The 129,075-nt window shown below is 45.0% G+C and overlaps 9 protein-coding genes and 1 long non-coding RNA gene across 15 annotated transcripts in view; 6 read left to right on the top strand and 4 right to left on the bottom strand.

Annotated features, from left to right (window-relative positions):
- Positions 1–18,103: 18,103 nt before the first annotated feature.
- LOC146707074 (uncharacterized) lies at positions 18,104–48,841 on the bottom strand. Of its 2 annotated transcripts, none has more exons than XM_085458384.1 (8): positions 48,368–48,841; positions 45,331–45,422; positions 45,125–45,239; positions 43,016–43,155; positions 35,789–35,882; positions 35,393–35,508; positions 23,551–23,965; positions 18,104–20,892 (listed from the first exon to the last, which is right to left on the bottom strand). In XM_085458384.1, the coding sequence occupies exons 1-8, from the start codon at positions 48,660–48,662 to the stop codon at positions 20,261–20,263; spliced, it is 1,899 nt and encodes a 632-aa protein (XP_085314510.1). In that variant the 5' UTR covers positions 48,663–48,841; the 3' UTR covers positions 18,104–20,260. The 2 variants fall into 2 exon arrangements, with proteins under 2 accessions (XP_085314510.1, XP_085314511.1); XM_085458385.1 differs by having other exon boundaries at positions 35,789–35,879.
- A 3,763-nt stretch (positions 48,842–52,604) lies between these two features.
- LOC146707073 (uncharacterized) lies at positions 52,605–56,104 on the bottom strand. 2 transcript variants are annotated; one of them, XM_085458390.1, is made up of 4 exons: positions 55,659–56,104; positions 54,956–55,032; positions 53,835–53,946; positions 52,605–53,752 (listed from the first exon to the last, which is right to left on the bottom strand). In XM_085458390.1, exons 1-4 carry the CDS (start codon positions 55,930–55,932, stop codon positions 52,728–52,730), a joined length of 1,488 nt encoding a protein of 495 aa, XP_085314516.1. In that variant the 5' UTR covers positions 55,933–56,104; the 3' UTR covers positions 52,605–52,727. The 2 variants fall into 2 exon arrangements, with proteins under 2 accessions (XP_085314516.1, XP_085314515.1); XM_085458389.1 differs by having other exon boundaries at positions 53,835–53,949; positions 55,659–56,102.
- A 116-nt stretch (positions 56,105–56,220) lies between these two features.
- Positions 56,221–63,790, top strand: LOC146707072 (uncharacterized). Its single transcript, XR_014920742.1, has 3 exons — positions 56,221–56,955; positions 58,258–58,418; positions 63,596–63,790. It is a non-coding gene; the product is annotated as an uncharacterized LOC146707072 (long non-coding RNA).
- Positions 61,885–70,673, bottom strand: LOC146707071 (uncharacterized). 3 transcript variants are annotated; one of them, XM_085458386.1, is made up of 5 exons: positions 70,152–70,671; positions 68,757–68,887; positions 66,878–67,045; positions 63,719–63,785; positions 61,885–63,015 (listed from the first exon to the last, which is right to left on the bottom strand). In XM_085458386.1, exons 1-5 carry the CDS (start codon positions 70,438–70,440, stop codon positions 62,150–62,152), a joined length of 1,521 nt encoding a protein of 506 aa, XP_085314512.1. In that variant the 5' UTR covers positions 70,441–70,671; the 3' UTR covers positions 61,885–62,149. The 3 variants fall into 3 exon arrangements, with proteins under 3 accessions (XP_085314512.1, XP_085314513.1, XP_085314514.1); XM_085458387.1 differs by lacking the exon at positions 66,878–67,045 and having other exon boundaries at positions 70,152–70,673; XM_085458388.1 differs by lacking the exons at positions 61,885–63,015; positions 63,719–63,785 and having other exon boundaries at positions 64,233–67,045; positions 70,152–70,663.
- Positions 70,674–71,580: 907 nt separating this feature from the next.
- chchd10 (coiled-coil-helix-coiled-coil-helix domain containing 10) lies at positions 71,581–73,430 on the top strand. Its single transcript, XM_085458391.1, has 4 exons — positions 71,581–71,759; positions 72,472–72,694; positions 72,811–72,952; positions 73,245–73,430. The coding sequence occupies exons 1-4, from the start codon at positions 71,596–71,598 to the stop codon at positions 73,262–73,264; spliced, it is 549 nt and encodes a 182-aa protein (XP_085314517.1). The 5' UTR covers positions 71,581–71,595; the 3' UTR covers positions 73,265–73,430.
- A 2,737-nt stretch (positions 73,431–76,167) lies between these two features.
- ddt (D-dopachrome tautomerase) lies at positions 76,168–83,518 on the top strand. Its single transcript, XM_085458392.1, has 3 exons — positions 76,168–76,409; positions 81,033–81,208; positions 83,173–83,518. Exons 1-3 carry the CDS (start codon positions 76,221–76,223, stop codon positions 83,243–83,245), a joined length of 438 nt encoding a protein of 145 aa, XP_085314518.1. The 5' UTR covers positions 76,168–76,220; the 3' UTR covers positions 83,246–83,518.
- A 6,277-nt stretch (positions 83,519–89,795) lies between these two features.
- On the bottom strand, positions 89,796–93,005 carry LOC146707068 (uncharacterized). The gene is made up of 4 exons (XM_085458382.1): positions 92,733–93,005; positions 90,350–91,345; positions 90,106–90,259; positions 89,796–89,875 (listed from the first exon to the last, which is right to left on the bottom strand). The coding sequence occupies exons 1-2, from the start codon at positions 92,782–92,784 to the stop codon at positions 90,498–90,500; spliced, it is 900 nt and encodes a 299-aa protein (XP_085314508.1). The 5' UTR covers positions 92,785–93,005; the 3' UTR covers positions 89,796–89,875; positions 90,106–90,259; positions 90,350–90,497.
- Positions 93,006–94,428: 1,423 nt separating this feature from the next.
- LOC146707067 (uncharacterized) lies at positions 94,429–97,209 on the top strand. The gene is made up of 3 exons (XM_085458383.1): positions 94,429–95,592; positions 96,120–96,436; positions 96,645–97,209. Exons 1-3 carry the CDS (start codon positions 95,141–95,143, stop codon positions 96,752–96,754), a joined length of 879 nt encoding a protein of 292 aa, XP_085314509.1. The 5' UTR covers positions 94,429–95,140; the 3' UTR covers positions 96,755–97,209.
- Positions 97,210–99,750: 2,541 nt separating this feature from the next.
- gstt1b (glutathione S-transferase theta 1b) lies at positions 99,751–106,004 on the top strand. The gene is made up of 5 exons (XM_085458381.1): positions 99,751–99,965; positions 100,241–100,328; positions 100,404–100,554; positions 103,706–103,882; positions 105,468–106,004. Exons 1-5 carry the CDS (start codon positions 99,854–99,856, stop codon positions 105,663–105,665), a joined length of 726 nt encoding a protein of 241 aa, XP_085314507.1. The 5' UTR covers positions 99,751–99,853; the 3' UTR covers positions 105,666–106,004.
- Positions 106,005–113,526: 7,522 nt separating this feature from the next.
- Positions 113,527–129,075, top strand: part of ero1b (endoplasmic reticulum oxidoreductase 1 beta) — a 17,744-nt gene continuing 2,195 nt past the window's right edge. The window contains exons 1-12 of one of the 2 annotated variants that reach the window (XM_085458378.1): positions 113,527–114,033; positions 118,063–118,182; positions 121,269–121,352; positions 121,538–121,579; positions 124,265–124,347; positions 125,687–125,760; positions 126,027–126,147; positions 126,221–126,267; positions 127,113–127,124; positions 127,211–127,237; positions 127,968–128,060; positions 128,393–128,639. In XM_085458378.1, the coding sequence (XP_085314504.1) occupies positions 113,869–114,033; positions 118,063–118,182; positions 121,269–121,352; positions 121,538–121,579; positions 124,265–124,347; positions 125,687–125,760; positions 126,027–126,147; positions 126,221–126,267; positions 127,113–127,124; positions 127,211–127,237; positions 127,968–128,060; positions 128,393–128,639 (1,115 nt within the window). In that variant the 5' untranslated portion in view covers positions 113,527–113,868. Of the gene's footprint in view, positions 114,034–114,667; positions 114,841–118,062; positions 118,183–121,268; positions 121,353–121,537; positions 121,580–124,264; positions 124,348–125,686; positions 125,761–126,026; positions 126,148–126,220; positions 126,268–127,112; positions 127,125–127,210; positions 127,238–127,967; positions 128,061–128,392; positions 128,640–129,075 lie in introns of those variants that run through there. The other variant, XM_085458379.1, reaches the window with a different exon arrangement.

Here is a 129,075-nt window from a genome sequence, read left to right as displayed (position 1 = left end):
GAACTGAAAAGGATGCTGACCCCTGACTTAAGCCACCAGGTCAACACCAAACAAATACAGAAAAATGGAACGGTTACTTTCAAGGCTACGGGTGAAGGTGACTGGGTGTGTAAAAGCAAATATACATCAGACTGACAAAGAAAAGAGTGTTAAAAGATTTTTAATTTAGAACTTTAACTTTAACACACAGTAGCCACGTTGAACACATGTAACTGTAATGAACCAAATAAAACAGAAAAATGCAGGCAGCACTCATTATACTGTGTATAACACAGTATGGGGTTTTTTCTTTTCAGATGCTCCTGTCACTCCATTTCCCAGGTCATCATAGCACTCCCACACACATGGAGCTCTCCTGCAGTATGCAGTGTAATGCCCCAAACCACCACCTTTCCATGGAAAGCATTAATGCCCTCAAAGTGAACCACTTTCCTCGGAGAACCAGGTTGGAGGGAAATTCATTCAGTGGAAATTCTGTTTGGTTTGCAAGGTCAGTATCAATCCACACGATATCTCCAATGTTGTAGCTGTGAGTAACTGTCCCTGCACAGAGCTCATTTCCTGTGGTGCTGTCTTCTGTTTGGCCTCCAGAGATGGACTGGAGAGTGGCCACAGGCAGGTAGACTCAGGTAGGCCAAGTCCTGCTTCCACAGCAGTGCCAGGATGAGCCATAGCAGACTCTTTGAGGACAGAGATGGCAGGAGGAACAAATGGCACTTCCCTTGTCATCCCTTTGCTGAGGTAGCAGTGCTGTGAAGAGCAGTGTTTGGTAAAATAAACACTTGAGATGTTCCTCATTGTCTTAGCAATTACAGCGGAGATATCGCACTGAGCATCGGTTTGGATTGCAGCAGACCTCAACGAGACAGCTTCAAACATTACACTAAGCAGCTCTGCCCTCCTCCTGTAGATTTTTATGATTTTTCCTATAATGGTGGGCCGGTCTCTAGTCAAAATGCTCAGGCTGATTCTTTGTCCCAGTCCAGCCCTGTATGGAGCTCATCTGCAGTCTGGTGTTACCTACATCTTCCTATTCAGAAGGCAGAATTTCCGAGTTCGGAGTGCAATCAAAGCACCACGACTGCAGTTTTTGTGTTGGATGTAAAAGGCGCACATGACGCTGTGATGTAGGCTAGAATCATGGCGGCGGTCAACGACGGTCCAGGCGTGGGATTTCTCTCGTGGAAATGTGCAAATTATCTTTTCCTTTCTATTGGTAGGTGGCACAGTGCACTGTGGCAGGATAGTGCTAACATGTAAGCAAGCTAGAAGACTGCAAAGTAATGGAAGCAACATATTAACAAGAGAATTCTAAATAAAACCAAAGTTACTTTGCCTAGTAACTAGTTACATCGAAAGTAACGAGTAACTTGAATTAACTGAGTTACTTTTGATAGAAGTAACTAGTAATGTAACTAAGTTACTATTTTAAAGTAACTTACCCAACACTGGCAGAGATGCAATGGGGTCCTTATCTCTTCCAAGTCTTTTCTCTCTTGTTTGGCTTTTTGCAGAGTGGCCAAATTTGGAAGGTGGCTTGGCTCAGGATCCCCATCAAATCTGCTGGCTTCACTGAGCTCCATGCAGCCGGTCCCATTCTGCCCTCACGCAGCTCTTTAGCGATCTGTTCACGCAGGTTTCCAGACATGAACCGCTTGGAGTGGCCAGTGTGCAGAGAGATCTGTATTTCTCATGAAACACTGGGGCACCATTGGACTATTAATTGCTGTCTGTCTGTCACATGACATTTCTAACTGGCCACGACACTCCTTACAGTCGTCTCCAATGTCCAGAGAATTGACCTTGGACCTTTGCTCTTTGGAACACAAGTGTACATGTATGTTTGATCTTCTTCCATATAAGATCGTTGATGATATGAGTCCAAGTGCCAGGCTTCAAAATTGTGTATTCCCTTTTTTGAGAAGGAGAAAACTTGTCATTGTATTCAACCTTTTCAGGAATAAATTTAACCCAGTCCTCAAAAGGGACGTCTAGTTCAAAAGCTTGACAGTTTTCTTGTCCAGGAGAAATGCAATGTGAATCTAATTCTCCTTCACTATTACTTTCCTGATTACTTTCCTGATCACTGATTTCCAAAGCTGACCAGATGTTGTGTCTATTTAGCTTCACAAAAGTGTACAGGGCCTTTGCTGACATCATGTCTTCTAGCTGCTGACTCAGCTCTTTCCAGACTGGTGCAGCTGGAGGGGCTATTTTGCCATTTTGGACTATGGCCTCTTTTGAATTGCAAAGAATTGAAAAAGTGGAAACCTTGTCTACAGATGGCTTTTGAGGCATCTAAATAAAAGAAAAAAAACACTATGATTATGATGGAGCAAAACGTGATTTCTGACCTATATATTCAGCCAGGAGTAACCCCTCCCCCAAGTTCCCCACCAATCTACACTTTCATATTTTGTTGAATTCTTGCTTTTAAGATGGAGCTATTGAATTTATGAGTTTTATTGACTTGAGTGTTTAATCCATTAACATGTACTGTACAGCACTTTAGTCCAGTGTACTGAATGTTTTTAAAGCGCTTTAAAAACATTTTTTTAAGTTTTCTTGGATTTGCAAATTTGCAATTGCTGTATTTTTGAAAATGTTTAACATTGAAAAAAAATCCCTTTGATCCAGACAGTTAGCTGTGTCATGTAACTAAAACCTCAGTATTTTAAATGTACGCTCACCTTGTTCAGAAATCAGATGAACGCTGTTCTAAGAATCCTTCAGACACAGTAGTGCCAAATAATACTTTTTTCTGCCAAAAAATGTGTATTTGATGCAAAAGACTGCTAGCTTGTTCTTTTCTCAAAGCGTGTTCATGGGAGTGTAAAATGTTCAAATGTAGTTTTCAATAAAGTTTTTTTAATCCACTCTAAAAAAAATAAATCCTCAAGCATGTGCATCGTAGTTTTATGAACGAAAAGTGATCGAAGTAAAGAAACAAACTACACTCATTACAAATTTAGCTGATTACATACAATAAGATTTTTTTTTTAACAGAACTTTATTGAACAAATGAACACACAAAGTGAAAGGTCATTTGAAAGAAGATATCTACCCCGTGATAACAGGGTTCTTGCTGATCGGCGTTGGCTTAGCCCTGGTTTATCGGAGAAATAAGAGAGTGGAACCGGCTGTTCAAACCCCCCCAAGGCTGCCCGCTGGAATCGAAATGGAACGAGGCGCAACCTCTCACAACGAACGTAATATGGTCAACACCTTGGAGACGCTTGCATCGGCTGTGAAGACTCAAAACAACACCATTGAGCGTATGAGGGGAAACATCAGAGAGAGGCCTGCTCAAAATGAGACCCTTGAGCGACAGTTGGAAAACATCGCGGAACGGATCACTGCAGTTGTGAGGTCTCAGGATCAAAAGACTGACAACACCTTGGAACAGACATTTGATACCATCATGGGGAGGCTCGCGACTCTCCAACTGGAGATCGAGAGGCCAGTGTCAGACTGTTAAAGACCAGCCTGAAAATTCTCCTGGGCTGCTCGCATGGAAATTAACAAAATCAACATGAACATTGCGGATCCCCATAACGGCGCCAGCTGCAGGCCCAAGGCTGGAGCCGAACAATCACTCCCTGATAACGACTGTGTTATGACTGTCCTTCCCATCCCATGCAAGGCCACCTGGGTTGGCTGGAAGACTGTTTACTTAGCCTGTCGGGGCGAAGGACACTGTCTCAGCTGAACTATGGACACGCACGCACATACATATACACTGATGTGCACACACTGATCCCCCCTCCCTTTCCAAAGGCCTTCGATGCTTGTCCCCTCCCGGGGAAGATAGCAGTCAACTGGACCAGCGCAGACATGCTGCAGGACCGGATGCGCTGTTTACACCGGCTCTCTCTTACCCTTTACCCGCCCCTGTTGCTTGTCTTGTGTTTCTATGGTGTATTGATAGTCATGTGCTTTTTGTGCTGAGGTGTTTTTTCTGTTATCAAACTGTTCTCCCACTAGGAGCTCAGTCTGAGTGGAGTTTTTTTTCTCCTCCTCTTACCTCATGTTATGTATTTTCGTTGTTTTTTCCTATCAGCCTACCTTTCTGACATGTCTGCCCAATGTGATGTTTGTGTAAAGTTGGTCAGAAGGTTCCTTTGTAAGTGCGCATGCGCCATTAGCGTGCTGCCTGCTGTAACCCTAATTTCCTTCGGGATTAATAAAGTGTTCTGATTCTGATTCTGATTCTGAAAAAGACATTTTTCAGCAGTAACACCATAACAGAATATCTCAGAAACCGTAGCAGCACAAACGCTAATTTTACCTGCACAAACCTGCACAAACGTAGCACAAAAAAAGTCGACCATTTTGGTCTGTTATGGAGCAGTCTGGGAGGATGGTGACCTTTGAACGACCTATATAATAAAGTTTAATATCTCAGAAACCGTAGCAGCACAAACGCTAATTTTACCTGCACAAACCTGCACAAACCTGCACAAATGTAGCACTAACCGCTCCGCCTATTTGCCTTTACTTTTTAAGTGGGTGGGGGGTCAGCTTCACTCTGCTCAGCGAGCTGTCGGCTTTCAGCCCCGACCGTGTTCGTGCCGTCGGTGAGAAAGTCACATCTCGCTGATTCTGATGTTTTGGCGGGTCTGAGCTTTGTGTTTACGTCTTTTGTGTTCCTGCTCTCATTTACTGTTTTAGCTGTTTGGTGGTTGTTGAAATTTTGTGAGGTTTAACCTGAGATTCTGGCGTTTCGGGCAAAATAAATGTGTATTTAAAAATCGATTCAGGATTTTAATAATTCGATATCACGTTATCCAAGCTAGAATCGATTTTAATGGATAAATCGATAATCAAGACCCACCCCTGGTGCTAACCACTTTACTGCTGTGCTGCCCAACTATTACTAGCACCAATTTCCCAGTCTCCTTGACTTTAGCAGTACCCTGAATTAACAACAAGTTGTTAAGGAAAATCTTGATTAAAAATGCAACCACCAGGCGAGCGTGTCTTTTGAAGTGAGGTTTATTAAAAAAGAAAAGAAAAACACTGCAGTGGAGAAAATGTTCAGGTTGATGGGTCTGTCTAGCACAGGCCCACCGCTGGAACGAGACAATTTAACTACACAGCAAAAGCATTGAACACCAAGTAGGCAAAGTCCTTTGTGTTACTCATGCATGAGGGAGACCGGACCGGAGCCAGATGTCGTTGCGCCCACTTGACCTCCGTCGGACTCTCAGCCAGGTTCCCTGTAGCACTCCTTTTATTGTAGTTACATGAATATGCATGGATTCATTAACATGACGTTTCACATAGGTATACATGCGGACAAAGAATACCTTATCTGTGTGTGTGTGTGTGTGTGTGTGTGTGTGTGTGTGTGTGTGTGTGTGGGGTCAAGATGTGACCCTGTGAAGACTCCCCAAAGCTGGTGCCAGGAGTCCAGCGGTCCATCTAAGCAAAAGGCTCGTATACTTAACCAGATACAGAGTAGGTGTCCTCCTATACCATGAATCAGTAAGTGGAGATATGACCGCTCTCATGACCTTAAGGTGTGTGTGCATGCCAGAGCACTCTGGAAGGCACACAGAGTCTTTACGGTCTGCTAAGGATCAAACCTCTATCATTATGCAATCTTTTATAAAACTCTAAGCACATATGAGTAGATATTTCTAAGCATAAATGACAATCCATTATACAAACCTGACACAGGTCAAACAGCAAACAATTTCTGAAGAAGGACACCGCCCTGAACCATTTTATACCTCCCAGAACACAAACAAAGAACATTCCACAGCACATCATACATCTCTATACCTTCAGTCCAGCTCATCCTTGCGCCTCTCCCACTCTACTCTAAGAAAGGTTATGACCACCCGTCACCTCCCTAAGAGCAGGATGCTCTGGAGATCTTCAAGTTTACAATGCACCCTCTGTGAGGTGCAATAAAACCTGAGGCCCACTTGTGAGAACATTCCACATGTATGTATACAAAGAGGTGTCAGGAGTGATTTTGCTATACTAAAGTGATATGATTAAAATATGTGATCAATACATAAAATAAAGAAATTTCCAGCACAATGCCCACCCTTTGTGATAACAACCCCATTAAATCACATTAAAACAAACTGTTCCTAACTGCTGTATGTAACATCAACATCACTGCACACTCAAAAGAGATTTTACAATGTGCATCATTCTACAGTGTCAGTCTCAGACAATTCCATATCTTAATTTTCATCCTCACTCTCACTCATCACTGTCCCTATTTTCAGTCTGCAACAGGGGTAACTGACATTTAGGAGACTCATCTTCTCTGGTCAGTGCAGTCATGATCAACCTGTTCACTAGGGTGCGAAGGCACGGTATGAAACAACAGCCACAGCATGTAAGTATGGCAACAAATGTGGCCATGGACATCAACAAAGACACCACTATGGCTTTATATTTACCAAAATGATTAGTGAACCAATCATCCAAGGGATTATTTATGCCATAATCATCTGTATTTGGGTGGACAGCGTTCTCAACCCTTCCAGTGCCCTGGCTACAGAGCCATCCTGAGCCGTGTTATTAGGTATAAAAACACAGAGGATCCGCCATGGCACAAACACCCCCCCCCCCCCCCCCCTCAGCCAAAAGCTCCCCCACAAAAGTAGCAGCGGTCACGGTCGCGGCCATCTCTCCACATCCTCCTCTGCGCCTCCTTCTTTCTCCATTCCCCTGCTGGCCTGCACCCCCACTTGCTACAGTAGTGTTAGTGCTGCATTGTGCAAGTCAGTGCTTTGCTTCTCTTCCTTAGCTGTTTTCTTCACTATCATGCCCATCACCTCGGCTCATCCTCTCCCCCCACATAGGATCACTTGACCTCGGCTTCTATGTCAGGTCTCAGTCCTTTGAAAATGCGTCCGTGGGCTTCATATTTACCGCAACTGCCCTGCGAACCTCCGAGCCCGTAGGTCTGTACTCCTGGCAGAAAATGAGCAACTGCTCTCCAAACTTTGCACCGGAAACAGTCGGGTCTGGCAGGCGAGAGGTGGCCTCTTTCACATCTGAAGCCGTCCACGGTCTGTGTACCAAAATGGGCCCAGCTGGCCCCGACACTTCAACCATTGGCATTTTTGGGGGGGTTCGCTCTTTCTTCTCCCTGGTTCTCAGAAAATAGTTTATTCAAAAAATCTGATGAGTTGGAATATTGATGTTATTATTAGCTAAAGCTTTCAGACCAGTGTATTGGTCCTTTAACTGATTGTTAATCATTACAGTGAGCTGATAAAGAATGTGTCCATGACCCTGCCATAAGAAAGACACTGGGCAACAATGGCCTACATGCTTCAAAGATGGAACCACTGCGGAGCAAAAGGAACATGAAGGCTCGTCTCGGTTTTACCAGAAAACATCTTGATGATCTCCAAGACTTTTGGAAAAACACTCTGGTGTAAAAGCAACACAGCATTTCAGAAGAGGAACATCACACCACAGTAACATATGTTGGTGTTAGTGTGATGGTCTGGGGCTGTTTTGCTGAAAACCAAAATATAGACTTTGGAGTGGCCTAGTCAAAGTCCTGACACGACCGATTGAGATGCTGTGGCACGACCTTTAAAGGTGGTTTGTGCTCAAAAACCCTCCAATGTGGCTGGGTTACAACACTTCAAAGTTTAGTGGGTCAAAGTTCCTCCACGGTGCTGTAAAGACTCATTGTCACTGTTATTGCAAATGCTTGATTGCAGTTCTTGCTGCTTAGGGTGACACAGCCAGTTTTAAGGGGCAAAGACTTTTTCTTACCGCTGTATAAAAGACACACTGAAAGTAATCATGGTCACCGTGCTTTGTTCCTGGACTTACTGGACCCAGTTTATTTTCTGTTTCTGTTTTCTTGTGTACTTCACTACCCCTCTGCAGGTCTCCTCCTGAATACACTGACTCATGGACTTTTCTGTCAAGGTGTCTACTGATGATTGGCTGCTACACAATATCACACAGTTTGAAAGCCCTGGGTTCATCACTCCAGTCCTGTCCTCAGCTGTGAGACCCTATTGGCCTAAACTGTAATCATGATGTACATGCACCACTAATAGTGTAGTTCTTATGACTGAAAGGCACAGAGAAAATTAGTATGATGGTGCACTGCAGATCCCAAGACCTCTGTGTGTTAATAAACCAAATGTTATTGATGGGAACTTCTTAAAGTATTGTTTACATATTTAAAGATTCAGTTTGCAGTTTGACGGACATTTGACTAACAGGTATAATGCACAGATGGTAACCACACAATAGATATACACACAGGAGGGAGACTGAACCTAATCAACATGACAAAACAGGGGGAGCGCAAAACTGAACACACTGACATCAGACACCTTCAAAGTAAAACAGGAAATGCACAGACTGGACTCAGAGACACGGTACACAGAGAGAACAGAGGGAGCACAGAACCCAAACCCTAATAACTAAAAATACACTAGAACACAAGATCATAATAATAATAAACACAAAACATTGGGTCAGATGACCCAGGACCATGACACACTGCATGTGCACTGCTGAGAGTAGTAGTGATCTCTGTGCATGCAGCTACAAAACCTGAAACTCAGTTCAGTTCTGGTCCCTAAATGGTCCTCCCTGTTTTCTCTCGCTGGCTCTGAGGAAACCTCTGGCTCTGAGACCCAGGACCATCCCACTCATTCCAAATGAATGAACCCTCCACCTATATCCCACAACCACAATACCACGTGTTCTTAAGCATTATTTGACCACTAAGCCTCACATTTGCAGTCATTTAAATATTGTCCACCCAAGACTCTGTGCTGTGAAAGGGAAGCTCTTACAAATTCATAAGCAATAAGGCCACTAAAACACCTGATGCGCCCACACCTTTAGTCACAAAGCTGAAGCTGTGCCTCTGCGTTAAATCCCTCATTTAACGCCAACAGAGGGTTTTCTTTTTCTGGTGGGGTCTCTTCTCACTGTTTCAGCTGCCAAGTGCTGGCATCAAGAACAGCTGGTGTCAGACATTCACCACGGTGAAAGGTCACCACTTCCTTGTCTTGAAAATGTCGGAGGAGGAGGACGGTAAGTGACGGAAGTGACGAGTAAGGTAAGCGACCCATGTTGTAGGTGACGTCAGACGCCGGAGAATTGGCGGAAAAAAAGCAAATGGTAGCATAGACTTTAACAAAGGTTTTTCAAGCTTCAGTATTACCAAATATACTAATCAATTGTCATATAACTAACAACATCTGTTCTATCATCTCTAACACCCTGGAGGACAACGGGGAGAGTTTAGACGCTCTCCAAGATTACATCGACCGCTGTTTTCAAGATTTAGTAATGAAGAAGGCCCAGAGTGCATCCTCCGCGGCCAAAATTGAGACGCCGTCATCGAAGAGATGTCGCCCGGCAGACTCCCCCGGTACAACATCGCCTGCCGGCAAAGACATCGCAGACATCCTGGAGTCAATCAACAAGCGATTGTCCAGTTTCGATGCGAGGCTGTCCCTGGTGGAGATTTTACACCGGGAATTTAAATCTCTGAGAGAATCCCTGGAATTCAGCCAGCAGCAGGTGGAAACGCTTGCCGCTGAAAATGCCACGCTACGGGAGTCGGTCAAATCTCTCACCGATAACGTGACCCAGCTAAACATTGAAAATAAACAAATAAAAGAGTCCGTTATCGATCTACAAGCCCGTATCATGAGATAATCTTGTGTTTTCTGGTATTCCAGAATCTGCCGGAGAGGACGCGGAGGCAACGGTGAAAAACTTCATCAAAATCCACCTGAAGCTGCCGGAGGACACCGTAAAGAACATCGACTTCGATAGAGTACATTGCTTGGGGGGCGTGAGGTCGCGGACCAGGAGACCACGGCCTATTGTGGCCAAATTCAGTCAATTCAAACAGAAGGAACAGGTGAAGAGTTGCAGCAGAGAGCTGAAAGGAACGGACTTCAGCATGAACGTCCAGTTCCCCAAAGAGATCCTGGAACGACGCAAGGTCCTGTTCCCAGTTCGACGTAGCTTCATCCAGAAAGGCTCCCGTGCTGTCATCGCCGTGGACCGGCTCTACGTGGACGGACAGCCCCGGCACCACACCGTGGTTATATTGACTGCACTCCAGATAAGAACCCGCTACACTCTTTTCTTATTCATTCACACTCTCTCCTTTAACATGGGTTTAACCTAGTAATATCAATATGATGTCATAGCAGATATAACACCGTCACCCTCCGTCATTACTTTAATTGGAATGTTTCCGTTTCGTTTCTTTTTTTTGTTGTTGTCGCTCACAGTTCATGTGGTTTCTTTCTTTCTCTTGTCTTTCACTGCTGTGATCACCTACTTTCCCACTCACCTACAAACAACACCCTCTATTTCTCCATATTTTCACACCACGATCACGCAAACACATCCGCTCAACGGCAGCACATTCACAACAGCCTCACAGCACGCACAGACTTGCAGGACACATAAGCAAGCCACGCTTGTTCATATTAGTGAATATTCACACATAGTCAGACTTATGGAGCCTCTCACCACACTTTTTTTTCTCTTTCTATTTACAAACAAGGGATGTTTCCACATTCTCTCCACCCGTCTAAACGAAACACCCAGCATACATCATTAGACATACACACACAATTATGGGCATGCTGAGGTTTGTCACATGGAATGTAAATGGAGCTGGCACCAGAGGAAAGAGGTTAAAGATATTTAACCAGCTTAAAAAACTACAGGCAGATGTTGTTTTATTACAAGAAACTCATAAACCTGTCACAGGTTTAAACGAACTTAAAACACCTGAGTTTCCTAACGTGTTTGCAGCCTGTTATAATTCTAGACAACGGGGAGTAGCAATTTTAATACATAAAAATGTTAATTTTACAGTACTCGATACAGTTATAGATCCAGAGGGTAGATTTCTAATTATTAAACTATCAATATTGAACAAAAAACTATGTATTGTAAGTATATACGGTCCAAATGTTGATGAACCCTCATTCTTCCACGGATTTTTTAGTGCACTCTCTGAACACCTTGATTGCACACTCATTCTTGGCGGTGACCTCAACCTTGGACTAAATGAAGACATGGATAGGCTCAACACAACAGGAACTCAGCGCAATTGGCAGTCCACAAATATAATGAAACAGTATATGAGCGACTTTGGTCTTTGCGATGCATGGCGCTCCCTTCACCCCAACAGTAAGGAATATACTTTTTTCTCGCATGTTCATCACTCTTACTCTCGTCTGGATTATTTTTTGGTCAGCAGCTCACTGCTGAGTGACATTTCAGACACTGAGATTCATCCTATAGCTGTCAGCGATCATGCTCCTGTATCTTTAACACTAATGCACAAGAATAATACTACGCCAAGTAAAAACTGGAGATTTAATACATCACTGCTTAAAGATGAAGACTTTATTAAATTTTTTAAAAAGGAATGGACTTCATATTTAGACTTTAATGACACTCCCGGAATATCTGCTTCTGTTCTATGGGAAGCAGGGAAAGCTGTGATGAGAGGTAAAATAATTTCTTTCTCATCACACAAAAAGAAAGAAGAAAACAAAAATATTCAGGAATTAGAAAAAACCATCAAATCACTAGAAGAAGCCTACGCGTGCAACCAAGATCAGGAAACATTGAACAAAATACGCAAAACAAAACTAGAATTAAATGAAATTATTAATAAAAAAACACAATTCCTTATACAAAGACTTCGCTTGCAGAATTTTGAACACAGTAACAAATCAGGTCAATTTCTAGCTAACCAGTTAAAAATAAATAAAGAAAAAACAACTATATGTGCTGCTAAAGATTTATCGGGGAACACAATATATGACCCTGGAAGAATAAACAACATTTTTAGGGATTTCTATGAAACTTTATACTCACCACAAATAAACCCATCTAAAAATGAAATTGATCTGTTTCTTGACAACGTAACTCTTCCAAAATTACTAGATAGTCAAGCAATGGAACTGGATTCACCACTGACGCCAAGTGAACTCCAGGAAGCTCTGATAAGTATGCCCAATAATAAGGCTCCAGGTCCAGACGGCTTCCCTGCAGAATTCTACAAAAAATTCTGGATAATTTTGGCACCAGTATTCCACAGAATGTTGCAGGAAATCGAGGAAAATGGCAGACTGCCACCAAATATGAATTCTGCCAACATTAGTCTCCTGCTAAAACCAGGCAAAGACCCTTTATTTCCCTCACGCTATCGTCCAATTTCTCTTTTAAATGTAGACCTTAAAATAATCTGCAAAGCTCTCTCAAAGAGATTAGAGAAAATGACCCCCCTCTTAATTCATCCTGACCAAACTGGTTTCATAAAAGGTCGGCACTCCTCAACAAACACTCGTAGATTACTTAATTTAATAGACTACTCATACGATAAAAACATCGAAACCATAATATTATCTCTAGATGCAGAAAAAGCATTTGACAGAGTTAACTGGAAATTTTTATTCGCAACTTTACACAAATTTGGTTTTGGAAACTCTTTCATAAACTGGATAAGAATATTATACAATTCCCCAACAGCTCGTATCAGAACAAATGACCAGACATCCTCCAGCTTCTATCTCCTGAGGGGCACCAGACAGGGATGCCCACTCTCCCCTTCACTGTTTGCAATTTTTATCGAACCTCTAGCAGCAGCATTTAGACAGAATTCAGTAATTAAGGGCATAAAATGTAAGAACATAGAACATAAAATCAGTCTCTATGCGGATGATGTGTTGCTTTTTCTGCAAAACACACAAACCAACCTCTCTGAGGTAATTACTCTAATAAACTGGTTTTCAAGAGTTTCAGATTATTCAATTAACTGGCCAAAATCTACAGTTCTCCCCATTAACTGCTCCTTCCATAACTCTTCCTCTGCCCCACTGCAATCCAGAAATATTAAATATTTAGGTATTAATGTTTCTCCTAAGCTTTCAGACTTAACTAAATTAAACCAAATCCCACTTCTAAAGATAGTAGAAGGCGATCTGACTAGATGGAAATCTTTACCCATATCACTCATGGAAAGGGTCGCCACTATAAAAATGATGATCTTGCCAAAAATAAATTACTTATTTTTGATGATCCCTAACAAACCATCACAAGATTGGTTCAGATCTCTGGATTCATATATTTCCAAATTCCTTTGGAAAGATAAACCCCCGCGTATTAGCTTAAAAACGCTACAAAGAACCAAGGATAGAGGAGGATTAGACCTGCCTAATTTTCACCAATACTTCTTAGCCAACAGGCTTCAGTTCATCTCAGAATGGTCAAAACATACCTTCTTAGTTGAGCCCTGGCTAGATGTTGAACAGGCACTATGCAAGGATCTAGAGATTTCAGACCTACCATTTATTAGCTCAAACATCAAAAGACATGAATGCTTTAAAAGTATCAACATCAGCTTCTCTCTGACAGCATGGTGGGAGTTTCTAAAAATAACGGAGTCTTCATTAATCCCATGCAAATGTACACCTATCTGGAATAACCCTGACATATTACAAAACAATAATATGATTAATTTCCCAGAATGGAGTTGTAAAGGAATTAAATACTTAGAACATATATTAGAGGGAACAGAATTTATTCCATTTGACAGACTAGTTGCACAATATGGGATCAACAAGAAAAGATTTTTAGAATATCAACAAATTAAATCCATAGTAAAAAAGAAATTTAACCTCAGTCAAGTTGAATTACAAACACCACCAAGTGCGGCACATTTTCTTACTCTTAAATCCCCCAAATTATTATCTAAAATATACAGAACACTTTCTAAATTAGATGAATCAATATCCCTTCCTATTGCAAAGTGGGAAGCAGATCTATCAGTCAGCTTAGACCAAAACTTCTGGTCTCAGGTATGCTTAAAAACCTTTAAATTGATTAAAAATCCCAGTCTGCAATTAATACAATACAAAATACTACATAGAGTGCACTATACAGGTCATCGGATGTTCAAGATGGGCTTTACATCTTCCAACAACTGCTCACACTGTCAAGGCAATACACCAGACAATTACATTCACGCTCTTTGGTTCTGTCCACTAGTTCAGAAGTTTTGGCGCGAGATATGTGAAGACTTATCAAAGTGTCTGAAATGTAACATTCCAACTTCCCCCTTAGTGTGTTTGTTGGGCAGCTTAGATAATGTCACTTCAGAAAAGAATATCGCCCATATGGTTTTCACTGCCCTATGCATAGCCAAGAAAACTGTCCTCATGAACTGGAAAAATAAAAATAATCTTAATTCTAACCAATATAGAAATTATCTATTAGATTACATTAGTCTTGACACAGCCTCTGCCACCACATCAGATCAATTGCTCTGGGCTCCTTTGATCAGCTCCATCACCTAGTGGGGGTGGGGGGTCATAGTTTGGTCCCGCCTTCACTGTTGTGATTGGTGTGGGGGTAGGGACAGGCTTAGGGCGTCGGGGGGTTCCCCGGAGGCGTCTTCCTTGGGGGGCTAAACCCGGGGTAGCGGTCATGTCCGGTTGGGGGCTCTGTTGGCTCTCAGGTGACTGTTTCCTCGTGGCTGCGTGCAGCGGGGCTAGGGGAGGGTCTGTGCTGACGGACGTGGGTTACTGACCTGGTAGCCTGTCTGCCCCTGGGTGGGTCCGGGATGGGCATGAGGTTCTGGGGGCGCTCCGTCTCTGGGCTGGGGCCCTGGCCGGGCCTCGGGGCCTTGGGTCCTGGTTTGTGTGTTGCTGGGGTTGTGGGCGGGTGGGTGCATGGGGGCCCATCCCTGGCGCAGGGTGCCGCCGGTGCGTCGAGCCACCTGGGGGGCTCTTCAACTGGTGGGGGAGATTGTCACACCTAGCAGGAGCTTTCCTCTCCCCAGGAACTCTCTGCAGGAGGGGGAGATACAGGAGAGGTGGAGGAAGATCTCAGCCTGGGCGTCTGTTGTCTCATGTAGTCTGGAAGATGAGTGGATGGTGGGGTGGGTGCAGTTTTCTCTGTGGTGGGGTTGGGTGGACTGTCCCGGGCTCTGTGGGGCCGGGGGGCGCTGCTGTGCTGGGCCCCGGTCTGGATGGGCCTGGGCCCCCTTTCCCTGGCGGGTCGCGGAGTATGGGAGTGCCTACTGGGGTCAGCGGGGGAGCTGGCCCCAGGGAGGGGTCACCTGCCCCTCGCTTCCTTCCCTCCCCATCTCCAGCTGCCTGCTGGAGCGGGGGGGCTAGGAGGAGTTGGCCGTCCGACTGCGGTCTGGAGTGTGGGGCCTCCCTGCTGCTGCGGAGTCGGGGCGGTCTGCCTCTCCCCACCGCAGGGAAAAGGGTAACACCACCTGGGTCTGGGTGCAGTTCCCCCCTCCAGGGGCAAGGGTACCTAGACCCGGTTTGTAGAGTACGCTTGGGGAGTGTGATCGTGTGTACACCGTCTCTCTATGTCTGTCTCCACATTGGTTGAGTGTGGAGTGAGTGCATATGAGAGCATGAGGGTGGGAATGGATGTTTGTGTCTGTGTGTGCCTGTATGTCTGTGTCTATATGTCAGGTTGGGTATCAGACGCCACCTCTCTGGGGACATCTCAGGCCCTCCAAGGTTTGGAGGCCTATCTCCACCCACCACCACTTCCCCTGCCAGTGGCGGACTCCCTCAGGTGTCGGTGCGTTGGTGGTTCTTTGTGTCTGGGGGTGGGCGTCCGGTGTGTACCCGGACGCCCACCCCCAGGGCCTGGAGCCTGGGGCTCGCTCGGGCCACTTCGGAGGTGGGGTGCCCCCGGCCTCTCGGCCTGGGGCTCGGTCACTCAGGCACGGCTGGCTGCCGGCGGAGCTCACGGGCGCGTCACTGCAACTCCCCCTGGCTTCTGCTCCGCGGCTGCTGAGTAAGCCCTCATCTGGGACTCTCCTCAGCTCTTTCTGGGACAGTGGCGCGGCTGCCCCTCTGTTGGTCTTCCTTGGTCTCTTGTGTTCTGGGGGCCTCTGGATGTCTGGAGTTTTGATCTCCTCCATACCTGCTTCATGCCCTGGAGGACGGGGCTGTGGCCCCCCACACTCCCTAGCAGATCGTTACATGGAGAAACCTTTGGAATGCAAGCATGCTGATCCACACAGGTGTGCACACAGGTGTACACACGGGTGTTCACAGACACAGACTACAGCTTTCTTGGCTGCTGCCTCAAAGCACATTGTGCGCTGTCTATCTTGCGTGCTGCACAATATCGTTTAATATTTAGTATCTACTGATATCTACTGGTAGCTAGTTTATTGTGATGGTGCCGTTTTTTTTATTATGTTGCTCTTTGTTGTTTGCTTTCTCTTCTGTTTTTTTTCTCCATACGGGTGACCCAGGAGTTTTGTTTTGTTTTTTTTGTTTGTTTTTTTCTCTCTTCCCCCCCTTCTCACCGTCTCTTCTCCCCTTTGGTTTTCTTTCTCTCTCTCCCTCTCTTTCTTTCATTCTTTCTCCCTGTCCTATCCCCCAGTCATGTCTGTCCCGTTTGTAGGAACTGAAAATAAAATAAATACATAATTATAATAAAGGTCAATCAAATGGACCAATATGGCAAGGCCCTGATGATCCACTTGGTAAAATAAATCCGCTTGGCATCTTTCTTGGCCTTAAGACAACAATTCTGACGGCTAAAGATCCAAACGGGACACAAAAAAAAAAAAAAAGAAAATGTCGGTGTTGACGTGCAACGTTCCCTCTAAGCTGCGCGCGTGCACAATTGTGCACTGCTAGCACGGTCTCTCTGATGCAGAACAGCTGATTGTTCTGTAAATAGTTTGAAATGCTTATTTAAAAACGCCTTGGCTGCATTTTTAGGTAAACAGCTGCAAAAAACTTTTTTGTTTGCATAACTCAGTTACTTTTTTGAAGAAGTAAGTATATAATTAATTGCCCAACACTGGTCATTATTTACTGTACTTGCAGACAGAGTTACAGACTCTCTCCCAGACCACAGACTCATAATACAGTCAGAGCTTTATATATATATAAAAGAAAAGAAAGTTGTGTTTTCAAAATTGGAGTTGAAGTTATTTTTCCTTCCAATAGTGTTAACATGCTGCACAGGTCATGAACAAGATTTTTTTAATTTTCATTGTAAGTGGGCAAAAGCAGGTAATTAAGAGTCGTCTAACATAAATGTAAATGCTGTAATTTGATTATTTTAATAAACATGTAATTTGGATGGATTGGATGCTGGCGTGACGACAGTGCGCACGTCTGCTGTTGCTCACAGTGATCCAAGGGACGCTCAGGGAGTTTGTGTTCAGACACATGAAACATTAGAGGGAACATTGTTGGCGTCCCAGCAGTTATCCCACCTGGAGGCCACTTTGGACCTTTCCTGTTTGGAAGATTGGAAGAACACTTACCGGCACTCTTTGAACTGCTTCAGTTCCCACCTGTCCACTCACTACCTCCTCCACCTGCCAGCAGTCTGCCCCCCCCCCCCCCCCCCCCACACACACACACACACACATACTCACCCGCCATCACAAGTCACTCCCTCTCTCCCTCTCAGAGCTCCTGTGATCCCGTCAGCGTTGAAGTTCTTTCGCCGATAAAACTTATTTAACTGACTTTAGCTCAGAGTCTTATCTTTGAGTCCTCACCGTGACACATGGATACAATTACTTTTGCAGTTAATATGTTTGAAATATGTGTTTGTAGCATGAGACGCCTGCAGGCAAGATAGTTTTAAAGTGAACTGACAGATTTTCAGTGTTTAAGATTTTTAGTCAAAACCTAGAAATTGGTCCATAATGAGCACAAGTGCAGTGACACAGCTCTGCAACACCACAAATCACCAAAATCAGTGAGGTAGTGTCGGTGATCCACAGCGTGGAAGGATCTCTCAAGACAACAGTTAATGAGACTCATGCCTGGATCGTACAGTATATAGTATTGTCTTTAACAAATATCTAGCAATGCAATACACTAAGACAAAAAACAAATAATGCAGTTACTGTGGAACTTCAATATGCGGATGAGTTAGGATTCAATTCAATTTTATTTATATAGCGCCAAATCACAACAAAAGTCGCCTCAAGGCGCTTCATAGATACAGAGAAAACCCAACAATCATATGACCCCCTATGAGCAGCACTTTGGCGACAGTGGGAAGGAAAAACTCCATTTTATCAGGAAGAAACCTCCAACAGAACCAGGCTCAGGGAGGGGCGGGGCCATCTGCTGTGATTGGTTGGGGTGAGAGAAGGAAGACAGGATAAAAGACATGCTGTGGAAGAGACACAGAGATTAATAACAGATATGATTCAATGCAGAGAGGTCTATTAATACATAGTGAGTGAGAAAGGTGACTGGAAAGGAAAAACTCAGTGCATCATGGGAATCCCCCGGCAGCCTACGTCTATTGCAGCATAACAAAGGGAGGATTCAGGGTCACCTGGTCCAGCCCTAACTATATGCTTTAGCAAAAAGGAAAGTTTGAAGCCTAATCTTGAAAGTAGAGATAGTGTCTGTCTCCTGAATCCAAACTGGAAGCTGGTTCCACAGAAGAGGGGCCTGAAAACTGAAGGCTCTGCCTCCCATTCTACTTTTAAATACTCTAGGAACAACAAGTAGGCCTGCAGAGCGAGAGCGAAGTGCTCTAATAGGGTGATATGGTACTACAAGGTCATTAAGATAAGATTGGGCCTGATTATTTAAGACCTTGTATGTGAGGAGCAGGATTTTGAATTCTGGATTTTACAGGAAGCCAATGAAGGGAAGCCAAAACAGGAGAAATCTGCTCTCTCTTTCTAGTCCCTGTCAGGACTCTTGCTGCAGCATTTTGGATTAGCTGAAGGCTTTTCAGTGAGTTTTTTGTACTTCCTGATAATAATGAATTACAGTCGTCCAGCCTGGAAGTAATAAATGCATGAACTAGTTTCTCAGCGTCACTCTGAGACAGGATATTTCTAACTTTAGAGATGTTGCACAAATGGAAGAAAGCAGTCTTACATATTTGTTTAATATGTGCGTTGAAGGACATGTCCTGGTCAAAAATGACTCCAAGGTTCCTCACAGTGTTACTGGAGGCCAAGGTAATGCCATCCAGAGTAAGAATCTGATTAGATACCATATTTCTAAGCTTTTCAGGGCCGAGTACAATAACCTCAGTTTGATCTGAATTAAGAAGCAGAAAGTTAGCGGCCATCCAGGTCTTTATGTCTTTAAGACATTCCTGCAGTTTAACACATTGGTGTGTGTTATCTGGCTTCATGGACAGATAGAGCTGGGTGTCATCGGCATAGCAGTGTAAATGTATGCTATGTCTTCTAATGATGCTGCCTAAGGGAAGCATGTATAATGTAAACAGAATTGGTCCTAGCACTGATAAATATTGTTTTGTGTTCTTCTTTACAGCACAGACTTCAGGCTTCCGTGGATGAAGAGTTTAACGCGGCACCCCTCTAGATGAATTCTGCCTACACATCCAATTTATTTATTAACTCTGTGAAAGTGGAAGATTTCCCCACAGAATAAGAGAGAGAGAGAGAGGGCAACTATCACACAGGAAAGAATGAAAAGAGCTGAAAGCACCACATTAGATCTGATGAGGTTGGTCACAGGAGACTTTATATGCTCTTTAATTCAGTCTGATTGTGTTCCCACTGTGGTCAAATACACATCGTGGTCAAACGTTTCCAACTACTCATCATGGTGATGAATGTCATGTAATCGACTCTGCGTACTTTTCTTTTTTGAGGTGAAATAATTGTCCAGCATACACCTTTAGTGAGTGAAAAACGAGAGTTTGAGTTTAGTTTGGATTTCCTGTAACACTCACTGGGTCACATGTTTATATACAGGCTCAAAAATACAATATTTAGCAAAATGTCTCCGCAGGCTTGGAAAGTGGAAATCTTTGGTTGGTAAAGATGATGTTAAAGATGTAGGTTGTCACCTCAGCGGTGGTCCTGAGAGCCTTTTACTGTAATCATATGGGTCATTAATGGACATGAGCCAAGGCATTATTACAGTCACAGGAGCCAGGGTATGACTGGGGGTTGAAATCCCTGCATTTTAGGCCACTGATAGCTGTTGTCGTGAGCCACCCCCTCTGTTCAGTGAAGCTCTTCCAGTTTCTCTTCTTTTCTTTAAGTGTATACGTCCTGGAGAGCTGGCACTCTCTTTAGGTTGTGCCATGCATCCATGGAGAGGCTCTCCGAGGACCCAGGAGACAAAGGAAAAGTTTCAAAACGCCCACAGGAACACAGAGAAAGAGCTAAACTGGGTCGACTATAACCACGGACACAAAAAACTGTCACTGGGCCGAGTTATACTACCCTTTGAATCAATAATAACAGCATCAGCAGTTACAGCCCTGCCCCGGCTTGTGCTCCGCAGCCTGTGGCAGACTGCTGGTGTGTCCTCAAGTTGCAGATCCAAGCAAACCTCTTCCCACACTGGTTGCAGCTGAAGGGTTTCTCCCCCGTGTGAACCCTTTGGTGCTTTTTCAGGTTTCCAGCCTCAGAGAAGTGCTTCCCACAAGTGTCACAGCGGAAAGGCTTCTCGCCTGTGTGCACTCTCTTGTGGACCTCTAGATTGGACAGGCCAGAGAAAGCTTTTCCGCAGGCTCCACATACGTAACTCTTCCTGCGGCGCTCTGTGGGCAAAGTGCATGCGGCACGATTTTTATTAAGGTTAGTGAGGAGAGTTGTCCGATGCTGTGGGGCGATGGCCACCTCAGTGCTGGCCAGCGGTGCTACAGCTCCCCGGACTGATAGAGAGGACTGTGGAGCCCCAGCTGTCTTGGTTTTACCTGTTTTACTAACAGCACCTGTGCTGGAGGACGGTGTGATTCGTGAGGGAGGGACGGTGCTTTCCTGTTGAGAGTAAGTGTTGCCATTTTGAAGCTGCTGCACTTGAGCCTGTGCTGGTGTTCTCCTCCAGGAAGGCTGGGAAGATCCTGGATCCTGCATTCTCAAAGACGTGGGTGCAGAAGTCCCTGAGGAACCAGAGAAAACAAGGAATCAGCTGTCACTAAACTCGGAGCCAGGCAGTTATATGTGATGGTTGCTTTTCCAAGATGAGCGCTATTAATTCTCTATAGGCTCGTCTTGTTCGTGTATTTACTCATTTCTCTTAATGGTATTTCTGTGTAATACAAGTAAATATAAATATATATTAAAAATAAAAGCACCAATGGCTGCACCAGTAAAAACATACAAGGAAAAACAACAAATTCATACGGCAGAAACACGCAAATCAACAACGAGAGCAGCTAAAACAAGTGTGCGCACGCACACAAAGGTTGTTGATCCCTCAGTTTGAACTTCATGTTGCGACTAAACGGCTGTCCATCCTCTCCTCCTCCATCACCGTGTGGTACGCTGGAGCCACTATCAGGGACAAACAGAGACTGCAGCGTGTTGTGCGCTCTGCTGAGAAGGTGATTGGCTGCAGACTCCCATCTCTGCAGGACCTGTACACCTCCAGGACACTGGGGCGTGCAGCTCGGATCTCAGCTGACCCTTCTCACCCTGGACACAGTCTGTTTGACCTGCTCCCCTCAGGCAGGAGGCTCCGGTCCATTCGCACCAGAACCTCTCGCCATAAGAACAGTTTCTTCCCCTCTGCTGTTGGACACATGAACAATAACCGTATGACTGTTCCCATCCCTAACACATGACCCTACGCTGTGTTCACTGCATCATTCCATGTTTGGCACTGATCACCACCTGCACTCATGTGTATATCTATCTACTGTTTATTTAAGCGTTATCTGACAGTATGTTTGCACTAAGTACCGCAGCAATTTTCCTAATGTTGTAAACCTGCTCAACATTTGGCAATAAAACCCTTTCTGACTCTGATTTGTTAAACTCAGCGTCCTACTCACTGCACTCACTCTGCTGGTCCACAGACTGTGACATTAGCATCTTCAGACCCTAAAGCATGCAATAGTACAATAGAGACTTTTCATCACCAGTATCTTTTTGTCAGGCTTCAGCAATAACAGCTGCCACAATGACCTCAGTGTGTAAAGGAAAGCTTAACTAACAATAATAATAATACATTTTATTTGAAAGCGCCTTTCAGAACACTCAAGGACACTGCACACAGCAGAATAACAAAAGCAACATAAAAGCCAGCAGTTTACACAATCATAAAAGCATAAGACATAAAACAAATTTAAAATAGCAGAGTGGAGAGGTTATGTGGGATAAGCTGTTTTGAACGAGTTTTGAGTTGGGACCTAAAGAGAGAGAAGGAGGTGATATTTCTTAAATCAGGAGGTCAGGAATTCCAGAGTGGAGCAGCTGAAAGCCCTGCTCCCCATGGTGGCAAAACAGGGGGAGGGGACGGAGAGAGAAAGAGAAGAAGAAGATCTGAGACACCGAGATGGGGCGGTGATCTGAACCAGATGAGGAGAGATGATGAATAGTCTTAAATGTGTACAAGAGTATTTTGAAATTGATGCAATATTTGACCAGGAGTCAGTGAAGCTGCTGCAGGACAGGAGTGATGTGGTGGACAGAAGAGGTCCTGGTGATGATACGGGCAGCAGAGTTCTGGACGCGTTGAAGCTTGTGGACGGATTTCTGAGTAAGACCATAAAGAAGTGAATTACAGTAATCGATCCTGGAAGTAACAAGGCTGTGGACAAGAATGGCAGTGGCATGTGGGGTGAGAAAAGGACGGAGACAAATAATGTTGCGCAATTGAAAATATGCAGACCAAGTGACGTTATTAATGTTTGAATTGAAAGATAGAGTACTGTCGAGGATGAGACCCAAGCTTTTCACAGAGGAAGAAACGAAGACCAGCGAGTTATTGATAGTAACAGAGAAACTGTTGGTTCTGGATAATGTAGATTTAGAGCCGACCAAGAGGAGCTCGGATTTGTTACTGTTGAGTTTAAGAAAATAAGAAGAGAACCATGAATTTAGTTCAGCTAAGCAGAGGGTGAGGGAGGATGGGGGAAGAGCAGCATCAGGTTTAGTGGACAGATACAGCTGGGTGTCATCGGCCTAACAGTGAAACTGGATATTATATTTATGTCCAAGTGGAAGAAGGTAGATAATGAAAAGAAGAGGCCCAGGACAGATCCCTGGGGTACGCCAGTGGTCAGAGGGAAGGGCTGAGAAGTGAAGGATTTGAGTTGAATAAACTGAGTGCGATCAGACAGGTACGATTTAAACCAGGCTAGTGGAGTATGGGAGAGACCGATGGAGGCCAACCTACTGAGAAGTATAGAGTGAGAAATAGTGTCGAAAGCAGCGCTCAGATCGAGGAGAATAAGAATGGAAAGTAAACCAGAGTCAGCTGCCATAAGAAGATCATTGGTTATTTTTATAAGTGCTCTTTCAGTGCTGCGGGACTGGAACTGTTCATACAGATTATTATTAGTTAAATGTGAGTGCAGTTGTGTGGCTCAAGAATGAGTCCAGCACACAATCACCCGTCTGCTGTCGACCTGTCTGCTATCACTTTGATGACCACTCCGACGTGGCACCAGTGGAAGCTTTGACAGCACACACTACTGGTTTTAAGTACGTTGATGGAACATCAATAAAGTGATCCAAATATCTGAAGGTGTACACAGGCAGGGCAAAACAACAGCATTAAGAGGCCGTACTGAGGAAAGCAGACAAAGTGTTACCCTGTGATGCAGACAGCCGGCCTGCAGAGGAGAAACTCTGCCCTCCGCTCGGCTTCAACGCCGAGGACGTCGAGGTCTGTGGTGGATCGAGCACTTGCCAAGGCTGTCGACGAGTGTCTATGATAACAACTCTATCCTGGTCACGTTCAGTTGACTTGTTAGGAACAAATGCACATGAAGAGCCACCAGGAGCTGACACAGGGTCACTATCAGGGGCCCAGCGGGTGAAGAAGGTTTCCAGTTCAAAGAGAGAGTAGTCACAGCTCGTGGGGTTGTTGCTGCATCGCTGCTGCTGCTGCTGCTGCTGCTGCTTGGTTGGGTTGGCTGGCATGTTGGTGTCTGGTACCCTCAGCTGGGCCGCCACAATGCTGCTGATATCTTCTGATTCTGCAGGGGTCCTTTGAGGTACTGCAACCTGGAAGGAGAGCAGAAGAAGGACCAAGCTTCATGACACAGGCTTACAGGACTGGGTTGAAAGTTTGAAACTAACAGAAGTTTGCTCATCCTTTTCTTAAGAGAATGTACAGAGAATTATAGTTTCTGTACAAATGTAACAGAAAACGTAACAGAAGCCACAAACTAATCTGTGTACGTGCTCCACTGACAGAAGAGCTGCCACAACAGTCACAGTGTGGTTACTTTAGTAGTCAGAAGGTATAGGCTGAGTCGCGTGTCCTCTAATTAGAGCGAAAGTGCCGTCTGTGTATGATGACGATGCCACAGACAGCACAACACTTTTATTTTTCACTCAGTGTTACACTGGACTGCTTTGGTTAGAGAAAAAAAGATGAGGTCATGAAGATCCCTACAGGAAAATTCATTTCTATATCTATATCATAAACCATAACGCAGTGACAGCGGAGTCCAGCTATCAGCCAGCTCTGTGGTCAATGGTACACTGACCAGAGGATTAAGCTGGAATGTTTCTGATGGGGGAGATGTTGGAGCACCTAGAGCATAGGGAGCCCTGCCCTGGTCCAGGTTGGAACCAAGGACCTGGTAGACGTTTCTTCCTCAGACAAAGGGAGATTCTCAGACATAGACTTCAGGAAAATGTAGCTGCTTCTTCCTTTTAAAAGGAGTCAGGGGGTTTTGCCATTTGATTACAATGAGTCCTGGAAACTTTCCATTACAGGTCCTGGTGGGAAATATCTAGAAAATACTGCAATTCAATTTAACTTGTGTTTACGATAACATGGCACTAGTTCAGCACTTTAACAGTGCTAAATTTATTGAAAATTGCTGCACCTATTTCGATTTTCCCAGTTTAGCACAGTTTGTACAAGTCTGATGATGCTGAAGTATTTAGTACAATATTTGGTATGAGCACATTTATGTTCCTCTTTTTCTGTCATTTCTATAAGTAGTCTTTAGGAAAAGTTCTCTGGGCTTCTTGAAGGACATCCACAGCTCTTCTTTGGATGTTTCTGCCTTTTGTTCTGTAAAAGACTATCCCAAACTGCTTCAGTGATGTTGAGGTCTGGGCTATGGGGAGGTCCATCCACGACTGACAGCGTTGTGTTTTTCTATCCAGATATGCTTTTACTTCACATATTTGGGATCACTGCCATGCTGAAAAATGAAGCTACTGTCCATCAGATGCTCTTCAGATGCAACTGCATGGTTGGTCTGAATTTTATGGTACTTTTCTGTCTTTATAATTACACCAATTTGACAAGATCCCAACACCAGTGGTTGAAATGTAGCCATACCACGCCAGAAGCCCTACCGTGTTTTACAGATGGCTGTAGACCCTCACTGTTGTACCTCTGTCCTGACCTGCTCCATAGTGACATCCATTTGATCTTAGAGGTTTAAGTAGCATGTAAAAGTCATCACTTCATCAGACCTGTTTGACTGATTTTCAGTCCAGTTCCTGTTTAATGTTCACACTTGATCCTTTTCTCTGGCTTCTTTACAGCCACTGAAACCTTTTCTGGTGAGGCTTTAGTGACCAGTCATTGGTCAGGTGCAGGTCCAGATGCATCTCTCAGGTCCCATGTCTTACTGACATGGCTTTCAGATACTGTTGATCTGCTGCAGTTTTTTAGGTTTGGAACTTCCTCTCTCGTCATCCACACTTTGCAAAATTACTGGCTAAAAGATCTTTGAGAATTTTCTTGACACAACAAAAATATATTACGCCTGTGAAACTGTCATCTTTGACATTTGTTTGGTTTTAGTGACAGCCTCCCTTTACAATTGGTTGACTATTGTGTGTAGATGTAACCCTGGTTCATGCCTGAATGATTCACAGGTCAGAGTTCAGTCGCATAACAAACACAGATGAAAGCTGTCCTGTACAGGACAGGACCAAAGATGACTGAAAACTGCAAAATCCATTTACTTTTGGAGTTCAGAGTATTGCAGTGTTTTGAGTAAACTAGTATGTTTGCATGCAGTTCTGTTTGTTTGACTGTAGGTCACTGTAAACCATCTGAACCAACTACAGCACACAGAACAGGGGCTGAAGGTTTATGGTGAGGGTGATATTTCTGTCTGTGTCCAAACACAAACAAGTCAAGATATGGTTGATAATAAAAACCACAGTTTTTAGATTTCCTTTACTGGTTTACAGTGTAAATCATTGATACGTGTGGGTGGAGGCACACCGAAGCCTGAACAAGTGAGAAGGGTTGTGTCAGGAAGGTCATCCAGCTTAAAACCTTCACCACATCAAACATGAAGACGGAGATGAAAGTGTGAAGACAGGCAGCAAGTCAGAGGGAACAGCAGGAGTGTGGAGGTGTGAGGTCTATGAGTATAAAGGGAGAGACGGCCTGAACTGTGGTACTGTGTGTGGGAGGAGCTACAGGTGGGCTTGAGCTGGGGGTGGGATTACATCAGGGACCTGCAGCGCTGATGGACAGGCTGATGAGGTCAGGCAGGAGTCTCTGTGGACTGTGATGTTTGCAGATGAGGGAGCGGGTGGAGGAGAGCCTGGAGAGTAGAGGAATGAAAGTCAGCAGAAACGTGTGTGAATGAGACCAGAGGAAAGGTGAACATGTAAGGAGCAGAGACAGTGAAGGAGGATGAGTTTAAATACCTGGGACCATCCAGAGAGAGCTGCAGGCAGGGTGGAGTGGGTGGAGAAGAGTGTCAGAAGGATAGCTGCGAGAGTGAACGGGAAGGTTTTAGAAGATGGCAGTGAGAGCTGCTGTGATGTATGATGTGGAGACGGTGGCACTGACACAAAGACAGGACGCAGAGCTGAAGATGCTCAGGTGTTCACTGCGAGTGAGCGGGATGGACAGGACTAGAGGCTGGGATGGTTCGCACATGTGCAGAGCAGGGAGGGTGGATGTACTGGACATAGGATGATGAAGATGGAGCGGGAAAGAGGAAGACCTCAGAGGAGGTTCATGGATGTAGTGAAGGAGGAGATGCAGGGCGATGCTGGGATAGGGTGAGGCTGATGATGCTGTGAAGACATCAGCGATGTGTTTGCAGAGGGTGGTTACTGGGACTATAATTAACTGGGCAACAGTGCCAATCCCCAAGAACCATTACAGCCTCTGCTCCATGCTTAGAACAGGGGAGATTTTGTGTGTCCACCTTATTTCTGCCTCACAAAGACATGACGGCTTCAATCAAACATCACATTTGGAGTCATCATAATTATCGATTTCAACTTGTCCAGTACGTTGTTCTCTCCATTTCTCACCATCAGTACTGGTTTCCTTGAAGCACTTCCACTATGAAGGCCTGACTCACAGTGTTTTCCCATCAGATGTTACTGGAACACCACCGAGTCCTTGGTTCAGGTATGTGGATGACACCTGGGTGAAAATCAGATCTCAGAATCCCAGGTTCTAGTTCGATGTTTCAGGTAGTGTGTAATGTTTAGCTTACCCCAGTTTAGGTGTTTGTTAGTTTCTCTCTCTTTGCTTTTGTTTGTACTTTTGCTCAGCCAAATAACGGCTTGTGTTTCGTTCACCACCTCACTCTGCCTCCATCATGTTTTTGGGTCTCACTCCACGCCGTCTGCTTCACCTTCAGACGTGACAACCTGGGCCTCACAGAGTTTCTGTCTGATTTTTCAAAGTTTTTATCTGATTTAGTGCTCAGCTCAGATAAAATAATTATTGTGGGTGATTTTAACATCCATGTAGATGCTAAAAATGACAGCCTCAACATGGCATTTAATCTGTTATTAGTAGGGGCGGGTTAAAAAATCGATTTTAGTTTGAATAAAGCGACATCAATTCAATAAATCCTGAACCGATTTTTAAATATAAATGTATTTTTCCAGAAATGCCAGAATCTCAGCTTAAAGCTCACAAAACTATTTGAACAACCGCCGAACAGCTAAAACAGGAAATGAGAGCAGGTACATGGATTTCATTCACCGTGGATCGTTCACCCGGCAGCACGTACACGGACAAGCTGTCAGGGCTGAAAATTTCACAGATTCTGATGCTGCAGGTTGAGTAACTCCGACTAAAACTGACTGAACCCGCAGCAAAAGGAGATCCAAACTACACTTCATGTTTGATAAGCATCGTCATCTCTGACCTTTGCTGTTTTGCTTCCACCACGATAAAATCACACTTCCTGCACAGCTCTCTCTGTACTTCAAGAACAGTTTCCCGTCTCAAATCTGTTTTCTGCATTACTCTCTGCTTATTAGGCATCAGTCTACAGTTCTATTCAGTGCTGTTGGCACCTGTTTTTTTCTCAACAATGACATCTGACAACAAAACCTCATTTCTGCAGTTTAAGATCGAAGAAATAGAAACTTTACACTCAGCTGTGTCTGTAATCAAACCTCTATAACTTTGCTCTGCTTCACTTCAGCAGCATCAGGTGATGTTTATACAGAGATGGGCAGTAACGCGTTACTGTAATCCGATTACTTTTTTCAAGTAACGAGTAAAGTAAGGGATTACTATTGCAAAAACGGTAATTAGATTACCGTTACTTTCCCGTAGGAACGCTGCATTACTGCGTTACTAAAACCGTGATTTTTTTGCGAGAATGTCTCACGACAGTGACGTAAGCGAGTGCGCCGTTCGTGACAACAGCTGTGTGCAGATCAACAATGGATCACATATCGAGTGCAGAGAGAATATGAGCGTGCAGCGTTTAAAGCGTGGAAGTACTGACCTTACTTTGAGTTTGATTCCATAAAAAGTGACAAAAACATTAGTGTCCGCTGTGCGTGGGAAGAAAACTTCTTTTTACAGCGAAAAAAACCCCTAAACTTCCGAACAAGCACCGAGTAGCTACGACGTGATGGGAAACTCACAGAGAAACTCGCGGATTCTTCCACTGACCGCGGCACACCTGCACCAGGGTAAACCTCCACCTACCCTGCTCCTGCTTTACAGGTGAAAATAGAGCAACAGGACCGCTGAGTCTTTGACTTTATTTATTTTCTGCTGTGTTTTACTTGCATCTATTTGAAAGACTGAGTGTAAACACAAAAAAATATTTTATTTTATGTGCTGGAATGTGCAGAAAATAGGTTTAAATATTAAACTAATTTCTTCCAGTCAGAGAATGTTGCAGATAATTAAATGTTTGCTTGATGCATAAAGTTAAAAGATTAAAACTAATAAAACAAGTTAAAAAGAGACTTTTCCATTTGATTACATTTTGTATGATGGATTATGCAGAAAAAGTAGAATTGGGCTGAAAGATCTATCACTTTATCACCTATTCAGGTTGTAAATCGTGTTTTTAAAAAGTAACTAAGTAACTAAGTAATTAATTACTTTTGAAAATAAGTAATCAGTAAAGTAATGGGATAACTTTTTGGGGGAAGTAATCTGTAATTAGTTACTGATTACTTTTTTCAAGTAACTTGACCAACACTGTGTTTATATGTTGATTGATGGTTTTCTTTAGTTTTTGATCTACTGCAGAATATTTTTAAGGTTATCTGCTATAAAAGCCAGGCCAGGAAAATCTCCTTCATGTTTTATCCTCAGTTACTTTGACACAAAGACATCTGCTGTGATGTTCACACCTCTGAAGTCTCACAGCGTCAGCTTTGTTTTTATACATAGATACAAAAATATGAACATGTACTGATAAATGATCAGAATTATAATATTTCTCACTGTCTGAGTGAAAATATTTATTAGACTCAATTGGCTTCTGTCAAACTGTAAAAGAACCCACCCACCACTTTAATCACACTCTAGATCTTGTTTTAACATATGGCATAGAAACTGAACATTTAACAGTGTTTCCTGAAAACCCTCTGCTGTCTGATCATTTCCTGATAACATTTACATTTACAATAATTGATTACACAGCGGTGGAGAGTAGACTTTATCACAGTAGATGTCTTTCTGAAAGCGCTGTAACTAAGTTTAAGAATATAATCCACCCACTGTTATCATCTTCAATGCCCTGTACCAACATAGAGCAGAGCAGCTATCTGAACGCTACTCCAACAGAGATTTATAAGAAAGCCCTCCGCAAAGCCAGAACATCTTACTATTCATCACTGATTGAAGAAAATAAGAACAACCCCAGGTTTCTCTTCAGCTCTGTAGCCAGGCTGACAAACAGTCAGAGCTCTGTTGAGCCAACCATCCCTTTAACGTTAACTAGTAATGACTTCATGAACTTCACAAATAAAAGTCTAGGAATAAGTCCACAAGAACTTCTTCCTAGAGTATTTAAAAGTAGAATGGGAGGCAGAGCCTTCAGTTTTCAGGCCCCTCTTCTGTGGAACCAGCTTCCAGTTTGGATTCAGGAGACAGACACTATCTCTACTTTCAAGATTAGGCTTCAAACTTTCCTTTTTGCTAAAGCATATAGTTAGGGCTGGACCAGGTGACCCTGAATCCTCCCTTAGTTATGCTGCAATAGACGTAGGCCGCCGGGGATTCCCATGATGCATTGAGTTTTTCCTTTCCAGTCACCTTTCTCACTCACTATGTGTTAACAGACCTCTCTGCATTGAATCATATCTGTTATTAACCTCTGTCTCTCTTCCACAGCATGTCTTTATCCCGTCTTCCTTCTCTCACCCCAAACGGTGGCAGCAGATGGCCCCGCCCCTCCCTGAGCCTGGTTCTGCCGGAGGTTTCTTCTTCTTCTTCTTGTTGGGTTTTTCTCTGTATGTGTTACTGTAGGGTCTACCTTACAATATGAAGCGCCTTGAGGCGACTGTTGTTGTCATTTGCCACTATATAAATAAAATTGAATTGAATTAAATTTTAATCATTAGAGAAAAAATGACCAATAATCATCCCACAGATGTAACATTATCTACAGCTACTCTTAGTACCATTGATGTTAAGTTAGACTCTTTTTCTCTAATTGATCTTTCTGAGTTAACTTCAATAATTACTTCCTCCAAACCTTCAACGTGTCTTTTAGACCCCATTCCTACAAAACTGCTCAAAGAAGTCCTGCCATTAATTAATGCTTCAATCTTAAATATGATCAACCTATCTCTAATGATTGGCTATGTACCACAGGCCTTCAAGCTGGCTGTAGTTAAACCTTTACTCAAAAAGCATCTCTAGACCCAGCAGTCTTAGCTAATTACAGGCCAATCTCCAACCTTCCTTTCATATCGAACATCCTTGAAAGAGTAGTTGTCAAACAGCTAACAGATCATCTGCAGAGGTTTATTTGAAGAGTTTCAGTCAGGTTTCAGAGCTCATCACAGCACAGAAACAGCTTTAGTGAAGGTTACAAATGATCTTCTTATGGCCTCTGACAGTGGACTCATCTCTGTGCTTGTCCTGCTAGACCTCAGTGCAGCGTTCGATACTGTCGACCATAATATCCTATTAGAGCGATTAGAACATGCTGTAGGTATTACAGGTACTGTGCTGCAGTGGTTTGTATCATATCTATCTAATAGACTCCAGTTTGTGCATGTAAATGGAGAGTCCTCTTCACACACTGAGGTTAATTATGGAGTTCCACAGGGTTCAGTGCTAGGACCAATTCTGTTTACATTATACATGCTTCCCTTAGGCAGCATCATTAGAAGACATAGCATACATTTACACTGCTATGCTGATGACACCCAGCTCTATCTGTCCATGAAGCCAGATAACACACACCAATGAGTTAACCCTTTAAGCGCCATCATAGAACCAAGAGCCAGAGCTTATCTTTATATTTTTACATGCTGTAGTGCCATTTTTAGGAGTATTTCAAGTTGCTATACATCAGTACAAGGCCATTTACACCATGATAAGGGAAAGACCATCTCTGAATTGAGGAGGGGGCCTAATTGGGTACATCTGTCACCATCTTACAATGCTGTGATTGCAGCCATTCCCCAACTCTCTGTGGATGGTACTCATGGTTATTGATCAGTGGTTGTTGATCAATGGTCATGACAATTTGCATATTAATGAAGGAACTGACCTCCCAGCCCATTGTTCCTTCAGTCAGATGTATGTGTGGTGTGTTAACATGAGTGCAGCATTTCACTGTATATGTTATTTGTAGCTGGAGTGTGTGTGTGTGTGTGTGTGGTGGGGAGCAGAGTTGGGGTGTTCATGTTAAGATGGTTTTGAACCTTTGTATCTGTAAGAGAAATATATTCAGAGCTCTGGAAAACGACTCGAGTCTGTTGTGGTTGTTTTTTTCCATCATCTGGTCCTCTTCATGTTAACCACCAACCGCGACACCTATGAAACTACGTGTAATCTAACATAAATTAATGGGTATGTGCAATGTTATAGCTCAAAGTTGAATGTTTTCTAAGCAGAGAGCAGTAGAAACGGGAGAACTGCCAGGTTATTGCACACCACTGGAAACCAGTAAGGCTGCAGTTTGTGTCCATGTTTGTCCAGACTTTTGTAAAAGTAAAGACTAAATGAATTTACGAGGTTCAATTTTATTTTATTTAAATGGTGTCAAATGACAACAACAGTCACCTCCAAGTGGCAGAAAGATTAAGGTCAACAATTTAATATAAGACCAAATGTGAAATAGGATTATGATGCAGACAAACAGCCAGAAAAGTTCAGTTATTACTTTTAAACATAAGATACACATTTGACAGAATTAGTGTATGAATTTTTGTGCTTGCAAAAATCTGTGTTGTCAGATCACAGTGACCTTGACCTCTGACCACCAGTCCCAGTAAACATGTGTGCCAATCTTCAAGAAATACTCACAAGGGCTTCCTAAGAGTTTGTATTCATGACACCAGAATGGGCTAACAATCTATTACATGGATAAAACACACATACATAAAATAAAGATTTCTGCTTTTATTTTGAAATTGTAAATGTTGAACAGTGGCTCACTTATCACTCCGGTCTAAAGCACACACATTTTCTAATGACCAAAAGGCTTCAGTTAAAAAATGAATCAAAAACTTTCAGTCAAATGTTCTCATGGTGAGCTTTAGAGCTGTGAGAATGAACACTTACTGCTTTCACTTCCTGTCAACAGTATGGAATAGATTTGACTGGAACTGCCCTTGGGCACACACAGCAACACTTAGCATGACTTTACACAACATGAGTTACATAAAAAACTGGATCTGCATCTTTAGAGGCCTAATAACCTGCTAGCATGCTAAAGCTGAAACAAAACAAGTGTTGTGTTTTCAAAAGGTGAAGCTAATATACTCAAGGTAAACGTCTGACTTTGGAGACCACAGGCCAAACCAAGCAAAGCAATGCTAAACCCCAACAAATGCCCTTACTGAGTGTCTCACTTAAATGCAATATATTATTTAGGATGTCTGTAGCTCAGGAGGTAGAGCAGGACACAATCATGTGAAGGCTGCTCCAGTCTACGTGCTTTGGACAGGACTAACCCAACTTGCTCTCTGATGCATCCCTTGGAGTGAATGTTTGACAGAAAGCACTTAAGCATAGAAAAAGTAGAAGTGCTTTGAATAGAGAATCACTACCTAAGAACGAGTCAATTTACACCACTAACAGCCAGGGTACACGCTACATTTCCTGAAGCCTATTTTAACCTCAGGGCACCATCCATCCATCCACTTCCACTTATCCTTTCCAGGGTCGTGGTGTGTGCTGGAGCCTATCCCAGCTGTCATAGGGCGAGAGGCGGGGTACACCCTGGACAGGTCGCCAGTCTGTGGCAGGGCCAACACACAGAGACAGACAACCATTCGCACTCACATTCACGCACAGATTCACACCTATGGGCAATTTAGATTAATCAATTAACCTATCCCCACTAATCACACCAGGACACGATTTTTAAAATAAGGCTACCGTATTTTCTGCACTATAAGGCGCACTTAAAATCCTTTAATTTTCTCAAAACTCGACAGCGCGACTTATAATCTGGTGCGCCTTATGTATGAATTCTGGTTGTGCTTACTGACCTGATCCGACTTTATGTGCTACACGGCGCTGGAAAATCTGTCAAAAGTGTTTTAGTACGACGTTGGTAAGCTACGAAGGCGCACCGCTTGGAGCATTACGGCTACCGTAGTCAGGAGCCTCGCAGAGTAATCTGGGTCCTAAACTCCGTCCACTTCAGGTCCCAAAGTCAAACGAACACTGCGGCATCACTGAGAGTTAAAAACTGTCTAAATTCTTTCATCTGTAATAAAATCATCAGCTTTGTTGCTTTACCAGGTGCAACAATTAAGTTTAACATCCTGGCATCCATGAAAACAGAATTTATTAAAATTTAATGAAGCTAGAAGTTAGCAGGAAGTTAGCTCGCTAGCTTCCACCTAAACATGACATACCATGTTCTGACTGAGAGATTTCTGAAACAAATTCAAACGTACAGCTCTGCTATCACTTCCAACATAAATGAGGACAGAAAACTAAACAGCAGTGGCGTTTGCAGGGTTACTGAAGTTGGGCTAGCTGGTATATAATGATGTGCTACGTGATTGCTGGCAACACAGCTATGTTAGCATAGCATAAACAGTGAAGCTGGAGGATGAATGTTAACTTTTTTCCACTCGATAAAAGTTAATGTGAGGGTTCCTGATAGTTAGAGACAAATGCAGTCGCATGGCAGGATGCTGTAAAAGGACCAAACTTCAGCCAGGAGAACAACTGAGATAATCCATCCACAATACGAGGTTAGTCATTCATATACTGCAACAACATGGGAATAGAGCAGCTGTGATTGAATACAGCATTAATGAATCAATGGTACGGACGTCGAAGAAGCAAGAAGAATGAGTATATAATTATTATAATATAATCCAGTGCGCCTAATGGTCTGAAAAATACAGTACTCATTAACAGTGTGTTAGCCCTTTCATCTAAGATGTTCCTGACTGTATGGCCATGTTTTGTGGATGGTGTCTCTTTAGGTGTTTTTTCAGGTTGCTGGGGTCAGAAAACTTTTCGGGGCAGAGCGAGCACTGGTACGGTCGCTCCCCTGTGTGGATGTTCCTGTGGATCTTCAAATTCCACAACTGGGAGAATTTTTTACCACAGATGGTGCAGCCATATGGCTTTTCTCCAGTATGGGTTCTCATATGAGATTCCAAATTTGCTGGAGCAGGAAACCTTTTCCCACAGAAACTACAGACACAATCCCTCTTCGTGGGATTTTTTGGGCCCTGACTTGGACCTGGGTGCAGATACTGTTGAGACCCCTGGACTGACAGGTGTCCTGCTTGCGTCTGACTTGACACCTGACTTTGGCTGGACTCATCTGACAGATCAATAACAGGAAGCTTCTGCTCAAAGGGATAAGTGGGCAACTTTCTAGAATTCTCAGCGGCTGATCCCCTCTCTGTTGCGTTCTCAGCAGCCGATCCCCTCCCAGAGCTGCCAGGCTCTCCTCCAGTGAGTGTGCCAGGCAAATATGAGAGTGGAGCGAAGTGTGAGGACAGCCCTGGAAGGCTCTCACTGTAACCGCCCCCCCTATTAGTCCACAGCGAAGAATGGCCACAGCTGACCTCTGAGAAGCCCCGCCCAGAGTCCTGCAGGTCGGACAGCCAATTGGTGGACATCTGTGTGGTTTCATCAAAGGACAGCACTCCTCTGCAGTCGTCTGTACTGGACTCCACCAACCCTGGACACAGACAGATTCAGAGTCAAGTTCTCACCCAGCTAGGGTTAAATGGACTCAACATTCTCACAGGGTTTTCTGGAGCGAGAATCCTTGATGTAGGGCAAAACATCAGATGATGCAATAGGATGACTGACGACTCAGTTCTATTTTATTTATATAGCACCAAATGACAGCAACAGTAGCCCTCGAGGGGACACGTTTGATGTCATCAGGCTGCTGTAGTCGGAGTCAGAACATTTCCTAAACTGATCTACAGTTCACAGTGAACGGGTCTGCTCACCCTCCTGTATGCTGAGGCACGGCCGGTTCCGAGGTCTCGTCATTGGCTCCACCTCCTCCACCTTCACCAGCACCACATCTGGCTCCTCATCCTTCTGCCCACACAAAGAAAACATAGGAACTGTCTGATGCAATACACAACACGATACCAGTGAAAACTGTGAAAAAAGAATACGAACTCAAGTATAGTGAAGTTTATTTAGACATCAAAGTCACAAAGTACTGTACAATCACTCCAAAACAATTAATAGCAATACAGAACCATGAAAAAAGCCCCGCCCCTCCCTGAGCCTGGTTCTGCTGGAGGTTTCTTCCTGTTAAAAGGGAGTTTTTCCTTCCCACTGTTGCCAAAGTGCTTGCTCATAGGGGGTCATATGATTGTTGGGTTTTTCTCTGTATGTAGTATTGTAGGGTCGACCTTACAGTATAAAGCACCTTGAGGCGACTGTTGTTGTGATTTGGCGCTGTGTAAATAAAACTGAATTGAATAACAAACCAAAGGACGTCAGCAGAAAGCCGGATTACACAGAAAAGGTTTGAACTGTGTTTTGAAAGACTCCACAGAGTTGACTGAACAGAGCCGGGAACAGACTCAAGCGCTCTGTGCCGCCCAGTCTTCAGTCTTATACGAGCAAAAACTATTAGGTTTTGAGCTTGTGAGCAAAGACCGCAGACAGCAAGTATTTTGGAGCTTGTCTGTATGTAAGTGTGAGAATTTGAAATCTAAAATCAACTGAAAGCCCCTGAAAATTAATAAAAGGGTAATGTGAACTTGCTAGGTGCAGCATGTTGTATGACTGGGAGGCATGAATGAGACGATACACATATCCTGGTAAAAAGCATTACAGTGGTCTAGGCACGCTGACGCATGAACGGTTTCCTCTGGTTCAGAGCACAACACTACAGCTCACAGTTTAGAGTAGAAAAGAAACAGGAGCGTGACATCGACCCTATACATGTGAGCCAACGTTCAGAATTAAACATGACATCAAGATTAGGAAAACGGGTCTTCACAGAGGAGCTGATTCTTGAATACATATCAGCAGGAGCTATAATGTAGCCTCAGTCTTGTTGGAACTAAAGATAATATATATATTTATTATTGGAGAGGCGGTCACAATTCTGGGATAAACAGTGAACTAGTGTGGACAGCCTATCCAGCTGCTGAGGCTCAAACATTTGTCTGCGCCACAGAAACAAGAAACACTAGAAAAGGACATTAAAGGAAAACAACAATGGCCCCACACTGAACCTTTTGAGCCCCACAGCTTAGAGATGCAGTATAAAAGGAGAACTTGCTCACCCAAATACAATGTCCTTCCAGATAAATAAGAAGAAAACCAGTCTAGTGCTGAGCTGGAGATACCAGCCAAAACACTGAGCCTATTAAATATTATGGTAACACAATCAAACGCAGCGCGGAGGTCAAGAAATATGAGTAAACAACAATTTACTGGTTTCCACCTTGGTCAAAACCGGACTAGCTCGTTATCCTCTTCAGGTTATTTGAGGGAGTTTGTCCAATCAGTCTGCAGGTGTTCGGTGGGAGAGACATTCAGTCACGTCCCTCAGGGGATCCTGTGGGCGGGGCTTCAGGAGTATGTGGTCTGGTCCATTTAGTCCCTCAGAACTGCAGTGACAGCTTGGTCCATACTGCCTGCCTGAGCCGTCCCTGTTGGAAGGTATATTTTTTGGTGGTCCCAAGAGGTCATGTGGTGGCTTTAGCTCAGGAAGTAGAGCAGGTCATCCTCCTCCTCTACTGCCGAATTGGAAGGTTGGCGGTGATCCCTGCCTGCTCTAGTTAGTATCCTTGGGCAGGATACTAACTTGCTCTTCAGCGTAATTGTTAGATACAAAGCACTTAAGTATAGTAAAAATGCTTGAATGAATGGATGCTGTGTAAAAATCTTTGAGTGCTCAGCGTAGAGAAGCACTAGAGTAGAGCTGTGACTTCCTGCAACCTCTCTCAGGTGGCTTGGGAGCACCTCTGGATGGCCAGGGAGCAGGAGATCTGGGTTTTCTGCTTGACTGCCACCCCCACGAGTTGTTAGAAAATGGATGAATGGACAAATGTGATTTCTGTGTTATTATCACTGATTTGAAGTAACCTCTGCAGTAGGGGTGGGTTTTGATTATCGATTTATCAATTAAAATCGATTCTGGCTTGGATAATGTGATATCGATTCATTAAAATCCTGAATCGATTTTTAAATGTAAATTTATTTTGCCCGAAACGTCAGAATCTCAGGTTAAACCTCACAAAATTCCAACAACCACCAAACAGCTCAAACAGTAAATGAGAGCAGGAACACGGATTCTGCTCAAAGACATAAACACAAAGCTCGACCCGCCGACGGATCAGGATCAGTGAGATGTCGCCTTTCTCACCGACGGCACGGACACGGTCGGGGCTGAAAGCCGACAGCTCGCTGAGTCTGATGTGTCGGCGGGTCGAGCTTTGTGTTTACGTCGTTTTTGCGCTGATTCTGAAGCTGTTAGTTTTATCGCTCTCCAAACAATATTGACCGAACCAGCAGCAAAAGAAGATCCAAACTACGCTTCACATAAACATCGTCGTGAATTCACTCTGACTTTTGCTGTTTTGCTTCCACCACGATGCACAGCTCTCTCTCTCTCTCTCTCCAACAACAGTTTCCCGTCTAAAAATCTGTTTTCTGCATTATTCGCTTGCTTGTTACGCACAAGTCTACCGTTGTTTACAGCCTGTCGGACGCTGTTTTTTTCCTTTTACTTACTTCCGAAAAGAAAACCTAATTTCTGCTGTTCAATACTGAACAAATGTAAACTTTTTAAAATTATGCAAAACTGCAAAACTCTCAGCTGTGTCTGTAAAACTGCTGTAAGTTTGCTCTGTTTCACTTCAGCAGCATCAGGTAATGTTCATGTGTTGATTCATGGTTTTCTTTCGTTTTTGATCTACTGCAGAATATTATTATAAAATCCAGGGCAGGAAATTCTCCTTCATGCTTTTCTGTGTTTTATCTTCAGCTACTTTGACACAAAGGCCTCTGCTGTGACGCTCACACCTTTGATAAAGTCTCACAAGTGTCAGCTTTCTTTTTATAGATATAAAAATATGGAAATGTACTGATGCATGATCTGACTTATAATATTTCTGACTGTCTGAGGCAAAATTTCCCCGACTCAAATCGAATGGAATCGTGGACCGAATCGATTCTAGAAATCAGTGACGATACCCAGCCTAGTATGCAGTACAACAGCCGAGGACGCCTTCATGCAGGTGTCAAGGGTTACATCTGAAGCTTTATTTATCATTTATCAGCTGTAATGTTTCTGCAGGGTCTGAAAACAAATAACCCACGCATTTGAGGTAAAAGACAACATTTTATTCCTTAATGAAATGATGCATGCAGAAAGTGGAAACCTACCAAAATGAGCAATGCTCTGACGCTAACATGAGCTACAAACAAATGTAGACTCGGTAACTAAAATACTTTGCAATTCAAACAAAGCCATTTCAGATCAATTCCAACCCAACAGCGTGTGACAAACATCACTGTTACTAACTGCTAGGTTAGCAGTGTTCATGCTTAGCACAGTCTCCCTCCCAAAGGTTAAAACAGCCAGTCTGTAAATGTGACTGGACACATTTTAATGTAACAGCTGATGTAAACGTGCTTTTGTGGGCCACAAACCTTTGACAGCAGGTCACTACGTGCACTGACGGCAGCACGGTTTCAGGTCTCGTCACACATCGTATTCCTCTGTGCCACAGTGAGGGCGAGTCACGTCGTTGCACTGGCTGACGCGCTCGTTCACTACCGAGAGCGCGCTGCAGTTTGTCCCCTGGTACAGTAGTGATACACACATTAATCTGCTGTCTGCACATCTCACTGATCAAACTAATGCAGCTTCATCCACAGCAGCACAGGTAAAGGTAGCACAGTGCTGAGCCTTTGAACAACATGTGCTCTTAACCCGGGTGTAGGGCTGTGCGATATGACCAAAATCCCAAATCACAACCATATATATCACAAAATAGTGAATTTGCTGTAAATTCTGTGAATCTCGGCCGACTCGACCTGCGTGAAGTGTTTTCAGCTGGGCGTCGTGTACCTGCAGTCGAGTGTTTAGACCGATGCATTAAACAGCCTGCAGAGTGTAGAGAGTCTAAGGTTTATTTGGAGCACCTGACGGCTCTTTTTGCTTCTCGTCCGTAAACTCTCTCCGTACTCTGTCAGGGGATTCTTGTGTAGGTGTTACGGCCCTGGCCATAATGTGTCGTGGTGGCTGTTTTTCGTTCTGCCTGTCTGCGTCTTTAAAAGTCTCTGCAGGTCCCTGATTGGAGAAGCTGACGGCTGCTGATTGGTCCCCTGATCATGTGGCTGCTTTGAAAATCTGTCACCAGCAGCTGACAGCAGCCAGTGTTGCCAACTTCGTCGCTATATTTAGCGAGTTTTCAGACCCCTTAGCGACATTTTTTCTAAAAAGCGACTAGCGACAAATCTGGCGACTTTTTCTGGTGTTACTGGAGACTTATTTATGACGACTTTTTGACGTGAAAATGCGTATCGCTCTTTTTCTCAACAAGCAGCGGTGCTGCCGTGGACACCTCACCCGTGCCAAAGCGCTCACGGGCGGACGATAGTCCTCCCCAGCTGCTATCAGGGCAGGAGACGTTCACACCTGTGCATCCAAACGGCAAATGAATGGCGTATGAGCGAAGCCGCTGCTCCGCACTGACTGTAACGCAGTCAGTTCTTCTTTTACTCTTTTACTGTTTTGTGGATCACAAGGTTTAAAACTACTTATAAACACACACACAAAGTAACTCCACCAGAGCGCCCATTTCGGGTCACTTTTGCCGGTCCAAGCCCGGGTAAAGGAGCAGGGTTGGAACTGTGACATTAAAAAACAATAATTGCTAAAAGAAATTTAATTCGTAGTTCTAAATAAATTCTAAATGCATTTAGGACGTTTTTTACTCACTTTATGTCTCTTCCACGATCTTATTTCTCTCTCCAACAGCATAGGTTACAATTACATTAGCATGACCAATTATGCAGATTAGGCGATGACGTCATTTGGCGACTTCTAGCAACTTTTAGGACAGCCAATAGCGATTTTCCTTACTGAGGAGTTGGCAACACTGACAGCAGCAGCAGACCCATGCTTGGCCTCCAGACCCTGTGTTACTCGCGTGTGTGCTCCTGAGGATTGCTGAGCTTCTGTATGTAGTGTGTAGTTTAGAGTCACGTGTAAATGGTCACTGAAGCCGAAGGGTGAGCTGCCTTGTTATTTTCTGTATTATTTTCTCCTGTTTATTCAGTTGGGGCATTTGTCTTTGGTTTGTTCTTTTTATCACGTAGGGTTCAGGTAGCACCCCCTTGACTGGTTTTGTTTGTTATTTTGGCCTTTGTTCAGCCCGGAGTCACGCTTCAGTTTAGGCACAATAAACCACTTTCACATCTAAATCGGCTGTGGTGTGGTTTTGGGGACCAGGGCGGGGTCACTCTTCTTTCAGCTTATGCTTCGTTCCTGTACCCCTCGACAGGGGCGTAACAGTAGGTGGTAGAAGAGGTTTGTCATGTTTGAGTCTGAGACCAGTTTGCACCATGATTGTTCTGGTCCGTGTCAGACTCTTCATAACCAAACCACGTCCGTGCTACAGAGGTGGCCCCTCGGTTACCAATAAGGTCCTCGATTTGTTTGGACTGGTCCTTCTGTTTGTCATCATTTCAGTTTATTTTGAAAAATCTCAACAGGATCTTAAGCTTTATTGTGAAAGGTTTATGTGGAAAATAAACAAGAGGACGGCGGAGCCTCATGCTGGGTTTACCGTCGTTGTTGCTAACGACAACATGTAAAAACAGGCGCTTGTCCGTCTGTAGTGTGGTTATATTAAATATAAGAGAAACAGAGAACGTTAAGAAATGAATGTAGCCACTACAGCGACCATCAGGACCATGATATTGCTGTAAACACTTTATTGTGTGACACCATGAAACAAACGACAGTGTAAAATGAAACGACGTTTTTATATCGCCATCAGAGACATAGCGTCCTGTCTTACAGCCCTGCCTGGGTGCTGATTTTGGTTCTACGACTGGAGATGTAACTTCAACCTTTTCTATTCAGCCTCCTGAAAATGTTTCAAGCATCTTTTTGTAAACTACGATTTGTTTTATCATAAAGTTATTATTTTAGACGCCATGAAACAAAATGCTATGTTGACGTGTTTTTTTACAAATCATACATCTATAACACCACAGCGTCTGGCTTACAGACGACGCCTGCACGGGGGCATACACAAACCAGCAGAGCGAGAACCAGGACACTGGACCTGACCAATCAGAGGAGGCCTGGCTGCCTGCTTTTACAGAAACACACACAGATGTGGAAGCAAACAGAGCTTCACTCTGCTTTACAGCTCTGCTGTAACGGCTAGCTGACACACTGCCCTGATTCCAATGTTGAGTATCATGTGGGAGGAGTGTAAATTTCACTCGTGTAAAAACAACGACTGTAGTCGCCACAGATTTACTTTCCATTCTGTCCAGCACAAAGCGGCCTTCCAGTGTCTCTGCACCTTTCACACAAATGCAGCTCATTTACCCTCCCAGGTCTCTGCGTTGTAAACGTCAGCGTGGCTCTTTTGTTGGTGTGTTTTCAGGTTTCTTATCCAGGCAAATCCCCTGCCACACACCCCACAGGTGTACGGTTTCTCCCCAGTGTGGACTCTCTGGTGTTTTCTCAGGTTCCCGGCCTCTGAGAACATCTTCCCGCATGTGGAGCAGCTGAAAGGCTTCTCCCCTGTGTGGACACGCTGGTGTATCTCCACTTTCTTGGGCCGGTTAAAAGCTTTGCCGCAGTAGCTGCAGGCAAACAGTCTTTCCCTGCCAGTGCGCGGGAACGCTTTGCTGCCGTCAGTGAAGGGCCGGGGCAAGGAAAACACGTTGTCATAGCGATTCCAGCCATTAACACCGGAAGAAGTTGACGGCAAATCGACGGCCGCCATCGAGTACGAACACGACGGACTCGTTCCTTCCACGTCAACATTTGAGGGCTCGTCAAAAAACTCCCCGACCAACGAGTGACCGGTTTTATCGATGTCACACAAGACGTCAAACTTTGAGTCGCTGCTGCCATCGTCGACGTACCGGTGTGGGATCGCCACTTCCTGCAGCGAGTCTCTGCCTTCAACAGAAGCAGTGAGTTCACACTTAAGAGGAGAGGAGCCACTGACCTCCACTCCCCTGCTGCCGGTAAGCTTCGTCCTGCACGCCTGGCTCTGCGACTGGGATCGAGTAGACACGGACTGGGCGTCCTGGTCCTCGGGGCCAGGCATCTGACCTTCAGCTCCATGAGGGACACACTCCATCAGCCCTTCAAACACAGAAAGAAAACTCAGTTTACCATTACACTCAATTAGTAGAGCACTATTCTATAATGCTAACTGCTATTTAAGTACTGGCTGTAACACGTGTGGATACGCAGCTCTGCACACTCTCAGGGAAAACAGGGAGACGACTTTCAGAGTCACAGATGTAGAACGAGGCACAACAACGTTTCTCCAAAGTCTCTAACAGATACCGTTGGCTGCTGCCGTCACAGAGTCGCCACGGAAGCTTTCTGTCGGATGGCCTTCCTCACCGGGCCAAAGAAAGAACCAGCAATCATTCCCTTTGTGAGTGACTCCATTAACCACCACACTGTGAAACCTCCTCTGAGGTCTCTAATATGTTAAATAGATTCTTGTATGAAAATATTTTAGCAGATCTGCACAGAGTCTGACTGGCAGCATATTGATTGTTGGGCGGTCACACCGCCCATCGTTACTGAAGCAGCGTGGGCTCAAACCTGACAGAGGAGCCTGGAGAACTGAAGACCACATCGATATCTGAGCTTACAGCCTAAGACCAGAAACTACTGCTGTTTGAGCTCTCTGCAGTTTCACAACACGACACATCAAATCTCAGAAATAAGAGACGACTTTCTTACCACGACGGTCTAAGCAGGATATAAAATATGCAAGGAAATGTCCACCGACTCTCACATGTGAACTTTACCTGCCCCTGCTCATCATCACACTCGGTGTGGGAGGAGTCACAGCTGTTATGAAGCAACATGGCTGTAACAGCGTGTCCTGTTTGGCTTTGCATTGTTTTAATGTTTTTAATATACGAGCTGTTCTACAGTGTTTTAACTCTTTCATGGTCAAACATGTTTCATATCCAAACAAACAGCTTTAGAGGATATGAAACCCTGCTGTGCTCTGTTCTACCTGCAGCACTCATGTCCTGAAATATGTGAACCTCTCTGTTGTAGAAATTATAAAAACTCCTCAATGCATTGTTTTTGCTTGGATGCATTTGATGCAGAGCGCAGCTTGTAAGCACGCTGCTTAGAGCTGCAGTTTACATTTGTGCCTAAAAGCAGACCTGCTGTAGGAGCGTACAACAACACGCAACCGCACAGCAAACCTGAGAGCAGCCACACGCTCGCTCTGTGTGAGGCTAACACACACACTCTGATCTGATGCAGCAGATCTGAGCTTTTTGTTCCTCCTCTTCATGTAAAACTCCTCCAGGAGGACAGAGCACCGTCTTCATGTCCGAGTTTAGGCTGTACGAGTACAGTCAGAGCTACAAATGTGTACGATGTGAGCCTACCTACTCTACAAATGTAAAGCTTTGCCTTCTGAGGACTTGAGTGCTTCAATCCAAACACAAATGTGACCAAGAAACTATTTTACTGACACCTACATCCTAACCTGAATACTGTCTGTGCACACCAGCGTCTAAACCTACAGGTCACACCTGTCACTCACTAACACACTTATTTACTCATTTAGGACGTTTTCTTTAAAAAGTATCATTTTAATGACACATAAAAGGGTTCAGTTGTACAGATGTTGTACAGATGTTGCATCCAGTTAAACGACAGTAGTGATTTGTTCACCATGACAGACCTGTGTGCCGTCTCTTTGGATGGGTTAGTATTGTTATTATCTGATCACGGTCACTCTGAGTGCTCTCCCAGTGGGAATCCCCACACGCTCAGCTGTGTGTCTGTGTTGGGACCACTCATGCTTTATGTCCACGGTCAACTTCAGAATTACCAACTAACCTAACATGCATGTGTGTGGACTGTGGGAGGAGCAAACCCACAGAAAAAAGCCGAGCCTTGTTCCTCTGAGGCGACGCCTCCAACCACGTGCATGTGCGGTTTAAACTACGACCGATTTGATCGAAGGTGTTAAGATTTTTAAACTGCAGCACGGCATGTTGCGTGGAAATGTCCCAGTGTCAGTACTCGTCCACTCAGCAGCCTTAGTGTTTCTGTCTGTACTCACCATCATCTCCTATAAGTGACGTACTCTGCTCCGCTTCATCTCGAGACGTGGCTGCCTGCACCTTCTCCTCTTTCACCAGCACTGCCTCCGGCTCCACCAGCTCCACATCTGGAGACTGCACAGCAACACGGAATCGTCTCTCAGTCAGCCAATAGCAGCTTCACACAGCAGCGTGCACATACGCTAACCTGTGATGATGTGCCTACCTTACTGTGCATGCTTTCAGACAGGATCAGTTCACCGGTTGCGTCTCCGCTGGGCCACAGAAGCACCTCCCTCTGCTGGTCAAACACGTCACCTACACGACAGAAAAGCAGCTGTCTTCAAATGCCGATGTTATTCTCATGTTTGGCTCACATATTACACTATTGGAAGTGAACGCTAACACGGCTCTGTGTCAGTGTAAATAGATCCCGCCCCTCCGTCCCTATAGGGCAGTAATGGCAGAGCCCACCTGTTTATTTTAACCATGATGTGGGTGTGACGGTGTGTTTGACAGGCACAAGTTACTTATTTTACTGTGTTCAGCTGTATCAGCATTTTACCAGAGAAACTTTATTTTATTCAATATTTCAATGTTACAGTTGAAGTATTTTGAGAACATGCATCCATAATATTCATCTTCCTGTTTCCCCATCATCCCTGTTATTAACCTCTGTCTCTCTTCCACAGCATGTCTTTATCCTGTTGCAGCAGATGGCCCCGCCCCTCCCTGAGCCTGGTTCTGCTGGAGGTTTCTTCCTGTTAAAAGGGAGTTTTTCCTTCCCACTGTCGCCAAAGTGCTGCTCATAGGGGGTCATATGATTGTTGGGTTTTCTCTGCATCTACTGTACAATATAAAGCACCTTGAGGCGACTGTTGTTGTGATTTGGCGCTGTGTAAATAAAACTGAATTAGAAAACAAACAAAAAAAAAGAGTCTTATTATGTAATACTATGTTTTTTTGCTAAACATTTGTTTCAGTTTGATTTTGTCTAAAATGTGATGTGTACATTGCTGGGGATTTTTGTGCACGTGCCATGCATTCACACTCAAACATCAGCTGGCGTTCTGCATAAATCACGTGTTTGATTATTCCTGCCATTTAAACTTTGTACACTTCCTGATCCAAGTGAAAGTGTTGAGCTGTTCCTCTCCATCTCAAACACACTTTCAGATGCTAACCTGCAGCACGGCCAACACTATGTGATTAATAAAGTGTCACATTGTGATATAATGGCATTTACATTCTCTAATGCACAGAACGATGACACAAACGCGTCAGCCTCAGAGGCAGATTTATTTCAAAGGATCTACGTCAACGTTCTCCTGACGGCACTTCGCATGACACGCACAACCGTGGAAACAACAAAGCCCTGTTTAACCACCTGAGGCAAAAAGACAGCGTGGAGTGCAGGCTATGAAGCTGGAGATACTAGCAGCCACTAATGTGCCACCCAAATGTAAATAAAGGACTCCACCGAGCGTCACTCGAGCGACGTGGTTACTCAAGTGTTTTGCCAAGTATTTGATTCAAATGGTGGGAACCAGAGACTTTAAACAGCTGGTTAGAAAGCTTACATCATGGTTGGTTTATGTTGAGCAGTCATTTTATAGAGCAACAAAATCTGACTAACTGATAGCTCATGGAGAAGGGCTGGGATTCAGTTTGCACTTCTTCCACATCGATTTCAAACTGGATCAGGACGGGGGCAGAGATATACATCGTTTACGTGATCAAAACAGCAACCAAGCGAGCAACCCAGGTAGAATCGGAGCGGTCAGCCTCCGTTTCTACCTGAATCACTTTGAAGTCTCTGTGCTGGTTTCCATCTTTGCTCTGTGCTCAGACCTAAACACTAAGACAAAGATCACATGTGTGTCCTCATTAGGACAGAGGTTCGTGTTGGTGTCACTTGGGACCAAAGCTCTGTGTAGCACCAACAGATTACAACACACATCTATGCCAGGCACTGCAGGGGGACACTAGAGTCCTCTGCTGTCATATCCATGTAACGAGGGCTGGCCAAATGACCGTCTGTGTGACCATCTTCTCGTCTCCTCTGCTGTTTGTAGTCTCTTCCCACCTGCACCTCTTTTTCAACTGATTCAGGGCTCTAGAGTGCGACCAAATTTCTCAAACAAAAAATCCTAGGTCACACAGGTGAGACCAGCCAGTCCCCACAACACTGAAAGTCTCCATGCGGTCAACAACAGACACACATTATGCCCATATCATGGTCTAACCAATCAAAGATAGTCTCTGATTGGCCATGGTCCAGATATTCCTGTAGGCCTATGTGTGTGTGTACGTTTGAAAGTGCAGGCGGATACAGAGAGGTGAGCAGCCTCGGCCTGACAGCAGCAGATGTAGCTGTGGGTAATGAGAAAAGATGAAAAGAAGAAAAAGGCCAAATCACAGGAGTTGGCCATCTGAGGGCCATGTGACTGCAATGGAGGACAGTCCATAAGATATCAAGCTGTGCCGACACCGAGATGTTCAGTTTGAAGCCCGTGAGACACTTTGAGGTCCTTTTAGATTTTCTTTTCATTGAATGTCTTGAGATGTTTTGAGGTTAAATTTCAGCTCAGTGAAGCGCTTTAAGCACTTTGTCAGTAACTTGTGTTTCTTGTAGAACTGAGCTCCAAATAAAGAACTTAATCATTTACAAATCAATATTGTCTGTAAGTCAACATGTAAAACTGCGGTGTTAAGTGATGCAGTTGCACCTATCTTCTGTCCTGGTGCAGCTAAGAAAAACCGTTAGGCGCACCAGTGCAACCGTGGGAAGCCTTAGTCAGAGCCCTGTGACGTGTCTGAAATCACAGCGCAGGGTGACAAACATGAACCAAGCTCGCGTTTGTCCCAAAGCCAAGAACGGGAGGCTCATTGTCACAAGGTACAAATAAGCTGAAAACAGCCGATCAGAAAAGAAGATGGGGTTATATGTAAATGCAGATTTGATGTAGGAGGCTTCTACATGTGCTCTGTAATGTACCGGTATAACAGCTGATGGGCGGAGACGTTCATTTCATCGAGTCTCGATGAAGAGGTTTCTGAGTTTGCATGAATGAACCAGAGATGCTCGTGTGTCCACTTTGTGCCCTCTCTGCACACCGGAAAAACGAGCTAGGCACACTGTAGCCCCGGCTCTATCCAGGGCCCAGACTTTTTACAACATAATAAACGTGTGAGTGAAGAAAGCCTGATGTGGTTTCAGACTGGACTCTTCTTACTGCTCGGATTATTCGTGCTGACCGTACCGGCGGGGGTGGAGGGCTCTCGGGGCCTGTCGCTGCCGTTTATCTGCACCCTCGGCCGGCTGCTGTTCAGGGCACTCTCCCGGAGCCTTCTCTCGGCATTTCCCCGGGCCATCTTCAGCTCCAGCAGGTGTAGTTTCCTCTTCAGGGCCTTGTTCTCTCTCTGGCACTGAGACATCTGCAACCTCACCACCGCGTAGTCGTCGTCAACCAGCTTACAGATTTCCGCCACCGCTGCGTTTGCTAGGACCTCCATGATGGAGGCCAGCTGGGTCTGGAAGGCCAGGCGGTTGGACATGGCTGTTAGCCGCTGGCTGCTCGGTCTTTGCTCTTTCACTGCTCGAGTAGGACTAAGAAACTACTGGAGGTCGTTCACAGCATTGCAGCACAGCTAGCAGGTAAACACTAGCACCTCACCGCTAAAGTGCATCTCCTGTTTGACGGCGGCTCACAGCCAGTTTGCCGTAACAGCGCCACCCTCTGTTCCGGAGGATGTAATGCTGCTCGTAGCTCGGTGGCACTAAAGCTCCAACTTGTTCAGATGTGTGTTTGTCACCAGATCACCTGATTTAGCTACGACTCTGAATTTGTCTAATTCTGTAACAGCGGCTAAAATAACAGAGAAACATCAGACTGTGGCTGGATAACAATATCTCAATATCTTTTATAATCTCAGGTATGAGTGTACTGTATGACACAACTTCATTTCATCTGGCTGTGCTGATAGTTTTAAAAACAACTTGTCCAGCCACACATAAAGATACAGCAGCAACCTTCCTGTTAGTAAGTGATCTCTGCCTCCTGAGCTACAGCCACACCTACTGCTAAGCACAACACCTTCTGCTGTCATGTTTTTATCTATTAAATTATAAAAAATAATGATAACTGGGTGTGTATGCAAATGTAATCATTACAATTGTGGAACACTGAGACACGCACAAAGATCTAACTGCTGTCGTCTCGTACATAAAGCAGAATGTCTCCACAGGTAAACGGTGGTTCGGGTCAAGTCAGTGTAGCCACCTCTGAAGTGACAGCTCTGGAACATACAAATGACAAAGTGACAGCACACAGCAGAAATGATGAGCACAGCATGGCGAGGTTCACTGCAAACCTCCTACATATTTAATGACATCAACACTGAAACATGTCATGAAAGAATACTCGAAGGCAAAGTATTTGTTTTAGCTGCTACAGCCGATTACAGTCAGACACCAACACACACTAACACGACTCTGATATATATGTTTCACTTTACATCTTTTTACAGTCCTGTGATGTGTTGAAATGTGGACAATGAATGTCTGACATTAAAAGATTCATCTTCAGGCCTGGACCTGGAAAAAGCTTCTCCAGTCAGGCTCTGCATCCAAAAATAATAATAACAATAATCCAAATGTAATGCCCTCTCTTCACAACAGCTTATTACATTTCCATCAATTCAATATGAATGTGAAGTGCACACACATAAATGTAGTCAGCACAACGAGGAGGTGCGAGCTTGGGCAACAAGATGTGTTTCAACAAAGTGCCAACACGTCAGAGTCACTGCACAGGTCTGAGAAGGCCACTCGTCCACGATACTGTCATGATGACGCTGATACAGAGAGCATGGAATCAAACCGCGACTCCAGTTTTTCCCTTCTAACAAAGGGGAACCTTTAAAGTGCTTCAACGGAAGAGTCTGGAATTTTTTTACAACAACATTACTCAGTTTGTTATAGCTTTTGTAATCGTGCAGCAACATGGACTCCTAGCCGCTGCACAGCTGTGGTATCCTAGCCTTCCTGCAGCAGCCCGCCCCTCGCAGCTCCTCCCATCAAACCAGGACACGCGTCTTCTTCATATCAGCTAAAATAAGATGAAACCCACTGTCCCGCTACAACGTGCCTTCTATGTCCACTTTTCCTTTCGACTGTTCACCTTATCCGGGCCATAAAGACCTCTGATTGGAACTCTGGACTTTGGAAAGCAGAGCCCAGAAAAGGACCGTCAAAGAGATCGAGGCGATTATCCCAACAGGACTGAGGAAAGCTGCAGCCCATCCACGGGACGAGAGTCAGCGCCGTGAATGCTGCCAGTCCTGACTCTGTGAATCGCACTCGTGGTCAGCGATCAATGTTCATGACAATTTGCATATTAATGTTTATGAAACGGAGCTAGTGGTGCTCGTGTCAGCTGTGCCGTGTGCACGGTGGGAAAGCTGCAGCCTGACCCGGATGGGCCGTGAAACGTTTCTCCCAAACAAAGCGCAGCATCCACACAAACACAGACAACGTTCTGGGATTTCCCTTCTTGGTTCTTGAGACATAACTAAGGTACTGTTACTGTGCCACATGTAGCACACTCTCTGTGTGCAGGATTGACTAATGTTCATTATGTTAATAATACATTCAAACATGAATTTGGCATATTGAGAGTCCCATTAATGACCGATGTTCTGATGTTAGACTAAAGAAAGTGCTCTGTGTTTGCAAACTTTATCAACCAATATTTAATGGATGGAATAAAGTCCACTCTTCTAAATAGAGCGATCACCTTCAACAGATGTGCAGATGCTGTTTGCCATCACTGCTTTATGTACATAGCACCAGGTAACAACAGTTAGGTGGAGAGTCTGCGCAGCAAAAGTCAGACTTTCTGTTGTCATTGCTACTTACAGCTGCTGACAGCATGAAATACAACATGCTGGAATCAGCAGCCGTGTCGCTGCCACTACACTGCACTGTCAGCTTCCAGCTTCATCTAGTCATGAACACCGATGTTTGATAAAAGCATGAGCCAAACTGGTACACAGTCATGCTCCTTGGGCCACGAGATTAAAATAGAGGTTCTGCCCTTTTATTTGCTCTCGACATCGCGGTTTTATTAAGGAGGGGTTTTCGTCACAGCTCACTCGAACGAGTTCTCAGAGTTTATTGTTAGACTCAGAGTTTAGTCTCAGAGTCTAGTCTCAGTTTAGTCTCAGAGTTTAGTCTCAGAGTTTAGTCTCAGAGTCTAGTCTCAGAGTCTAGTCTCAGAGTCTAGTCTCAGAGTCTAGTCTCAGAGTTTAGTCTCAGAGTCTAGTCTCAGTTTAGTCTCAGAGTCTAGTCTCAGAGTCTAGTCTCAGAGTCTAGTCTCAGTTTAGTCTCAGAGTCTAGTCTCAGAGTTTAGTCTCAGTTTAGTCTCAGAGTCTAGTCTCAGAGTCTAGTCTCAGAGTCTAGTCTCAGTTTAGTCTCAGAGTCTAGTCTCAGTTTAGTCTCAGAGTTTAGTCTCAGTTTAGTCTCAGAGTCTAGTCTCAGAGTCTAGTCTCAGAGTTTAGTCTCAGAGTCTAGTCTCAGAGTCTAGTCTCAGAGTCTAGTCTCAGAGTCTAGTCTCAGTTTAGTCTCAGAGTTTAGTCTCAGAGTCTAGTCTCAGAGTCTAGTCTCAGAGTCTAGTCTCAGAGTCTAGTCTCAGAGTTTAGTCTCAGAGTCTAGTCTCAGAGTTTAGTCTCAGAGTCTAGTCTCAGAGTCTAGTCTCAGAGTTTAGTCTCAGAGTCTAGTCTCAGAGTTTAGTCTCAGAGTCTAGTCTCAGTTTAGTCTCAGAGTCTAGTCTCAGAGTCTAGTCTCAGAGTCTAGTCTCAGTTTAGTCTCAGAGTCTAGTCTCAGAGTTTAGTCTCAGTTTAGTCTCAGAGTCTAGTCTCAGAGTCTAGTCTCAGAGTCTAGTCTCAGTTTAGTCTCAGAGTCTAGTCTCAGTTTAGTCTCAGAGTTTAGTCTCAGTTTAGTCTCAGAGTCTAGTCTCAGAGTCTAGTCTCAGAGTCTAGTCTCAGAGTCTAGTCTCAGAGTCTAGTCTCAGAGTTTAGTCTCAGAGTCTAGTCTCAGAGTCTAGTCTCAGAGTCTAGTCTCAGTTTAGTCTCAGAGTTTAGTCTCAGAGTCTAGTCTCAGAGTCTAGTCTCAGAGTCTAGTCTCAGTTTAGTCTCAGAGTCTAGTCTCAGAGTCTAGTCTCAGAGTCTAGTCTCAGAGTCTAGTCTCAGAGTTTAGTCTCAGAGTCTAGTCTCAGAGTCTAGTCTCAGTTTAGTCTCAGAGTCTAGTCTCAGAGTCTAGTCTCAGAGTCTAGTCTCAGAGTTTAGTCTCAGTTTAGTCTCAAGAGTTTAGTCTCAGAGTTTAGTCTCAGTTTAGTCTCAGAGTCTATCACAAACTCACCTGTGTGACCGTGTCTCACTGTCAAACCACCAATATGAAGATAGTGTGGGGTAGACCAACCGAAGAACTGATTTAGGACAAACATTTACAAACATTTACTCTGAACGTCATCATGACATCACCTCATCTACGCTCAAGCTACCATCTTTAAATGTTCACCATTCAGAGTCCAGAGTGTATCAGATGTTGCTACAGCATTCATGCTACAGGCCACACTGAGACTGTTGCCGGTGTCTGCGGACGCTACACATCTGGCTGAAGGACTGGCCGCAGCGCGAGCAGCTGTAGGGTTTCTCCTGTGTGTGAACTGTACGGTGCCTCTTCAGATGGCTCGATGAGATGAAACTCTTCCCGCACAGCGTGCATCGATAACGCCTCTCACCGGTGTGGATGAGGAGGTGAACCCGCAGGTTGTTGGGCTGGGCAAAACCCTTCCCACAGTGAGGGCAAGTGTAAGGTCTTTCCCCGGTGTGCACCCGCTGGTGCAACTCCAGGCCGGCCGTGCTGGGGAACACACGTCCGCACACAGCGCACGCCACCGGCTCTTTTGCGGCGGCGGTGCTGCTCCTGTAAGGCCGCCTCTGGCTGCTGGCAGTGCCAGTGGGAGCTGTCGGAGGAGGGGGAGGGGGCGGAGGTGGAGGGGGTGCAGCTACTACGGCGGCGGCAGCAGCAGCCATGTCGAAGGAGGCAGCAAAAGCAGCCATCTCGTGAGCGCCGCCTGTAAAGAGCATAGTCGGGGGGCCGTCGAGACTTTCTCCCCCTCCCTGTGAGGGGAAGGAGGCAGAAGGGTGCCCGCTGTCCGTGTTCCCCAAACCCAGCTGTGCTACTGCATAGGCTGCTCCCAGATGGCTGACACGCTCCTGCATCCAGGCCAGATCCAGGCCCAGGCTGTTGAGGCGGTCGCAGCTCGACTCATCAGAGGCTATAGTGGCCGACAGCTGAGAGGGATGAAGGTCATCTTCTGTGAGCTCATCTGTCTGGACCTCTGGCTTCAGAGCCATATCAGGTAGGCTCCCCGAAGGGTCCCTGCGAGCCGCTTCGGAGGCATGGACCCCCTCAGTGTTGCCTACGGGCTTAGCAGCCTTACGTTTTGCTCGAGGCCTGCAGGTCAGGTCCATCGTGGCATCAGCAGGAGAGGAGGACAGCTGTGATGTGGAGGATGTGAGGCTGCTGACGCTGGTGTCGAGGACAGTGTCAGCAGGGGGGCTTTCCTCGCTGGGCTCCAAAGCTGTAGAAGGACAGACAGTAACACTGAAACCATGTGAGCAGCCAACAAAACACTGATGTAACTGTGTGGGGGCCACACTCACCTGCAGAGAGGCCACACTCCGCCCTTATGTTAACCTCCACCTTCACGTCCAAGTTGCAGTCATCTCTCTCCTCTTTTTCCTGCTTCACCAGTGTCAACATCTTGGCTTCCTCCTGCTGAGAAAAGACAAACGAGTCTCACAGTTTCAGCTACTGCATCAATCATTTCTGTCCCACACAGCAGCCAAGACGCTGCGGACGCTGAAGGAAGACATTCAAGACTTTTTGCATCCAAAATAGAAATAACTGCACGTGTGCACACTGTGAGTGGAACCAGCTTCCAGTTTGGATTCAGGAGACAGACACTATCTCTACTTTCAAGATTAGGCTTCAAACTTTCCTTTTTGCTAAAGCATATAGTTAGGGCTGGACCAGGTGACCCTGAATCCTCCCTAGTTATGCTGCAATAGACGTAGGCTGCCGGGGGATTCCCATGATGCACTGGGTGTTTCTTCTTCACTCACTATGTGTTAACAGACCTCTCTGCACTGAATCCTTAGTTGTTATCCATCTCTGTCTCTCTTCCACAGCATGTCTTTATCCTGTCTTCCTCCACTCACCCCTAACTGGTCTCAGGTGGCGGCTCCACCCTGAGCCTGGTTCTGTTGGAGGTTTCTTCCTGTTAAAAGGGAGTTTTTCCTTCCCACTGTTGCCAAAGTGCTTGCTCATTGTTGTGATTTCTCTGTGTCATTGTAGAGTCGACCTCACAGTATAAAGCACCTTGAGGTGACTGTTGCTGTGATTTGGAGCTGTATAAATAAAGCAGAATTTGAACCCAAACCATGAGCTTTTTCTAATTCAGTTTATGTTGTATTCCTAACTCCAACTGTTCCTTTTTAGGGCCTAAACCAATAGAACCCTTTAAAGATCCTGAACCTAACAAAGTAATGTTTTTAGAGTGAATAACATATGAAACATATGTTAGAGGGTGGACTCAGACACATCTGAGTCTAACCTTAGGATGTGGACCTTTTCTTTGTCACACGGTCACAGATCAACACTGACGAAAATAATGTTGGATTCTTGTATTAACAAAAACAGATTGATCTTGGATTAGAGGGTCACAAAGTGCAGAGAGCTGAGGTTATATAACGTGCTAGCCTAGTGCACGATTCATCTTTACCTTTGAAACTGGATGAAAGGGTTTGCCTTCAGAAAGAGCCAGAGGAGGGGGTGCCAGGGGCTGATGGTCATCAGGTCCTGAAAAATAACACAGGACATTGAACATGTGCTCCCCCACGTGTTTCAGCTGTGTGTCACGCAGCCACATTATCAGACAGACACGCCACGCATCCCCACGTCTGATGTCTGTGATCTGCCGTCATATTTGACGCACGGCGAGCTGTACCGTGTGGCAGCAGAAACTCGGCACACCTGGCAGTGTTTCCACTCTTCTCCAGTTTTGCTGCGCCTGTGTGAGCAGTGGCTTCCTGTTCTTCTGCTGCTGTAGCACATCTGTTCGATGTGCTGTGCACTCAGCCCCGCTCTTCTGCATACCTCGGTTGTAACGAGCTCTGATTTGCTCTAACATCAACTACACCTTTTCACCCGGAGAACTCACTGGATATTCTGCCTTTTGCTGAACTCCACAGGTGGCTGTGCAGGAAGAGCCCAGCAGATCAGCAGGTGCATGTTACACCAACCAGCATTTGAGGACACCTGAATCAGGTTTGCTGGGACAAAACATGCGAGCCATCTTTTACCATGCTCTTCATGGGAGACAGGACGAATTTCTCCGACTAGCACACGGGGCTGGATGCAGCAGTATAATCATTACTGAGCTCACAGCTGGATGGGTGGATGTGCAGGGTGTCCCGCTCCCCTACCTTTGGGCGGCCTAAAATGAGCCGTGTGATGCTCCTCGCGCTGACTCCGTCTCCTCATCCTCCTCTCACAGCTCCGCATCTTCACGTCCATGTCTCGCAGCCTCTGCCGCAGGGCTCGGTTCTCCTTCTCGCTCTTCTCCCGCTCCTGCTCCATCTGAGAGCGCAGCGCCGCGTAACCGTCGTCCACCAGTTTGCAAATTTCGGCTACCGCCGAGTTGGCCAGCATCTCTATGATGGAGGCGATCTGCGCTTGGAAGCCGACGCAGTCCGCCATCGTGGCCCGCGCTGTCGGAGTGCACGGACAGATGCGCGCGGCAGACGCTGCGGTGCACGGGCGTCAGGAGATCCGCGCACTGATGTGTGGCCGAAGACATGCACAGGCTCCCCGTCGGCCTCCTGGGCGCTGTCAGGTGGGAGTCGCCTGCTGATGACGTCAGTTTGTTGTTTAGTATCATGTCGCAGGCTGCCGCCCCACATGTGACAGCATCAGGTCACAAAAATAACCACCTGTGTGTGTGTGTGTGTGTGTGTGTGTGTGTGTGTGTGTGTGTGTGTGTGTGTGTGTGTGTTAAAGACACAGACCTTAATCATCAGGCGTTCTGAGGTCTAAATCCTGACAGGAAGTGTTACCATGGCACTCCTGTGCAAGATGCAGGTGCGTGTGTGCTGTGGAGGGGCTGTGATGGCTCATCACACACACGCGGGTCACCTCTGCAGCGTCTCATGGTGCTACACAAGTCTGCCATCTGTAATCCAGTTTGAGATCCTTCCCAGACGCCTTAACGCCCACTCACCTCATGGGCCATCTAACCTCAGGAAATCACATGATAGGGCGGTGCCAGGTTTCACAGTGGGTTCACCTGAAACCTTGGCTGTATCCCAATTCAGGGTCTGCAGCCTTAAAGCTGCATTTTAAGGCCGATTATATGGGCTCAAAATGTGGTCATAACAAGGGCGTAGATTGTCATGGGCGGAAGGGACACGTCCCCACCAATATCCAGCGATTACTGAATTGTCCCCACCAATAATTTGATCTCTTCGAGTAAAGAAAAACAAACCCGATAGAAAGAAAAACGATCTGTCAGCGTCTCATTCACCCAGCGGTGCAGAAAGAGTTAAATCACCTCTACTGGAGTCCTACGTCATGTGACAAATATGGCCAATGTGATTGGCTGAGCCTTTCAGGGAGCTCTGTTCAGTTTCAGCAGCGGCAAACCTGCGCTGCGAGGAGGAGGAGAGGAGGACGGCAGCAAAGAGGAAGAAGCTGGATATAAGAAAGTGTTTTTCAAAGAAACCTGTGAGTCACTTAAAGCCAAGTTCACTCATAAAATGTGTCACAATAACGTTACAGGCTGTGCCAGGCTTTGGCCCACATCAGTCTAAAACTGTATGTAACCATGAAGAACGTGTTGCCATGTCCACCAGGAGAGACCGGACAGTATAGATGTAAAACCAATATGCCAGCAGTTTATCTCAGTTAGTGAGAGGAGCAGGCCTGTGTTTGGCTGCTTCACATAGTGGACATTGAGTTGTTGTGTGGGGCATGTAGTCCATGTCTGTTGCTGTAACAGTAGCTCATGTTTAGAATAAAAGATCGCAGCTCACTGAGTTAATCGGGGCAATAGTGCCTCAAACGTTGCATCATTTTGCTGAGAGATCTGTTACTTTGTGGTCATCTTAGACGAGTAGTTTTATGGACAAAAACCAGCAGGTCACTCAGTGTTCCCTTAGTGCTAATGTATCAGAGATGTTGGTGTACTATAACTGAAGTAATGTTGTTAAGTCCTTAAAGTCATATTCTTTTATTGTCATGACTGTATTTGAAGCTATTTTTATTTTTGTATGATACCTGATTTATATGGAATATGGCTGAAGTAAACTAAAGCCTGAAATACTCAGTCATTTGTTTAATAGTACTTTAACATTATATAATTCACATATAAAACTATGAATTGTAATTTTAAATGGTTTAAAAGCACGTAGAATAGCATATGTAGGCAAGTATATTTCTCCTTTTTTGTTAATCAAGAAGGAAAAACAAAAAACAAAAACAGGGCAGGGTTCGGTGGTTGAATCATCCGTCCCCACCAATGCCCAAACCAAATCTACGCTCTTGGGTCATAAATATTTTGTACATGTAAATCAGGATTTGTATGTGTAAAAAGAATCTGTGTGTGGACTTAGCCAAAAAACCCTGCAAGTTACAAGTACGAATTTTAACCCTATTTTTCTTCCTTTCATCTGATTGGTCAATGTCATGTCAATCACAAATGTAACAATCCAATCAGAGAACAGATGGGTTTGGCTGTCGAGGGGCGCTTTTTTTGAACTGCAGGTCTTTGAAAGGAATAAATGCCCCTTTACATGCCAACCCAGCGTTTTCCTTCATCACCACCAATGACTGTAATAAAGATGGATGACGTGACAGCGTCCCAAAAATGAAGCCAAAACGTCTCTATCGCCCCCTGGTGTCTGGCTGCAGTATAGGTCATAAACCCCGCCTCCTCTATGTTAGCGGATGGGACTGTGGTCAGACTAAAATAAATTAATTCTCCTAAGAAAAACTTTTTCCAAAGATTCTTTCTTTTGTTATCAATAGTTCTCATCACGCTGATTGATGTCCAATGAGTCTCCTCTCCCATAAGTTTGATTCTAATTCCTACCGCGGTGATGTTAAATTGGGGTGAAACGTCATCATAGCAGCTTTGACTGGCAGCTGCAGAAGTGGAGGTGGAGCGGCCGAAGAGTAAACTGTTAAAAGTAAGTACTGAATATTATGTCACTTATTTATGTGCAAATGTTTAATAATGAGGAACATTAAAACATTCCTGTTGGCCACATGTCGGCAAAGTTATGTGACATTAGCGATGTTTGTACTTTCAGCGTTTACTTGGTTTTAAAGCCTTTAAAATATAATACAATAGTCGACCTTAATCTTACAGAGAATGTGATGATTTTGTGGATAATTAAAGTCAGTCATATATCCACAAACACAACAGGCTGAAAGTCAGTGATGCTGCTCGGTTTGCAGTCCTGAACATCACGACACAAGCAGGATCCACTGCACTGTTAATGTTAGCTATGTTATATTGCTGCCTCTGTTCGGTGGTGTCGAGCCAAACGCACTTTAACGTGTGTTTGAACGAGCTGACGGTTCACTCGTTAAGCTGAAAGAAAGATGCTTTAATCACAGCAGTCACACATGTGTCCACTGCACCATCTGGAACTCTTCTTGTTTACACTCGTAATAACACAAACACTAAATCCTCCTGTTTGTAGCAGTGTGTACACCTGAGACTGTCACCTGTCTGTCTGTCCTGCACTCTCTCTCTGTTTCTTTCTCTCTGATTGTGGAATAAAAGTATGAACATGTGTTTATAAGTTCAAATTCAAATTCAAATTTTATTTGTCACGTACACAGTCATACACAGTACGATATGTAGTGAAATGCTTGGACAACTGCTCGTGACCTAAAGAGAACAAAAAAGGAAAAGGCTCTGAATAAGATAGGAAATAAATATGAAAAATTAAAAAGGGTAAATTTAACTAGGAAGGAATAAAATATAAATTAAGGTTAAAAATGAAATAACTGTACAACACAAATTAGAATGAAGGGTAAATTTAACTGGGAAGAATAAGATAAATATATAAATTAAAGTTGAAAATAAAATAACTGTACAACACAAATTAGAATGAAGGGTAAATTTAACTGGGAAGAATAAGATAAATATATAAATTAAAGTTGAAAATAAAATAACTGTACAACAAAATACACAATATAGAACTATATAAGAATGTATGAAGAAATATAAATAAATATATACACAATAACAGCAGCAGTGATTTAAGTGATGAAGTGAAAACAAAGTTCAGAAAGTCCAGTGTGTGTGTAAGAACTGCATGTGTGGGTCAGTACTGTGTGGTGGTGTGATTGAGAGACCGTATCGCCTGCAGGAAGAAGCTCCTCCTCAGTCTCTCTGTGTTGGTCTTCAGGGAGCGGAATCGCTTTCCTGACCTCAGCAGAGAGAACAGTCTGTTGTTGGGATGGCTGAGGTCCTTCACCATCTTCCTGGCCTTGGTCCAGCACCGCCTGCTGTAGATTGAGTGCAGGTCAGGGAGCTCGGAGCGGATGGTGCGCTCAGCTGACCGCACAACCCTCTGTAGAGCTCGTCTGTCCTGCATGGTGCTGTTCCCGAACCAGGTTAAGATGTTTCCCGCCAGGATGCTCTCTATGGTGCACGAGTAAAAGTTCCTGAGCACCTTGGAGGGCAGTTGGAAGTCTCTCAAGCGTCTGAGGTGGTAGAGACGCTGACGGGCCTTTTTCACCACGGTGTTGATGTGACAGGACCATGACAGGTCCTGCGTGATGTGAACTCCGAGGTATTTGAAGCTGTCCACTCTCTCCACTGGGCACTCGTTGATGACGGGGGTCTGGTAGTTCCTCTCCTGCTTAGTGCTGAAGTCCACTATCAGCTCCTTTGTCTTACTGACGTTTAGAAGGAGGTTGTTCCTCTGGCACCAGTTCTCCAGATTCCTAATCTCCTTCAGGTAGGCCGTCTCGTTGTTATCAGAGATCAGGCCCACCACGACGGTGTCGTCAGCAAACTTGATGATGGTGGTGGAGCTGGTAGTGGCCACGCAGTCATATGTGTACAAAGAGTACAGCAGGGGGCTCAGAACACACCCCTGGGGGGCTCCAGTGCTGAGAGTGGTGGAGGCTGAGACATGTCCGCCCATCCTTACTGCCTGTGGTCTGCCAGTTAGGAAGTTGGAGATCCACTGACACATAGATGAGCTGAGTCCCAGATGCTCCAGCTTGGTGGTGAGTGTGGAGGGAATTATGGTGTTAAATGCAGAGCTGTAGTCTATGAAGAGCATTTTAACATAATTCCCCCTTCTAGTGTCCAAGTGAGTGAGTGATGTGTGGAGGAGATGAGAGATGGCATCGTCTGTGGAACGATTTGGACGGTAAGCGAACTGTAGTGGGTCCAGTGTGTCTGGTAGTGAAGAAATGATGAAGTCTCTGACCAGGCGTTCAAAGCACTTCATCACTACTGAGGTGAGGGCTACAGGGCGATAGTCATTGAGAGAAGCAGGGTGGGTTTCTTCGGGACAGGAACAATGATGGACTCCTTGAAGCAAGTTACACTTGTGTTTGAATCCTGCAGCTTATCACACATTTGATTTCCATGTGTGACGACTGCAAGTGTCCAGAGTGAGGACAGACTGAGGGACCCACTGCTGCACATCATCTGTGAGGCTTTGCAGCCCTGATGATCCACCAGGACAAACTCAGCAGTGTGTGAGGAAGAGGAGGAGGAAGAGCCAGCAGCAGCTGACAGATGGAGAGAATAGACAGACTGTTCCCTGTTTGTGAAGGACTGCTAGTATAGAGCGTTATTACATTTATTGCTAATGCAGTCATATGGCACACTGACTTTTGAGGAAAGTTTAGATGCACTCATCATCAGAAAGGTTGCCGACCCCTGCTCTGGGGTGAACTGCAGCTCCATGACCTGGAAGACTTGCTGTAATCGATGAAACCATGAATTCTGCTCTCTACCAGAAAGTCCTGAGGTAGAAAGTCTGACCATCATTCACAGAGTCACCTTTGAACGTGTCAGGAAAACTAAATGAAGGCTGTTTTCTGTCACAGTGGCCGGGTCACCCCGGAGTGTATTAGGAACACCTGGTGATGACGATCTGAAGGCTACACCCTGTCAGTAAATAGCCCATTGGTGTTGAGTCACATACTGGTTCACACACAGTCCACACACTACATCGGTGAAAGACTGGTGCAAAGACAGCTGCACTGCAAAAGAAGCATTATCGCTCCGAACACACCAAGCGAGAGCCAGACCCCTGCTCCTGACTGCTGCTCGGACTCGATAAGTTGTCCATCTGCTGCATCTGCGACCACGATGGCCATGTTAGCTGGACCTGGGAGTCCACTGCTTCTATGGCAACAGGAGAGGCATTGAACCCCACACCTCCGGCTGATGATGTCAGCACTCAGCTCTGCTGAGAGGCGCTCCCTCGTCTCCACCTCCTACCCACGACCCACCACGTCTGTCAGCCCCACGTGGCAGCAAGCCGACTGCAGCGCCGTCAAGCTTCGCAGCAGAGCTCCACTCTGAGCCATCTTGGAACCTGGTGGAAAACCAGAGGCTGGCTTTGAACTGATTTGGTTGACTGATGCAATTTTGAGTTTAGAACAGGATGCTGCTCCGTAAGGCAAGGCAAGTTTATTTGTACAGCACAATTCAACAACAAGGTGATTCAAAGTGCTTTACAGAGACATTAGAAACAAGAACAAATAAAAAGCATGATTTAAAATTGATTAAAACAAGCAAATAAACTAACTAACTAATTAACAAACAAACAACAAACAACAGTATATAAAATCAAAACAGATAAAATCAGAACAGTAGATAAAATCAGTAGTTAAATGTAAGTTTTGAAATTTAAGCTTAAAGTGTGGATTTGGTGCTTTATTCAAATGCAGCTGAGAACAGGTGAGTCTTCAACCTGGATTTAAATAAACTGAGTGTTTCAGCTGATCTGAGGCTTTCTGGGAGTTTGTTCCAGATATAAGGAGCATAAAAGCTGAATGCAGCTTCTCCGTGTCTGGTTCTGACTCTGGGAACTGATAAAAGACCGGATCCAGATGACCTGAGGGATCTGGATGGTTCATACTGGGTCAGGAGGTCACTGATGTATTTTGGTCCTAAACCATTCAGAGCTTTATAGACCAGCATCAGAACTTTAAAGTCTATCCTCTGACGGACAGGCAGCCAGTGTAAGGACCTCAGAGCTGGACTGATGTGGTCCACTTTTTTGGTCTTAGTGAGGACTCGAGCAGCAGAGTTCTGAATGAGCTGTAGTTGTCTGACTGATTTTTTAGGTAGACCTGTAAAGATGCTGTTACAGTAATCAAGCCTACTAAAGATGAAAGCATGGACTAGTTTTTCCAGGTCCTGTTGAGACATCAGATCTTTTATCCTTGATATATTCTTGAGGTGATAGTAAGCTGACTTTGTTATTGTCTTAATGTGTTTTTCTAAGTTTAGGTCTGCATCCATCACTACACCCACATTTCTCGCCTGGTTTGTGGTTTTTAGATGTATAGATTGAAGTTCTCTGGTGACCTGTAATCGTTTTTCTTTGGTGCCAAAGACTATTACCTCAGTTTTGTTTTTGTTTAGCTGGAGAAAATTGTGGCACAACCAGTCATTGATTTCCTCAATGCATTTACCAAGAGCCTGTACAGGGCCTCGGGCTCCTGGTGACATTGTGTCCTGATGTCCTCCTGCCAATCCAGCTGCCCCTGGGAGGGACTGTTTCCCTGGAGTGGAGCCTGAGGAGCCCACAGCAAAGAAACAGGATTAGAAACGGCATTTTTCAGGTTAATACCTGACAAGTTTCTCCTTTTCACCTTCAGTGAGACGCCAAAGTGCTTTGTTAACTGATCTGGATACTTTTTTAGTCTCAGCCTTACATTTCCAGTGCGCCGGTACAACGTCTGCAAGTTCTGAACACTCGAACAGTCTCTAGGTTTCATGATAGTTTCATTCAGACAGAATATGAACCATAGGATAGGATGTTCCACAGCAGCGTGCATGCTCACCCAAACTGTCCCAGCTCTCACACAGGCACTAAGACTGAAATCAAGTGTGGAGTTTTTGCCTACAGCTGAGAGTCCTATGATGAAAAATACACATTATTCTGGGTGTATGTTAGTCTTGAGTGTGTTAGAGCTCAGCCACCCTGGCACTGGATGATACTCTCTCCTGGCTCAGTCCCACACACCGTGCTGCTGAGTACTAACGATGAAGCTTCAGGTACCATCACCTCTCTGGGATCTGTGTTTCCTGACTCGGGTTTTTACCACAATCATTTGTAATGTAATGAATTCTTCAAATATTGGTTTCTTACAGACATCGTGGTGCCACTGGCTGCTCTGTTCGTCTATGCAGTGACCAGGGCCGATGGTTAGTCGGTGAACAGCCTTCGTGGGGTTGGCAGCACGTGAAACAATGTAAGTGAGAAACAGATGATACCTTGGACCTGATCCACGTCTTCCTCCGGGATCTGAGAGCTGCTCGTGTTATTCAGACTCCCCTGACCCTGGAAAGAGGAGGGAGGCGTTTAGCTGACACAGAGAAGCCAGGGGGCGCTCACACAGTGCGGGGGGGGGGGTCATGACAGGCTGTGGACGTCAACTGACGTCAACATGGCTGTGACATGAACCGTGCTTTCACAGCACCATCACATCTCATACTTGTATTTGACTCGGTGCAGTCCTAACGGCAGGGCTGTGGGGGACAGTACACCTGCACAGCCCTGGAGCAGTGAAGGAGGAGGAGCTCCTGGAGGAGCGTTTGGTTTTTCTCCACTAAGTCTCGTTTTTGTAGCTGCAGGAATCTGTGCATCTATTTTGCTTACAGGCCAGCTTAAAACAACCCATCCAAGCTAGACCGGCACTAATGCACCGCTCCGGTGCCGACAGCGAGCGTGAGCTCGGCCGAGGACCACTGAGTCCAGAGCGTACGACACAGGAAACGACAAAATACAAGTGTTTGAAAATACAATTTATTAGCGAATTTACATGTCACTATATTCACGAGTACAAAGCAGTGACAATGTTTCTCTCTTCTTTGTTGAACTCATAGCTCAGATTTCATGAATTCATTTCAAAGGTGAAGCGAAGTTTGTACGTTAACAGGGAAATGTTCGTGATGATGTCATGACTTTGGCTCATATCCCAAATGAAAGAAATGAAGGAAACCAAACGAAGGCTTCTTTGCAGCCATCAACTCACACAGCCCGTTACACACAGGGGGCGTGTCAGGAGCTCCCGTTAACCTGGTGTGGACTAATAATCTGATATTAAAGTCAACGCTGCAGATTAATGGGGACAAAGCTCACCAGGACAGCCATGAGGTGTGATGATAGATTTAAAGGTGGGGGAGGTTTATATATGAAGTCTCGACAAGTTCACAGAAACTTTCATCAGTCAAAAGAAGAAAGCAGCTGGGTTAGCAAGTTAGCCTCTGCTGCTAAAGACAGCAGCTGTGCCTTTGTACACTTAATGTGTCTGGATTCAGTCAGTCTGATGTCCATACAGGTGCTCAGCTCAGCAGCAGCTATGATGGTTCTTGGTTGATTGCTGGATCTGAAACTGACCTGCTTATCAGACGTGGCCGTGTTTTTATGAGCACAGAAACCTTTTTAGTTCTTTCATCAGTGTAGAGGCACCAGGATGATGAGCGCAGCCACTGCCAGCATCCTGTGTCTGAGTGTCAGCATGATGCAGACAGCCAACACCACAGGCAGCATGTTAACGCTAAGCTAAGAGCCCAGAGTGATGCTACAGCAGAGTGTGTGCTGACCCCAGACCAGCAGCCAGAGCCTTCATCAGGTAACAACGTGACGAGCAGTCAGCCTCCGTTTCTACCTGAGACGATCAAGTGCTCAGACCTAAACACTAAGACAAACATCACATGTGTCGTCACTGGGCTTTGTGTTGGTGTGTGGGACACTGAAACACCTCCAGCATGACAAACATTTGACCAGACAGCGTGCAATGAATCTGCATGATGTGACGTCTCTGATGTGCTGCTCAGAGACGGTGCAGCCTCTCACAGCAGAGCAGCGAGAACATACAGGAGGTCTCAGTGATGGAGTTAATCACTCAGTCTGTGCCCGTCCCCAGCTGACGCTCATGTTGCTTTGGTGCTTTTTGCAGAACATTTGTGTTAAACTGATTAGACTTCATGTAAATACACACACACAGGAAGCAGGTTACAAAAGACAGAGGTGCAGCAAACTAACGGCAACAAGTGCACCACACACCAACAGTTGTGACATCATTTCTGATGTACGGGCCGTCTGCAAGGAGCTCATAAAGGACTAGAGGTGATGATGATGATGATGATGATGATGATGATGTGTCTGCCATGTGCCAGCTGATTCATGCTGCTCACAGTTCAGGAGTTACAAGCTCATTCACAGTGTTCATGGTCTGATTGGATACTTCCATGGAAACGCCTGTGTGTGCGTGTGTCTGTCTGTGTGTGTCTGTCTGTGTCTGTGTGTGTCTGTGTGTGTCTGTGTCTGTGTGTGTGTCTGTGTCTGTGTGTGTGTGTGTGTGTCTGTGCGTGTGTGTGTGTGTCTGTCTGTCTGTGTGTGTGTCTGTCTGTGTGTGTGTGTGTCTGTGTCTCTGTGTGCGCTGCTGTTCCATACTCATCCTTACACACTCACATACTGCATCCTGTCCCTCATCAACAACAGTGTGTGTCCTTTGTGTGCTGCAGAGGACTGTGTGGGTGACGTGACAGCAGCTCATGTGATAATATTCATCCAGTCCTGTTTCATGAAGTTAAGGCTGAGGAAGGTTAGTAGTGTATAAGCCTGCCTCTGGAGGAGAAGCTGTGGTGCAGCGGGCTGTGGAGAGTTCGTCTTTGGGTTCAGTGCTGGATCTTCTGATGCCTCTTGAGGTTGCTGGGGTGGGAGAAGCGCCGGTTGCAGACGGAGCAGCTGAAAGGTCTCTCCCCGGTGTGCACGTTGTGGTGGATATCCAGCTGGCTCTGGCATACGAAGCTTTTGCCACACAGCAGGCAGGTGTAGGGTTTCTCCCTGGTGTGCCTGGCCATGTGCTTCTGCAGGTCCGACTCCATGAAGAAGCGTTTGGTGCAGATGGTGCAGCCGTACGGACGCTCCATTGTGACGGCCTGGTAGAAGGACAGAGGGAGGGCTTTGTGTTGGACCGCAGGGTGGTGTAAAGTCAGGAGGTGCGTGTCACTGGAGGAGTTGATGCTGGAGGTTCCTGGAGGGTCATTGTGAGGAAGCACAGACCCATCTCCGGCTGAGCACAGACCCGAGGACCGAGTCGCGTCCTTGTGTCCGTCTCGTCCTCTGGTTGTCTGGACTGCATCTGACGAGTCACCCCCCTCCCCTGCGGTCTCCTTGTCCGATGCCCCTCCCCTATCAATGACGATCACTTCTGGCAGCAGGCACTTGGAGGGCTCCAACGCCGCCTGGTTATCTTTGCTGTTGTCCTCACAGGAAGCTGTACCCAGCCCGGTGTCAGCACCTTTACTCGAAGGCCGACGGTCCCCTGCTCCGGTCTGCTGCGGCTGGGAACTGTGAAAAGTGTCGCCGCCCTCAATCTCAGCCGTCCCACCGTCAACAAAGCCGACGACGCTGGATCCACTGACCTCTTTTCCTCTTAGGTGTCTGGATGTCTGGCCGTCGCTGACGCCGAGTGACGTAGCAGTGGTGGAGGCAGCATCTCGTCTCGGCAGCTTGTGGTCAACAGACCCAGCGTCCACTGCTCCCTCCACCTTGACGATCAGCAGCTCGCCCTCCCCCTCAGGCTCTGCTGACTGAGAGGACACACCCACTTTGAGAACAACACTGTTCTTCACATCATCAAACTATTTCAAATGTAATCATTACAACACACGTCCAAATAAATAGTTACATAGTAACGTGTTACATAACTGTTTCCATGCAGAGCAAAGCTGCAGCCTGTCTGCATGAATCCAGCTGATACTTCCACGTACCCACCGTGATGTTTTGGTTTCTGGTTTTAAAGGCCCATTTTCACAGGCAGACAGGTAACTAGACTGTGCACATTTTAAATATTAGGACTGTTTGTATTAGTTTGCAGTGAATGACGACAGTCTGAAGCCCACAGGCATCAACAAATACTGCGTTTCCTCCCTGAGACGTTGTGCTGCTTCTCTACTGTGCCGTCATCCTCCAGATAATTATGGACCCAACATTAGATTTCTTATTCACGCTCAACAACGACAAGAACACTTTTCACTTTAAATGAGGGACGCACCACATGACAGCAGCAGCTAGCTGGAGGGCTATCGTATCACGGAGGACGCTAACAGCAAAGCTGTGGACAGCAACTGAGCGTAGCTGCAAACACAAACCCTCACATATTTTGCCAGTGAAGAAATTTGGCTTGGAAAACAGAGACAAGTGAGCATTTACAGGCTTTTGCTAAATGCAGACACATTAGCTCCTGTTGCTGTAGGTGTTCTTGCTACCACCTCTGAATGAAAACGCACCGGAAGAAAGACAAAGCCAATAATGTTTGTCACTGTTGTCTGTGGACGTTACGACGTCAGACATGCTAAGAAACATCACATCGTGAGGGGAAAGTGTTCACAGGCAGTGGGACAGAAGTGTGAGTACACTCTGTTAGAGAGTGCATTGAAGCACACACACCATGAAAGAACTAAAGCACATGTGACTGTGGTCACAGACACTCACACTCTATTATAGAAATGTCTACATCTGTTCTATTGTGTTCCCTGCAAGCCCAGGGAGTCCTCATAGCTCCTCCCACGACTGGAAAAACAGAGAGCGATGGAAGGAGGAGGGTGGGGGGAAGTTAGTGAATCAGGAAGTGTAGAGGAATAATAAGCAGGAAGTGAGGTCAGCTACAAGAGGATGAAGAGTGGAAATACACTTGGTCCAGATGACCTTTGCAGGTATGAAGGTGTCTGTGAGAGGCTGTTGAAGCATGGAGAAGAACTGTACTGGTACAGATCTGCCAGAACGAGGCTGATGTTCAGAGCTGCAGTAACTACAGAGGGACGATGAGCCACAGCAGGCAGACGTGGGACAGAGCTGTTGAAGCAAGGTTACAGAGATCAGTGAGCAGAAGATGTTTGCTTTGAGGGTGATGATGGAGAAGAACAGAGAAGGTCAGCTTCACTGTGTCTTTGAGGATGAGAGAAAGCAGATGACAGGCTGCTGAGAGAGGAACTGTGGTGCTGCATGGAGGTCAGCAGTGTCAGAGCAGTGTGTGAGGTGGTGCAGGACACGTACGAGGAGACGGTGGTGAGGTGTGTGGGTTACATCAGGCATCTGCTCTGAGCCTGTCCGTGTTACACCTTCATGGATCGTATGTTTTAAACGGGGGTAGAGTAACAAAGGGAGGTCTGCCGGGGCCACTGTGGTCACTCGCAGTCACAGATCCAGCCATGACCATTTAAAAACAACTTAAAACTATAAAAACTTTGTGTGACAGTCTGTAAGTGTGAACAGTTTGGACTGGTGTGGGTGAGGATTTACCTCGGCTTTGGTGGTGGTCACAACCTCCTGATCAGCATCCTGGTCCAGACTGACGAGCTGGATCTTCTGCACAGACTGATGAGCTCCTGGCCCTCGGTTCAGAAACCTGGTCCTGCCCTGCAGAGAGGGGCCTGATGGGATACCAGAAGAATGATTAGAGGCTCGTGAGTCTGATCATTCAAAATAAAGACTCATATAAACAATCAGGTGTTTAATGTCGTGCCAAACACATGTGCACGTTATGTATTAAAAAGCTGCATGTCCACAGAGTCAGAGGCTCGCCGCTCCGAGTCAGCCCTCCTTACACCGACGGCTGACGCAGTAGATCATCGTAACAGCTAAGCTGGATTTGAGTGTTTGGACAAACAGACTTCATCACAGGTGAACAGGTACAAATCACCACCTACTGACCAATCAGATCTCCAGAAAACAGCCACTCCTGGGAGATCCCTGAGACGTGTGTGCCGACAGTCTAACGCAGGGGTCCCCAATCCCAGTCCCTGAGGGCCGGTGTCCTGCAGGTTTTTAGATGTGTCCTTGATCCATCACAGCTGATTTAAATGTATAAATGACCTGCTCAACATGTCTTGACTTTCTTCAGAGGCCTGGTAATGAGCCAATCATGTGATTCAGGTGTGTTGACCCAGGGTGAGATGTAAAACCTGCAGGACACCGGCCCTCGAGGCCTGGGATTGGGGACCCTGCTCTAACGTCTGATATCAATTCTTAAAGGAAACTTTGTTTTCTCTTGGCTGCAAACTATTTTACAGCACGTAGTTGTAACCTGTGTGTTGTGTTTATCACTGACAGTCAAACCATCAACCAGCACTGAGGCTACAGTAGCTCCGCCCCACTCTACTGAGTGCTTTAACTGGACCAACCAATCAGCTGCTAGTACAATAACCAGTGTGACTGGTCACATGTTGTCCACACCGTGGATGAGGGAAGCCAGGGTCGTGGGTTTGTTGGGCCCTGCCCTGCTTTGTTACTGCGCAGCCGCCAGTACGTTCTCCTCCAGTGGCAGCCAACGAATCAGAGACAGGAGTGAAATCGCTGACTCAGGCACCGAGGTCAGAGGTCAGCGGTGTGTTTACTATGGACTACACGATAATCAGCCCACAGAAACAGTGGAACTGCAAACATATCCCTCGGGTGTGAGTACGCCTGGATATAATAAGCCCGTGGCGTTGACACTCGAGTCCACCAAGCTACAGAGGAGGACGCTCCAAACACAGGACAGGCCCGCGGCCGTGGTCAAACACGAAAATCACCGAGTGCCCAGTGGACTGTGTCACGCTGAGTCACGGCACACTGCCCTCCCACCGCGTCCTGATCGTGTCTGCCAGCCTGTCCTATGACGGTAATGCTTCACCACCCGGTGCCGGTGCTACATACCCGCCTGCGAGTCCCTGCTCTGCCGGCTGAAGAGGCGAACCCCGGGAAAGCGGCTGCTGATGGAGCCCTCTGCCCCCCTCACCCTCTCCGCTCGGTACCGGGCGATCTGCAGCTCCAGCAGCTTGATTTTCCTCCTCAGGAACTCGTTCTCCTTCTGGCTCCGGGACATCTCCAGGTGAACCACCGCGTATCCATCGTCCACAACTTTACAGATTTCCGCCACGGCCGCGTTAGCCAGCACCTCCATGATGGAGGCGATCTGAGAGTGGAAGTCCACGGCGGCAGACATCTTCAGACCTTCGGCCCTCTCACAGAAGGCGGAGCCTGTGCGTTGTTACTGCTGCTATCTGACATGCATAACCCGGGACCACCACCTGCACCTCGGCTCACAGGACGGACGCTCTTCGGAAGCTTTAACGTCGACGGAGCTTTTCCAGAAGGAACCCCGGCGATCAGCACACAGCGCCCCCTGCGGTCAGGGGCGGTACTGCCTGTGAGCGCTCACCACAGCCAGAGCTGAGAGGACTCCCCGCGCTGCTGCACGAGAGCACACAGCCAGCCCACGCTGCAGTCACGGGCTGCTTTCATGATTTGTGTGTAACAGTGAACAGCTGTAAAGGGACAGAATGAAAAGATGAAATCCTTGGTTATGACATCAAACTACAGAAACCTGTGAAAATGAGGAGAAGCACAGAGCTGTGGGTGGACAGTCGCCCAGACAGCAGCACTGCCGTGGGGTGTATCTTCCATTACTGCTTCTTTTCTACACCGGCACACAGTCACACAGACATGGACCAGTGTTACAGTTCTGTCCACATCTGTACTGCCTCACACACAGCGTTTATTGTCCCAGTTTCATGTCAGATTAGGGAAAAGGATCAGCAATGGGCTCTTTGAGCTCTGCAGCCGGACGACGATACAAGACCACGGGTCAGTTTGCAGCTCAGACATCAGAGCGCAAACTCTAACGAAAGGAGCAAGAAAGGAAAGGACAATGGTTTCAGAAAATCCAGCAAACACAGAGAAATGAGACGCAGGGGAGGGAGCAGCACAGTTTTCATTCAGGGCCCTGTGACCACTGTGCGAAGGACAGGCGTCACTGAAGTGACCCAAAACCACAAGAAGACAAAGAGGCAGCCAGATCCAACAGTAACGCGTTACTGTAATCTCATTACTTTTTTCAAGTAACTTGGCCAACACTGGCCAGATCTCAGTGAGCTGCTGCAAACGGAGCTCTGCAGCCATGGACGCTTGTCAGCAGCTGAGATTTAGTGTTGCTGGTTTTGAACATGCTGGATCATCCCCATACCAGCTGATGGCGCTAATGCGCCGTTTTGCTGTTTACCAACCTCCAATGAAACTTTAAAAACCCAAGAAGTGCAGCCCCCCCACCCTCCCCGCCAGGAGACACTACGGGAGTTTAAAGTAACGCCTAAATCTCGCGATGTTTGCCTCCAGTTGCTCTTTGGGGGGGATTACAGGCGAGTTGCACAAGGTCAGTCGAGCCGGTGTAGAGGCGAGCAGGTCGGCGTGTCCAGGCTTCGCGTTGTCCGCTAAATCATCTCCAATGGCCAGAGGAAGCCGCAGCCGTCCCTCGGCTCCAGCCAGGTGAGACTGTCACAGTACCTGTGTGTTAATATCTCAGCGCTGCTGCTGCATTCGTGCAAACGCAGCGCTGATCCCGCCGTACACGTGACTTTCACGGTGACGTGCGCCTGAAACACTGCTGACATTTTTCTGCGTCACAAAAGGTGAGTGAAGCAGCTTCAGCTAACAGCTCTGAGCTTGGACAATTATACAAATATTAAAAACATAATTTGATCATCTCTGAACTAAAATGTGTTTAATGCTAGCCTGAATTCAGCTGTTGAAATAAGAACAGCACAGTTTTCACCTGTCATATCTGATGTAATATTCAGTTCAACATGTACTGACACCTCTCCAAATGAAATAAAATGATCCAGTTATGAAGCTGAACTTTAGTCAGGAGCAAAGAAACCAAACACTAACATGACTTCTGGACTGAATGCATTCTGGGATGTTTGGCTGCACTGAGTCCACGCAGGCAACCGCCATCAATGCATCCTGGATAGGACGGGAGGAGCCGGAGCACATCTGGGAATTTGAATTGCAACAGAACTTGATCTGCGACGGATGACGTATCACAAATCCACACAGCATGCTAACCAACTCCAAACCTGCTAACTCTGATGTGAAGCCTACCCTCAGAAACTAACAGCAGCACAGAGAGCGTTCAGCAGCTGGAAGCTCTTGTCCTGCTAGCAGCAGTGTTGCATGACTGTTTTTCTCCTGTCTGTAGCCCAGCTCCATCCCACGCTCCAGCTCCTGTTCATGCACCTCCGGCCTCGCTGGCCCCAGCTCCTGCTCAGTCCCAGGGTCCAGGACTCATGGCCCAGATGGCTACCACAGCTGCAGGAGTAGCTGTTGGCTCAGCTGTGGGCCACGTGGTTGGCAGCGCCCTCACGGGAGCATTCGGTGGGGGCAGCAGCAGCAGTCCAGAACCAGCCAAAGCTACATACCAGGTAAGAGGTGGTTGGAAATGCCGCCCAGACAACGCCCAGCATGCCTCAGCTCTAATGTTGCAGCTGCTGTGGTTTGAAATGCCACGAGTGTGACATTTCTTTATGCTCTCATTCAGGAGCCCCCCCGGTCTGCTCCAGCCCAGCCAGGCCCCTGTCACTTTGAAGTCAAACAGTTTCTGGATTGTGCCACCAACCATACAGACCTCACTCTCTGTGAGGGCTTCAACGAGGCGCTCAAACAGTGCAAGTTCTCCCATGGTAAGTCTGGTAAAGGAGGCGTGGAGCCTCATACTGCAGCTCTACTCGGAGCACGCCACGAAAACCTGCAACAACAGCCCACCGGCTTCATGTGATTGCCCTGAGTGTGCAGTCACGTGATCAGTGGGGGTGGGTAGTCAGTGGAAAACAAACATTCAGGACCTCTAATCGATCCTGGTTATTTTGGTTCCCTCATTAGGAGCAGTTCCCTTTAAAACAAAGTGCACTGATGGTGTCAGGAGACGACTGATGTCTGCAGGGCGCTCACTCGTGTTTGTTTGTGATTGTGCAGGTGTGACATCGCTGGTGTGATGAACGGACCCCCACAATCATGGTGAAGATCACGTGACACCAACGGGAGCGCTGTCCTTCAGAGAGAGAGTGTGTGTGTGTGTGTGTGTGTGTGTGTGTGTGTGTGTGTGTGTGTTGACTGTACAACAGTGATGAACTCTTTAATAAATAGCTGCTGTTGACGTCACGTGTTGGTCTGTCCTACTTTGGGATGCTGCAGCGAAACAAATGTTCACTTCCTGCTTTGATTATTTTCAGTGTGGGAAACTGATGATGATGATGGTGGGTAAACACTGTGAACATTAAAGGTTTGTTTGCTGGATTGGTGCTGTAAGTCTGCTAGCAGCTGGATACTCACAGGTGTGTGTGCCACACACTGCACTAATGTAAACAGCACACAGATCTGAACATTACAGAAATGTTTTCACATGAAAGCTGCATTTTAAATTTCACCAGGTGTTTTTTAATAGTCCCGTTAAATTTGCAAAAAACCCACAAAATGAATCGAGCCTTTGTGAGATCTGCAAACAACAGCTGAGCGTCCCTGTATAGATGTTTGTTTGAAAGAAGCAGCCAGTAAGGTTGCACAGAGGTCTGTGTGTGTTAGCTCCCAGCATGAGCCACACAACACTGCTTTCAAAATAAGACTGACTCCAGAAACACTGAATCTAACAGATCGTTATCGTTGCAGCTCTGCCCGACACACGTGCTGTGTGTCTGAATGATGTCCTGTGTGGCAGCAGAGCTGAGTCTCTTTGCTGCACTGCCTGTTCAGAGGTTGGTGCAGATCATCTATGATGGATACCAGTTTGTTCAGGGCCCTGCTCCCCACCACAGCTTCCAGTTTGCAGCACAGAGGCAGCCTTCATTCAGTTTGTTGGTGTGAGCCGATCTCCCCGCAGTGACTGAAAAGCAAACACCTCATCACCTTCTTGTTGCAGCCTCTGTGTTGCTCGTCCCTCCTGTCGATGTGGTCGTCCCAGTAGTGATGGGCAGATGAAGCCCCATGAAGCACTGAAGCTTTTCATCCAATTGGTTCACCCCAACGCGAAGCTTCATGAAGCTTCATTTGCTCTAGCAGGACACCTACTGGACGTAAAAATAATAGCTGGCATGAATTTGAAGAGTGTGGCATTTTGCACACAGCCTGTAAATGTCAACAACAAAAGGAGTGTGTAAAACATCTATATTGTAGTGATGGCAGTATACTGTGTATATTTATAGTGGCAGTATGGAAAATGATTATTTGCGGCAAAGTTCGAACCGCTTCATGAACCAGTCACGTGGTACAGCCGGGCAGCGAGGCTTCGGACGTCATCATTTTCAGCTCCTCCCATAAATGAAGCAAGCCTCGATACGCGCTTCGCGGAAACGCCCCCTCCATTACTCGACACACGCTCCGAAGCCTCGATACAGAACGTCCCATCACTACGTCCCAGGATACATATAGGTCATGTCATCCCCCCTGAAGCCCTCTTACTCTCATGCAGGAGTCTGTTCCTCCCAGCCACTGCAAACTCTTTGTTACCAAATTCCATCATCATTCAACTGCTGGAGCAAAAATGATAGCAAATAAGGATTTATGAAATCTTTCTGATAGCGCTAGTCCTCCGTTTAATTTATATAGCTCCAAGTTACAACAACAGTTGTCTCAAGGCGCTTTATATCGTAAGGTAAAGAAAACCCCCAAAATCATATGACCCCCTACGAGCAGCACTTTGGTGACAGCGGGAAGGAAAAACTCTCTTTTAACAGGAAGAAACCTCCAGCAGCACCAGGCTCAGGGAGGGGCGGGGCATCTGCTGCGACCGGTTGGGGGTTAATATATTTAAAATGCAAACGCTCCCTAATGACTGTGTGAAGGTCTGATCTGGAACATCCCTGAAAGCGATTTTTGTGATTCAGTCCACTTTTCTCTTTACAGCACAAACAGGAAACGAGCTCCTACGGAGCCCCGCAAGGTCCACTAGAGAAAGGAACTGAAGCTGTGTGAGATCCTGCAAGAGTGTTTTAAGTCCACGTGCCTCCAGGTCAGCACTGAGACCTCGGAAACAACCACCGCGATGGAAGACACGGCCGCTTGGCCTGAACTCTGAGCACATTAAACCAGCCGTCCGGGACAAAGTCTTCCCTGTCAGTCTTGGTTAAGTTCACTAACATTATGCACTCCACACTGTATATAAATGCCACTTGTTTTGCACATATTCAACTCTGTATATTTTATATATTTTATTATTATTATTATTATTATTTTATTTTTTTACTATTTAATTTGTAAAAATGTGTATACACACACACACACACACACACACACACACACACACACACACACACACACACACACACACACGTAGGAAAATATTTAGTATACACATCCAGAAATGCATACACTATTATATATTGTACATATATTTATTAGTTTCAGGTTGGCCATTCTTGTATTTTGCTCGTTTGTGTTGTTGTGTTTGCACATCTCTGTTGCTTGTGGGGCTCGCACACAAGAATTTCACTCGCATGTGCTGTGCCAGTGTGCCTGCACATGTGATGTGACAATAAAAGTGATTTGATTTGATTTAACAGTGCTCTGGACAGTCCCGTGCGAGGCTCCGTAGGGCTTCATAAGAACCTGATGTTTAACAGTCCACGCTGAAGTTACCTGGTCTCCGTGAGTGCTCGCGCTTGTTTCGTTTTGACTTGAAGCGTGGGAGCACACACACACTGCAGCCGTGGACGGTCTCGTTTATGTTTAAACACATTTGTCCAGGTTTGTAGAAGTGAGAGCGGCTCTGTCCAAAGTGCTCACATCACTTTCTGGACCCCAACCAGCGAGCCGACGATCCAACATGCGGGCAGTCATGTGAGTGCTGGTGGTGGGGAGGGGCGCAGTCATGTGACTGGGGGGGCTGTGATTGATGACACCTGACGTCATCAATCACAGTTGTAGTTTCCCAGCCCAGGTAAAGAGTTAAGGTTTTACATGTTTACTTCCGGGTTCGCCAGCTCTTACGACACATCCGTCTCAGCCTCCCACGGCCACGTCCGTGCGAGCTCCAGCAACATGCCTTTCATCGAGCTACAGAGCAACCTGCCCGCCGGCCAGTTCTCGGAGGCCTTTCTGAAGAGGCTGTGCTCCAGCACCGCGGCGGCTCTGGGGAAACCCGAGGACGTGAGTACGGCACACACACGAACCCAGCCCGACCTCCAGGCTGACAGGCCCGCGAGCGAGCGCCGCACACCGAGGATACGTGTCCGCTGATCAGCTCTCTCATCACCCTCTCAGCCCTGATCCACGTACGACAGGTGACCAATCACAAGCACCGATCGGGAAGAGTTGGATATGACGCGTGAATCGGTGAAAGTCACGCGCAGTGAAAGAGCGTCAAAAGTGTTTTTACACGCGTCGAAGAGCCGCTTTGTCAACAAAGTTGATTCAGTATCACAGCTCCATCAGCAGGACACAGCACAGGCTGATAGCGCTGGATTATAGTCACGTGTCTGAAACGAGGGTGTAGTTTCTATTCTTGCAGCTGCAGCCTCTGGATCACGCGTGGGGACCTGCAGGTTTTAGATCTCACCTGAATCGCACGATGAGTTTGTTACCCGGTGTTGTGCCAAAAACGGATTTCCAATGTGTCTGTGTATTTTTTATGAGTAAAATCTTTACATGTGTTGGTAATAGACTTCGGTGAACAGGGTTTACAAAAGGATTATAAATTAAAAAATTATCAGTTTTTCAAGTATCTGTATAACTCTGTGTTACTGTAGTTACTTTATAACAAATTCGGTCCTTTAGCCCCGCTTAAAATATGTTTACAGAACTATTGTAATTTTTGCTGCCATTTCTGCTGTCCTCTTGGCCAACTTACTCTTACAAGAGACTTTTAATGTTAATGAGAATTGCATAAATAAAGGTCATATAAAAGTCACTGCCAAAAACTGATTGCGGCTTCTACCTTGTTACACAAATGTTGTTTGTGGCCCAAGATGGCTTTATGTTAGTGATGGTGAGATGAAGCCTCATGATGAACTGAAGCTTCCCATCCAACTGGTCGACTCATGGTTCGAAGCATTGTGATGATTCATTTGCTCTACTGCGCCATCAAGTGGACAATTCAAGTGAAACGGGCTCAATGATTATAATGATGTGATGTGTAAACCGCTAAACCGAATAAATAAATTGTTTTTCATGGTTATTTATCCCGAATATTGTCTCAGTATGTCTGATACAAAAGAGAAAGTGGAAACTATCAGTACACAGTTTTTGGGATGATTGTGTAACTGCGTAATCATTCTTATGTACATCTCAATAATGACACAAACTAGTGTGTGGCACTTCAAGTTGAATGAATAAAGGAATTACTATTGTTCATGACACCAATAACTGAACTCTAAATATTAGTTATATTTAATATTATACTAATTTTATATTATATTAATTTAATTAATGTTTGTGTATAATAAATTGGCAGCTTAACACAGGAATGTACATGGAAACAAAAAGGGAGGGAGTTGTGATGTGAATGTGCTTGTATAACAGTGCTCATGACACTAGGGAAAAGTTTTCATTTGTTTTTATTCAAAAATAGCAGCTTTCCCACAGTGCTGGGCTTAAGACGGTTCCTCTTTTTTGAGAGGATTTCTCCTGCTTTTGAAAATATCCTCTCACAGGGCACAGATGAAGCAGGGGTTGCAAGAAAAACCACAGCAAGTTTATACAAGTTTGGATAAAGAAATTTGTGTCCAGTACTCCAGTAGCTATGTACGTAATCCAATTCCACAACACGATGTGATGAGGGAATCAGCTGTGTTTTGCTGCCCATTTTATTTCGAATCTGGCGCGAACCGGTGAACCAGTTCCCGAATCAGTCACGTGATACGGACTGCCCGCGAGGCCTCGAACGTCACTGCATACGTAATCAACGCAAGCCTCGATACGCGCTTCAGAAAAACGCCCCCGCGATTACCCGACGCGCGATTCGAAGCTTCGACACACAGGACACCTCACTACTTTATGTTATCCATGAGGGATCCATTTGACATATGTTTCACATATTATAGCCCAACAAGTTATTTATAGCAGTTTAAATTAGAGATGGACCGATCCGATATTACGTATCGGTATCGGTCCGATACTGACCTAAATTACTGGATCGGATATCGGAGAAAAATAAAAAATGTAATCCGATCCATTAAATATCACGAAAGCACCTCACAAAACTTGCAACACGCCGTAACTCGCCTCAGAACGGAGCAGTATGCATCACGTGATAGAGTGGTCTGGATAGCATTTGGAGCTTCGCTAGCAACCCGGCATTTCATCTCCGACAAAGTTATCCCGAGAGAAGTAAAGCAAGTGTGTAAGTCCATCTCTGAATGTTTGTAAAGCATTCCTGCATTAAGCTTAACAAACGATATATGGAGCGACTGCCTCTTCTTGCTGCTACTTCAATCATGAAACTGCTTAACGATCAGCTGATCGGCTTTTCTGTCGTGAGTCCGTGTCTCTAGTTTGTTTTTGGCCCACTTTGCACCAGAAAGAGGAAACCAGCGGCTGAACAACAGCAGCACGTTTAAGCTTGATAATCTGTTGTTAGGATTTATTTAATATTACTTTCTACTCGAGGATCTTTTTCTACGTAGCTGACGGCTGGTAACTGTGCAGGGGCGGATCTAGCAAAGTTTAGCCAGGGGGGCCGATAGGGCATTAACAGGGAAAAGGGGGCACAAAGACATACTTTTCTTTCTTATTCTCATTTAAAATGTCGAGCTTTTAATAAATAATTATCTGACACCCAAAGTTTTAATTTGATGTAAAATGAATAGAAGTCAATTACTGTATATAGTAACTATTAAGTCTAATATATATACCCTAGTAAGCTATAGTACTTTTTCCTTTGGGAAGGTACCATCTGTGCAGTCTGCAATTTTGTTGAAGAAAGATGTTGAATCTATTTAATATTTCTTGAAAAATAATTGATTTCTGTGCATTTTTTTTCACACTGCATCAAATTAAGGTTGATTACGTCGATTAAGCATCATGAGGTGGAGCGTGAGGGGTGGTTCCCTATTTTTATTTATTTATTTTTGTTGTTGCTGGGAGTTGGAACCCTATTAGTTAGGCTGCTTAATATTTACGCTAAGTACTCTTTAAAATACCAGAATAGGGAGGATGGTGTAGGTCTAAGTTTATTAGATTGATCAGTATTGCTGAACTATGAAACATTTTTTTTGCATACAGGTATAACAGAATAGCTTTAGTGTAGTTGTTGTTTTAAACTTGAGTATGAACTTATACAAAATGCAGCAAGATATTTAAAAAACAGTTTTGTTGATTAAAAAACACTATATCGGATTCATATCGGTATCGGCAGATATCCAAATTTATGCTATCGGTATCGGTATCGGACATAAAAAAGTGGTATCGTGCCATCTCTAGTTTAAATACGACCAATCAGTTTTTGGCAAATACCGGAAATCAATTTTTGGCAGACAATCACTATTTGGCACAACACCGGCCTCTGGAGAACCTCAAGACATGCTGAGGAGGTCATTTAGCCATGCAGATCAAGGACACGTCTAAAACCTGCAGGACACCGGCGCTCGAGGCCTGGCGTTCCCCACACCTGCTCTGATGTAAAGAATAAAGTAAATGCCCTATTCCAGCTGTAGCCAGCAGCTACAAACGCACTCCGTGTAGGACCACTCAGGCTTGGAGAGCTATAAAAGCTTTAAAGCCAACAAGCAGTGAAGCTGCTAATAAGAATCCACATTTAATACTGATGCTCATCAGAGAAACACAAAGACTTTGGACAAACCTGGATGTCGAGGTGATGTTCTGGAGATCTGCTGTCAGTGTTTTTGTCTGCATTTGTAACAGAACTGTGACTGACCGAGTGAAGAAGAGCACGCTGCTAAAACTAGTTTCCATGGAGCACAAACACATGAACAGCATTTTAATCAGCATGTCGTGTGTATCGGGATCCAATGATAATATTAACATGTATGTGCATTTGCTTGAACTCTTGTTTTTTACCAAACCTAATGACATGCTGGCAGAGACCGCTCACATCTGGAGCCGGGACAGAGGACGATGTCTCACCAGTTTACAGGAGAGCAGTTAAACTGGGATACTGTGTTAGGTCAGGGCTTGTCAGCATGCAGTTCAATGTGCCACAAGTAGCTTTCAAATACCTATGAAAATATACATTTCATCCAGCAGATCAGGTTACTGTGCTAGCAGCGAGGAACGTGGCTAATTTCACACAGCTTTGTCTCAACTCAAAAAGAAGGAAAAGCTAATGATAAAAATTTAAACCTTCTCAGATAAGAAAGACTTGCCAACAAACAACGCAGAAGTATGGAGAGCAGAATGTTCGTACAGGGCGTCGCTTCACCTTCGGTCAGGGTCATAGCCACTGTAGGAGGTCAGAGGTCAGAGTTACTGTGTCCACCTCCACAACTTTTAAACACTAATATTTTACCCCTCAGAGATGTACATGAAAGAATGTGACTCTGCTTAGAGAAACACGAACTGTACCTTTGCACAAAGTCTGATAACACCAAACTATTGAACACTGTATTATTCAGTGGATTAACTGCACTGATGCTCGTGACCGTGTTTAAGGCTACGTCATGTTTTGCGTGTGCAGCGAGGACACAGAGGAGTAACTGGTGCACCTGTGCTGCCCTCTGTGGAAGTAAGCACACTTAGTTTGTTTGATGAAGCCTCGCCCGTGCAGCCTTCTTTCTCAGTCGGGCTTCAATGCGAGTGTCTGTGTCTTTGGTCCAGCGGATGAACGTGGTGGTGACGCCGGGGCTGCCGATGCTGATGGCAGGTTCCACCTCTCCGTGTGTGATCCTGTCAGTGTCTGCTATCGGTGTGACTGACACCGCCGAGAAGAACAAGGAGCACAGCGCCAAGATCTTTGAGTTTCTGACCAAGGAGCTCGATCTGAGCCAAGACAGGTGAGCCTGCTGTGCACACTCGCTGTAGTTACCTGTTTACTGAGGCTGTCTCCTTAACAGCTTGACAGTGATCACATGTAAAGGCTGTGAATGTTAATGATTCACTAACTGAATAAACTAACGGACATGAGCCGCTGAGCCTTTTCTGAATGTAGACAGCTGTTGTATAAATATACTTTGGAAAGAAGAGCGTGTACGTTTACTACTCTGCAGAATGCTATAAAGTCAAACTGGGCCCGATCCCAGCAGAGCCCAGCACTAATCAATGCCACTGCAGCACTCAGTCAGTCAATCAATCAATCAATCAAGCCTTTTATTTGTCACATGCAAAGTTTACACCTGCAGTGAAATAGGACCCCCCCCCTCCCGTCCATACATACATAGCACAGACATCACATGGGGATACAGGTCAGAGATCGGTAGCGTTACAGAAAAACACTGAAATATACACTACAATGGGAAAGTACAAGAGGAAAAAAAGAGACCTCTACTCATGCTGGGCTCCTGGGAGGACAGCATGAGAACAGGAAACAACAAAACTCCTCTGCACAAAGAAGCACATAAATGTCCACAGCACAACATTATGGAGCACGTGACCAGCCACAGGGTCGGGTGGGGGGTGAGGAGTCATCCGAAGCAAACACAGCAGCCATCCTGCCCAGCGCTACCATCCAGCGCGGGCTCAGACCCGCCGTGTTCCCAGGAGGCAACAAGCATCGAAGGCGTTTGGAAAGGGAGGGAGGATGAGTGTGTGCATATCAGTGTATATGTATGTGTGGGCGTGTCCAGAGTTCAGCTGAGACAGTGTCCTTCGCCCTGCCAGGCTCAGTAAACAGTCTTCCAGCCAACCCAGGTGGCCTTGCATGGAATGGGAAGAACAGACTAAACACAGTCGTTATCAGGGTGTTGTTGTTCAGCTCCAGCCTTGCGACTGCAGCTGGCGCCGAGAGGGTATCCGCATGAAGTGATGGTGCTTTTTACTTTAGTGCGAACAGCTCATATGAATTTCAAAGCAGTTCTACAGTCCAACACTGGTCTCTCAATCTCCCGTTGGAGAGCCGCGAGCTTCGCCATACTTACGTTCTGTGATGTTGTCATTCTTGTGCTCAAAGAGCCGATTCTGAGAACTCACAACAGTGGGCCTCCTCGAGACGTCATCCAATTTGGGCTCAGAGATCTTATTCTGAGTGTTCACAGCAGCCGTAAGCTTCTCCAAGATCTTATCCATGCTGCGTTCAATGAGCCCATTTTGAGAAACTCACGCCTCTTCCATCGTTCCAATCCCAGCGGGCAGCCTTGTGGGGGTTTGAACAGCCGGTTCTGCTTTCTTAATTCTTCGATAAGTCAGGGCCAAGCCAGCTCCGATCAGCCAGAACCCTGTTACCATGGTTCTGAATAGTTAGATATCTTCAGCACTCAGGCTCACCCGAGCCCAGACTTCTCGTTGAGAAAGGGGTGTCAATTGCATTCAGGGACCAGTTGATCCAACCCATAATTCTCTTTTAGGTTTTAGAGAACAGACTGTGAGAGTGTTCCACGGAAAAGTAATAAAAAGTAATACAAAAAAACACGAGACTAGACAAGGACACAAGAGGCTAAGCAGGGAAGCTAAGGGAGAGGAGAAAAGTGCGACCGCCTTCGTCAAGAGCAAGAGCACTCGCAACAATCAGAAAACAAGCCCAAATCCTCACCTCTGCACCACCGTGCTCCACAACACTGGTGCAGAGGTGTTCGATGTGCTGTGTTTGTGCTTCTTCCTCCTGTTGTTGCAGATCATCTGGACACATGTGGAGCATTTCCCATTAGGATGATGTAGAGAACTGATTTGGTAGAAAGATTGCTTCCAGGGCCAGTCTTCTGTCTGGGATGATGGTTTAAACACAGTAAGCATTAGTGCTGCTGTCAGCGATGAGTGTGCTGCTCTCATGTGGATGTGCAGACTGACTGCTGTGTTTGATTGGCAGGATTGTGATTGTGTTCAACGCGCTGGAGCCTCACCAAGTGGGGAAAAAGGGAACCGTCATGAGCTTCCTGTGAAGGCTCGCCTCCCTGAACGACCGGCTGTACCACATCAGCACCCGCCCCCTCTGCACAGTCGTTTAAAGGTCACTTGCTTCATTTTCACACCATGATCATTTCTGCTGTCTGAACCAAACCCAAGCTCTGCGACTGTTACATTCGCTTGGTTTCTATACTTGTTACGAAGAAGCGCACAGAGAAAGAGCTCTAAAGTTTGAGTTTTGATGTAGCAGAGGGCTCCTCTGGAAACAATGTTACTGTGATGTGGATGAAATAAACACAGTTCACTTATGTGTGTGTGTGTGTGTTTGCCTTCTTTCACATGTTAGCAGACACGTGTGAGCCATCACTGCACGTTATACATCTGCTGCCAGATTCTCAAAGCTCAGCTTCACCTGAAAATGTTCATTGTTTCGTGTGTTCAGCAGGTTCGATGTGCATCTTTGCACATTGGTGATTTCAGTCGTTAAAGAAGTGCGACGTACAGCTCGTAGCTCCTGGCTCACACACATCAGTGAGAAAGGTGCCACTTTTTACATGTGTATCCTAAATGTGTTAATATTCCTTATCTAAAGAAGACATGGCTAAATGCCTCGTCCTTACTGAGCAACACGTCTTTATGTGTGAGAGCAGAGGAAAGCTCCTGTGTTGGCTGAGGTAGAGGACCGTCTCCATTTGCAGTAATACTCAATCCTACAGTTGGAAATGTACTGGAAAAGGTGAGTTTAATCTAAGTGATGAACATCAGTGTGAAGGGTTTAGTCTCTAGAATCTGGGTTAGAGAATAACTGGATGTTCCAAACAAGCTGCTTTGGCCTGACTAACACAATGATGAGCTGTAAGACTTCACCAGCTGAGTGAACACGGGTACATTTATGAAGGCAGTCCATGCTAGCAAGTGTTTGTCATAGGAGGTTACTGACCCTCATCTGTCCCTGAAAGAGCAACAACAGGAGCATAGCTCTGAGTTATGTAAATGCTCAGATGACCTTTCACCCAGTGCTCTGCAGCTCAGAGAGCAGAGAGATGGAGCACGAGGACTCCCCGTTGGACTGAACTCCCTGAATCATCTGGCTCACAGCAGCTGTGAGACGAACCTGCAGAGAGCCCCTGATGTTAAACGTCACAGTGTATGAGCAGGAAACACTGACTTTTAATGCAGCCAGAACAGGACAAAAACGTAATCACGCAGGTCACCAGTTATCAGTGGAGACGTGACTGATCTTTGGTTAGGGCCATAATAAAAGTTAACGAGGAACAAAGTTAGGATCTCGGGTGATTTTTCAGACGTTCAGCTGGTTGGTTTAGGAGCCTCTGTCTCAGCCTCTCCCAGCATCCCCCTGTGTGACACCAACACCCCTACATCCATGAACCTCCTCTGAGGTCTTCCTCTTTCCCCCGGCCTGGCTGCTCCATCTTCATCATCCTGTGTCCAGTACATCCACCCTCCCTGCTCTGCACATGTGCAAATCATCCCAGCCTCTCTGACTCTGAGCTGTTCCTCTGATGGACTCATTTCTAGTCCTGTCCATCCTGCTCACTCCCAGTGAACACCTGGACATCTGAATATCTTCATGCTGTGGCTCATCAGCCCTCTGTAGTTACTGCAGCTCTGTACATCACCCTGGTGCTTGCAGATCTGTACCAGTACAGTTCTCCTCCTGTGAAAATCCTGGTTAGTCCACTGTCGTCCTAAACAACCGACTCCACAGGATCGTCCTCTAGAGTAGCCTCTTCATAGCTGCCCTCACCTCCTCCTTACTAATCCTCTGCTCTTCCTAGCTGTCCTCCACTTTCTTCATTCATCAGCTGATTAAAGCACTTCTTCCAGCTTTTCAACACTCATCGCTCTTCAGTACATTCACATCTCAATCCTGAAATGCCTTCACTTCAGGCAGATGCTCTGACCATCAGCCAGCGGTGGGGCTGCTCTTTAAAGACTCCAGCTCCATTTGTGCTTGGTTCTGCTGTGTGAACACAGACAGAAGCTCCTCCTAGATGTTACCACTCGCGCCTCTCATCACTCCTCAACTATTCTGAGCTAGAGAAGAAATTCAGATGATTCCTGAAGAATGGGACTCAGAATTTTACAGTGAAAATGACAAAATAATTCCAGGTCGCCTGTATGCTACTTAGGTGATAAAAGGTTAATGAGATCACCACAAAACCACAGTCAAAAGGATTTCTCTCAGTTCACATTCAAACATCTGCCAGGATCCACAGGTAGATTATTTATCCATGAATCAGTCGAGGTGGGAGATTCCAGCGTTCTTTAGCCAGACTTCCTCATCAGTCTCAGTTTGTCTGACGCTCCACATAAGAGCCAGATGTCTGTTGAACTTGACTCTCAGGTTTGATGCCGAAACACTGCCCATGTTGGCTTCCTACCAAAACAATCAGACGACTCTCTAGGAATGAATCAGAGGGAAGGAGGTGCAAGCTAATGCAAGCAAGGCACTACCAGCAGTGCAGCAATGATGACAGACGGGTGGCTCAGCTGGAGTTCAGCGTGCCCACATCCATGTGTCTTCCTTCTCTCCATCATACCAACCACCTCTCTGCCTTCATCAGACTGAGGAATATTCTGGGACCTGCTGTATATTGTGAAATATTTGTCCTGCCTGGTCCTTAAACGTGTCTCAAGCTGTAATAAACTCATTCATAGAACCATGGTTACCTCTGCAACTAAAAAGACCAAATAAAAGTGATGAAAACAACAAAACACATCAAAATATGACTGAAAATATATATTAACAAAATCAACATGAACATTGCGGATCCCCATCACGGCGCCAGCTGCAGGCCCAAGGCTGGAGCCGAACAATCACTCCCTGATAATGACTGTGTTACGGCTATTCTTCCCGTCCCATGCAAGGACACCTGGATTGGCTGGAGGACTGTTTACTTAGCCTGATAGGCCGAAGGACACTGTCTCAGCTGAACTATGGACACGCCCACACATACATATACACTGATAGACACTCACTCATCCCCCTCCCTTTCCAACGCCTTCGATGCTTGTGCCCTACCGGGGATGATAGCAGTCAACTGGACCAGCGCAGATGCTGCAGGACCGGATGCGCTGTGTACACCGGCTCTCTCTCACCCTTTACCTGTTGCTTGTCTTGTGTTTCTATGGTGTATTGATAGTCATGTGCTTTTGTGCTGAGGTGTTTTTTCTGTTATCAAACTGTTCTCCCACTAGGAGCTCAGTCTGAGTGGAGTTTTTTTTCTCCTCCTCTTACCTCATGTAGTGTATTTTCGTTGTTTTTTCCTATCAGCCTACCTTTCTGACATGTCTGCCCAATGTGATGTTTGTGTAAAGTTGGTCAGAAGGTTCCTTTGTAAGTGCGCATGCGCCATTAGCGTGCTGCCTGCTGTAACCCTAATTTCCTTCGGGATTAATAAAGTGTTCTGATTCTGATTCTGATATGTTGTGTGATGAAACTGCTGTTATACCAGTTCCTCTTATGCTGGCAGTGTGGTCATATCTTAGACACGCCCACCGAAGAAAACATTCTGGCACGTTGGTCCGGGCTCTCCTGCCCCCTGGTGGTCATTAGGGAATGATGCAGGCTTGTCATTGGCTTCATGTATGTGAGTGAAGTTGCCCCCCCACCTTCTTCAAATCCAACAAAAGTGGTATCAAACGTTTGTGCTGGTTTGTGCTGCTATCATTTTAAAGATATTAATAAAAATTTCTAGAGGTCATCAGAGGTCAACCAGCCCCCCCACATTAATGGAATCAAACAAAATTGGTGTCAATCAGTTGAGCTATGTTTGTGCTGGTTTGTGCTGCTAAAATTGTCATTTGTGCTGCTTCTGTTTTAAAGATATTAATGAAAATGTAAAGGTCAAAAGGTCAACCAGCCCCCCCACATTACCCAAATCAAACACGATGTTAAACGTTTCTGCTACGTTTGTGCTGGTTTGTGCTTCAAAAATGTTCGTGTGTGCTGCGATCATTTTAGAAATATTAATAAAATAACATCTTGATGCGTGCTTAATCATCCAGGTAAGTAAATCCCAAAAGGTTGATTCTGTTCATCTGGACATTTTCAGTGGGAGAAAGAACGACCTCCAACGCTTCTATGACTGGGATGCAAGTGAAGACAGATGTAACATCTCTCTCTCACTGTACATGTACTGTGTATAAAATTAGAGAAACGCAACCTGCACAAACAAAATAATTTGCAGGACAAATGTTTGACATCAATTTTGTTTGATTAGAAGAAGGTTGGAGGGCAACTTCACTCACATGTGTTTGTAAGGTTGGGGAAACCTGCAGTCAGCTGAGACTGAAGAAGTCACTTGGATGCAGAGGTGGGTCGAGTATCCAAAAATTGTACTCAAGTAAGAGTATCATTACTTTAAAATATTATTACTCAAGTAAAAGTGAAAAGTAGTCGTCAAAAAAGTTACTCGAGTAAGAGTAAAAAAGTACTTGGTGAAAAGGCTACTCAAGTACTGAGTAAGTAGCGAGTAACTGTTTGAAATGTCTGATTTATTTTATAAATCAATGCTATCAGACAAACAAAAATACATAAATATACAAATTTTAGTATTTTCAAATATATGTAAAAAGATCCACAAAATAAGGCACAACAATTCTAATTTAAGATTTCAGTTTTTCACAACGTAAAGCTTCTTCAAGCAAAACCCACAGTAAATATATTCACATTTACAGCAGCCTCAGAGAAAACATTAGAAGGAGGCAACTTCAACATAACAGACTACAGCTGATGACACTATGTTTGCACCTCTGAAGCCCAACTGATCCCCCATGACTGCATTTAATGTCAATCATTTATATGAGATAAGCAAAGTCTGTGTATCAAAACGTTTCTGACAATATTGCTGGACACAATTGAGCTATCGATGTAAAGGTGCCTGGTTGTGTTGCACTGACCCGACGTTACTAAATATAGGCTGTCATATATTAACTGTTCCTCTACGTTCCTCAGTGAATGCAGCCCCTGAAAACAGGAAGGAAAGAATCACAAGTGATTTTGTGTTGTTATCTCACAGAGTAGTTTAATGCAATGAGGAGAATGTGCGAAAGCCCCCTAGTGGAGATTGGAGACACTACCAATCGATCCCAGAAACTAGCTGATTAGTATTGTACAGATCGCAGTTCTGGTGAATAAAATGACAACCACTGATGCAACATGAAAAATAATAACTTTTAAAATATTTCCATATCTTATTTACATTGTCTTTATGCTTATGTCAACTAAGATGAATGTGCATTAACTGTATTACTTTTTACTTTCAGTTGTGAACCCTTTTTATACATAAGAATAAGAATACCACATGACTGTGGCCTTGTGTTATACCCTCTCTGCTGCAGACAAACACAAACATCGTGATTAGACATTCGGGAAGAGCCTCTTAAAGATGAAGGTCTGTGTCTCTTGACCTAAACACATAATCCAGTTAAATCTGATTTATGTTCATTAATGCCCCTCACACTGTAACTTAAAGTAATAAATCGGTCACTGATTAATTACAGAAGTACGTCTGTGAGCATAAAGATGTAAGCCTTGGACCATCAGGATGAAATGTGGTTGGGAAACTTAACAAGCTTTGATAAAACTTCATCAGTAGCTCAAGCAAGACCTCAAAACCTTCGATCACCACGGGTGGTTAGCAGCCTGTGGTTGTACCATGCAGCCTAACAACATGCAGTAAATTGCAGGTTAAAGCAGTCTGCTTACACATTGTTAAACGAGGGAAGGGAACTACTGTGGCTGTCACATTACCCTTTTGTCCCATTTCATCCCAGGACTCGATTGAATTGCTGCTCACTTTCTACAATACTTAAAACTGATCAGTAGGACCTGAAACTGCAAACATTCAAACATTCAGGCCAAGAATCAGCTGGTGAACATATTAATCTACTACAATTAGCAGAAATGAATAAATAAACAGAAGAAAGTTAGAGTGATATCAGAGTCATGCAAGTTTTTGACCAGGAGGTTAAACTCATGCAAATGAGCTTCACCCAGGCTCATGAAAACACCGTCCTGCTTATAAACAGCAGATCATTTGTGTCAGGATGGTTTATATTTGAGCTTTTAGTTCACACAGAACAATTTTTATTAATTGTTTTTAGCGATTACCAAAGTCTGTGAATCCCCAAATTGTGCAGTTGTTCTATTTGCTCCCCCTGAGGTCACTTTCACCATGTGACAAAAACAACGCCCCACTCCACACACTCGGGCCACCAGCAACTTTCTAAATCCTCAATAAAAAGCTGACAGGTTGCGATGATGTTCCAAATAACTTATTAAGAAAACAACTAAATACACAGAAAATGTTATGAAAATTGGTTTATTTTATATCTCATAGTTTTAAATGATGCAATAAAAATATGTATAAAACATCACAAACTGTAATATTTTACAAATGCTTACGTCCTGCTGATGCAATGGAGACATCTTCCAGTGACAGTCTTCATCAGTGTGAGTGTGAGGAGGATCCTAAACCCACCGACACAGAAGTGCATGTTCACAACTCCCTCTGTGCAGGCGGGGTCAGGACCCTCCTCACCCTGGGTGAGGAGGGGTGGTGCTGTGGCCAGTCAGGTATGAAGTGCTGAGAGTGGATCTTTGGTCCTCTGTGCAGCTCTGTCCACTCTCAGCTGCCCTGCAAAGCAATAACACAAGAAAGCTGTCATTTTAACACAAAACAGCATTTTCATTGTTGGCAGCTGCAGTATGTTGTTAAAAAGCAATTTTAGACCCAACGTATACACATGAAAAATATAAATAAAGCTAAACCTACAGTGCTGCTGACAGAGGATGATGATTTATACCAACTATTGGAAGAATTTCGCCTTCAATACAGTTTGTTGTCAATGTGAGGTGATAACTTACATAGTTGGACCACAGCACCACTCTCCCGTTTTTCACTTGGTCATCCATCCTTCTCATCGGGTTGGTCGGGGTAAGGCTGTCTTCTGGGTGGGGTGTTTGCTCCATCTTGGACGTTGAGCGTCTGAAGTGTTGAATTCTTAGCCACAGGCTATGCCTTATGTAAAAACAAGAGACTACAGTCAGTTCACTGCATCATATTTAAACCTTTTCTACTTATTTGTGTTGACATTAAGTACAGACGTACCTTTGTCCTGCATGGTGAATTAGGGCTTGGGAAAAACATATATTATTCAAGAAAAAAACAATACATTTCACATGTGTGAGTCAGATGTTCTTATATCTGTAAAAACAAAAACACAAAGGCAAAGTTTAAAAACACGTTCTAACATAAACTAATCAGAGTCACTGTCATCAAGGGAAAGGCTAAAAAGCCTCTCCCAGAAACGTCTGACTCCAAAACAACCTGAGGATGTTGAAGGGGCATCAAACTGGTCACTTACCTTGCACCTCTTTGCACTTACCTCTTCGGTGCAGATGTCTTCTCTGCTTCTCTTTTCTGAGGAAGGAGCAGCAGAGAGAGCAGCAGAGAGAGCAGCTGAAGAAGCAGCAGAGGGAGCAGCTGAGGGAGGAACAGCAGAGGGAGCAGCTGAGGGAGGAACAGCAGAGGGAGCAGCTGAGGGAGGAACAGCAGAGGGAGCAGCTGAGGGAGGAGCAGCTGGCGGGTCACCAACTGGGGCAACAACTTGAGGGAAGAGTGGGGCGTTGGCCTGGCCAAAAGGCGGCATGGCGATGGGGGCAGCACCTGGAGCAATAGGATGTTGCCAATCGTGCCAAAACGGCCCTGGAGGGTGCTCCCGGATGAGAGGGGAATCATCTCTCTCATCCATGGTGTCATACCCCGAGTCATCGCTAAGCCAATCCCCCCACTCTTCTGAGTCGTTCCAGTCAGATGAATTGTCAGTCTGTTCACTCACCTCTTCATCATCTACAGGTAGGTAGGGGGGGTACTCACCATACTCACCTTGCTGTTCACCGTCATCAGCATCTGGTGCTTCATCAGAAGAGGGTGAGGGTGAGAGAGGGGAAAAATACTCACCATACTCACCTTCGCTGATACGCTGGGTATCAGTGTCCTGAGCTTCACCAGAAGAGGTGGTGCTCTGGAGACTGTCATCCAGGATCCTGATGACTTCAGGAAGGCCTTCTTCTGCAGGGCGTTCAACCACATAGTCAAGACGCCCTGTGAGGAAACAATTTTTAAAATAAGATTAGGAATGTAATAGACACCCAGTGTTAAAGCAACAGACCTACATCTGTTAGTTTGAGCAGAGCATGAGAGAAAAGCATTTTATGTCAGACTGAATGACACTTCTACTTGTTCAATCTTTAAGTGAAGTTTTTTAATAGAAGACCACCAAACCTCCACCAAGGCAGCTCACTCTGTGTACTTTTAAGGTGACACTATATTGACACTGTATTTAGTGTACATTCAGTTTGTTTTATTTGTTCTTTGTAAGCCTTTATGCAAACACTATGTTGGAATAGGTAATGGATAATAAGTATTGATTTGTAAATAGCCGAACATGAGTAACTTATTATATAAATATACTACAGTACATTTAGAACTAACCATGCAGCTCATTCTCCTGTTTTATTTACAATTCACGATGTCACACATTTTGAAAAAAGCTCAGAGGTTAAATATGTGGATGCAAACCATCCATCCAGCCATCTTCATCCGCTTTGTCCGGGGCCGGGTCGCGGGGGCAGCAGCCTAAGCAAAGTTACATTATGCAAACCATAATGTAACATTTAGACCACATGTACCAATCGCATTTTTTTTTTAATAAAAACACAACCTCCTTGGCAAGAGTAAAAATTGCACACACAAAGCTCTGCAGGTATGTCTGAAAATGATGGTCAAGTGAAAAACAAACAAACAAACAAACTCTTAACTCAGAATCCACATTTTTAGAAATGTGCACAAGGACTGTATCTGCCATAAGGACAGACACATCTAATCTGTGGTAAACATGCTACCCCTGTGGAAATATCCCTGTGGAAATATCCCCGCGTACAATATCTCTCTCTGCTATCCAATAAGGTTAAAAGCATTACCGTAACAGAAGATGGGTCTTAATGCCATTATTACTACTGTTTTCATATTCTTTTGATATTATTTTATTTGTATTTTTTTATCTTTGTGTTTTGCAGCAGAGAAAAAATATCGTTTGTCATTAAAGCCTTTGATCCGGAGAAGAAAAGGATGTCAGGAGGGGACCTGGATCTGCGTGTTCTGACGCCATGACAGCTTGAAGATGCCGTTACCACAGAAACGGATTTTTGGGCATTTTACAAATTTTAGTCCATTAAGCTATTTTTAACCATTTCATTTTAAAGAAAAGTGTCAAATTTGAAGCCTTCACATCAAAGTAACACCTTTTTTTCGTATTCATACACCGGTCGTTAATAATTTCTACACCTCTCCCGGAAAATTTAAAGCATACAAACAATTTACGGGAAACAATCTTGAATACACATATTTGATCACGTTAAAACTTGATATTCACACTGGAACTTGTTAAATTATTACAGTCATTTAAAGTTAAAGAAATTTTCAAACGTACCTGCAGCGAAGTCCAGGTGACAGTCGAGGAGTCCGGGTCCACGGCGAGCCATCTTCAAACTTGAAAAACAGAAACAAGTACAAACAGATGAAGTACTTGTTGTGCTCTCAGGTTATATCCGCTTTCAGTCAAATGTTTTGCAAAACTTAGCTTTCCACAGGCTGAGGTTGGAGCAGGTCGAAACAAGTCCACGAGCAAGTGTAAACGGACGATTGGAGCCTCGTGCAGCGTTTAAATACCCTCGGCTGCCATGGTTACGGTTGTCAACGTGTGTACACGTGCACTGATAGAACTATATGAATGGAGCTGACCGCGGTGTAATTTACTGTCAGGGGTGGAAGTAATGAATTACAAATACTCACGTTACTGTAATTAAGTAGATTTTTTTGGGTACTTGTACTATGAGTAATTTTTCAAGTGTGTAATTTTACTCATACTTGAGTACAACTTACACCATGTAATCTACTTCGCTACTTATAAAATCAAAAGTCGCTACTGAGTACGCCCACAATTTGAATTAATATTCAAACCTTTCGTCTGCATTTTTGCAATCGCAACCGCGCCAATTTAAGACGTAAGCAAAGAATAAACTCCGCTGCAGCAGCAGGCACAGTCTGGAGGTGCTGAATGGTGGAGTACAAACTACTTTATAGACCGAAGATTTGGAGACAAAGAAGCCAAAACGGAGACAGAGGACAACACTGTCAACCATGAGAACGAGCAGAAAAGACGGAGGACGCGTGCCCGTGGCCATACCCGCGTGCCCGTGGCCGTACCTGGAGGGATTGTTCATGTGCAGAGGGAGAAACGGAGACAGCGTCCAGATGCAGTGCCAACTTTGACCTCTACAGTCATTTCAGCTTACAAGACTTCAGCGTCTAATCTAAAAAACACACATTGAGGTAAGAGCTTTTACAACTATACGTGTATGATATTGCTTTCTTATTTTCCATGTGTGTTAAGGTTATTTTGGCTAAGATATTGTCACCGCCATTGGTTAGCCTGATATTAAAATAAGACGGAGCTAGCTAATGTGCGTGTGTGTGCATGTTTTAGCTTATTATTTGGATAACCACCGTCATTACAATAAATTAAACTTGTAGTCATTTAAAACTCACAGGCCTACAATCAGCTGGCCTATATAAAAAACAAACAAACAAAAAAACAAACAAACTTGAACACAGTGCTGAGCTGCATCTCAAATGAATCTTCCAGCTCTCAGCTGACATGTACCAGAGCGCGATTGATGGATCAGTTGATCAGTATCATTGGCCTGATACAGGTCTATCATAGTGACGTGGCTCTTAATCAGTAGGGTTATATGTTTCCCAATATGATATCTTTTTTAAAGAACATAATGTGGATTGTTTTTATTTGTTAGCTGTATGGGCAGCATTTTTGTGTATGTGATCCCTTTTCTTAAATTAGATTTGCTAGATACACATATTTTGCTCTCTTAGTATTTTTAGGACCTGACTAATACTGAAAACTTTAGGGTGATACTGATAAAAAGGAGTTAAAAATTTAGATACTGATACATTGGTCGATACTCTTTTTACAGATAGTATACAGATTACAGGACTTAGAATGTATACAGAAATTCATGTTTTTTGCAATGATCGTTCAAAATTGGTTTACACTTGTAAATAAATACAGCAATATATCTGCAAAATTTGACCAAATCACCACTCTTTTATACTATGCTCAACAATCAAAGATTAGCTCAAGTCTAGTTGAATAATGTTTTAAAAATGTGTTTTCTTTTAGTGTTAATCACAGTGATGTTATGAAGTAATGTATGAACCTGACATATGATAATATTTATCTCTACAGAGGAAACATCCATCGAAGACTGAGCAGTACAATATCACTGTGGCATCAACATCTCGACAGCGAAAGACCACAGCCACACCAAACAAGCTCTCAGCAAATACACAAGTTACCAGACCTGATGTTGAGAGCTGCAAACAAACATGTTCCACAAGCAACTGTTGACAGCTTGTCATCAATTTCATATGTGAGGGTCTACAGCCATTTGCAGTGGTAGAACAGCCATCTTTCAAAGAATTGGTTACCACATTACAACCTCAAGTCATCTCCAGACCCACTGTCTGTGCCAGAATCTGTGAAGCTGCTGATCACATGAAGATGACTTTGGTTGCAGCATTGGATAAAGTCAAATTTGTTGCTACTGATTGTTGGTCAGCTCATCAGAAAAGTTACCTTGGAGTCACATGCCATTGGATAGAGGAAGAGTCTGCAGCACTAGCGTGCAAAAGATTGAGAGGGTCTCACACATTTGACATGCTTGCTGGTGCGCTTGATGATATCCATTGCCAATACAAGATTAGAGGCAAAGTTGTAAGAACACAACTGATAATGGATCCAACTTTGTCAAGGCCTTCCACATGTTTGGGGCACAAAATGATGCAGATGAAGCTGAAGATGAAGCAGACCCAGAAACTCTTGACCTGACTGACCATAGGGACTACCATGAGGCAAGTGCAATTCTTGATGAAGACTCTGGTTTGGTGTATCAACTCCCGCCTCATCAGCGATGTGCATGTCACCTGCTAAACCTTGTGGCAACATCTGATGCTGCCCTAGCAGAGAGCATGAGTGACACCTACAAGAGGCTCTCCCGTGCAAGCTTTGCAAAATGCCAGGCCATTTGGAACAAAACTGGCCGATCTCATTTGGCTAATGAAGTGGTAGAGGACAAGTGTGAGCTACAGATCATCTGTCCCAATGCAACACGGTGGAATTCAACCTACCTTGCCATTGAAAGGATAATACGCATCATTGATGAGAAGGAGGAAGATGCCATCAGGAGCATTTGTGAGGAGTTCAAGGTGAAAATGTGAGTAAAATTGGACACCTCACCTCCACTACTGGAACTTCAACATTATGCACTCCATACTGTACAGTAACGCCACTGTTTTGCACATGTCTCACTCTGTATATTTTATATATTTTATTTATTGACTCTATTTAATTTGTAAAATATGTGTACACACACACACACACACACACACACACACGTAGAAAAATATTTAGTATACACATCCAGAAATGCATACACTATTATATATTGTACATATATTTATTAGTTTCAGATGTAGCCATTATTGTATTTTGCACATCTCTGTTGCTTGTGAAGCTCGCACACAAGAATTTCACTCACATGTGCTGTACCAATGTACCTGCACATGTGATGTGACAATAAAAGTGATTTGATTTGATTTGATTTGATTGGACACCTACCAATATGGTTGCAAATTTTGTGAATTTTCCTTAATGGATGGTTAAAAACGTGAGCAGACTCTTAATATTAAATCAGAAGATCCCTGTTATAGTCATGGTGGGTTTTGTTGTTGTGTCTTACAGGTTGAGTCCTGCAGAAGGTGCATTCCTTAGGGAGTACTGTACCACCATGAAGCCACTGGTGAAAGCTGCAAACATCCTTCAGTCTGAGTCCACTTCCTTTATGGGATGGCTCCTGCCAGTAATCCAACAACTACTGTCCAAACTTAGCAGGCTGGAGACATCAAGCACGACATGCATGCCACTCATCAGAGTCCTGCAAAATGGCCTTCAAAAGCGTTTTGGAGCGATGATGGAGGATCCAGAGTTGGCTGCAGCTGCAGTCCTCTTACCCAAGTTCAAGACTTCCTGGACTGACAGAGCAGATGTAACAGAGGCTGGTAAGGATTCATGTGATCCCACTTTTGTGTAATCTTACATTTGAACACATGCTTAAGTGAGTATTTCACCTAATACGTTGTAAGTTATTGATGGTCTGTCCTGAATACTAAACAATCCTTTTTGAGAATTTGCCGATTTTAAATTTGTGTTCAGGAATAATCACTGAAATTTAAATAACAAAATTGTGTTATCTACTTGCAATTACAGCCTTGACATGCATCAAACAACATCTTGAAACGACAGAGCATGAGAGTGAGGATCAGCAAAGAGAGTCATCTGATGAAGATGAATTCTTCTCCAGACCAAAGTGCAGCTGAGCTTGATGGTTACCTTGCTTGTGCCACAGACACCATGGAGCTGCTGCACTCCTCAGCCATCAAAAGCCTCTCTCTTAAACTGAACACAGCTCTGCCTGCTTCTGCTGCGTGTGCTGTGCTGGTCTACTCTTCACAGCCAAACGAAGTCGGATTGCCTCTGTTAATTTAGAAAACCAGCTCGTGCTGAAACTGAACAAAAGGTTCAGAAAGTAAAGTGTGACAGAAACGCTAAGAGTTTAAGACACTCCTGCCTGTTGTTCAGTGTATGGGGAAAAGTTTAAACGGTTCTACGCATGTTCAGAAACATTTTTGTCATTGTTTTAACAAACAAAATTCCTCCTTTTATATCTACATTTATTTACAAAACAAGTTACCTTTCTATACCTTGTTCATCTGAGAAATGTGCTTTGAACATAAATATTTATACTGGTGAATCGAGTCGAATGCCTGCTGTTGACGACAGAATAAAACATCAGTCTGTTAAAAAGTAATTAATACTCCGAGTAGTTTTTGAGAACAGTACTTTGTACTTTTACTCTAGTATTTTTTTAACACCAGTACTTTTACTTGTAATTGAGTACAACTTAACCAGTGTAACAGTACTTGTACTTGAGTACAAGTTTTGAGTACAGCAGGTGGATGAGGGAAAGGGGAGGAAGGAGGAGGAGAGACCCGTGGTGGCCGCCGGACCGGCCGCGTTTCGTATTGGGCTGAAAAGGAAGGTGATTGGTCCAGACTTCAGCTTGAATGAAAAAAAGACACAAAGCTGGAGTTATTCTGTGTCTTTACGCTGCAGCGGCCTCTTCTTCTCCCATTCTCCCCCCTCCCTCTCCTGTTGCTACTTAAATGATGAAACTGATCAGTGATCAGCTGATCGCTTTTCTCTCTTGTTTGTTTATATTTCGAGCCAGAAAGAGGAAACCAGCGGATGTCGCGCTAAACAACAGCAGCACGTTTGATCAGCTGTTGTTAGAATTGATTTAATATTAATTTCTAGTATCAGCTGATGTTTGCTGGAGCCACAGCTGTAAAGCTGCTGGTCATGATGTCGGTTTGGATATGTGGTGAGAGGGAAACATGAAGATGAAACCAGGAGATGTCCTTACTGAATCATCAGAGCTGTGATGGAGAAACAGGCATATTTTTGTCATGGTCTGCGTGGCAGACCGTGGGTGTGTGGGGAAGGAGGACCCAAAATGCGGATTAATGCAGTGCGTTTATTTACAGTGAAGTAAACAATATACAATAATAGTTCTAGGTCCCTCAGACCCAGATCCCTGACAATTTTAGGCTGGGACTGAGCTACAGATGCATTTTGAAAAGCCTGGCACTGAAAGGAACCATTATTATGGAGAGACATTTAAACAGGATATTGAGAGCCCAGTTGCTTTGCAGACGTCAGTACAATCCGGACGTTGGGGTAGATTTTATTGTCAACCAACTGGGCCTGGGAAGGATCACGGTTATCGGTCAAGTGTTTCGTGCCCACAAATAAGTATTTCGTGCGCACGTTATACCCATTTCGTGGCCACGAAGTAGTATTTTGTGGCCACAATTTATTTATTTTTGGACCGTGTCATCAGAGGGGCTCCGTACATGCTAATATCACATCTTCACATTCTTTTTAGAGGTAAAAATAACTTTGCACTCTGGCTACTCACCATGCTCTAAAACAGGTATATGTTAGCAATGACAACATTTAACAAATGTTTTTAAAATTCTAGCCGTGCTAATTAGCCTTAGGATTGGTTGAGGTCTGTGCAAGCCTTTGGAACAAAATCAGTCTTGTAAAGCTCACTATTTTCCGGGTGAGCCTATAGCACATTTGTTAAAGTCAGTCCGGATTGTGTTGTGGAGTGGGGTCATGTTAACAATCCCTTCAAACTTGTGGTCTTCAAGGTCAACTTGATGATTTATTGGTTGAAAATTGACAAAAAGCTTTAGAACTTAGAAACTATCATTCCTACAACTGTGCTGTGTATATGTCACAACATATAGCAGGAACCTATAAAGGTAGCTGACCTTTGACCTCTCCTTTAAGAAGGTACATGTAATGTCTACAGTGATTAGACATACTTAATAAAACAGTGTGGGGCCCAGAGTACTGTTGTGCATCAGTGTGGAACATGTCAGTAACACTGAGGGTTACACACACTTTGCCAGGTACACCTGTTCGTTGCAAAGTTGATGGTGTGTGTGTGTCTGTGTGTGTGAAAGACAGAGCGAGAGACAGCTTTTGTATGATAAGCTTCATGTTATGGACGCACAGTGTGAGCACTCAGGTCGCATCAGAGCATCAGGCTGTATAGTGTGAGACCTGCATCGTGACCTATGAACTTCTAACCCCTGAGATTCAATTGTACAGTTTGAGCAGCAGCTGAATAACGGGACTGAAAAAACCGCAGTGTTTGCCCAGCTTAATGCAGACTGTTTAAACTAAACAAGCTGCTGCTCCACATAATAAACCCTGCCAGCCGCAGTGTTGCCTCTGTTTAACAGTTAAAGCAGTGGAGACGAGCTGTTTGCATGTGTGGAACCAACCTTTTGGGATTTACTTACCTGGAAGATTAAGCACGCATCAAGATGTTATGTTATTAATATTTTTAAAATGATAGCAGCACAAACAAAGATGTTTGCAGCACAAACGTTTGATACCACTTTTGTTGGATTTGAAGAAGGTGGGGGGCCAACTTCACTCACATGCTTAATGCACTTCACCTTTGATAGAAACAGATTGGACCTCAAGCACAGCTTTGAGATACTAAGTGCGTCTCATGTAAGGCTGTTGGTAAAAGTTACTGGTGTAGATTCAAAGCGCAGTTTATTTTTTCATTTGTTTCCAGGAGAGTGAACCCAGCCAGTGCTCTGCAGCTGCTGGTTTCACTGGACACGCCTTGTGTTTGAAAACACTTTAAAACGTGTGTTTAAACACATTTTGTGTGCTTTTTAAACACGCTTATGTTTTTACCGTCGCCATTAACTCCACTATCAGGGTGAGGCACACGACAGCAGGGGGCGGGGCGCCAACTATCTTAGAGGGCTTTAAACTCTTTGGTGTCCGCACCCTGCTCAGAAGGAGCCGACACAGGACCGTCAGCTATGGCGCTGGAGCTCTACCTGGACCTGTTCTCGCAGCCCTGCCGCTCCGTGTACATTTTCGCCAAGAAGAACAACATCAGCTTCGACTTCAAGAAGCTTTCTCTGCTGGACGGTGAGTTCACGCACGCAGACACGAAGAACGTCGCCAGTGTGACCGTTCACAGCAGCAATAAGAAGGTTTGGACGAGCACAGGTCTGAGTTGTGAGTCTGTGAGGGTGTAGATCAGGGTTTCTTTGAACTTGGGTTCCGTTGCTTGCAGAGCAGCTGCTCCGTCGGTCCGCACTGACTGCCTGACGCTGTCTGGTTATGTCCACGATGATCATGTGATTCTTCCAAATATCTGCTATTAAAATGTGTGCGTGTGCATGCGCGTGTGTTGGTCCCAGGCCAGCAGTATGGGGAGGACTTTGGGAAGATCAGCCTGATCAGGAAGGTCCCAGCTCTCAGAGATGGAGACTTCTGCCTGGCTGAAAGGTGATTATGTCAAAAAGTCGTGAGCTGAGGAAGCGCTGGTCTGCCGTGACGGTCACAGTGATGTCTTCTCTGCAGCATTGCTATCATGTTGTACCTGGCTGAGAAGTTTAAGACTCCCGACTTCTGGTACCCAGCTGACCTCCAGCAGCGTGCTCGTGTCAATGAGTACCTGTCGTGGCAGCACACGGCCATCCGGATGCACGGCTCCGAGATCTTCTGCCTCCGGGTACGTTCCCCTTCACTGATCTTTGTAGGTGCTGTTAGATTAGTAATATCCCAGATAGCAAGGAAACATTGAAACAATGTTGAGTCAATATCAGGCTGTGTCATTGAATCAACGTTGAAACCTGACGTTGATTCAACGTTATATTTTCTAATACTGCTGACATTGTTTCAATGTCAGATTCTGATATTGAAACACTGTTGAGCTATGGTGTTGATTTTCCACCTCTTTCACACAGTTGCTTTTTATTAAAACAACAGTTAAATCATGACTGGAAATCTACCTTTCTTTATAGGTATTTTAACCAATACTAAACTACTGCATGTTTCCATCAATACTTCAACCACCTAAACACATAATTGTACTTATTCCTCAAATTGGACACTCTTTATAAAAAAAACCAAATGTCTCACAATGTATCATGTCAACATTAATATCCTAAAATAAGAAAGCATTGCATGTGATGTAACAGAGAAAAAAATAAACCAAAAAAGGTCAATAGGCATGTTTCGTTTGCTAAATACTTTATTAAAAGACAGTTTCCTATTTACGTTTATATGATTCACAGAAGTTTGTAATTTTTACTCCGGGATGGGGATGGATGATGTGCGTCCTGCACCACCCAAACGATCTGGGGCGTATCGGAGCCAATTCTGCACTGCTTGTGCAAAGACTAACTCGGACATAGAGTTTGCTCCCAACTGCTGCGTCAGGCCATCTAGGACAAAAATACACACACACACACACACACACACACACACACACACACACACACACACACACACACACACACACACACACACACACACACACACACACACACAAAAAGTGAATTAGAGCACATGAATAAGCTCTTGTTAACTGTCTTCAGCTGGGAGAAAGTATGTAAACTCCTAGGCTGATAAACATGAAAGTCACCAGGCGTAAATCTGCAAACTGCCGCATTTGATTCCCAAAGAGCTATGAGCGGAAAAAGTGATAAGTCTTAGCATGGTGTGCCGTGTATCCTTTAAAACAAAATAAACATGGGGTCCTCGGGCTGTACAAACTACAACCCGAGGACTAAACAAGCCAAAGACTCCATCTCCAGATTAACTGGACATGAAAGTCTTGTTATTAAGAAAGAAAAAGTAATATAGCGATAAAACGGTAAAACTTACAGCGCTCTGCAAATGCATATTTGGTATCTTTAAATGCCCTTTTTTGCTTTGTCTGGTCCTTGGTTTTTTTCCCTGCCCAGTTTAGTACCGAGGCCGGCTCGTTTGTAATGGCATAAGCCATTACACGGCAGACTCGCACCTCCAGTGTGGTCCCTCCAATCAAGGCAAAGCGTCTCACCTATAGACACATTTTAAGAGATGGAATTAGCGTGTCTCATGTCTTTAATGTGTATGCAAGTGCTTGTGTGTGTAATCAACAGGCCGTTGTTATGTATTTAAATCACATCTGACAGCTATTACACTTTATAGTTACAAAGTGTACATAACCTTTATATACTTACCTTTGCCTTATTTGCCTCTTGTGATTGAAGAGCTGCCTCTGCATTGTTTAGCTCCTCAATGTTGTGCAAGGGCAAATCCAGAGGCAGTACCCCAGCATCTACCGAATCATTGCAGCAGGGATGGCGGATGGCTCTGACCTCCTCACGGAGTTCGTTAACAGCTCTCGTCAGGTCAGACAGCATAGTTAACATCTTTTGTGAGGTCGCATCTGTTTAAAAAAAACAATTCTAGAAATATTAATGGCTTAAGCAGTGAGAGGCGAAAAACTAATAAATAAATAATAAAACGCAGTTTACGTGTGGACAAAAGGTGCAAACGCAAGGTAGGTGAGCGTGCAACGTAAAGTTTGAATTGAGTGCGAATCGAAGCGGGTGCTCTCCAATCATTAAAAGTAACAAAGTCATTGAACACATTTATACAGTTACCTTTACGTTTATCAATCATATATCACAGATTTACAGTTTTTTGTAGTACTATGCTAAAAAGCAACTACAGAGCGAAAGTCTGGGTCAAGCGCCGAGGCGACGGCAAGAACAAAGGAACCCTCGAAGCGTTAAAGCTAGCTTTGTATAACAGAAAAGTATGAAACGAAAATGTTTTCTTTGTTGATAGACTTTGTTTGCAGTGCAATTTATTTGTTGCCGGATTGTAAGAAGAAAGTAGACACAATTTCGGGCTCCCACATTTTATCCGAAACTTTACATTAACAAGTTTGTTTTGTTTTTTTTACTGTTATTCAAATGCAACCATGGAAATAACGAATAGAACAAAAGTCATTCATTCTTACCTTATACTAATCGTGGTGCAGGCCAGTGCAGTGCATGAACTGATGCCTTCTCCGGTCAATTCCGCTGAGAGTAAATCTAATGTCCCGCTCTACTGTACAAGACAATGGTTACCTGGCGGGATGTACCACTGTGAGAGGGGGTGCTATGGAATAGTCCAAGTGGTAGCAGCTTTAATTTCCCGCTCAACCATAAATCGATGGTTTTTCAACGTGATTGTTGTCACCTTGTCAACTATAAATAGATCAACGATGACAGAACAACAGTGAATCAATGTTATTTCAATGTCAGTGTCAGGTTTGTTGTTTCAACATTGGTTTTGTGTTGACATTTCAATCCTGACGATTCTGATGGTTCAGATGGAAAATCAACATTTGTTCAATGTCTCCTTGCTATCTGGGATCTTATCACCATCATGTTCTAGCTTTGTTGAAATACCCTTTTGTCTGGTTATGAAGTAAAATCACTGTGCAGAGTGATGTCACTGAGCATGTCTGGGCCAGCTGGTGAGGGCCAACTGAAAATGATCAGCAATAAATGCCACTGCTGGAAAACAGAGAGTTCAGCAGTTCTTACTGTGCACCTCTGTGGTAAAGTTTCATCACTGCCATTTCATTGGTCTGCTAAAGTCATGCGATGTCATAGCCGTTGACTTAAAATCCACATCATTCAGACATCGTCTCCTCCCCGGCGTGTTCGAGCTTTTACTTCCTTCCACCTCTTTGGGACAGATGCTACTTTTCTAGTTTGTTGGAATTTGCTCAAAGAAAAACCCAGAGTCACCGTGTCATCATTCATCTCCTGAATCAGATTGTGTTCAGCATTAAGCTCATTGTTTCACTCACACTGAATCCATTGTGCCTGTAGCTTATGATTCCCAAGGTCATGGGCGTGGAAATCCCAGAGGACAAAATGAACGCGGCCTTGGACGATCTGAACTCCTCCCTGAAACTCGTTGAAGAAAAGTTCCTCCAGGACAGGCCCTTTATCGCTGGAGATCAGATTTCACTGGCTGATCTGGTCGCCATTGTGGAGATCATGCAGGTGAGCGGCCCAAATGTACCCGCAGTAACAGGAATCAGAATCAGTGTTCCCACTATGAGAGGAGCAAACACGAGATCTTAAACTCATTCAGGTCTCCGTCACACCATCATTAAGTGCACATCTGTCATTTCTTTGTAAGTTGGTGCATTTTTGGCATATTGTCCCTTTAATCACATTTTAAATGTATTTTCCAGTCCGGGGGCGGGGGGGGGGGCAGAGCCATTGCAGGGGGGGCGGTATGAAGGAAAAAACAAAACAAAAACAAAGAACGTTTGGACACTGCTAGCATCGTGGACAGGTTTTTGACGGGGCGCCCACACAAACACAAAGCAGGAGATGAAGCGTCGCTGAATATGTTTCCAAACCAACTTCATTCTGAGCCAAAGACTAGAAAATCTGGTGAAGCACATCTGCCCTTTGGCTTCACCTGCACAGGTGCTGAGGTAGGTCTCCCTGCAGGTTCCCCTTCTTCAGGAGCAGCGCTGGGCTGTTTAAATCACAGACAAACAGGATCCCACATTCTTGATCTTTAGTTCACAAACACTTGTTGTAATGACTAACTGCTCCTGACATGTTGGAGATGTTTGCTCTTTATACAGTAAAGTTACAGCAGGATACAAATAACATCAGGCTGATCCTGACACAGTTTGTTCCCCCGGTTCAAATCACAGACAAACAGGATCCCACAGCTGTTTGTTTTTGAACACATTTTGCACAGAGAGAAAAATGTATTGATGCAATGTTGAACATTATTACACAGGAAAAAACAACCACATGTAAAACAATCACACTGTGACGCCTCTGCCTTTGTAAATGGAGGGACAGTAACTGCGTGTAAACCTGCAGACAGTCAGATTAACAGTATTTAGTCTCTATCTGCCATTCTGCAGTTCATCTCATGTAAACAATAACGTGGCCACAGCGTGACGTGAAAAAAGGCACATACCTTTGACGCTGCGTGATGAACTCTGTATTCCTCGTCCACACGTAAACGCAAAAAAGGAGTTTAAAAATCTCAGTTTTCAGTGATTTGAAACGCCGTTTAAGTGGACGAAACAGCTGCGTGTTCAAAATCACCCGTGTAGGTGCGGACGCAGCGTGACAGAGTTAGTAGTTTATTTTATTACTTCCTGCAGATTACTTGTATTTGCTTAATTGTTCACTAAATGTTTGAGGTGTGAAATAAACAGCAATGGAGCAAAATATGGGCGTGTGGTTGGAGGAAGGTTTTTTTGTTTTGTGGGGGGGGGGGCATTTTTCTTGTGAAACAAAGGGGGGCCCAGCGAAAAAAGTTTGGGAACCACTGGTTTTAGCAATGGTATTTCCTTTTTCCAGTTCATCCAGATCAATGGTGTTTCTCACCAACAATACTTAAATTAAAATATAAACAGGTCCAACAACTAGTTCGCCTGGTACCGACTAGTAACCGTAGCAACACTTTGTTGACTAGTCGCACACATCCCCGGTGTTTTCAGAGCTCCTCCTGAGCTGAAACAGCTGCTGGGAACGAGGTCGATGAACAAACCGGTTCTGATCTCTGTGGGGACTAAACCTGAATCCTCTTCTTGTGCTTGTCTCAATGCAGCCTGTGGGCGCCGGCGTGGACGTGTTTGAGGGGAGACCCAAGCTGAGTGCGTGGCGGGACAGAGTCCAGGAAGCTATTGGAAAGGAGCTCTTCGATGAGGCACACCAGTATATCCTGGGAGCACAGGAGAGTGTGAAAAGCATGGACTCCAGCAAGATGCAGGTCTTCAAGCCCAAGATCCTCAGGCTCTTCATGTGAACAGGACGGCACCGATTCTGTGCAAACGACTTGGATTCATCTCATATGTGTCGATACAACAAATACACACAACGTCTTACATGTATGTCTGTACTAACAGGATAATGTAGTATGCATTCCAGATGTTTCAAGTAAACTCAGTACACTCTTGTTGCATAGTGCAGGGCTTCTCCATGGAGACAGGCAGACATGGCTCTGCAGACCTGATTATGTAACAGAGGAATGTGGAACATGAGCTTTCAGAATAAATGCACAGTTATAAAAGCTCTGTCTTCGTATATAATGAAGCTGCTGTTAATCTTCTTTCAAGCCTAATAAAGTGTCTGCAGCACTCTGTCAGCCTGGCTTCCTCCCTTTGTGTTTACTGTGTTGGTGCAGATCTGTGTGGATGTTTGCAAATGACGGTGCACTGCTGCCACCTAGTGTTTCATATTTACATGCACAGTAATCAGTGCAAGTGTAATACACAGACATACTGTAGAACAAACAAGACTTGTACTCACAAGCAGAGACGGCCCTTTCACGTAGAAATTGACTGTTCTTCAAAGATGGCCGCCCACCACAACATGCTACTTTACCAGAGGTCTACACTACAGAGCCAGTTCAGTGTACCCAGGATGTCTTCATTGTCTGGATTCACTTACTCTAACATTAGTGGTCAGGATAATCTCTCACACAGGGCTGGTTATCAACCAGCTCGGTTCACCCAGGGTTGAAGAGGTGGGGTTGGCACCATCTGACCAGTCTAAAAGGGACATTTTGCTTTATCCACAGAAAAGGATCCTATGAGTCCAACCTACTCCAGAGATGTTAAAAAACCGATTAAAGTCTATAAAGAACTTAACAAATACAGCATTATGAAAGAAAGGAGATTGAGGCAGCAGCAGCAAATCCTTATTATGGTGAACATCCACAGCAGAGGGCTGGAAAGCAGTACCCACAGCACCACCTCAGTGGAAATGACAAATACATTTATTTGAATGTAATTTCCCCGAACAAATACAAACAGCTGCTCCAAGGCAGTCATTGTCATTAAAGTACATTTATGGACGGTGAACTGAAGTACTCAAAGAAAGGATGTTATTGAAAATGTTCTTTTCATACATGGACATGTGTGTTGTTCTAAAATAAATAATAAAGGTGAGAGAAAGTCAAAGTCAGGATGCAGGTCGGTGTGCTGCAGGTTTTAGGTCTCACCCTGGGTCAACACACCTGAATCACCCCACTTTGCAGTTATTTATTTGTAAAAACTGTTTGGAATCATGTCTGATTTTCGTTCCACTTCTCACGTGTGCACCACTTTGTGTTGGTCTTTCATGTGGAAGTCCAATAAAATTGATTCATGTTTGTGGCTGTAATGTGACAAAATGTGGGAAAGTTCAAGGGGGACGAATACTTTTGCATTCACTGTATGTTACAGGCCCAATAATAGAGCTGAAAGCCAGGCAACCTCATTCCTCCTGTAATCTTGGGTCTTTGGAGAAATGTCTTTTTTATTCTGGCGATCGTGGCTCAAGAGTTGGCAGTTTGTCTTGTAATCGGAAGGTTGCCGGTTCGAGCCCCGGCTCGGACAGTCTCGGTCGTTGTGTCCTTGGGCAAGACACTTCACCTGCTGGTGATGGTCAGAGGGGCCGATGGTGCGATATGGCAGCCTCGCTTCTGTCAGTCTGCCCCAGGGCAGCTGTGGCTACACCTGTAGCTGCCTCCACCAGTGTGTGAGAGTGACTGAATAGTGGCTTTGTAAAGTGCTTTGAGGGGTCCTGAAAAGTGCTATATAAATGCCATTATTATTACATTGAAACAAAAATAAAAATTTGGGTGAAGTGCTCATCCTAATGATATTTACTCGGCCAGCAAGCGAGATGGGCAGTTTGGACAGTCTTTCCAAGCTCTGCTCAGTTTGATGGTATAAATTAATAAAATTATGTTTGAAAAGGCCAGAGAATTCACGGGTTACATTTATTATACAATTATTATTTATTCCAAGATATTTTAAAGTATTTGAGATGGTAAAAGGAAACAAAGTCAATGTAGCACTGTCTAATTTTTCTAAAGAACTAATAGGAAACAATATGCTTTTTGTTAGGTTAATTTTGTATCCAGAATTTTTCCCAAATTCAGTTAAATCTGTCATAATTTTTGGCAATGATTTAGTAGGGTCAGTGATATATAGCAACAAATCATCTGCATAGAGGGACACCTTATGTTCTACACCAAATCTCCTTATTCCTTTATAATCCTTTGCAGAGCGTAATTGAATGGCGAGAGGTTCTATGACAAGTGCAAATAGCAATGGGGACAAAGGGCACCCTGGTCTTCAAGAGCGGTGGAGGAGGAAAGGACTAGAAGTTATATTATTTGTGTTAACCGAGGCCTTAGGTTTTGTGTAAAGCAGCTTAACATGCCTATGCCAAACTTTGACAGGGTTGAGAAGAGGAAATCCCACTCGACCCTGTCAAACGCCTTCTCCGCATCTAGTGAGAGTAGTACTTCAGATTGATCACAAATGTTATGTGTATATACAGTGGGGCAAAAAAGTATTTAGTCAGCCACCGATTGTGCAAGTTCCCCCACTTCAAATGATGACAGAGGTCAGTAATTTGCACCAGAGGTACACTTCAACTGTGAGAGACAGAATGTGAAAAACAAATCCATGAATCCACATGGTAGGATTTGTAAAGAATTTATTGGTAAATCAGGGTGGAAAATAAGTATTTGGTCACCTCAAACCAGGAAAATCTCTGGCTCTCACAGACCTGTAACGTCTTCTGTAAGAAGCTTTTCTGTCCCCCACTCGTTACCTGTATGAATTGAAGCTGCAACTTCTTTATTAATTTGCCTTGCTAGTAAACTACCTGTTTTTTCCCCGTGTTCATAGTACTTATGTCGAAGTTGTGTCATTTGTATAAAGCAATTTAAGTTCTGTCTGCAATGAGACCTTCTTTTTATAAAGTTTGGATGAAGGAGAGATGGCATATTCCTGATCTGTTTCTAAAAGTTCCATTGTTATGTTTGACTCTTTCCTATAACTACTCAATGAGATGATTTGGCCTCTCAAGTAGGCTTTTAATGTGTCCCATAGTGTGGATCTCGTAACTTCAAGTGTGTCATTTATTGAAATAAATAGCTTGATTTGATCCTTTATTTCATTTACTAAAATATTATCTAACAGCAAACCATTATTAAATCGCCATTTTGGTGCAGTAGGTCTATCTCCTATTGCTAATCGTAGCAATACTGGACTATGGTCAGATAAAACTATTGCCTTATAGTCACAACTTTGGGTCTGTGTAAGAAATCTGTGATCTATTAAGAAAACGTCTATTCTAGAATAAGTATGATGAACAGAGGAGAAAAATGAAAATTGCTTAGAGTTGGGGAAATAGCTCTAAATGGATCTATCAGTTTATATGTCTTCATGAACTCCTGGATAGTTTTCACAGATTTTGATTTAGATGCTGATCTTTGTGATGGTCTGTCAAGACTAGGATCCAAAACGAAATTAAAATCGCCGCCAATTATCAGTTTATGGGTATCCATATTAGGTAAAGAGGATATAAATGATTTAATACAGCCTGCATCATCAACATTAGGGGCGTAAATATTTGCTAGTGTAACCTGACTGTTATAAAGTTTCCCTGTAACATAACGTCCACGAGGGTCTGATACTGCTTTTGACGCTATGAAGGGGATCCCTTTTTTGATAATAACAGCTGCACCGCTGAGCTGTGAAGTTAGAGTGAAACACCTGCCCGATCCATCTGCTTTACAAATGCTTTCTTGTAGTTATACATTTGTTTCCTGTTTAAGGGTTTTGTTAGAAATCAAACAAAGAAGCTCTGGAGGAATGTTTAAAGTTGTCATTCTTACAGTAAAAAATAGAGTACAAGCTCTGAACTTAAACAAGTGACTGGAACTCTGTAGAACAGCTGTTTCCTGTATAGGAAGTGACAGCCATCTTGGAAAATGGCGACCATTTGAAAATTCAAGTGTCTTATAAGCAGGGGTTCTTAACCTGTTTTACCTCGGGGCCCAACTTTTCCACTACAAAGGGGCCGGGGCCCATTCAGATATTAACACCGTACTCAATACATTGATGTTGTTTTTGGTTTGATTCATATTTAATAACTAAATCAAATCTACTTCATTCTGACAGCTAAAACCTCGTCAAATAATGATGATGACATGATACAATGCAATAATCACACAGACATTCATTTATTATGTGTATGTGAACCTGCACATAAAACAATTCATGGAGCAAGTCAGACTGCAAGAAGAAACTGAAAGGCTGACGTCAGCCTTAATAACACAGAAATAACTGATCATTTAATTTTACCACAGCAAAAGAGACGAGGAAAAAAGAGGAAATAGAAACTGGATAAATAATGTGGTGATAAAATAAATACATTCAAAATTATTTTCTAATTAATTGAATAAATAAATAAGCTGTTATAAAATGTAAATGAAGTGCAAATGAAAATATAGCCTTATAGTCTGTGAGTGAATCTGAAAGTTACTTCAGCAGTAAACCTTTTTTCATTGGCAGAACCAGAAGTTACTCCTTATGTTTGAGACAAATGGACAAAGAGTCACAGCAGGTAACTCCCCTTTACCTGAGACACCATCAGATCCAGTCTGGGTGGAGTGGAGGAAAGGATCACTCTCAGAGTAGCTTCCACTGTTGCTCTGAATCTGTTTCGGGCTTTGGTCTTGGTGGTATGTAGTTGTGAATGGGAGAAGGAGTTTCACAGCTCTCAGTGCCAGACGGGTACTCCTTTGAGACAGCAATCCAGAAGGAGCCCAGATCCGGTTTGCCCCACTCCAACGTTAAAGTGCTGTCGGTGGAAACTTCCAGAAGCTGGGATTCCAGATGTGAGAGCAAAGCAACATCATTTTCAGTGGGATCAACAGAAAATGGGTCCAAAATCCACATGTGTGCTTCTCTGGGATCCTCAGGGAAATATTCATCGACAGAGTCACTGACCTTCACCTGAGGGGAGTTTTCCAAGATGTGAGACAAAAGTGGAAACATGTCCATCGTCTTCTCTTGGACCCTCTTAGTCCACAAAGCAAGTTTCCTCTTGAAAGCTTCAACTTTGTCTGCAATAAAAAACATGTTGCTGTTCAGCTGGTTCAGCAGTGAACAATGTCACAGAGGTAGGCACGCTCAGCGGTGGACTAATAATGTACAAGAGGAGATTTTTTTTCTCTGTAAGAAAAGACCTCATTCCTCAGTTCCAACAAAAGCTTGATGACCAGTCGTGTTCAATGTCACCTCACTGTGGCAGAGCAGATGGACGTGATCTGCTTCCATGTCCTCACAAAGCTCAGCAAAACAACTGGAGTTTACAGCATTCTTTTTAATGAAGTTGATGGTTTTCACACTTACATCCATCACATCGTGGAACTCTGGTAACATATTTTTTGCTGCAAGGCTTTCACAGTGGAGAACACAGTGGGTCCATTTAGCTACTGGTGCACGATCGAGAATCTGCCTAATGACGCCGTGATGCCTGCCAGTTATTGAAGCTGCACCATCACTGCACACCCCAACACAGTTCTACCAGCTGCCAACTACTGTCCCAGCGATAACAAACAAAAACCAGCAGCAATGCACCATTTGTGACATCAGTGGACTCGTCTAGTTCCAAAGAGAAAAAAACGGACTACTTATTATTCTTTCCAGAAGCTGATGCTGTATGTCTAAGGCCATGTCTGTGATACGGTGGCTCACAGGGTCGTTTGAAAGTGGGGTGGTCAGTAGCTTCTTTGGAGCAGCCTCTCCGATCACCTCACAGCACATATCTACAGAAATGCCTAAACATGGCCATGATCCCATGGTTAAGAATCACTGTCTTATAGGGTTTAAATAACTCCAAATGTTGGTTGCTTGGATCCACTTGTGAAAGATTTTCCAGTCATCTGATGCGCAGAGAAGGCAGATAAAACGTGAGGGGACGCACCAAGACCCAATGTAAGCTATAGCACAGTGACCAAAGAGTCATTTACTGATTAATTATGTTAGTGGTTTGACCCCTGGCTAGTCCGGTCTGCATGCCAAAGTGTCCTCGTGCAGGTCAGTGAACCCCAAGCTGCTCCAGAGTGCGCGTGAATGTTACATAAATGGACTGATTCTTATCAGTACTCAAGTCCGCAAAGCGCTCTATACAACATGCCACATTCACCCAATCACACCCATTCTCACAAGCACTTCCTCTGTACTTAGTGCTTTCTAACTGCATTCACACACATTCACACTGCGATGGATGCATCGGAGAGCAACTTGGGGTTAGTATCTTGCCCAAGAATACTTGAAATGCAGACTGGAGGAGCCAGGGATCGACACCAAGCTTCCGATCAGTAGGTAACCTGCTCTACAAGGGCGTAGATTGTCATGGGCGGAAGGGACACGTCCCCACCAATATCCAGCGATTACTGAATTGTCCCCACCAATAATTTGATCTCTTCGAGTAAAGAAAAACAAACCCGATAGAAAGAAAAACGATCTGTCAGCGTCTCATTCACCCAGCGGTGCAGAAAGAGTTAAATCACCTCTACTGGAGTCCTACGTCATGTGACAAATATGGCCAATGTGATTGGCTGAGCCTTTCAGGGAGCTCTGTTCAGTTTCAGCAGCGGCAAACCTGCGCTGCGAGGAGGAGGAGAGGAGGACGGCAGCAAAGAGGAAGAAGCTGGATATAAGAAAGTGTTTTTCAAAGAAACCTGTGAGTCACTTAAAGCCAAGTTCACTCATAAAATGTGTCACAATAACGTTACAGGCTGTGCCAGGCTTTGGCCCACATCAGTCTAAAACTGTACGTAACCATGAAGAACGTGTTGCCATGTCCACCAGGAGAGACCGGACAGTATAGATGTAAAACCAATATGCCAGCAGTTTATCTCAGTTAGTGAGAGGAGCAGGCCTGTGTTTGGCTGCTTCACATAGTGGACATTGAGTTGTTGTGTGGGGCATGTAGTCCATGTCTGTTGCTGTAACAGTAGCTCGTGTTTAGAATAAAAGATCGCAGCTCACTGAGTTAATCGGGGCAATAGTGCCTCAAACGTTGCATCATTTTGCTGAGAGATCTGTTACTTTGTGGTCATCTTAGACGAGTAGTTTTATGGACAAAAACCAGCAGGTCACTCAGTGTTCCCTTAGTGCTAATGTGTCAGAGATGTTGGTGTACTATAACTGAAGTAATGTTGTTAAGTCCTTAAAGTCATATTCTTTTATTGTCATGACTGTATTTGAAGCTATTTTTATTTTTGTATGATACCTGATTTATATGGAATATGGCTGAAGTAAACTAAAGCCTGAAATACTCAGTCATTTGTTTAATAGTACTTTAACATTATATAATTCACATATAAAACTATGAATTGTAATTTTAAATGGTTTAAAAGCACGTAGAATAGCATATGTAGGCAAGTATATTTCTCCTTTTTTGTTAATCAAGAAGGAAAAACAAAAAACAAAAACAGGGCAGGGTTCGGTGGTTGAATCATCCGTCCCCACCAATGCCCAAACCAAATCTACGCTCTTGCTGCTCTACCTCCTGAGCTACACCCCACATAGAAAGCGTCAGGCTTGGAAAATCCTGCTTGTATGTTTGCGTGTGAAGGAGACATGTTGTATAAAGTAAGAGCTCAGGCAGAGTAGAAAAGCGCTTTGTAAAAACCAGTCTATTAATCTAACAGACACACCCTACAACAACTCCAAACGCATGCAAAGTGGCGACAACTCCCACAGGAAGACAACGCTGTCTTTTGTGTAGCTGGTTTTAAGAAGTTTTCCATTGTTTCTTTTATGTTATATTAATTTACTGTTTAGGGAAAAAAGGATCGTGTTTTGGCTCCGATTGAGATCGACCTGTTATAGCTGCAAGAGCGAGTTATGCATTTTATTCTGAAATTTTAACCGGAAGTAAAAGTCATTTTTCTTGCGCTACCTTGAAAATAAAGTGGAGGCTGGTTGAAAGCGCCTCTTAAGTCATGTAAATTTTTTTACAACATGACTCTGTTTACGTGGGGCAGCTAGGAGTCTAAATATCCACGTGAGACTCCTTGGAGATCGGGCTGTTGGTTTGGCGACACGCTGCGGATGATACATTTCTGCTAGCCTAAAGCTGCTATAGTTAGCTAGCTACTACTCGCCAGGTTTGACTTTCTTGTGCTTTCCAAGCTGATAGCGCAGTGAGTGATGTGGAAAGTAACGTTTCAAGCGTTCGGTGTTTTGCTGTTGGCGTGGTTGTTGGGAAACTTTGTTCTGGGCTGGTTTCAGCAAAACACCAAACCCCAAACGCAGCACAGCGAGCAGCATCCGAGCAGAACCTCGGAGAGCCAGGACCAGAGCTGCTTCTGTCACGTAAGTAGCCCCAAACACGGAGCTTTTGTCACCGGAAACATACAGTTTGTTTTTTTAATAACATAGTTTGTTGTTCTTCATGAAGCTTGTAATCTGCGAAAGTCATACCACAGTTTTGTTTTTAGGAGCTTCCAGCACTTTCTACTGTCATTTTATTTTGACGTCACTGTGTACGTGAGATGCTAGTTAGCGACTGTCCATGAGTCCACAAATTGTTTTATTTTCTGCCATTTTGATAAATAAATAGATATAGTTACAGTTGACCGACTAAATTGGTATTTAAACCGAAATCTCTTCTTGTTTGTACTGAACAGTGAGTTAAGTCCTTAAAGTAGACTAATGAGCAGAGTCGAGAGCGCTCCTCTTCTTCCTCTCCTCGGACCCAGCAGCGAGTTAAACCAGCCGAAGTTCTTGCGAGTTGAGCGAAAAGCGTGGTGTGATCTGATTGGCTGTGTCAGAGCTCCCGCTTTACAGCCTCCTCACGGACATTGTAGTCTTTTGCGTAGAAGTTGCCAAGTGTCCCTAGCGACCTATAACATGTAGATGACTACAAACAGGGAGGCTCCGTCAGAGGGGCGGCGTTTGTTTTGACAGCGGCTTGTTTGTAGGCGGGGCTTCTGGCGGCATGGAAGTGCGGGTCTGTGATGACAGCACAGACATACAGCTGCTGCCGTGACATTTGGACAGTTACGTGGGGGGGAAGTTTTAATTTGAAGGAAGTTGAGACACAGAAAGCTGAAGGCGAACAACAGGATGCTGAGAAAAATGGTTCTTTTCCTGGCGCTCAGTGGACTGCTGCACTCTGAGGTCTGCTGTGGTTTGGTGTTTGTCATTAGTGTTTTGTCACAGTAAGATTGTCTTTGTGTTTCTGTAGTGTATATATAAGTATATATAATACTAGTGTAAAGGGTTTACAAAGGTTTCTAAAATACCCGCACGTAGTTTAGGTGTACTGCTCTTTGCAGAGCTGAGCAGTTGCTGCCATATGTTTTGTACGGTCATATCTTTGATAGCTTGAAAAGGAAAAGCCTGTTGTGAAATATAAAGAATGTGAAAGTACTTTACAAGTTTTTACAACTACATACTTGTAAAGTACTTGTTCGGTTTTGGTTCGAATAACTTTCTCTCTCTCTCTCGCTCACACACACACACACACACACACACACACACACACACACACACACACACACACACACACACACACACACACACACAGACTATTTATTTAAATGCAAAAAAGCCCCCAAACAGTACAATGTCCATCTTTACTCAGTATTGAGGAATCATTGCATTGGATATTTTGTTAATAACATTTTATTTATGTTTCATTTTCTCTTAATTTCCAGACTAAAGTATTAATGAAGCATTTGGGACTCTAATCATGAGCTAAATGAACCGAAAGAGTGTCCGGAGCTGTTCTCCAGCCAGTTAGAGCAGATGTTTGGTGAGGTTTGAGGCTCTACCTGCTGTGCACAGAGCTGAGCTACCTAACAAAACTAGCCAGAGCCATTTGACTGACTGTTTACCAAGCTTCTTAACATGTGAATGCTGGGTTGTGTAATTCTTCAGTTCAAACACATTTGTAGGTTTTAGTCAGCAGCTGACGGTTTATAGAGCAGACAATGGGCCGTCGGCTTGGTGGGTTCAGGTAACACAGTGTGATGGATGTATTATGTATGAACGTGCAGGTAGGTGGTGGTTTATCTGATGGAGGAGCATCATCACCTGATCCTAATAGTTTTTCTTATTTTCTTAATGTCATTTCTATAACATGATTATAAATTTGTAACAGCAGCAAAATTACAATCCAGTCTTTATCAGAAATGTGAACCCTACCTGGGGGTGGGGGTTGTGTCAGGAACGGTATCCTAAATGTTTGCCAAAGCAAACGTGGCTCATTGATAAGAGGAGGCGAAGCCACAAAAAGACTTGACAGCAACTGTAATGTCTTCTAACAAGGCGCACTTTAGATTCTTACAGCGTTTTAATTTATTGTAAAGTTATAAAGAGAGCTGCCATCTATGGGTGTCCACAGAACAAGAAGCACAGTAGCAGGTGTTGTGTTCCTTTACATAAAACAACAGTTTTCCATCATAAATTCATGCAAAAGCGTACAAAGTGCTGCATAAAAACCCCCACCAAGTAGGGAACAACTGTCTAAATGTCCAAAATAGGGATGTGAGACTGCATGCACCTGCTAATGCTGCATGTTGCTGTCTCTATGAACTGAGTCTCTGGATCCATTTCAGCTGAACTTGTGTTTTAACTGTTTTGTTCGATCATGCTGTGGTTAAAAAAATCTTTCCAGGAATCTGTTCACCCAGATTAACTCGAGTCAGTCGGTCAGGAAGACCATTTAAGAACGGGATGATGGTTACTGCTCCTTAAAAACATGACCAGCTGACAGATGTAATAGTGGGCTGCTGTGTCTGTAACTGTGTTCAAACAGACACTTTGGAATAAAAGCTATACATCTGCTCCTCTCCTATGTGAGATCCCTCAGGGTAGGGCTGTTCGATATAACGATATATATCGGATGACGATATAAAAACATCTATCGTTTCATTTTACGTTGTCGTTTGTTTCGTGGTGTCGCAAAATAAACTGTTTACGGCAATATTTGTTCATGGTTCTGATGTCACTGTAGTGTTTATATTCATTTCTTCAAGTTCTCTCTTTCTCTTATATTTAATATAACCACACTACGGACAGACAAGCGCCTGTTTTTACTTGTTGTCATTAGCAACAACGACGGTAATACCATTGTGTGTCCGCTGGTTTAGTTTCCACATGAACCTTTCACAATAAAGCTCAAGATCCTGTTGAGACTTTTCAAAATAAACTGAATGACGTGAAAAAGTAGATTATTTACAGATGAGAAGTAAAAAAGAGCCGCCAGGTGCTAAAAAATAAACCTTAGACTCAAACGTTAGAACAGGCTTCTCCCCGCAGCACGCCGTGTAATAAATACTTACAAAGAAAACGGCGCCGTTACAACTTATGACTAAAAATGTATCGTTTCATGCATCGGTTAAAACACTCGACTCCAGCTACAGCTGGAAACACTTCACACAAGTCGAGCTGCCCGAGATTCACAGGATTTACAGAAAATGTTCCATGTTTGTGATTTATATCGTTATCGCGATGATAGATGTTTTATATCGGGATTTGAGATCGTGGTCATATGGCACAGGCCTACCTCAGGGCTCACTTCTGTTGTCACCCATCAAAGTAAGAGCTTCACGGCAGTAATTTTGTCTTTAGGTGTTACATCTCCCAGTGAAGGCGTAACTATTATCACTGACTTTTGAAGTGCTCTCAGGCTACGTCCACACTAAAACGTTTTGGCCTCCCGTCCACACTGAGACGCTGTTTTCCTGAAGGGAAAACGCAGCGTTTTGAAAACGCTCTTGAAAACGCACACGTTTCAAAAGGGAGCTGCCCCGTCGCAGTGTGGACACTCGAAAACACAGACTTTCTAAAACGATGACTCATTTTAGTCATGTGATGCAGTCACGTGACCAATTAAGCTAAGATAGCGGAGGGCATTATACAGCAGTCGCCCTAAAAAGGATGAATATCCGTTTGTTCATGCTCCAGATAGCTTTCCTTCAAAGTCTTTAATTCTCACTCGCGTTTGCGCAGGACTGGAACGTCAGCGTTTTCATCCGTTTCAATGTGGACGCACACCTCTGTGAAAACGACTGAAAACACCAGTGTGGACGTGGAGCGTTTTCAAATCCAGCCGGGCTAGTGTGGACGTAGCCTCAATCTCATCCATGGCAAAACTGAGGCTGCCGAGTCTGGACTGATCGTAAGAGTTTGAACAAACGTCAGGGTGCAGACTTTGACTTGTACTGCGTGATGTCAGTCAGGTTTTAGTTTCTAGCACACAGCTTCACTTAAAACATCTGAAATGACCCGGACATTATGATTATTTTTACTGTTTTAGCATGAGTGGAAACACTGTGACACTGTTATTTAGAGATGAGGTGTCATTAGTAAACGAAGTGTCCTGCTTTGCTTCAGCTCACAGGCGTCCTGGATGACTGCTTCTGTGACGTCGAAAGCATCGACATTTTCAACAACTTGAAGATCTACCCCCGCATCAGGAAGCTGACAGAGAGAGACTACTTCAGATACTACAGGGTAAGAGCTGCGCCTTCGCTCCGGCTACAGTGGAAGCACAGTGTGGCTCAGTGCAGTAGTAAAAGTAGTATGTAAAAACAGATGGAAATCACATGGATCTCTTTTGCGTGTGTGTGCACATGTTGTCTTTTTGCAGGTCTTTGTGTTTACTGGCACATGTTGTCACAACATGATTTACTGTTAGACCTCAGTGGTCTGTGTCCTCCCACAGTAAGAGCACACCGTGAACATGCAGACACTAAAGCCGGTGCACCTGAGCGTCACACCAAGGACGTTCTTGTTTTAAATACAAGACCCAGAGATGCTACAGGACGAATCGGTCACGGTTTATTCACAGGCCAGAAAACAAGAATCAAACAAACAATCCTAAAAACAACATATACATGAGCATTCCCAGGAATACATGAACACAATTCTAACAAAACTTCTAAAGTTCGTTAGAATAACACTCAGTCCCACGATGCAACTGCTCCCACAACCCAGAACGAATCTTCTTTATTTTTCAAACCGGGGGAGTCATTTCCAGGCCGGTCCCAGGAGGACGAGGAGAAGCCTCCCATCTCAGTCTCGTCCCATCACAGCCCAACTTATGCTCCGCCCTTGAGCCGCGCGCTCGCTGCCACAGCGTCTTCCCTCGTGGCATCGCCCTGCAAGCAGAGAAGCATCGTCTGGGAATTTGGCCTGGTTTATAGCCATGGCGATCCTCTCCCAACACGGCTGCACCCGGTGAACAGCAGTGGAGTCACTGCTCACAAACGCAGGTAGAGGTGCAGCTGTGCTACGCCCCTGACGAGAGGGCAGCACACTGTTGCCATCGTCTGGCTTCTGCGCGTTCCTTCCCTTCACATCAGGGCCTCCCTCAGTGCTCAGCCAGCTTCCTTTAAACAGGCCCTTTCACCAGCTGATAGGCCACGCCCACACCTCAGCAGGTGATCACTATCAGCCAACTTGTCCCAAGCCCAGCCAGTCCACAGTGGGTTAAAACAATGTAAAAACATCAGAATAGTTTCATGCAAATAAAAACTACACTCACAAATAAACACTAAAACCACTGATGAAAGACAAATATAAATTCCCACTGTGGGACAAACATGCTGTGAATGCTTTGGGACGTCCTTTCCCTCGGCTCCCGCCGTGCAGCTGTTGGATGACACGGTCCTAAACATCTGTGTAAATGATTCTCACATAGAATCATGTAGCACTTTCTTTTCCTTTCTTCTTGTGTCTCTAGTTTGGGTGTTACAGAACAGGAAGTGATGTCTGAATCTTGTACCGGTGTCGTGCTACACTGTGGTTTGACAGTGCTGCCATAAAAAGTCGTGCAGTCTCCTGGAAAGAGCTACGCTTGATGAAGACGTTGCTGCACTTCTGTCTAGCTGTGTTTTTATTAGTACAGCAGTCTGAACAGCACTGGTGTAAAGTCAGCAACCACGAGCAGGTAAATGCTGTCAGGCGCAGAGGGAGCGAGACAGCAGACTGATCTGCAGCTCTGATCTATATCAGCTGCTCCAGTTCTGTGAGCTTGTAGATCATCTCGTTTTTAAGGAGACCAAAATGCTGCGCACCACCTCCCTCAGCTGCAGCTTGCAGCACAAACATGTTGTTTCTGGCAACACTAAACGGGATCGATCTGTGCTAATCACCGTATGTGACCTTTCAAACGGCTGACACATTCAAATCTTTTAATGCCATAGTGTTAAACATGTTTTCACAAATCGATTGTGTGCGTTTGGTGTAGGAGGTGGGGTGGAGGCTCAGGGGTCGCCTGTAGCACCGTCACACTGAGGTGCAGCGGCGCTTGAACAGGAGGCCGGCTGCTCTGTTGGTGTCTGAGCAGCACACACACTGTGCTCATTCATTCACACTGCAGACCTGAGGCCACTTAGATGGATGTAGTGCGGGTGTCACTTCAGTGTGACTTATACACAGACCAGAGTGTACGTGGAGAGAAGACGCACAGCAGACAAACACTTTCCTGTGTCTGTTTCAGTTCAGCTTCCAGCTTCCTCTGCCCTGCTGCCAGTCACTCGCGTTGTCTCCCACTGTCGCCGTTCCTCGCTGTCAGGACTGGCTCACCGCGTCACGCTGGCCCATCAGTCTCCCGATTAGGCGTCGCACCCTGACGAGAGGGCAGCGGGTCCCTCGTTTCACCTGGCTTCACACATTCCTCCTCATATCTGGGGCCGCTCAGCTAGTCTGCTTTTAAAAGGTCACAGCTGATAGGCCACTTCTGGACACACCCACACCTCAGCAGGTGATCCCTATCAGCTAATTTGTCCCATGTGCAGCCAGACCACGGTGGACTAAAACAGAGTCAAATAAAACAATAGAACCATGCAAATTCAGTTTTATTTCCACAGCGTCAAATCACAACAAGTCTCCTCACGGCGCTTTGTGTCGTACAGCAGATACAGAGAAACACCCAACAATCACATGACCCCCCAAATAAAAACTACTCTCATGAATAAACACTAAAAATGAATAAAACCAATGTACCAGATAAATACAAATCTCCACCGTGTGACACACACACACACACAGTTGTGTTGTAACCAGTGCTCTGATTGGTACGCTTCAGAAAGGCCAGTGAAAGTTTCAGGCTTGTGTCTGTAATGGTTTTAATATGTTCACGTTGTGAGCGAGCACGAAACACGGTGGGAGTGGCTGAGTATACCGTAACACACACGCATCATAGTAAATATGTGTTCTTTGGATCATACGGTGTTTGTGTGAATGGCGGCGGGGCGAGCAGGATGCTTACAGGTGAAACGAGCGTGTGTCCTACGTGCACGTCAGCAGCTGTCCACAGTCAGTGGGCACTGGCCTCCGTTTGCTTCCCCTGTGAAATCTCCACTGTCTAAAAACACGATGTGAGCCACGCACAGCTGTGGAGCGGACGCTTTCACACGCCACGCCCTCGTCCTTGATTTCTCTCGTTCACTGAAGCCTGATTGAGCCTACAGTGACAGGCAGCGAGCGTCTGCTTGTCCTTCACATGTGGACGAGCCACTGCTTGCTTCCTGCCTCGGTCATAATAACAGTAATAATAAATGAGCAGGTGCTGAGTGTCTGTGTCTGTGCTGCAGGTGAACCTGAAGCGACCGTGTCCTTTCTGGCCTGATGACGGACACTGCTCCATCAAAGACTGCCACGTGGAGCCCTGCCCCGAGGTCAGCCAGCCTTACTCCAACATGGTCTCTTTTTACTGCCTGTCAGTCACACGTCGGCTCGTTGAGGACGGAGACGACCGCCTCCTAACTAGCTGTCACATACTGCATTAAATGTATTTTCTCAGGGGAAGCTGTGTGAACATCGTCACCTATCATTGTTTGATGGTCTGTGTTCCGTTTCACAGAGCAAGGTTCCTGTTGGCATCAAGTCTGGGAACTACAACAAGGTGAGACCAGCTGTTCCTGACTAAGCTGCACCACTTGGAGTTACCACGTACAGCTGTGGTCACCTGCTTGCCTGCACATGAGTGCTGTATATATTTGGACTGTTGTTTTTCCAGGGTGCAGTTCCTGCAGCTCAGGACTTTAAAAGCCGAGACTAAGGTGGAGAAAGGTGCAGATATTTTGGGTTTTCTCTCACTCTGGCTCAGAGGTGTAGACCGGGCACTTCTGCTGGTCTGGTGTACTCCTGGCTGATATTTGACTGCGTCGGTTTCAGTGATTCACATGTTAAACAGCACATGTAACATGGGGGTGCTGGAGGACACGAGTGGGCTGACACACGGCACCTTCTTCCTGTATTGACTGTTGGTGCTCCCTCCCAGACACCTCTGACCAATGAGTGGACTGAAGAAGAGTGTCAGTGGGTAGTGAGTGTGTAGCAGTGTTTGTCATCATTGTGTGTGCAGTTATGAGTGAAGCTTTGTGGTGTTTCCTGAACGTTTGTGCTGTGCACCACAGAATGTCAGTCATGTGTGAATCAGTCCTGCTTCAGGTCTCTGGGTGTAACTGCAGCTCGTGCACTAGTGCACTGCAGCAGTGAAATGTCAGGAGTTTGTTTCACTGCTTGACATATTAACACAATTTCTACCAACGTTGTTAATTTAGCCGAGGTACTCGCTGCCGCTCGGGTCAACACCAAACCCAAAAAGTGAGTCGTGGTCATGAAAGACGAGCAGCTGATCTTCAGCCTGAGCTGACAGAGTCACAGCAGTGAGGGGAAGTCAGGTTCTCCACAGGGACCTGTGGGATCGTGCCAGGAAATCCGACTAAGTCAAAGCACTGCTGGAGCATTCTTAGATCCAAAGGCTAAACACCTTCTGGTTTTGATGTCATCATCATTATTGTTGTGCTGTACGAGGCACTTTTGTGCGTTTTGTGTAAACACTGTCAGGTATGGAAGTATTGATGCGTCTGAGCTGTGTGATTTGCACACAGGTTTGTGGGTGAGCCTCGTTCCCCTTCCCTCTGCAGTGTTGTGTGTGTTTGTGCTAACCAAACAAGGACTGCTTACCTGATCAGTGGTTATGACACTTTGCATATTAATGATCATAACCTGCCCTCCCAGCCCGTTGTTCACTCAGTGGGCTGGTTTCAGAACCGTGGGAACATGTGGCTGAGTCGTCGCAGTGAATCCACGTTAGGTGGACATGCCAGCGCTGCACTGTTGTGCACGCGCTCTGAGATCAGACAGCAGACACTTGCTGTGACGGCGGCCTCGTAGCTGCTGTCGTCTCTTACTTTAGAGGAAGTTTCAGAGCTGCTGCATTTGTTCCAGCACTTTCTGGACTGACCGCACACACAGCCACTCTTCTTATCTCCTCTGATAGCTTCTACGTGGAGACGCTGAGAGCAGAGTGTTTGTCGCTCTTGGCCAACAGCCTGGTGTTTGCCTTGAAATGACCCAGAAGTGTTTGCACATCTGCTCTGGTCTCGGTCAGGGGCAGATGTTTCCCGACCATCAGCTGGGAGACGCAGCCAGACTTAAAGCGAGCCTTTCTCAGAGTGGCAGTGAGAAGTACCAGAGGTGCTTTGACAGTCAGGGAGAGGTCACAGTGAAATCAAAGGATTTGAATATGATAGAAATATTAAAAACTCCTCTAAATGTAACTGGGACGCAGAGGCTGCTGTTTCAGGCACAAACCGGTTTGACTGCTTTTGCTTGGGTACTACTGAATGTGTCCTTTTAAAACATGGCACCGAGATTGGACGAGTCACATGTTTGTGCTTCTTTGTTTCAGTTCCTGAAATATTTCACTTTGACTGAGCCAAATAATCTCATTTAGAAGATTTCAGTTTGCAGCTGTGTTTATGGAGCACTCGCTGCTCCTCTGATTCTTCATGTGAGTCAATGGTTGGACCTGGGGGTGGAGCTGGAACTGGGGGAGGAGCTGGAGCTGGGGGTGGAGCTGGAACTGGGGGAGGGGCTAGAGTTGGGGCTGGGGGTGGGGGTTGTAAAAGTGTCTGTGCAGCAGATATTTCCTTACTCTTCGTCTTGATGTTCACTCAGAAACAAGAAGTATTAGTTTTTTCTTCCGTTGTTAAATCAAAGCACAGATTTATAAGAATCATGTATTGGGCTCACTTTTCATGACCGAGCGTTGTATTATCAGGTCACACTGGGCTGTGCTTACCTGGCAGGAGCAGAAGGTGAAGCAGGATTTAACCTCGGAGTTATGTTTGTGTCTTTGTGAGATGGTTGAGTGTTGGGCTGTTGTGTACAGCAGCTGTTGTTTGGGGCGATCGTGGCTCAAGAGTTGGCGGTTTGTCTTGTAATCGGAAGGTTGCCGGTTCGAGCCCCGGCTTGGACAGTCTCGGTCGTTGTGTCCTTGGGCAAGACACTTCACCCGTTGCCTACTGGTGGTGGTCAGAGGGCCCGGTGGCGCCAGTGTCCGGCAGCCTCGCCTCTGTCAGTGCGCCCCAGGGTGGCTGTGGCTAAGATGTAGCTGCCATCACCAGTGTGTGAATGTGTGTGTGACAGGTTGTGTAGAGCGCTTTACAAACACAGGCCATTTAGCATTTTACATAATTACAGGCTGGAACACTTTCATCGAGCCCAGTGAAGTAAAGATGATGTGAGTGGTGTCATTACTGTGATAAACAGTGTTATTAAGAATCCCTCCTGTGTCCAGTACTCGCAGGCGGCCAATACGATGTCGGACGTGGTGGAGTGCCAGCAGGCCAAGGAGCTGGGGGCCATCAACAGCACCCTGAGGTGAGTCCACAGACCTCCTGCTCTGTCTTTATCTGCAGCTTGTTTTCACCGGGCCTCAGCAGCTCAAACATTTACCAGTGTGTGACCGGCAGCTGCTGGTAGTTTTCCACCAGGCGACACTTCAAAGTGCAGACCGAGCCCACCGGGGCTCTCTCCTGCAGGAACCGTGGAGGTTCCTTTGTGAAGCAGCGGACCGGCTGGTGCAAACAGACAGGATGTGACGGTGCATTACAAACACCAAGCCGCTTTACTCACGTGGGTTTGAAATGTAACAAATAAAGAGGCAGGAGGCAGCATCTCCTGATGAAAACTCACATCACATCCGCTGATGTGGCCAGATGTGCACCTCTCAGACCGTCTAACCTCGCGTGACGCAGTGACCACACGACTGAACGCTGCTCCGTGTTAATGACACGTCGGTAAAGAAGAACCACTCCATGATTGCTTTGTTCTGGTCGGCACTTCCTCTCCTCCAACAGCAGCGCCGCTGTGACGTCATTTACAGTTTGTGCTGCGCGTGTGCACGGCAGTCTGCGCCTTCATGTCGTCCCTGCCCACGCAGCACAATGCAGTGAGCTTAGATGACACGTCAGAGCTGAAATGCACAAATCGGACCTTTACATGCATCTTTGCATATTCTGATCCTGAGTCAGTTTTCACAGGGCGGCTGTCAACCTCTGGAATTGAAAGAATCCTTCGATCCGGATCAGTTATTAGACGTCTGGTTTAGCGACTTTATGCTCGTCTTGTAACCCTCCATGTGATCTCCCAGTCTCATCTCTTAGCAGAATATCTCACCCATGTAGTGTTTAGAGAAGTTGAGCTTCTCTTACTTCCTTTCATTTAGTTTAACCTCGTTGTGTTTACCTGGAATTTGAAATGGGCTTGAGCTCATCACAGATCTGAGCCATCAGTTCTGGCTGCACTGGTTTCTCCCCTGTCTCTGCTCCCAGTGTCCAGTTTGTGCACCTCCTCACACACAGAGGCGCAGATGAGACTGGGCTTAAGCAAAGGCACGTGTAATAAACTGACAGTGACTCCACAGACGCACACTTAAGTGCATGTGGAGTTTGCATGTGCAGTAAGGGAAACATCCCTGCAGCTTTTGCAGGGTGATGCTGGTTTCAGACTCACGTGACCTTTACTGGAAACTGTTTAAAGTCAACAGACATCCTTCATTAAGAATCAAGTGATGGGAGACGACGTTTATAAAAGTTTGAAAATGAACATTTACGTGGACGTTGTGATCAGACTGTGATCTCCTGTTTGGTCTTCATGTCTTGTTAGCTGTCGAGTAAAGCTCACAGTTAGAACGTGTGTGTATTTTTTCCGGTTCCAGTAACCAGAGTAAGGAGGCGTTCGCTGACTGGGCGAGACACGACGACGCTCAGGATCACTTCTGTGAGCTGGACGGTGAGCATCTCTTTCTCTGCGTATCTGTGAGGGCAGCACTATGAGGCATCAAACTTCACACCCAGGGCAAATTCCTCATTTACAAAAACCCAAAGTACAAACCTGTAACAGGCACGATGTGTCCTTATTCCAGCTCTTTACATGAACTTTCCTGTACTCAGTTAAACGGCACATTTGTAGCCGCACTGCTAAGAAGCAAATATCTCTAATGATGACCCCGAGCCACTGCCATCACAGGCTTTTTTAATCCATGAAATGTGTTTCAGATGAGACGTCTCCAGATGCCGAGTATGTGGATCTGCTCCTGAATCCGGAGCGATACACCGGATATAAGGGTCCGTCAGCCTGGAGAGTGTGGAACAGCATCTACGAGGAGAACTGCTTCAAGTAAGCCTGGAGCTCCCTGCACAGAGATGCTCATCTTTGAGGTGCTACTGAAAATGTGTTTTTGTGTCCACAGGCCCCGGTCGGTGTATCGACCTCTGAACCCTCTGGCTCCCAGCAGAGGTGAGGATCAAAGTTAGAGCTGCTACCGGCAGACGCGGCTGAACAGTTAGAAGAGCAACATGACAGGAAGCTCTCAGAAATACTTCAGTTAGGTCGTTTATACCGACTACTGTCTGCATGTTTGAGAGCCCAGGAAACAGCTCGTGAGGTGCTGTTTACGCGTTTGCTGTAGAAGCAACCCGCTGCTCGCCTCCTGCAGTCTGACTACAGGCCGGTCTTTCTGGAAACGGTGACCGGTGTGGAAGAACCGGAATGGCCTGTGCAGGCACTCGGCTCCCTGACAGCACACCTTCATTCAGGTGGCAGACTGTGTGCTGGCAGCATGACATCACTTCAGTCTGCTATGAGCACAACTGACAGCATCCAAACAGGGACACAACTACTGCAGCCGCGTCTGGAATGGCACAGGCCATTCCGGTTCTTCCACACCGGTCACCGTTTCCAGAAAGACCGGCCTGTAGTCAGACTGCAGGAGGCGAGCAGCAAAGACGTAAACAGCACCTCACGAGCTGTTTCCTGGGCTCTCAAACATGCAGACAGTAGTCGGTATAAACGACCTAACTGAAGCATTTCTGAGAGCTTCCTGTCATGTTGCTCTTCTAACTGTTCACACATCAGTGTACCTGCTTCAGCATGCTAGCCTCCTCCTGTTTATTGCATACTGCGTCACAGGGTACTGAATAAAGAGCTGGATTAAAACGCAGGCTCTTCAGTGTATTTTTCGTGCACCTTAGATGTCTGTGTGTGAAACTAGAGCTCATACGTTCAGAGGTTAGTTAGTGTGTGGTATGTGTATGCCTAATCACTGCACCGATCTAACAGTTTCCTTCTGTTTCTGTGTTCAGGAGACGATGATGGTGAGTAAACTAAACTTCTGTTGACTTGGATGTGTTTCAGCCGTGTTGAAACCTAACTCTTCTTGTCCGTGTCGCTCGTGTTGCAGGGGAAGGTTTCTACACCTGGCTTGAAGGTGGGTTCTGCCTCGTGTGCTCACGCCTGCACCACCCAGACTGACCTGAAGAACGCTGTTATCATTCTTTGTCATGTAAATCACATAAAGCTGAAGCGTCTGTGTAGCTACAGTAGGCATGTCACTTCCTGTGGTTTTCAGCGTCTGTGTTCTGAAGCTGAACTGGTCTCGTCTCTGCTTCCTCTGGAAGACTTTGTGTGGGCAGGCTGACTGCTGACAGGAGGCCACAGAACACAGAGCTGTGGCTCATCACAGCCTGATGCGTAGATGCCGGACGCCTCATGGTGCTGTGATGAAATGCTGCTTCAGGCACTCCTGTGGATGTGATGTTCCACGCCGTTAAAGTTGTTGTAGCACACCCCCTCTCTGTGATGAAAGCTGGCCTCTCATGTCACGTCCATGTCCCTTATTTAAAGTCCTGTGCTCAGTAGCTGCTGGGTCTTCTGGATCTCTGCACCGTCACAAGTAGAGCTGATGTCCCAACACTACCAAACACATTTATTACAGATTTTGAGGTTTTCATCACACAGTTACATCTGTGGGATAAGTCTGCCTGTAGTGTGGCGCCGGGTCCAGAGTTCTACTGTAGTTCTGGTTGATGTTTAAGGCAGGACTATAAATCAGACATCTCGTCCCCCAGTGTTATACAGTTTTGGGTGGACTGAAGCTTTAAGCTGAGCTTGGTTGGATTCTGATTTTAAGAAACCCGTTGTCATCGCTGTCTCTCCAGGTTTATGTTTGGAGAAGAGAGTTTTCTACAGACTCATCTCGGGCCTCCACAGCAGCATCAACATCCACCTGTGTGCCGAGTACCTGCTGGACGGTACGACATCATACAGAGCAAACACAGCTTGGGTGTTATGGCCACCACAGTATTGTTTTATTTGGATGACAGCGTAGTGTGCTAAGATACCAGCTAATGTTAGCTAGCTTGGTTAGCAGCCACCTGCTAGTTATTGCTAAGTAACAGACTAATAAAATAAATCACTGACCAAAGCTGGAGCTAAAGAGACAGTACACGTCTCTTTAGCAGAATCTGCTGAAGCACGGCTGATGAGGCGCATGTACATTTTGCTTTTGGGATTAGTTATGCTGATGAACTGACTCAGTGATGGTGTTTTTCATGCTGTAAGCTGTTGTTGTTTGGCTCTTCAGAGGGATGGGGACGCTCAGTGTGGGGTCCAAACGTCCAGGAGTTTCGTCAGCGTTTTGACATGGCAGAGACAAAGGGGGAGGGCACGCGACGCCTGAAAAACCTCTACTTCCTGTACCTGATCGAGCTGCGGGCGCTCTACAAGGTGGCTCCGTACTTTGAACGAGCCATCGTCAACCTATACACGGGAAATGCTCAGGAGGACGGAGAGACCAAAGACCTGCTGCTGCACATCTTCAACGAGATCAAGTAAGAAGGAGGAGCTTGATTGTTGTCAGGAGAGTCCAAGACCAGCACGAGCTGAAACCCATGGATATCTTAGTGGGGTTGTTTTGTTTCCTACAGACTCCCATCAGGAGTTAGTGGGACCTACTACATCAGTGTTTTATTTTCTTATTTGACCCCTTAAAGAAAATGTTGTGGGGTAAAGCAGCTTCCGCGACTCAGTATAGACCCAAACGCCTGGAGTCGGCACCCAGCTAAGCTGATAGCTTCCTCCCTCCATGGCTGCCATGGATGTGCTGCAGTCCTGTAGAGGATTGCGCTGTTCCGAAAGCTGTTGTGACCGAGCCTGTAGCTAACACAATGTTGGTAATGAGCAGGTTAAATGATCCACACAGCCCAAAGATCACGCTGATCGCTGACTGTGGTGTCCATGTTGTTGCCTGCCACATGGTCCATGCTG

Source organism: Copadichromis virginalis, linkage group LG6, assembly GCF_057382275.1.
Source record: "Copadichromis virginalis isolate Kocher_CV1m ecotype Utaka linkage group LG6, C_Virginalis_male_GT1.1, whole genome shotgun sequence".
Classification (NCBI taxonomy): domain Eukaryota; kingdom Metazoa; phylum Chordata; class Actinopteri; order Cichliformes; family Cichlidae; genus Copadichromis; species Copadichromis virginalis.
Note: the sequence above shows the minus strand (reverse complement) of the source record. Positions and strands in the feature narration are given on the sequence as shown.

What these genes read in the sequence shown, in the direction of transcription:
- chchd10 (XM_085458391.1), top strand. Translation starts at nt 71,596, where the DNA reads ATGTTTGCCTCCAGTTGCTCTTTGGGGGGGATTACAGGCGAGTTGCAC. An exon ending in CGTCCCTCGGCTCCAGCCAG is followed by an intron (nt 71,760 to 72,471) that starts GTGAGACTGTCA and finishes TCCTGTCTGTAG; the next exon opens with CCCAGCTCCATCCCACGCTC. An exon ending in CAGCCAAAGCTACATACCAG is followed by an intron (nt 72,695 to 72,810) that starts GTAAGAGGTGGT and finishes GCTCTCATTCAG; the next exon opens with GAGCCCCCCCGGTCTGCTCC.
- gstt1b (XM_085458381.1), top strand. Translation starts at nt 99,854, where the DNA reads ATGGCGCTGGAGCTCTACCTGGACCTGTTCTCGCAGCCCTGCCGCTCC. An exon ending in CCGAGATCTTCTGCCTCCGG is followed by an intron (nt 100,555 to 103,705) that starts GTACGTTCCCCT and finishes TTGTGCCTGTAG; the next exon opens with CTTATGATTCCCAAGGTCAT. An exon ending in CCATTGTGGAGATCATGCAG is followed by an intron (nt 103,883 to 105,467) that starts GTGAGCGGCCCA and finishes GTCTCAATGCAG; the next exon opens with CCTGTGGGCGCCGGCGTGGA.
- LOC146707067 (XM_085458383.1), top strand. Translation starts at nt 95,141, where the DNA reads ATGTTTGGGGCACAAAATGATGCAGATGAAGCTGAAGATGAAGCAGAC. An exon ending in GAGGAGTTCAAGGTGAAAAT is followed by an intron (nt 95,593 to 96,119) that starts GTGAGTAAAATT and finishes TGTGTCTTACAG; the next exon opens with GTTGAGTCCTGCAGAAGGTG. An exon ending in AGCAGATGTAACAGAGGCTG is followed by an intron (nt 96,437 to 96,644) that starts GTAAGGATTCAT and finishes TTGCAATTACAG; the next exon opens with CCTTGACATGCATCAAACAA.
- ddt (XM_085458392.1), top strand. Translation starts at nt 76,221, where the DNA reads ATGTTTACTTCCGGGTTCGCCAGCTCTTACGACACATCCGTCTCAGCC. An exon ending in CTCTGGGGAAACCCGAGGAC is followed by an intron (nt 76,410 to 81,032) that starts GTGAGTACGGCA and finishes TCTTTGGTCCAG; the next exon opens with CGGATGAACGTGGTGGTGAC. An exon ending in CTCGATCTGAGCCAAGACAG is followed by an intron (nt 81,209 to 83,172) that starts GTGAGCCTGCTG and finishes TTTGATTGGCAG; the next exon opens with GATTGTGATTGTGTTCAACG.
- LOC146707071 (XM_085458386.1), bottom strand. Translation starts at nt 70,440, where the DNA reads ATGTCTGCCGCCGTGGACTTCCACTCTCAGATCGCCTCCATCATGGAG. An exon ending in TGACCACCACCAAAGCCGAG is followed by an intron (nt 67,046 to 68,756) that starts GTAAATCCTCAC and finishes GTGTCCTCTCAG; the next exon opens with TCAGCAGAGCCTGAGGGGGA. An exon ending in GACACCTAAGAGGAAAAGAG is followed by an intron (nt 63,786 to 66,877) that starts GTCAGTGGATCC and finishes TCCTCTTTCCAG; the next exon opens with GGTCAGGGGAGTCTGAATAA.
- LOC146707068 (XM_085458382.1), bottom strand. Translation starts at nt 92,784, where the DNA reads ATGGCTCGCCGTGGACCCGGACTCCTCGACTGTCACCTGGACTTCGCT. An exon ending in TCACCTGGACTTCGCTGCAG is followed by an intron (nt 91,346 to 92,732) that starts GTACGTTTGAAA and finishes GTTTCCTCACAG; the next exon opens with GGCGTCTTGACTATGTGGTT.
- LOC146707073 (XM_085458389.1), bottom strand. Translation starts at nt 55,932, where the DNA reads ATGGCGGACTGCGTCGGCTTCCAAGCGCAGATCGCCTCCATCATAGAG. An exon ending in TCATTTTAGGCCGCCCAAAG is followed by an intron (nt 55,033 to 55,658) that starts GTAGGGGAGCGG and finishes GTTATTTTTCAG; the next exon opens with GACCTGATGACCATCAGCCC. An exon ending in CCTTTCATCCAGTTTCAAAG is followed by an intron (nt 53,950 to 54,955) that starts GTAAAGATGAAT and finishes GTCTTTTCTCAG; the next exon opens with CAGGAGGAAGCCAAGATGTT.
- LOC146707074 (XM_085458384.1), bottom strand. Translation starts at nt 48,662, where the DNA reads ATGTCCAACCGCCTGGCCTTCCAGACCCAGCTGGCCTCCATCATGGAG. An exon ending in GTGCCTCAGCATACAGGAGG is followed by an intron (nt 35,509 to 35,788) that starts GTGAGCAGACCC and finishes GTCTGTGTCCAG; the next exon opens with GGTTGGTGGAGTCCAGTACA. An exon ending in CTGGGCGGGGCTTCTCAGAG is followed by an intron (nt 23,966 to 35,392) that starts GTCAGCTGTGGC and finishes CTCTCCTTCCAG; the next exon opens with GTTGCAGTACCTCAAAGGAC.